The sequence below is a fragment of the Heterodontus francisci genome, chromosome 32, assembly GCF_036365525.1.
Source record: "Heterodontus francisci isolate sHetFra1 chromosome 32, sHetFra1.hap1, whole genome shotgun sequence".
Taxonomy (NCBI): Eukaryota; Metazoa; Chordata; class Chondrichthyes; order Heterodontiformes; family Heterodontidae; genus Heterodontus; species Heterodontus francisci.
Genome location: NC_090402.1, coordinates 49083466 through 49207563, shown reverse-complemented (window position 1 = coordinate 49207563; position 124098 = coordinate 49083466). Strand labels below are relative to the sequence as shown.

Here is a 124098-nt window from a genome sequence, read left to right as displayed (position 1 = left end):
CGACTAGGCTAATTGGGCCCTACATTTCTATTTGAAATAGGACACCATCACATCATTTGCTTTTCAAAGAGGAAAAACATATAAACCCTTTGATCTGTTAATGTTTAACTGCTAAATGAAATCTGTTTATGCTGTATGTTGGTCCTGGTCTTGCAGGCATTTTTTCAGTCTCTAGTCTTTCTGGTTCTTCGGCATTCTTCCTCATTTCTAGTTAACAAATTACACACAAATATATACTTGTGCTTTTCCCAATTTGCAGTTAACTATTGAATTGCACTGTTCCATATTCTATAAGCTGTAGCAAGCATTATGGGCTACTCTCTGAGGACAACAGTGTTTTAAATATTTATTTCTATTTAGAGGTTTTTTCCTCTAAACCTGTAAAATTTAAGGAAAATACTTCTCTGTTTATCAAGATTAAAACATTATTTCAAGCAATCAAACCCACAAATCACTCCAGACAGAGGCCAGTTTTGAGTACTTTACATACATGCCCAAACAACTTCTGCATTAATGCAAAAACTAACACTTAATATATGCATAGAGCAAGTAGTCCCTCATACTTTAGTTCTTTTTTTTTCTTTTGGGCCTCCTTATCTCGAGAGACAATGGATACGCGCCTGGAGGTGGTCAGTGGTTTGTGAAGCAGCGCCTGGAGTGGCTATAAAGGCCAATTCTGGACGTACTTTAGTACTCCTGCTGTTAATAGCCAGCAGAGTGTGTAAACAAGGGATCTTTATCTGTCTGAAGCCTTTGCTTATTACCTTTTCAGGGCCAACGATTTAATTGTCAGGCAGACTATTTTCTATTAAAATACCCGACTATAAGTTACCCTTGAGTGTCTGAGTTCTAAGAGCTTTCCCCACATCTTAATGTTTCTGGGTATAAACAGGTAGGTGTGACAATAATGGAGCGTCAGCTACAAATTCAGAGTTAATTACACAAAATATGTGATTCTACTGAAATAAATATCAGCAGTTATAATTGAGTTCTGGCATTCAGGAAAACATATCCATATATTTTATATATGTTAAACCACATGTTACTTATTTCTGGTTGCCACAATATAGTATTGATTTTCTGATATTGGTAATGCCTAAAATGTAACAGTAAGTCTCCTGCTGTTGCCTTGAATAGGGAACACATGTGCCTGCTTTTCAACCTCCCTATCAGTCCTCTAGTTCCTCTTGTGTTTTGACCTATGAAAACAAACAACTGAAAGACATTTAGGTCCGGATTTTGCAATCAACAGTGATCTCTGTGGTGTGGTTTTCCTCTCTCTCGCTGGCAGTTTAAATCTGGCGCCAAGTCAAGGGGATGTTTTGGCGTGCAGCAGCAGTGATGTCAGCAAGCAGGGAAACAACCAATCACATTGAAATATTCACACACAGCAAACCAGGAAGTTAAAAGCACTTAATACCCTTCAGTGTTAATTTAAATTTTAAGATAGTGAAATAAATGATTAAGATTGGATTAACATTGAAGCTAAAATAAAGATAAACTTTTCAAAAAAGTTTTTTTACATATAAAGAAATTTGATATTCTACAAATATAAAATTAACTTCTCAGGACCAGTAAGGGTATTTAGCAGTAATTATTAAGTTAGTACATTGTTAAAAACTCAGTTACACCTCATTCAATAAGATGTAACTTTGTCAAGGGCTTTTACAGCAAGACCATCAGCATAAGTGGAGAAGTTTGTGTTAATTCATTTGATTTTTACGATGGCAGTCTGGGGGGGGTTGCCTCAAAAGTACCCACTGGAGAGGGACAGAATTACTGACAACAACTTCTGGATCTCCATGTTATACTGCGCACATGCAGACTCCAGAAGGGCTGTCAGTTCAGTGGAGTGATGACAATGAACGCTGACAGTTTTGCAGTCATTACCACAACAAAATTCAGGCCTTTATTTTTTTCTGACTTTACTTTGGCAAGGTGATAGGGCATTCACTCGTAATGCATTAAAAACCTGTAAATTGTCACGCCCATTTCACGTTGTTGGGATTTAATATAACCTCTGTCAATTGGGAACCTGGATTTAATGTTATCTATAACACACAACTCCAGCACAGTTCCTGCACAGCGGTATTGTTCCAGTCCTGTCTTCACTGCAATGCTCAGCCTGTTTACTCTCAAGAATTTCAACTTTAGAAAGATATTATTGATTCTCCTGCTGCTATATAATTTATTCAGTATTATTTTTGGCTTAAAACCAGTGTGTTGATGGTGAAAATGAACTCTAGTCATATGGCCACCATCCCACAAAATGTGTGTTTGCTGTGCTGTTAAATATTAAACGAGTCATCCTAAACCACAGGGCACTTGCTGGTGGTTTCCTTTGACTCTGCAATGTTGAAATAAATAAAATGCTACAGTGATGCCTACTCTATCCCAATGTTTGCATTTAAAAAATGACATTTTCACTCTGCCCGGGGACCCTGCTCTGCTAAAATAACTAGCTGCCTGCCCCAATTTTGAATAAATAAATCTACGTCTGCTCCAGTTTATAAATTAATAAAATAATGGCAGCTCCAATGTTTAAATGAATAAATTAATGACTCATGTTAAATCTTGGCCCTCCAAACTAAAACTACATTGATTAGTGTTGGGTGATAGCCTACTAATTAAAGTGAAACTGTTATAAATAGAATTATTGAGGTTTCACAGATAAACTTTTAAGAAGGTTTTGGTGCTGAGTATAAGGACCTAATGCACCAATATAACAACATGTGAATTGTACAATGTACTTATTAAACAATTTCATACCCTTGGTTGAGTGACAGCAAAGTGCTTCAGGTGCTGGAAATCTGAAACAAAATCAGCAAATGTTGATAACACATAAGGTCTGTCAGCATCTGTAAAGAGAACCCACAAAATAACATTTTGGGTGCGGATCCTTCTTCGGAGCAAGATTCTGAAGGAGGGTCTGCACCCAAGATGTAAATATATGTTTCCTCCACAGATGATGACTGATCTGCCGCTCGTTTCCAGCATTTTCTGTCTTTATTCCGTAGTGTTATGTTTCATTTGAAAAAGTCATTTGCAATAAAACATTTTGTTACCTCATATACTATTTGTAAACCCGTTATTTTACTTATAAAATATCCAGTGATCCTCATTTGCTGTCAATGTCAATGTATTTTTCTGTTGAAAATTAAAGTTTTAAATTACAGTATGGAACATAGGAACAGGAATAGGTCATTCAGCTCCTCAAGCCTGCTCTGCCATTCAGCTAGATCATGGCTGATCTGTATCTTAACTCAATTTACCTGCCTTAGCTCCATATCCCTTGATACTCTTACCTAACAAAAATCTATAGATCTCAGTCTTGAAAGCTCCAATTGACATCCATCATTCACAGCCTTTTGGGGGAGATTTCTGCTAACCTTGATGCTTCTGAATGTCGCTTCTGAATGAGCTCGCTCTAATTTTAAGGTTATGTTTCCTCATTCTTGATTCCCCCACCAGAGGAAATAGTTTTTCTGTAACCTACTCTATCAAACTGTCATAACATTTTAAGAATCATGACCAGATCACACAATGTTCTATGCTCAAGAAAATACAAACCAACATAATGCAACCTCTACTCATAATATAACCCTCTAAACTCGGGTAACAGATTTAAGGTGACTGTCAACAGACAACATGAGGAAAAACTATTTTACACAATGAGTGGTTAGGATTTGGAATGGACTGCCTGATTGGCTGGCAGAAACAGAATTAATAGTAGATCTCTAAAGGGGATTGGAAAAATATCTGAAAGAAAGAAATTGCAAGGAGATGGGGAAAGAGCAGGGAAGTGTGACTAACTAGGTTGCTCTTCAGAAGAGCCATGCAGAACTAATGGGTCAAATGGCCTCCTTCTTTGCTGTATGATTCTATTATTCTGGTAAATTTGTGCTGCACCCTCTCCAAGGCCAATATATCCTTCCTGATGTTGGTGCCCAAAACTGAAAGCAGTACTCCAGATGGGGTCTGAACAAGGTTCGATACTGGCTAGCAGCATGAAAGCATCTCTATAGTGTGTTGCTGCAGCATGCTTACTGATGTCAGTGAGGGTGATTGATGGTGCTGTCTGCTGTGCACATTGCTTGCTGCAATCTTTGTGATTAAATTTCTGCTGTGGTGGTAGGTTTGACAGGTTTTGCTTTTGAGTTCAATTTTGCCACGGTAGTTGTATAGTGTGAAACAAGAAAAAGAGACAAATTTCATGATATTAACGTTTTGGTATTCAGTTCCTTTAACATCAGCATCTCTAATCAGTAGGGAGTTCTTCCATTTACTGCCTTAAGGAACAATGCCACAGATCTATTAGTAACATGTTAAAAGTCTTCTTGTAAGTATTCCTATCTCTGTAACCTCCTAGAGCCCTACAGCCCTCCTCAGCACTCCTCGAATAATGGTCTCTTATACATCCCTGATTTTCATCGCCCACCATTGGCGGCCATGCCTCAGCTATCTAGACCCTAAGCTCTTGACTTGTCTCCCTAAATCTCTTCACAATCTCTACATCACTATCCTCCTTTAAATTGCTTCTTAAAACCTAACTCTTTGATCAAGCTTTTGCCCACCTGTCCTAATATCTCTTTATGTGGCTTGATGTCAAGTTTTATTTGATAACCCTCCTGTATATGATGCAATATAAATGCAAGTTGTTGTTGTGTCACAATCACTTCCTGTAATACAAGAGCAATGCCATAAGTGACCCGCTAGTATCCCTATAATATGGCTCACATGCACAGATTCTAATATCTAATTCAATCCATCAGTCAGTTTCCGTTGTTAGTTCATTTCAATGCCAGATATTAATGTGTGATAAAAATGTGAGTAGCTTAATGAGTGCTTCCAGGAAAATAGTACTGAGAGAAATTTCAGATGAAGTGCTGTGTTCATATATATTATTGCACAGCAGAATTTCCAAGGGCTTAGGTCATTGTCACCGTCACCATCTGGGCGCTAATCTTATGGAACCATGTTCACCTATTGCTGTGAAAAGAAGTTGCAAGTGCTCAGCCATAGCCTGAACTTTAACAATAAGTAAGCTTGGTTCAGGTATTGGTCTGGCATGCCACAAACTACTTTCCATAGTTCTTTCCACCATGAAGAAGTGAGCATCCATTGTATAGCCGATGAGGGAACTCAATACTTTACTTACACTTGGTTGTTGAAAAGCCTTACCTGGATGTAGGTATGAGCACACCCACTCGTGCATCCAGGATTTGGGGCTTAAGGTGATTGGATTGCAGAGAGGTGAGAATTTATATAGCATTACATAGTACTAACAGCACAGAGACAGGCCAGTCGGTCTATGCTGGTGTTTAAGCTACACATGAGCCTCCGCCCACTCTACTTTATCTAACCCCATCAGCATGTCCTTCTATTCCTTTATCCCTCATGTACTTATCTAGCTTCCCCTTAATGCATCGATGCTAATTGCCTCAACTATTCTATGTGGTAGTGAGTTCCAAATTCTTACCACTCAGGGTAAAGAAGTTTCTCCTGAATTCCCTATTGGATTCATTAGTGACTACCTTATGTTTATGGCTTCTAGTTTTGGTTTTGAGTTCCCCACAAGTGGAAACATCTCTATGTCTATTCTGTCCAACATATTCATAATGTTAAAGACCTCTATGACGTCAGCCCTCAGTCTTCTCTTTTCTAGAGAAAAGAGTCCCATCATGTTCAGCCTTTCCTGATAAGTAAAATTGTACATATGACTACTGACTCCAACTAGTTGGGAAGAAAAGGCTGATTGATTGGTTGAGATGGAAGGTGAAATCATGAAATCTCCCGGAATACATTCAGCCAGAGTTGGCAATCCTACTTTCACCCTTGATACACATGTACCTACAAGTCACCCCAATTGTCTGTATCCGCCACATCTCCAACTGATGAAACCACCATTTGAAGGGATCGGTGTCATGGGAAACTTCTGGTGCCTACTGTCTACCCAGCAAGAGTTTAAGCCTGCACTAGTCAGTTGTCTTGATAACAAATGGTGACCATTTTCCTTGGTGAAAAGGTAAGTGGAGTCTATTTGGGATTTGAGGTAACTCTAAGGTGATTCAACAACAACTTCAACACATTTATATAGCACCTTTAATGTAGAAAAAAGCCCCAAGGTGTTTCACAGGAGCCTTATCAGTCAAAATATGACACTAGCACATACGGAGACTGAAAACTTGGTCAAAGAAGTAGCTTTTAATGTGTGTCTTAAAGAAGGAAACAGGGAGGAGGAAAGGTTTAGGGAGGGCCTGGTAAACTGATAGCATGGCCGCCAATGATGGTGCAAAGGAAGTTGGGGATACTCTAGAGAGCAGAGTTGGAGTTCTCAGAGGATTGTAGGTCTGCAGGATGTTACAGAGATAGGGAGGGGTGAGGCCACAGACAGATTTGAATACAAGGCGTTGCTGCACTGGGAGCCAATGTAGAATGGCCTGGCCTATCACAATACTCTGTGGCACTGTCGATGTTTGACCAGTTAATTTGCTTCGTGGGATATGGAGCAGCAGACCTGTCACTAAGTGCTATGATTCTTATGTGCATAAAATTAAATAGAACTTACTGTTCAGAAACTGGTCATTCTGCCCAGCAGGTCTGTGCTGGTGTTTCTGTTCCATACGACCCTCCACCCCTTACTTCATCTCACCCTATTAACATGTCCTTCTATTCCTTTCTACCTCGTGTGCTTAGCTAGCTTCCCCTTAAATCATTTGTCTTCAGTTAACTCTGCAATCCAATGCCTCGATAGACAGAGTGGTACTGGCTGAACAAACAACAGACAGTATGCCTGTGCTCTGTGCTGGTATGCTGTGCAGTTTCCACTTGTTACACTTTAGCAGTACCTTTGTGCAGACACTTGGCTCTTGCAGGGCATATGAGAGAGAAGTGTGCCCCTATGGGAAGAAACTGATAATTCCATGCTGGCAAACTCAACCCCAAAAAAAGTGGGCAGTCAGAGAATATTCTGTTCTGAACCTGAAAGGCATTGCCCAACATGACTTAATTCTTATGTGACTTCTAGGGTATGTTCAGCCTAAGTGCCTGGCTGTAAAATGTACTCTGCTACTTTCCTCAGGCGATTCCTCCATGTATATCAGCATCTACCGTTTAAGTGACTTTATCTCAAAGTCTTCAACTTCAAGGGTGTTATCTCCTTTTCCAGCTAACTGGTCTGAGACAAATCCTGGCCATATTTTCAGCATGTGTAAAATGCAATCTAATGTACATAAAATTCAGACAAGTGACCTGGTGAAATATATATAAACTATGTAGTTCAAACAAAGTTGTCTCGTCTATTTAAATACCCAGGTTCTTTGCCACATGCGCACCTCAACACACTGGCCAACATTGTTACAGGAGCCCAGTAGCAAGTGATAAAAGACTATGGATATTTCAATACCAGTTTAAGTTTTAAAAAAGAAACTCTGGATTGCTCAAAAAGCAGAATTTGGTTAAAAGTATTAACGACAAAGGATAGAACATAGAATTTTTAACCGAACTGCTTAGAAGGCTGAGACGATGTACTTTGGTGAAGATAAGGGACAAGGTTGAATAAGACAACTGCCCAGACAGACCTTGAGAGACTGTGGGAACATTAGAAAACTGCTTTTGCATCAGAGGGAGAGGGAGGATATAAAGTTATTGAGAAGTCTGTTATTTGCTAGGGCATAAAGAAGGACTGTTTAACCCTCTAAAAGTAGAGAAAAGGCTGCAGTTAGCAAGGACAGAGTCTACCATCCCAAAACAAGAGCATGATCAACCCTTCGTTTTTGGGCATGATACAGACCCTCTTTGAAGGTTGTTTCATTGGGACACAAGACCAATCACATGTTGCTTTTTGTCTTATTCATTCTTGGAATGTGAGCATCGCCGGCAAGACCAGAATACTGACTGAATTAGCATTCCTTAGATGTAAACTCATAAACTTATTTAAATCTTTTATACTGGTAAAATACTTTGCACTTTGATCACAATTAATACTGAGGTACTAATTTCAGCCATGCCCTCATACAGCAGGTCGTCAAGAAAACATAAAGCATTCCCCTGGTGGAGTGGGCAGTTCGAGGTCAAAGTGCCCTGAGCTGCTCTTTTGCACCACCCAGTGGCTGATGATGAGTGGTACCAATAAAAACTTGGGATGAGGTTATATCTACAATTAGAAATTTCACCTCCTAGAGGGTGACCCAAAGAGAGGAAGGAAATAATAATAATGCATAAAATACACTTGACAGAAGATATTAACAATAGTAATGAAACCTTCCCTACAGAGTGTTCAATTTAAGCCAGAAATAATTAATTGCCTCTGTTTTATTCTCAGGATTTAGAGGGATTTGGAACAATTAGACTCAAAGGAGTCCTCTGTTCAGTGCTAAGACTGTAAGATTCAACAAGCACTGATATGGTTTATGCAATACACCTGTCATTTGTCTGCATGGTGGAGTTAATGGCTCACACAGATGAATGAACCTCAAATTACCTGTGTGCCTATAACATTCATTTAACTGAAACCTGACATCTTTATACCTATCACACATTAAAATGATTACATTGCCTGGTCTGATTATAAAATAACATGGGAAACTGGAAGTTCTGAATTTGGGAAAAAAAGTTTGCCTACTTCATATTCAGTGTGCACCCCTCCTCACAAAGTGTGGTCAGCTCTCTGGTAATTCCACCTACTGGCCTTTCTTCTTCTGTGATCCTGGACAGTGAGTGCCAGTGGACTATTCAATTGTGGGAATTTCACTATCGAGCCCTAACCTGTTCCCACCCAACATTCACAAACCCCCACTTTCCAGTTAGGATGATTGGACAGTGATCAGGAATGGGTTCACATCCTTTCCCTTTCCTCAAACTCTGAGACCAATGGTACGATCCCTGTTCATGCCCTCCTTTAGATCACCTAGCTCAGCAGACTGGTAGTCAAAGCCTGGAAACCTGAAAGTCTGTACCACTTCAGGCTACAACATGTGATGACTTTAACCACCAATTAGTTCTGGTGGTAAGTCCTTTTCCTTTTAAATGTACAAATATTAGGCATGGGCTTTTGGACAGTATAGTATGAGGCAATGGATTATGCGAAAAAGATGTCCCTTATGAATTGAAAATCAACACTTGTCTGTTATGGTTTTTTAAAAAATATGTTCATTCTTGGCATGTGGGTATCACTGGCAAGGCCAGCATTTATTGCCCATCCCTAGTTGCCCTGGAGTTGTCAGTGGTGGACCTTCTTGAACCACTGCCGTCCACATGATGAAGCTACTCCCACAGTGCTGTTAGGTAGGGAGTTCCAGGATTCTGACCCAGCAACATCCTTCCTAAATTGTGGTGCTCTACAAATGATGTCATGGACAGATGCATCTATGACAGGTAGATTGGCGAGGGCGAGGTTAAGTGAGTTATTCCCTCGTGTAGGATCTCTCACCACCTGCCGTAAGCCCAGTCTGGCTGCTATGTCCTTCAGGACTTGACCAGTGGTAGTAATGCATGAAGTCTCCACCCAAAGTATATTCTGTGTTCTTGCTACCCTCAGAGCTTCCACCCAAGTGATGTTCAACATACTGATTAATCAGCATGAGATTTCCTTGTCCATATGTGACCTGAAGCAATGAGACTTCATGGGGTTCAGAACCAATGTTGAGGATTCCCAGGGCCACTCCCTGACTGTATACCACTATGCTGCCACCTGTGGTGGGGCAGGCCATATCCAGGGATGATGATGGAGGTTCATTTCATCTTAGTTTGTTCAGTTTGCTTACCCACTATTTTTTTTCAGGTTTGCATTTGCTGCTGTTCAATATTCAGTGTATTAACACCTAATCTGTACTAATGCTTTGTCTTTCAACACACCATTAACATATTGTTTGCCTTTGCTCCGTAACCTTTTGGTCAGCTATGTGGCCTGGTCCAATCTAGACCCCCTTTGTTATCTCTTGCCCCACCCCCACCTCACTTGCTTATAACCTGTGACTTTTCTAATATTTGTCAGTTCCGAAGAAGGGTCACTGACCCGAAACGTTAACTCTGCTTCTCTTTTCACAGATGCTGCCAGACCTGCTGAGTGGTTCCAGCATTTCTTGTTTTTATTTCAGATTTCCAGCATCCGCAGTATTTTGCTTTTATTATTATGATGATGGAGGTGTCTGGGATTTTGGCTGATAGGTATGATTCTGTGAGTATGACCGTGTCAGGCTCCTTGACTAGTCTGTGCGATAGCTCTCCCAATTTTGGCACCAATCCCCAGAAGTTAGTGGGGAGAACATTGACAGGTCAACTATGCCATCGTCGTGTCCTGACTCGATACCTAGATGGCAGCCAAGTGGTCCATCTGGTTTTTTTTTTTTCCCCCTTTCTATCAGTTTGACACAATTTATTTGGCTTACTGGGTCACTTTAAAATGTAGTAAGAGTCAGCCCAGGTTCGAGTGATGAAATATGCAGTGTGCAGAATTCAAATTCTAGCCATATATCTTCCAAAGTTGGTTGCCGATCAGGTTGTAGCTTTTCCTTGGATGGACAAAATGCAGGAACTCCAGTACTTGGCACTTTCCCAGTCACAGTTCTATTTCTGGGTAGCACAAATCCAGGACATACCTACTTGGTAAAGCCAACTGAGTAACTGCCTGAGATTAGGAATGTCAGTGCTGGATTTCCAAACTCCCCACTTTCTGGCAGACTTTCAACATATGATTTGCTATTCAGCAATTTATGACTACTATACCAACAACATTTCAGAAGACATAATGCAATAGCTAAGAGATGTTTAGAACTCACACAGTTGCAGTTCTCCATGGGACTCATGTGTCTGTAATACGCATAGAGACTTGGAACATCCCAAGTTTGATCCATGGCCTCTGTGGAGTTAACTGGTCACACTGGGTAGGCGGTGGCGTAGTGGTATTGTCACTGGACTAGTAACCCAGAGATTCAGGGTATTCTCTGGGGACATGGGTTCGAATCCCACCACAGCAGAAGGCGGAATTTGAATTCAATTAATAAATCTAGAATTAAAAGCTAGTCTAATGATGGCCATGAAACCATTGTCGATTGTTGTAAAAACCCATCTGGTTCACTAATGTCCTTTAGGGAAGGAAATCTGCTGTCTTTACCTGGTCTGGCCTACATGTGACTCCAGACCCACAGCAATGTGGTTAACTCTTACATGCCCTCTGAAATGGCCTAGCAAGCCACTCAGTTGTACCTAACCGTGAGGAAGTCAATAAAAAGGAATGAAACCGGACGGACCACCCGGCGTTGACCTAGGCACCGGAAACAACAACGGCAAACCCAGCCCTGTCGACCCTGCAAAGTCCTGCTTACTAACATCTAGGGGCTTGTGCCAAAGTTGGGAGAGCTGTCCCACAGACTAGTCAAGCAACAGCCTGACATAGTCATACTCACAGAATCATACCTTACAGACAATGTCCCAGACACTGCCATCACCATCCCCGGGTATGTCCTGTCCCACCGGCAGGACAGACCCACCAGAGGTGGTGGCACAGTGGTATACAGTAGGGAAGGAGTTGCCCTGGGATTCCTGAACATCGACTCTGGACCCCATGAAGTCTCATGGCATCAGGTCAAACATGGGCAAGGTAACCTCCTACTGATTACCGCCTACCACTCTCCCTCAGCTGATGACTCAGTACTCCTCCATGTTGAACACCTCTTGGTGGAAGCACTGAGAGTGCCAAGGGCACAAAATGTACTCTGGGTGGGGGACTTCAATGTCCATCACCAAGAGTGGCTCAGTAGCACTACTACTGACCAAGCTGGCCGAATCCTAAAGTACATAGCTGCTAGACTGAGTCTGCAGCAGGTGGTGAGGGAACCAACAAGAGGGAAAAATGTACTTGACCTCGCCCTCACCAATCTGCCTGCCGCAGATGCATATGTCCATGACAATATTGGTAGGAGTGCCCATCGCACTGTCCTTGTGGAGACGAAGTCCCGCCTTCACATTGAGGATACCGTCCATCATGTTGTGTGGCACTATCACCATGCTAAATGGCATAGATTTTGAACAGATCTAGCAATGCAAAACTGGGCATCCATGAGGCACTGTGGGCCATCAGCAGCAGCAGAATTGTACTCAACTACAATCTGTAACCTCATGGCCCGGCATATCCCCCACTCTCCCATTACCATCAAGGCAGGAGACCAACCCTGGTTCAATGAAGAGTGCAAAAGGGCATGACAGGAGCAGCACCAGGCATACCTCAAAATGAGGTGTCAACCTGGTGAAGCTACAACACAGGACTATCTGCGTGCCAAACTGCGTAAGCAGCATGCAATAGACAGAGCTAAGCGATCCCATAACCAATGGATCAGATCTAAGCTCTGCAGTACTGCCACATCCAGTCATGAATGGTGGTGGACAATTAAACAACCAACTGGAGGAGGTGGCTCCACAAATATCCCCATCCTCAATGTTGGGGGAGCCCAGCACATTAGTGCGAAAGATAAGGCTGAAGCATTTGCAACAATCTTCAGCCAGAATTGCCAAGTTGATGATCCATCTCAGCCCCCTCCTGAAGTCCCCAGCCACCTATCAGCCCAAGCCTGGATATTGTCCAGGTCTTGCTGCATTTCTACACAGACTGCTTCAGTATTAAGGAGTCATGAATGGTGCTGAACATTGTACAATCATCAGCGAACATCTCTACTTCTGACCTTATGATTGAAGGAAGGTAATTGATGAAGCAGCTGAAGATGGTTGGGCCTAGGACACTACCCTGAGGAACTCCTGCAGTGATGTCCTGGAGCTCAGATGATTGACCTCCAACAACCACAGCCATCTTCCTTTGCGCTAGGTATGACTCCAACCAGCAGAAAGTTTTCCCCCTGATTCCCATTGACTCGAGTTTTGCTAGGGCTCCTTGATGCCATACTCGGTCAAATGCTGCCTTGTTGTCAAGGGCAGTCACTCTCACCTCACCTCACCTCTTGAGTTCAGCTCTTTTGTCCATGTTTGAACCAAGGTTGTAATGAGGTTAGGAGCTGAGTGGCCTTGGCGGAACCCAAACTGAGCATCACTGAGCAGGTTATTGCTAAGCAAGTGCTGCTTGATAGCACAGTTGATGACACCTTCCATCACTTTACTGATGATTGAGAATAGACTGATGGGGCGGTAATTGGCTGGGTTGGACTTGTCCTGCTTTTTGTGTACAGGACATACCTGGGCAATTTTCCACATTACCGGGTAGATGCCAGTGTTGTAGCTATACTGGAACAGCTTGGCTAGGGGTGCGGCAAGTTCTGGAGCACAGGTCTTCATTACTATTGCTGGAATATTGTCAAGACCCATAGCCTTTGCAGTATCCAGTGCCTTCAGTCGTTTCTTGATATCACGCGGAGTGAATCGAATTGGCTGAAGTCTGGCACCAGAAACTGAACTGGACGAGCCACATAAATACCATGGCTGCAAGAGCAGGTCAGAGGCTGGGAGTTCTATGGCGAGTAACTCACCTCCTAACTCCCCAAAGCCTGTCCACCATCTACAAGGCACAAGTCAGGAGTGTGACGGAATACTCTCCACTTGCCTGGATGGGTGCAGCTCCAACAACACTCAAGAAGCTCGACACCATCCAGGACAAAGCAGCCTGCTTGATTGGCACTCCATCCATCACCTCAAAACATTCATTCCCTCCACTACTGGTGCACAGTCGCAACTATGTGTACCATCAACAAGATGCACTGCAGCAACTAGGCAAGGCTCCTTCAACAGCACCTTCCAAACCTGTGACCTCTACTACCTAGAAGAACAAGGCCAGCAGTTGCATGTGAACACCACCACCTGCAAGTTCCTCTCCACGTCACACAGCATCCTGACTCGGAAATATATCGCTGTTCCTTCTCCATCACTGGGTCAAACTCCATCCCTAACAGAACTGTAGATGTATCTACACAAGGACTGTAGTAGTTCAAGAAAGCGGCTCACCACCACCTTCTCAAGGGCAACTGGGGATGGACATAAAATCCTGGCCTTGCCAGCAATGCTCACATTCCATGAATGAATAATAAAAGGGAATATCATAGCTGAGCTTGGTCCCGCCCTAACCCACTGTCCATGAGCACATATGTTCAGAGCAGGTGTCACTTGAAGTCAACTGGGAGCAGAAATCATGGCTGATTATGAAGGATCTTGGCCCAATACATAAACTTCTTTTTTTCTCTTTACGTTGCAAATACATTTCCAGCATTTCCTGCTTTTATTGAAGGAACCTGGCCAGATTTCTCCTCCCCTTTCTAACCGAGGAGCATTGAGGCCAATTGCAGTACCTCAACTAATGCCCTGAGTGGTTTTTTAAAAATTCATTCATGGGATGTGGGCACCAGTGGCTATGCCAGCATTTATTGCCCATCCCTAATTGCCCTTGAGAAGGTGGTGGTGAGCTGCCTTCTTGAACCGCTGCAGTCCATGTGAGGTAGGTACACCCACAGTGCTGTAAGGAAGGGAGTTCCAGGATTTTGACCCAGCGACAGTGAAGGAACGGCGATATAGTTCCAAGTCAGGATGGTGTGTGACTTGGATGGGAACTTGCAGGTGGTGATGTTCCCATGCATCTGCTGCTCTTGTCCTTCGAGGTGGTAGAGGTCGCAGGTTTGGAAGGTGCCGTTTAAGGCGCCTTGGTGCGTTGCTGCAGTACATCTTGTATATGGTACACACTGCTGCCACTGTGTGTCAGTGGTGGAGGGATTGAATGTTTGTAGATGGGGTGCCAATCAAGCAGGTTGCTTTGTTCTGGATGGTGTCGAGCTTCTTGAGTGTTGTTGGAGCTGCATCCATCCAGGCAAGTGGAGAGGATTCCATCACACTCCTGACTTGTGCCTTGTAGATGGTGGACAGGCTTTGGGGAGTCAGGAGGTGAGTTACTCGCCGCAGAATTCCTAGCCTCTGACCTGCTCTTGTAGCCACAGTATTTATATGGCTACTCCAGTTCAGTTTCTGGTCAATGGTAGCCCCCCGGATGTTGATAGTGGGGGATTCAGCGATGGTAATGCCATTGAATGTCATGGAGATGGTTCGATTCTCTCGTTGGAGATGGTCATTATCTGGCATTGTGTGTCGCGAATGTTACTTGCCACTTATCAGCCCGAATGTTGTCCAGGTCTTGTTGCATGTGGGCACATACTGTTTCATTATCTGAGGAGTTACAGATGGGACTGAACACTTCACAATCATCAGTGAACATACCCACTTCTAACCTTATGATGAAGAGAAGGTCATTGATGAAGCAGCTGAAGATGGTTGGGCTGAGGACACTACCCTGAAGAACTCCTGCAGCAATGTCCTGAGGCTGAGATGATTGGCCTCCAATAACTACAACCATCTTCCTTTGTATTGAGTATGTTTCCAGCCAGTGAAGAGTTTCCCCCGATTCCCACTGACTTCAATTTTAGTTTGCCACACTTGGTCAAATACTGCCTTGATGTCAAGGGCAGTCACTCTCACCTCACCTTCCATGCTCAAATATATCACTGAACCCACTACGGAGGTTCACACAAGAGGAACGGCCATTTGGGCATGGTAGCTGAGGGCTACAATGCCTTATCACAACCAAAGTCAATGCCCTTCAGCACAGCAGGAAATAGCCCATAATAAAATAATGAATAGCAGTTAGTCTCAGATGTCATTAATCTGTTTCCCCAGCTTTCATCTGTAAACTAATTACACGGTGTGCTGAGAGATAATTACAGTTTCAGAACTGCAAATACAGTATTAAGTTTCATGTCAGTGCAACAATTAATAGTTTACGTATCTAAAGTACTGGTGGATACAGGGTCAGGTTCCATATTACCTAACACCCACTTCTGACCATTAAACTAAGCAGCACTGACTAGCCTGTAACTAACCTTCAGGCTCATTAGACTTTATTCTTCCATGGATTATTTTTAGTCCAGAAAATGAGAGGCTACTTGCCATAAGTAGAATCTTCCTCACTTATCTGCGATAATTTCAAAGTCACCAAGGATCTGAGGCACGGCTTGCTTTTTCTGATGAAGGCGAGGGTGAGACCGCCAAAACCAGTAAGATGCATTGCAATATCTGAATAACAGTAAAAAAGAAACATGTACAAACTCGATAGTACAAAACGGTAAAACACTGCTCCAAGCCACACCAAATCCGAAAAAAGTACGAGGTAAACTGGAAGGTAGCTTTCTACGTAGAGGTTGGATTTTGTTCAAAGAGTGATTAAGACTTTAGCCGTGATGAGCTATTTCTTAACCTTCTTCATTTATTTAACCAAGTTGAATAAAAAAAAAGAAAAACAAAGGGTGGGGCTCTGAAGACTTAAATCTTTGGAAGACAGCAGTGCTAACGTTTGTTTTTCCTAAGCTGCAGGTAAAGGCCTATGCAGTTGGCCATGAGAAGAATTCTTTGCATGTTAGTCCAAGAAGAGATCTTGTCACAAGTTGAGCCCTAATTTTCTGCTGATGAATCCAATTCTGCAATTTGCATAGAATTTACAGCACAGAAATAGACCATTTAGCCCAACTGTTCTATGTCAGTGTTTGTGCATACACAGTTAGTTATATGGGATTACACTGCACTAACCAACCTCCTAAGTGCCGTTTCGCTTTGGCAGCAAAGAAGATAAGCAATCATCTGAATTAACAAAGCTCCTTTGTCTGATCTGCACAGAAACCAGTAAGCTAATGCTGTATGAACATGGGCCGAACAACACTTTCTTTCAAAGGATTTTATGAAACTTAAAATAATCCAAGAAAAAAAAGAATGGTCTTAGAATTGGTGCATAAAGGTAATCAAACAAGGCAGGCTGATCACTGTTCTAAATAATTCACCAAACTTTCATGCAGATTGGGACTAGTAAAGTGATTGTCATTAGAAAGAAACAGAAACTCACAGGATTTTCTCAGAACTAAGGTCATGTCCATCCTGAGGAACAAATGGTGGCATCTTCCCAGCACCAGTCAAAAACTAGGAGACTATTAGGTGCTGCCATGCTGCTTATCCATTTGTGGTAGACCATAAGCAAAAATGGCAGTATTATCAAACCTTAGCAAACTGTGAATGGGTCTGTTATCCCGCATGTGCAGATAATAAAATATTGTTGGCATATCTCACCCTGTAGGATTGAAATAATGGTCCTGAGATGGGGTACAGTGCACTTCGACTTAATACTGTAATCAGTCAAGGTGCCAACCTTCCTGGAAGATAGCACTGCTGTCACTACTCACTCCTGGACCCAATTTTCTAGCCAGCACTGAAGAAGGATTTTCTTAAAAATTGTTCCATAAATTGAGAAGGGAATTTGGACTGGCAATATGGCACTGCCGGTCCATCCTCATCGACAACAAAGGAATACCAATGAGAATATGTCCTTCGTATGGTTTGTTTGCTGTCAGAAACAGTCAGCAACACTGAGTTCTGGGTCTTACACAGTTGCGCTCCACCACTGTCAACCTGAGATATCAGGCGAAGGGGGCATGGGGTCAGCTGTCATAGGATCAGCCGGAGCGGCAACATAGCCTTTTTTTGACACACACCAGGATCATTCTTTAAATATCTGCTGCAGGCATCGCAAGCAGTCATATCAGTGAACCTCAGGCAAATTTTGCAACAGCCATGTGATGTTTGCTAAAGAGGAAGTAAGTACAAATTAACCACAATTGTACACTTTTAACTTTGATGCTATCTGAAGGCTGGAGGAGCTGCAAAGAATCATAGAATTGTGCTGGTTGAGGCTCCTTATAAGAGTTTTCCAATTAATCCCATCCCCTGCTCTTTCCACATAGCCTTGCTTTTCTTTTTATTTTTCAACTGTTTATTCAATTCCGTCTTGAAAGTTATTATTGAATGGGCTTCCACCACCCTTTCAGGTAGTGCATTCCAGATCATAACAAGTAGCTGTGTAAAAACGTTTCCCCTCATCTCCCGCTCTGGTTCTATGCCAATTACTTCTGGTTACTCACCTTCCCGCCAGTGAAAAGAGTTTATTTTCATTTTTAAAAATTCTTTCATGGGATGTAAGCATGGCTGGCAAGGTCAGCATTTATTGCCCATCCCTAATTGCCCTTGAGAAGGTGAACCACCTTCTTGAACCGCTGCAGTCCATCTGGTGTAGGTACACCCACAGTGCTGCTAGGGAGAGAATTCCATGTTTTTGACCCAGCAACAGTGAAGGAACAGCAATATATTTCCAAGTCAGGATGGTGTGTGGCTTGGAGGGAAACTTCAGGTGGTGGTGTTCCCATGCATCTGCTGCCCTTGTCCTTCTAGGTGGTAGAGATTGTGGGTTTGGATGGTGTATGAAGAAACCTTGGCGAGTTGTTGCAGTGTATCTTGTATATGGTACACACTGCTGCCACTGTACAGCGATGGTGGAGGGAGTGAATGCTTAAGGTTGTGGATGGGGTGCCGATCAAGCAGGCTGCTTTGTCTTGCATGATGTTGAGCTTCTTGAATGTTGGTGGAGCTGCACTCATCCAGGCAAGTGGAGAGTATTCCATCACATTCCTGACTTGTGCCTTGCAGATGGTAGACAGGCTTTGGGTAGTCAGGAGGTGAGTTACTTGCTGCAGAAATCCCAGACTCTGACCTGCTCTTGTAGCCACAGTATTTATATAGCTGGTCCAGTTAGGTTTCTGGTCAATGGTGACCCCCAGGATGTTGATGGTGGGAGATTCAGTGATGGTAATGCTGTTGAAAGTCAAAGGCAGATGGTTAGATTCTGTCTTGTTGGAGATGGTCATTGCCTGGCACTTGTGTGGTGCAACTGTTACATCCCAGTTATCAGCCCAAAATTCGAATGTTGTCCAAGTCTTGCTGCATGTGAACTGCTTTATTATCTGAGGAGTCGTGAATGGTTCTGAACACTGTGCAATCATCAGCCAACATCCCCACTTCTGACCTTATGATGTAGGGAAGATCATTGATGAAGCAGCTGAAGATGGTTGGGCCTTGGACACTAACCTGAAGAACTTCTGCAGGGATGTCCTGGGCACGAAAGGATTGGCCTCCAATAACCATAACCATCTTTCTTTGCGCTAGGTATGACTCCAACCAGTTTTCTTCCTGATTCCCAGTGATTTCAATTTTAGTAGGGTTCCTTGATGCCACACTCGGGCAAATGCTGTTTTGATGTCAAGGGCAGTCACTCTTACCTCACCTCTTGAATTCAGGTCTTTTTTCCATGTTTGGACCATGTCTGGAGCTGAATGGCCCTGGCAGAACCCAACCTGAGCACAGGTAAGGAGGTTCTTGCTGTGTAAGTACCACCTGATGGCACTGTTGACGACACCTTCCATCTCTCTGCTAATGATCGAGAGTAGACTGATGGGGCAGTAATTAGCCAGATTGGATTCGTCCTGTTTTTTGTGAAAAGGACATATTTGGGCAATTTTCCACATTGTCCGGTAGATGACAGTGTTTTAGTTGTACTGGAACAGCTTGGCTAGGGGCGCAGCTAGTTCTGGAGCTCAAGTCTTCAGTACTACTGCTAGGATGTTGTCAGGGCCCAAAGCCTTTGCTGTATCCAGTGCCTTCAGCTGTTTCTTGTTATCACGTGGAGTGAATCAAATTGGCTTTAGATTGGCATCTATGATGCTAGGAAGAGGCCGCGATGGATCATCAACTTGACACTTCTGGCTGAAGATGGTTGCAAATGCATCAGCCTTGTTTTTTGTACTAACATGCTGGGCTCCCCCATCATTGAGGATGGGGATATTTGTGGAGCCTGCTCCTCCTCCAGTTAGTTGCTTAATTGCCCACCACTATTCATGGCTGGATATGGCAGGACTGCAGAGCTTTGATCTGATCCATTGGTTGTGGGATTGCTCAGCTCTGACTATCACATCTTGCTTCTGCTGGTTGACATGCCTGTTGTAGCTTCTGCAGATTGGCACCTATTTTTTAGATTTGCCTGGTATGCTCTCCTGCACTCCTTATTGAACCAGGGTTGATCCCCTGTCTTCATGGTAATTGTACAGTGAGGGATATGCCGGGTCATGAGGTTACAGATTGTGGTTGAATACAATTCTGCTGCTGCTAAGGGCCCACAGTGCCTCATAGATGCCCACTTTTGAGTTGCTAGATCTGCTCTGAATCTATCCCATTTAGCACAGTGGTAGCGCCACACATGATGGATGGTACCCTCAGTGTGAAGACGAGACAAGGACTGTGTGATGGTCACTCCTACCAACACTGTCATGGATAGATGCATCTGTGACAGGTAGATTGGTAAGGGTGAGGTCAAGCAGGTTTTCCCCTCTTGTTGGTTTCCTCATCACCTGCTGCATGCCCAGCCTGGCAGATATATCTTTCAGGACTCGGCCAGCTCAGTCAGTAGTGGTGCTACCAAGCCACTTTTGGTGATGGGCATTGAAATCCCCCCAGAGTACATTCTGTGCCCTTGCTATCCTCAGTGCTTCTTCCAAGTGGTGTTCAACATGGCGGAGTACTGATTCATCAGCTGAGGGAAGGCGGTAATCAGCAGGAAGTTTCCTTGCCCATGTTTGATCTGATGCCATTAGACTTCATGGTGTCCAGAGTCAATGCTGAGGACTCCAAGGGCAACTCCCTCAGACTATATACCACTGTACTGCCACCTCTGGTAGGGAGGTGAGACATAACCAGGGATGGTGATGGAGGAGTCTGGCATATTGTTTGAAAAGTATGATTCCGTGAGTATGACTATGTCAGTCCTGTTTTATTCTTTTTTCAACTTTTCTGGTTTGGTACAACAGAGTGGCTATTTCAGAGGGCAGCTAAGAGTCAACCACATTGCTGTGGTCTTGAGCCACATGTAGACCAGACCAGGTAAGGATAGCAGATTTCCTCCCCTAAAGGACATTTGTGAACCAGATGAGTTTTTACGACAATCCAGTAGTTTCATGGTCACCATTACTGAGACTAGTTTTTAATTCTAGATTTATTAATTAATTGAATTTAAATTCCACCAGCTGCCGTGGTAGAATTTGAACTCATCTCCCCAGAAAGTTAGTCAGGGCCTCTGGATTACTTGTCCAGGAACATTACCACAACACCACTGTCCCCAGGTACAGATATCAAAAATCCTCAATTTTGAACAACTCTATTAAATCTCCCCTTAACCTCTGCTGTTATAAGGAGAACAACCCCAGCTTCTCTAGTCTACATCCCTGGTGCCATACTCATAAATTTCCACAGGCAAGACCGAGACAACATTCAGATATGGGCCAATAGTGGGGTAAGTAACATTCACACCACACAAGTGCCAGGCAATGACCATCTCCAATAAGAGAGAATCTAACTACCTCCCCTTGACATTGAACAGCCATACCATCTCTGAATTTTCCATCATCAACATCATGGAGATCACCATTGAGCCGAAAATTAACTGGACTAACCACATAAATTCTGTGGGATTGGCAAAGTACTTGAAAATGCACTTGAAATGTTATAACACAACTTCGGATCAAGAGTTGGAAGGTGGGATTAGGCTGGATAGCTCTTTTTACAGACACGAAGGGCTGAATAGCCTCCTTCTGTGCTGTCAATTTCTTTGAATCAATGAGGAACAGGCTAGGAATTCTGTGGTGAGCAACTAACCTCCTGACTCCACAAAATATTTCCACCATCTATAAGGCACAACTCAGGAGTGTAATGAAATACACCCCACTTGCCTGGATGAGTACAGCACCAATAACACTCAAGAACCTTGACACCATCCAGGACAAAGCAAGCCGATCAGCACCCCATCCACCACCTTAAACATTCATTCCCTCCTCCACCGGTGCAATGAGGTTGCAGTGTCATCTACAAGATACACTGCAGCAACTCACCAAGGCTTCTTCGACAGCACCCCAAACCCGTGACCTCTACTGTCTAGAAGGACAAGAGCAGCAGGCTCATGGGAACACGATCACCTGCAAGTTCCCCTTCAAGTTACACAGGATCCCAACTGATGTTTTGATAAGGTTTAGTATAACTTCCTTGCTTTTTGTACTCTATGTCTCTATTAATAAAGCCTGGGATCCTGCATGTTTTTTTAACAACCTTATCAACTCAGAGTGAAAAGGTTTAAAAATTAGGAAAAGGACTTTACATCTAATATATGAAAGTGAAAATGGCGCAAATACTCAACGGGTCTGTTCATCTCTACACAGATGCTGCCTGACCGGCTGAGCATTTCACACATTTTCCTCTTTTTTAGAATTCCAGGTACCTGCGGTATTTTGCTTTCATAAAACAGTACAGCACAGAAGGAGGCCATTCAGCTCATTGAGTCTGCATTGGTCCTTTTCAAAGAGCGATTCACTTTTTTGCCCTGGTCCTTGCAATTTTTTTCTCCTTCAAATACTTATCCTTACTTATTGAAGCTACTATTGAATCTGTACCCATCATCCTAAAGCAGTACATTCCCAATCCTAACCACTCGTTCTGTGAAGTTTTTCCACATGTCGCCTCTTTTGCTTATCACCTTAAATCTGTGCCCTCTGGTTATCAACATATCAGTCGCTGGAAGCAGTTCCTTATTATTTACTTTATCTAAACCCTTCATGATTTGAAAAACCTCTATCAAATCTCCTCTCTGCTCTAAAGAGACCAAAGCCAGCTTCTACAATCTATCCAGTAACTGAAATGCTTCATCCCTGAAACCATTCCAGTAAATCTCTTCCATCCCATCTCCAAAGCCTTCACATCCTTCCTAAATGGTGTCTAGAAGTGGGCACAATATTCCAGTCAGGCCCAAACTAGTACTTTATAAAGGTTTGGCATGGCCTCCTGGTTTTTATACTCCATGCATTTATTTATATAGGTTTAAATCTGACATGTTGCAAAGCACATGTGAGGCGTTGTATAATAACATTAGTCAACAATACGTTATCATTGCCCCAGAATATTGTGACCAGCGGCCACCAAGTAAAAGGGGGTGGGAGGTAAAGTTGTTGCCAGGCAACATCAACTCACAGCCAGTCACAAACCAGAAGGACCACTGAATTAGACCAATAGGAGAAGGAGCTCTCTGCGGTGGGCGGGTGCCCGCATTGATTGACAGCGAGACAACCAATGGAAAGACGGGAAATCTGACCAATAGCAGAGGCCCAGCGGCAATGATCGAGCCTAATTTCTTGCTGGGGGAGGGGAAAAGGTCAGTTTAAATTTATCTGTCAATATGCGGGAGATCGTGCACCTCCAGGCCGGCCAGTGCGGGAACCAAATTGGGGCTAAGGTTTGTAGTACAACCGCACAAAGTATGGCAGTGGGCGATAGCCCTTACCGTCACCAAAGCCTGGAGTCATGGCCTGAAACCGAAGCCTAATTTATATTGTAGCCTGGGTCGAGAACTCCTATGCTCCCTGGCTGTGGGTTTTGCTCTTGGAATTTGCGCGGGCTTCCGTGACCCGCATGCGCAGAGCCTGGAGGGGGCGGAGTCTTGTGGTGTGGGAGCCAGTTTGTCTTGTTCAGTCTGTGCTCCTCCTCTTCCCATCTCCTCTAGTCTCCCCTCCCCCCTCCATGCTCTTCTCCCTCCCACCTCGCCTCTCCCATCCCCCTTTCCACCCTCACCCGTCCCCCGCTCTCTTTTCCCACCCAATTAGAGAATAATGGCATCACCCCTTTGTTCACACCCATTGAATGTGGACGTTTAGGTCTCCATTCTCATGAGTCCATGACGTTGTTACTGTAATAGCGCAAGCAGTCTTTACTTAATATTCTATGGGCAGCTAAATGCATTTTTAGGAAGATGGAATCTTGACAGGTAGCTGCTGGTTACTAGGGAGGTAAAACACCGGCATGCTACAACTAGTGGTGTTGTACACATTTTACTAGATGTGGTGTCATTACCCGCATAGATATTATCCTGTTCCGAAGAAGGGTCACAGGCCCGAAACGTTAACTCTGCTTCTCTTTCCACAGATGCTGCCAGACCTGCTGACTGGTTCCAGCATTTCTTGTTTTTATTTCAGATTTCCAGCATCTGCAGTATTTTGCTTTTATTACAGATATTATCCTGAATAATTTGGACCCTTGTCTGTTCCCACTGCTAAGATGAGTCATCAGGGAAGTGTCTGAAATCTTCAGGTGGGAAATGGATGAGGCTCAGGAATGAGCGTCAAATGAAACCTTGTAAATTAGACAAAAATTTAGTGCATAAGTAAGTTTTTGTATTTTCACCCATTCTGTCCTGTTTAGTACCATGCACTTAAGAAACCCAGATACAGGTCAAAAGCCCCTTAAGTTTTAAAATATGCATAAGTGTATAATCAGTTTGACAGTACAATGGAATAAACTCTATTCTGATGATGGAATAACATTTCAACTTAATTCGGTGCTTGCTTTAGGGAGGTACCCTTTGTAGTTTACGTACAATATTAATGACAATATGAAGACATAAGCTGATGACAGATTCATTGTTGTGTAGATTAATTTCTAGCATGGATAGTAAACCTGGCGTCTGACTTGATGCACTGATTCAAGCATCTGAATTGACGGAACTCTGCAAAAGTTCTGTAGTTTTCTTTTTCCCCCATTTTATTTTTCAGCAATGTAAGACTTTACTTGAACTGATCACAAATCAAGGTCATGATTAAACTGTACAGTACTCTAGTCAGATCCTATGCTCAGGACTGCTTACGGTTCTGGTTGATTAAAAAACAAAAGAAAATATTCAGATGCTGAAGGGCAGTGCTGAGAAGATCTGTGAGGTTTATACCTGCCATAAAGGACTGAGTTATGAGGAGTAACTGGAGACATTTGAATTGTTTATCCTGGAAAAGAGGCATCTCAGGTGATTGAGAGAGTTGGGTAAAGGTAGTAAGTAGTTAAATATAAACTTAGGACTGATCAGGGAAAGTTTGCCTCAGTGAATGAACCCCAGATGGAGCAATGATGACTAATCATGGAATCATTTAAAAAGGGTCATTAATCTTAGACATTCTGTTCCCCCAGAGAGCAGTGGAAGCTGTGTCATTGAATATATTCAAGGCTGAGTGAGACAGATTTTTGATCTACAAGGGAATTGAGGGTTATGGAAGGCCAGCAGGAAAGTGGAGCTAAGGCCACAATTGAATCAACCATGATCTTGAGTGGCAGAGCAGGCTCGAGGGGCTGAGTAACCTACTCCTGCTCCTATTTCTTAGGATTTTTACGAGAAACAACTGGATGCTGCCTCCAGGGGGGAGAGCATAGGGTCCTTTTGAACGGACATATTAAGATGGGGAAAATGTCTATCCGCATGTCCAATTGCCTTGATTTTGTGTAAAGAGATGCCATCTTTCAGCTGAGGTGTTCTAACTGAGGCTCCATCAGTCACTCAAGTAGTTGTCAATGATTGATTAGAAGAGCAGAGAGTGCTCCTCATGTTCCGGGCAACTTCAGCTCAACCAGTGACATTTCTTTTATTCATTCACGGGATGTGGACATTGCTGACAAGGCCAGCATTTGTTGTCCATCCCTAATTGCACTGAGAAGGTGGTGGTGAGCCTCTGCCTTGAAATGCTGCAGTCCATCTGGTGTAGGTACATCCAAGGTACTGCTAGGGAGGGAATTCCAGGATTTTGGCCCAGTGACAGTGAAGGAACGGCGATATAGTTCCAAGTTGGGATGTTGTGTAACTTGGAGGTTGCAGATAGTGGTGTTCACACCAGTTCCCAGTTTTTTGCTGTTTGTTGGACAGGGATTTAGATTATGTTGAATTAAATTAATTACTTTTGAATTTTTTCTCATTGTTGAAGACTGAACTTTATGTCTATGCTTATGGTGATTAAATCTGACTATTATAGAAGTAATTAAATATAATAGTTCACAGTATGTCTTCCAAGTGAATTACTAGAACTTTGAAATGTTGCATTGTACTGTAGTTAATTGCTAGCTGTACCAACTTTTGAGCTGTCATTATGGATGTCTGTTTCCATGAACTTTTTGTCCATCATAATACAAATCCTAAGACATCAACCTCTTCTTTATGGGCCTTGTTTTGCAATGGTTGTCTTATAGTTTTCCTTGTACTGCTCGAATGGAACAGGCTGCTAATGAAGCAGAATAGGAGATGAACCGATGAGGCAAACTACTATTTAATTCAGGAGTAATTGTTGGTAAAGAAATCGGCCATCTCCTTGGAATGAAGGCAACACCAAGAGGAGCTGAACTAATATAGGAGCTAAATGGAAGTTCAGAAGGCAAACAAAGAAAGGAATTGAAGTCTTTGGACTTCTGTTTGTCAAGTGGTGAACTCCGAGCAATGGATATTTCTCCTAGCATTGACTGTGAAACATTTAATGAAGTAATGAGCCTATGGCATGACTTTTCTGGACAAAAAGTAATGATTGAAAGGAAAATGTATAATGTGGTAATACAACTGACCCAAATATTTTTGAAATCACGGTTACCTGTAATTTGACTTTAGAGATGAATCGTTAATTTCAGGTTCCATCCAATGTGGCTGGAGCCAGTGACACTCATTGTAAGTGTGTGTTTTGTTACGACCGAGGTGGGAGGAGTGCATTGTTTATTCTAGTTCCACTTCTCCACGGGTCACAACATCTATTTAAATTTTTTCCCACTTACCGATACAGTCAATCATAGACTCTATTTTTATCCCAGAATAAAATAGACCAACCAGGTTTCTTTAATAAACAACAAAATTATCAGTTTATTATAAAAGAAATCTTAACCGGTAATGAAGTAAAGCATAAACACACAGACTGAAATATTACAGTTCCCTTTTTACCTTAGCCCCTCACACTCACGCACATATACACCGGTTAACTGGAAAAATGAAGGGATTTTTATTTTTAGAACTCTATTACAGACAAAACAAAACACTTACGCTGAATATTTGCTCTTTCTTGAAGAAACAGCAGATGAGATCTGTTGTGTTCCAAAACTGGCATACAGTCTGGGCTCCAAGTACAGGGAGATGGGTCACTGGGATCTTTTAGAAAAGTTCTTTCCACGCGGCATTGAGAATTAATTTAGCAGGCTTTTCTTCAAAGACAGGAGATGAGATGACTTGACACAGTGGACTTCTCAGAGTCTTTTAGAGAGGTACTGGACAGCTGAGCTGGGTTGTGGTTTTCTATCCTTCCTTGGGAATTCTCTCTGGAAGTTCTCACCCATTTTATACAGTTCAACCCCAACTCAAAACGAAACTGACAACAGGAGGTTAACCTTTTGACCTCCATCAATCTTGACCTGTCACTTCTTTGTAAACAACTTCTCCAGGTGTCCAAAGTTCTCTATTGTTTATTGAGCTGTAATGCAGGTGGTTTCCCAGAAAGGCTTGTTTTCCGCACGAACCCTCTCAATACCCTTTTAAAAAACATTTCTAAGGACTGTTTTTCAAAGTCAAGTGGCCTTTACACGCCCCCGCCTTTGAAAACCCCAAAGTTTAACATTTCTTCTATCTTTCAAAAACGAATCCTCAAAAAATATATTTAACAAAACACAGAGGCACTTTCGTAACAGTTTACAGGAGACAAACTTAAGTTCATGTCATCAGCTTCTTATTCCCAGTCAGAATACTACTTGAAATTTTTATCACCTATGGGGTTTTTCAGCAGGAGAAAAGATATTAATTCTCAAAAGTGGAAAGACTTCTAATGTTTTCGGTTCCCGCTGAGCACATGTTCACTCCTTGTGGCAGATACATCTCTCTTGATGAATGCAGACAGGGCATGAGCTTGCCATAAGACCGCTTAAATTTGACCTGGATTTGTCTGCCATATGTTCAATGACCAGTGCAGGAGAACATGCCAGGAGCAGCACCAGGCATCCCTAAAAATGAGGTGCCGACATGAGGTGCTGATGAAGATACACAGGACTACATGCATACTAAACAGCAGAAGCAGCATGTGATAGACAGGGCTAAGTGATTCCACAACCAATGGATCAGATCAAAGCTTTGCAGTCCTGCCACATTCAATTGTGAATGTTAGTGGACAATTAAACAACAGACCTGAGGAGGAGGAGGTGGCTCCACAAACATCCCCATCCTCAAAGATGGCAGGGTCCAGCACATCAGTGCAAAAGACAGGCTGAGGCATTTGCAAACATCTTCAGCCAGAAGTGCTGAATGGATGATCCATCTTGGCCACCTGAGGTCCCTAGCCTCAACAGAGGTCAGTCTACAGCCAATTCGATTCACTCCATGAGATATCAATGTCATGCTAGGCCCCCACCTGCCAAGAATGAGGCACATTAATTTTGTCATAACATTGATTTTAAACTGTTATTGGAGTGAAGAAAGGACTTGTTAAACAGATCAGCCGTGGCTGGAAAAGACATTTGCATATTAACAGACAGTGTTTGGAAGGACAAAGCAGCCATTCCATGACACATTCAACCCACAATGGACTTTTGATCACCAGACGTTGAAGGTGGGGGAGCTCGCATTCCAGGTTGACTACTAAGATGGCCGAATACACAAATGGCCATGGTCAAACCAGCTAGTCACATGACTAACCTGCTGGGCAACCTGAATTTTTTGAATTTGTACAAACAGTTTGGGTATGGACTGAGAAGATCTCTCCTGGCTGGCTTGCCACAGCCTCTCCTGTCTGCCTGCTCCCATCTCTTTCTCACGGAACTCCAAATCCACTGAAGACACGTGGACCCCAAGAGAGAAAAGTCTTCTACAGAGAACAAGGTTTAAGAACAATACTGGGCCCCAACAAAAAGCAAGATCTACCTACAATAAAGGACACTGCAGTGAGATCGAAGAACTGTAACACACAAAACCTCCTCTGATATTGCCTCAAACTTTTCCACTTTATTTATTCTGTTTTCTTTCTGTCCCTATCTGCATGTTTGTATCGCGTATTCATGCTATACGTGGGCGCGTTGTGTATCCAAAGGTGTTAACAGACTTAGAGTTTAAGTTTAAATAAATTTCAACTTTTCTTCTTTAAACCTAAGAAAGCCTGTTTGTGCTGGTTTCTTTGCCTTATAATTGGAAAGCGGTGAACAAGGATTCACCAAGGGGGAGTTAAAAACACGGTGTGTTTAAAATTAATCCCTGTTACCATAAGATCAGATGAAGGCTGAAAGGGAACCTAGACCTCTTTCTCACCTGCTCGTAACATCAAGAAACGGCTGAAGGCATTGATGCAGCAAAGGCTGTGGGCCTGACAGCATCCCAGGAGTAGTAGTGAAGACCTGTGCTCCAGAATTACCCAGGCCCCTAGCCAAGCTGTTCCATTACAGCAGGTTGGCATCCTTCCATCTACGGAAGATGATGGACATGCAGCAAACAATCCATTTAGGTGGGGTGTCTTCTCTTGATGCACCTTTACTGATTGGTTGTGAAGGCCAATCCTTGAGAGGCAGTTTCTGCCACAAGTGCTGCACGTGAAGCTGCCAAGTGATGTTGAGAGTTGTTTTTGACGTTGGCACCTGTTGCTAAGCTGCTGTAGCAACTGCTCATCGCAGTAGTGCAAGCCAGTCCACAGGATGTGGTGCCATTTCCCTCTTGCCAGCTAGTGATTCCCAAGTGTGATAGTCGACATTTAGGGCCTTCATGTCACGCTTGCAAGCATCCTTGAAGCAGAGCTTTGGACGCCCCACTGGTCATCTGGCCCCGGCTACCTCACCATACAGAGGGTCCTTGGGTGTACGACCGTCTTCCTTCTGCAGATGTGGCTGATCCACCGAAGCTGCTTCTGTTTGATTAGTGCCAACACACTTGGGAGCTCTGCCTTTGAGAGGACTACAACATTTGTGATTTTGTCTTGCCAGGATACACCCATAATGCGCCAGACAGTGAAGATGGAAATTATTGAGTTTCTTTTCCTGGAAGCTGTAAGAAACCCATGTTTCACAGCCATACAGCAAGGTGCAGAGAACACAGGCATTATAGGCCGTGAGCTTGATCCTAAGGGTCAGCTTGGTGTTATTGCATGTGCGTTTTGTAAGTCGACCAAAGCTGGTAGCTGTTTTTTCTACGTGTATATTGAGCTCTGCATCAAGGGACAGATTGTCTGTCGCCATGGACCCAAGGTAATGGAATTTGCTAACCACTTCTAGTGGGATGTTATTTAGTGTGATCAGGGGCAGAGATACAACACCTTGACCCATGACCCCAGTTTTCTTGACGTTTATAGTCAAGGAGAACAAGTTACAAGCATGGGAGAGATAGTCCATGAGTCTTTGTAGCTGAGTTTCCGTGTGAGTGACTACAGCATCATCAGTGTAGAGGAGATCTCTGATCAGGGCATGATGTGTTTTTGTCTTCGCTTTCAGCCTTAATAGATTGTACAGCTTCCCGTCTGACCTAGTGTGCAAGTAGACTCCTTCCTTATCTGTAGGGAAAGCGAAGGTCAGGAGCCATGGAGAAGAAGATGCTAAATAGAGTGGGGGCTAGGACATAACCCTGTTTCAGTCCATTCTTCACTCCACAACTGTTGGATCTGGATCCATCAAACTGTGCAGTGCATGTTGTCATGGAAGGAGCGGATGAGACTGAGGAGCTTCGGTGGACAGCCAATTTTTCCTAACATCTTGTAGAGCCCCATTCTGCTGACAGTGTAGAATGCCTTAGTGAGATCTACAAATGCAAGTGTTCCCTACACTTCTCTTGTAGCTGACTTGTGGAGAAGATCATATCCACAGTAGATCTACCGACACAGAAATTGCACTGCACTCCTGGGTACACTCGGTCTGCAAGTAAATGGAGTCTTTTAGGTATGACCCTAGCAAAGTCCTTCCCTGTGACGCTAAGGAGTGAGATGCCCCTGTAGTCATTGCAGTCTCTATGTTACCTTTGTTTTTGTATAGTGTGATGATTTTGGCATTGCGCATCTGTGGATCAGAGCCTACTTTCCAGCAGAGAAGGAGAAGGTAATAAAGGTGTGCTTGAACAGTTCAGCTGGCATTTCATCCTTGCCAGTGCACTTCGGTTCTCTAGGTGGTCTGTGGTCTTCTCGAGCTCTCAGTTATGAGGGTTCTTCATCGAACTCATCCATGACAGGAAATTGCAGGAGAGCATCAGGCGCAGACTGAAACATAGAAAATAAGAGCAGGAGTAGGCCATTCGGCCCTTCGAGCCTGTTCCACCATTCATTATGTTTTGCCCTCAACTGCTTTCTGTGGTAGCGAATTCCACAGGCTCACCACTCTCTGGGTGAAGAAATCTCTCCTCATCTCAGTCCTGAAAGGTTTATCCCATATCCTTAGATTATGACCCCTGGTTCTGGACTCCCCCACCATCGGGAACATCCTTCCTGCATCTACCCTGTCAAGTCATGTTACAATTTTATAGGTTTCTATGAGATCCCCCCTCACTCTTCTGAACTCCAGCGAGTATAATCCTACCCGACCCAATCTCTCCTCATACGTCAGTCCCGCCATCCCAGGAATCAGTCTGGTAAACCTTCGCTGCGCTCCCTCTATAGCAAGAACATCCTTTCTCAGATAAGGAGACCAAAGCTGCACACAATATTCCAGGTGTGGCCTCACCGAGGCCATGTATAATTGCAGCAAGACATCCCTGCTACTGTACTTGAATCCTCCCACTATGATGGCTAACGTATCATTTGCCTTTTTTACCGCCTGTTGCACCTGCATGCTTATCTTTAGCGACTGGTGTACGAGAACACCCAGGTCTCATTGCATATTCACCTCTCTCAGTTTATAGCCGTTCAGATAATAATCTGCCTTCCTGTTTTTGCTACCAAAGTGAATAACCTCACATTTATCCACATTATACTGCATCTGTCATGCATTTGCCCACTCACTCAACTTGTCCAAATCACCCTGAAACCTCTCTGCATCCTCCTCAAAACTCATCCTCCCACCTAGTTTTGTGTCATCTGCAAATATGGAGATATTACATATAGTTCCCTCATCTAAATCATTAATATATATTGTGAATAGCTGGGGTCCTAGCACCGATCCCTGCGGTACCTCACTAGTCACTGCCTGCCATTCGGAAAAAGACCCGTTTATTCCTACTCTTTGTTTCCTGTCCACCAACCAATTTTCTATCCATCGCAATACACTACCCCCAATCCCATGCACTTTAATTTTACACGCTAATCTCTTATGTGGGACTTTGTCGAAAGCCTTCTGAAAGTCCAAATAAACCACACCCACCAGCTCCCCCTCATCAACTCTACTAGTTACATCCTCAAAGAATTCTAGTAGATTTGTCAAGCATGATTTCCCTTTCGTAAATCCATGCTGACTCTGTCCGATTCTACCACTATTCATCAAGTGCTCTGCTATAAAATATTTGATAATGGACTCTAGAATTTACCCCACAACCGACGTCAGGCTGACTGGTCTATAATTTCCTGTTTTCTCTGTACCTCCCTTTTTAAATAGTGGGGTTACATTAGCTACCCTTCAATCTGTAGGAGATAACCACCAATGCATCCACTATTTCTAGGACCACTTCGTTAAGTAGGGATGTAGATGATCAGGCCCTGGGATTTATCGGCCTTCAATCCCATCAATTTCCCCAACACCATTTCTCTACTAATACTGATTTCCTTCAGTTCCTGCCTCACTAAACACTGTGTTCCCCAACATTTCTGGTATGTTATTTGTGTCCTCCTTTGTGAAGACAGAACCAAAGTATGCATTTAGTTGGTCAGCCATTTCTTTGTTCCCCAAAATAAATTCCCCTGTTTCTCACTGTAAGGGACTTACATTTGTCTTCACCAATCTTTTTCTCTTCACATACCTATAGAAACTTTTACAGTCAGTTTTTACGTTCCCTGCAAGCTTACTCTCGTACTCTATTTTCCCCTTCTTAATCAATCCCTTGGTCCTCCTTTGCTCCCAATTCTCAGGTCTGTTTTTTTTGGAGAATTTGTATGCCTCTTCCTTGGATCTAATGCGATCTCTAATTTCCCTTGTAAGCCATGGTTTGGCTACCTTTCCTGTTTTACTTTTGTGCCAGACAGTAATAAACAATTGTTGCAGTTCATCCATGTGCTCTTTGAATGTTTGCCATTGCCTATCCACCGTCATCCCTTTAAGTAACGTTTCCCAATCCATCATAGCCAACTCATGCTTCATACCTTCGTAGTTTCCTTTATTAAGATTCAGGACCCTAGTCTCAGAATCAACTACATCATTCTCCACCTTAATGAAGAATTCTATCATATTATGGTCACTCATCCCCAAGGGGTCTCTCACAACTTTATTCCTCTCTAATTACACAATACCCTGTCTAGGATGGCCTGTTCTCTAGTTGGTTCCTCAACGTATTGGTCCAGAAAACCATTCCGTATACAGTCGAAGAATTCCTCCTCTATGGTATTGTGACTAATTTGATTTGCCCAATCTATATGCAGATTAAATTCACCCATAATTACAGATGTTCCTTTATCGCATGCGTCTCTAATTTCCTGTTTAATGCCATTCCCAACATCACCACTACAGTTTGGGGGTCTATATACAACCCCCACTAACGTTTTTTGCCCATTTGTGTTTCTCAGCTCTACCCATACAGATTCCACATCGTCAGAGCTGATATCCTTCCTCACTATTGCGTTAATTTCCTCTTTAACCAGCAATGCAACTCCACCGCCTTTTACTTTTTGTCTGTCCTTCCTAAATACTGAATACCCCTGGATGTTCATTTCCCATCCCTAGTCACCCTGCAGCCATGTCTCCGTAATCCCGACTATTGTCATACCCATATACCTATTTGCACGATTAATTCAACCACTTTATTGCGAATGCTCTGCGCATTAAGGCACAAAGTCTTCAGGCTTGGCTTTTTAACATTACTTGTTCCCTTCCCACTATTTTTCACTGTGGCTCTGTTTGATTCTAGCCCTTGATTTCTCTGCCCATCACTTTTCTTATTCCCTTTATTGTCTTTTGTTCTTGTCTTTGATTGCCCCTCCTCTCTCCTTCCAAAGGTTCCATCCCCCTGCCATTTTAGTTTAAACCCTCCCCAACCACTCTAGCAAATATTCCCCCTAGGGCATCAGTCCTGGTCCTGCCCAGGTGTAACCCGTCTTGTTTGTACTGGTCCCAATGTCCCAGGAAGCTAAAACCCTCCCCCTCACACCATCTCTTCAGCCACATATTCATCCGATATATCCTGGTATTTCTGCTCTGACTAGCACATGGCACTGGTAGTAATCCTGAGATTTGACCTTTGAGGTCCTACTTTTCAACTTACTTCCTAACTCCCTATATTCTGCTTTTAGGACCTCATCCATTTTTTTTACCTATGTCATTTGTACCAATGTGTACCATGACCACTGTTCACCCTCCCCCTTCAGAATGTCCTGTAACCGTTCTGAGACATCCTTGACCCTAGCATCAGGGAGGCAACATACCATCCTAGAGTCTCGTTTGCGGCCACAGAAACGCCTATCTATTCCCCTCACAATTGAATCCCCTATAACTATTGCATTCCCAAACTTTTTACTCCTCCCCTGTGCACCTGTGCAGCAGAGCCAACCGTGGTGCAATGAATTGGGCTGTTGCTACTTTCCCCGAGAGACCATTCCCCCCAACAGTATCCAAAGCAATATATCTGTTTTGCAGGGGAATAGCCACAGGAGATTCCTGCACTGCCTGCCTAGTCCTCTTGCTCTGCCTGGTGGTCACCCATTCCCTTCCTGCCTGTGGAGTCTGAGCCTGCAGTGTGACCACCTCTCTGCTGTCCTCACTGGGAAATGTCTGACTCACAGGAGTACAGCTCACAGTAGTGTTGAGCCGAGTGGGACATCTGTTTACTTCTGTCGGTGAGTACTTCACTGTTACGACCAGGTGGGGAAGGGGTCTCAAGTTCCCCTTTCGCCCCTTCTCTGGTTTGACCACAACAGGGTTTATCCTTTTGTAACAGTTATTGAACTTACCACCTCAGTGAGCGCTTGCTCCTGTTCCTCTAATTAATTTGCAAATGAACCAATCAGACAGGTTTTCTTGAGTTTAAAACAAGAAAGTTGTAAATTTATTATCTTTGTCACTCTAAACCAGTTAAAATTACTAAAATACGCCCAAATCCACACAAGAGCCCCACACACATACAAATAGATTACAGAGGGGAAAGCCAAGTTGTGAGGTTGGAGTAGAGTCTGTAATAAATGGAATTGAAATCAGTTCAATAATCTCAGAGTCTTTAGTTGAAATTGTAGTCCTGAAGTCCTCGCTGGGCCACGTCATGGTTGCAAACTTGCTTGTATCCTAGTTATTGGCTGTGCTAGGCTGTAGGTTTGAGGTTTTAGCAGCTGCAGCTTGAGGCTTCTTTGGATCTCTGCTGGAGAGAGGGAGAGCTGCCTGCGGAATATTTCACAGTTACTGTCTGCCTTCTGAGTCACAACTCACAAACTCTCAGAGTTGCAAAAGCAGTCACAAAATATGACCACCTGTTTGTGTTTTAATGGGAATCTTCTGGAATTTTCTCTGAAATTCAAGGCTCTTCCCTCAGGCTGTGCAGACATATTTGGTGGGGTGGGGGGGGGTTGGCTATTTCAAAGTCAATGGGTGTCGATGGCTTTTGATGACCAGATTGACGAGGCTATTTCAGATAATTGAATCAGAGAGCACCCTACTGTTCTGGCTAGGCTGACTCAATCATGTTTGTCTCCAGCCTAATCCTTTAGTTTTTTCGCATGCAAATGTTCGTGGCCATCTTGACTGTTAGCTGTTCTGTTTTAAAAGTTATTTGTAACTATTTCCAATAAAAGTCTCAGGCAAAGTTCCACACAATTAAATTAATATTTTCCATTTGGCATGTGGGGTTTTCATCACATTCACCATCTGCAGACTTCAGCGAAACAACTTTGGTGATGGCAGGACCAAGCGCCTTCTTGATCCCTTCGCACGTAGCTTGTAGATTTCCTTTGTCACATGCAGTTTGGATTTCTTGACATAAGCTGATCCAGTGTTTGTTTGCGCAGTATCTCCCTCTCCTTTGCACGGCTATCTTGGCTACCTCCAGGTCATGGAGTGTCTTAGCTGTTGGGTTGCATTGTGCATTATGTAGGCTTTGTTTTTGCATAAATGACATATCATCTCAGCTGAGTAGGTCTCAAACCAGCCCTTGTTATGGGTTCCATCTTTACCAAATGATGCTTCTACTGCATCATAGATGATTCAGCCTTAGTGACTTTCAAGCTTCATCAATGCCAGCATCGGTGCTTCCCCTTGAGGCTTTGGTGGGTAGCAAGCATTCCAGCAACAGTGCGAACATAAGAACATTAGCAATAGGAACAGGAGAAGGCCATTCAGCCCTTCAAGCCTGCTCCGCCATTCAATGAGATCATGACTGATCTTCTACTTCAACACCATTTTCCTGCACTAACCCCTATCCCTTGATGTTTTTAATATGTAGAAATCTATCCATCTCAGTCTTTGAACATACTCAATGACTGAGCCCCCACAGCCCTCTGGGCAGAGAATTCCAAAGATTCACCATCCGCTGAGTGAAGAAATTCCTCCTCATCTCAGGCCTGCCCTTATTCTGAGACTATGTCCCCTGGTTCTAGACTCCCCAGCCAGGGGAAACATCTTTCCTGCATCTACCCTATCGAGCCCTGTAAGAATTTTGTATGTTTGAATGAGATCACCTCTCATTCTTCTAAACTTCAGAGAATAAAGGCCCAGTCTATTTAATCTTTCCTCATAGGACAATCTCTCCATACCGGGAATTAGTTTGGTGAACCTTCATTGTACGCCCTCTATGACAAGTATATCTTTCCTTAGGTAAGGAGACCAAAATTGCATCAATACTCCAGGTGCAGTCTCGCCTATGTAATTGCAGTAAGACATCTTTACTCCTATACTCAAACCCTCTCGTAATAAAGGCGGACATACCATTGCCTTCTTAATTGCTTGTTGTACCTGCATGTTAGTTTTCAGTGACTCATGAACAAGGACACCCAAGTCTTTGAGTTTCAGCACTTCCCAGCCTCTTACCATTTAAGAAATGCTCTGTATTTCTGTTTATCCACCTCACATTTCTCCACATTGTATTCTATCTGCCAAATTTTTGACCATTCGCATAGCCTTTCCAAATCCCTTGAAGCCTCTTTGCATCCTCCTCACAACTCCTACTTTCACCTAGTTTTGTATCATCTGCAAACTTGGAAATATTACATTTAATCCCCACATCCAAGTCATTGAGATAGATTATGAATAGCTGGGGCCCAAGCACTGATCCTTGTAGTACTCCACTAGTCACAGCCTGCCAACCTGAAAATGACCCATTTATTCCTACTCTCTGTTTTCTGTCTATTAACCAGTTCTCAATCCATGCCAGTATATTCCCCCTCATCCCAATCGCAAGCACACCAATTTTGTTTATTAGCCTGTTGTGTGGGAACGTATCAAAAGCTTTCTGAAAATCTAAATATACCACATCCACCGGTTCCCCTTTATCTATGCTGCTAATTATATCCTTAAAAAATTCCAACAGTTTTGTTCAACATAATTTCCCTTTCATAAATCCATGTTGACTTTGCCCAATCCTATCATCATTTTCTAAGTGTCCTGTTATCGCATCCTTTACCATAGATTCTAGCATTTTCCCTACGGCTGATGTTCGGCTTACAGGTCTGGGTTCCTCGTTTTCTCTCTCCCTGCTTTCTTGAATAGTGGGTTTACAATTGCCACCTTCCAATCTGCAGGAACCATTCCACAGTCTATAGAATTTTGAAAGATGACCTACTATCTCTAAAGCCACCTCTTTCAACACTCTGGGATGTAGATCATCAGGTCCAGGGGATTTACCAACTTTAAGTCCATTAATTTCTCTAGTACTTTTTAAACTAATATTAATATCTTGCAGTTCCTCATTTACACTAGTCCCTTGATTCTCCATTATTTCTGGGAGGTTTTTAGTGTTTTCCTCTGTGAAGACAGACACGAAGTATTTGTTTAGTTTCTCTACCATTTCCTTATTCCCCATTATAAGCTCTCCTGACTCCGCTTGTAATGGACCCACATTTGTTTTTTCTAATCTTTCCCTTTTTACATACCTATAGAAGCTTGTACAGTCTGTTTTTATGTTTCTTGCTAGTTTACTCTCATATTCTATTTTCCATTTCTTAGTCTTTTTTTTGGTCTTCCTTTGCAGAATTCTAAAATGCTCCAAATCCTCAGGCTTATCCTTTCTTTTGGCAACTTTATACACTTCTTCCTTTATTCTAATACAATCCTTGATTTCTTTCATTAGCCATGGTTGGAACACTTTCCTTGCTGAGTTTTTGTGCATTAAAGGAATGTATTTTTGTTGTAAATTATGTATTAGGTCTTTAAATGCTAGCCATCATATCTTTTAACATGATTTCCTAACCCACCATAGCCAATTTGCCCTTTATACGTTCATAGTTCCTTTGCTTAGATTTAAGGCCCCAGTTTCTGATTGAACTACATCACTTTCAAACTTAATGTAAAATTCTATCATATTATGGTCACTCTTTCCTATGGGTTCCTTTGCAACAGATTATGAATTAGACTTTTTTCATTGCACAGTACTAGATCTAAAGTGCTGGTATTTGGCATCATTGCTTATGCAAGGGATGTTAGTACATGGCAGGCCATCCTTTTTGGAGCTGTGGAACTTTCAGGGGTGCACCTTTACTCTGGTGCTGATAAGCGAGTTGGTTGGTGTCGCAATCTATGCTGTGGTAGGTGTGGGTGTGAAGAGCACTGGGCAGATTGGCCCTCCTCGTGATGACAAGGTCTAGTTGGTGCTAATGACCAAACCTTTGGTGACGCCATAATACTTTGTGGCAATGTCTGCCCGGGAAGAAGACATGTTCGTGATGCAGAGTTCATTCAGGGCACAAAGCTCAAGAAGGCATTGTCCGTTATCGTTGATCTTGTCCACCCCATGACAACTGAGGCACATTGGCCATGAATCACTATCTGTCCAGCACTTGCGTTGAAGTTACCTAGGATGAATAACCTCTCGTAAGTTCTATTATAGCTACAACACTGGCATCTACCCAACAATGTGGAAAATTATCCAGATATGTTCAGTTGTCAAAAAGCAGGACAAATCCAATCCGACCAATTATTTCCCCATTGGTCTACTGTCAATCATCAGCAAAGTGATGGACGCTATCGGTGACAGTGCTATCCAGCAGCACTTACACAGCAATAACCTGCTCACCGATGCTCAATTTGGGTTCCACCAGGGCCACTTGGTTCCAGACCTCATTACAGCCTTGCTCCAAACATGGAAAAAAGCGATAAATTCCAGAGGTGAGGTGAGAGTAACTGCCCTTGACATCAAGGCAGCATTTGACTGAGTGTGGATCAAGGAACCCTAGCAAAACTGAAGTCAATGGGAATAAGGGAGAAAACTGTCCACTGGTTGCAATCATACCTAGCACAAAGGAAGATGATTATGTCTGTTGCAGGCCATTCATCTGAGCCCCAGGATATCTCTGCAGGAGTTCCTCAGGATGGTGTCCTTGGCCCAACCATCTTCAGCTGTTTCACCAATGATATTCTGTCCATCATAAGGTCGGAAGTGGAGATGTTTGCTGTTGATTGCACAGTGTTCACCATTTGAGACTCCTCAGATACTGAAACAGTCCGTGCCCTCAAGTAGCAAGACCTGGTCAACACTCAGGCTTGGGCTGATGTGTGGTGCAAATGTTACTTGCCATTTAAGTGCCAGGCAGCGACTACCTCCAATAAGAGTGAATCTAATCATCTCCCCTTGACATTCAACAGCATTAACATTGCTGAATCCCCCACCATCAACATCCTGGGGGTTATCATTGACCAGAAGTTTAACTGGATCAGCCATACAGATGCTGTGGCGACAAGAAAAGGTCAGAGGCTGGGAATCCTGCAGCAAGTAACTAACCTCCTGACTCCTGTCCACCATCTATAAGGTACTAGTCAGGAGTGTGATGGAATGCTCTCCACTTGCCTGGATGAGTGCAGCTACAACAGCACTCAAGAAGGTTGACATCATCCAGGACAAAGCCACTTGATCGGCACCCCATCCACCCACTTAAACATTCATTCCCTCCACCACTGACGCATCTACAAGATGCACCAGAGCAGCTCGGAAATCCTCCTTCGACAGCATCTTCCAAATGATCTCTACCACGTAAAAGGACAAGAGTAGCAGACACATGGGAACACCACCATGTGCAAGTTCTCCTTCAAGCCACACACCATCCTGATTTAGAACTATATCGCCGTTCCTTCAATGCTGGGTGAAAAACCTGGCACTCCCTTCCTAGCAGCACTGTGGATGTACCTACACCAGAGGGACTGCAGCTGTTCAAGAAGGGTAATTAGGGATGGCAACAAATGCTGGCCTTGCCAGCGACGCGCATATCCCATGAAAGAAAAAGAAATCTGCCTGAATACTTTTGGTCTACACTTGGCAGGACCCATGTGAGACAGAAAGGTGTTGGAGAAGGTACAGAAAAGATTTAAATGGAAAAGGCCGGGAAGTGAGAAATTGTAATTATCACGAATGACTGAACAGGCAGGGGTATTTTTCTTTAGAAAAGAGACTGATCTAAATGAGGTCTTTAAAGTTAAGAAACGTGTTTGAGAGAATAGATATATAAGGCTGGCATGCACACCATGAGTCCCATTGGCGGGATCAAATGGGGGCTCAGAGTTTGCATGGGTGAACAACCGGACCGCAGCGGCCAATTAAGAGGCTGCCGTCAGGAGCGCCATCCCTTTTAAGGATGACAGCCTGCCTCTCAGCTGCCAGCCCAATCAGAGGATTGGCAGTACCACGGATATAGGTGGTCTCTGACGAGGCTGAAAGGGGAAAGTGAGGGCACCTCCATGTTGAGGCACCTTCGAAGGGCCAGCAGGAAAAGAATTTATGTGCTGGGGCCAAGCAGGTAAGTCCTGGCGATCAAAGGGGTGAACCCTCCAATGTCTGGGCTGCGGGAGCAGCCATTGCTCCTGTGGGCCCCTCCTTAGGAAGCCCACCCCACCCCATCCCCGGGAAGCTGCTGGGAGGCTACTTTGATGCAGCTGACAGGCTCCTCATGTGCAGGGTGCCCTTTTGATGCCAGTAAAATGCCAGCAAGGTGGTAAAATGGCCGTCAATAGGCCAATTAGTTGCCCGCTTCCAATCGGTGGGCAGCCAAGCAGTTCCTGTTCCCCTGGTGGCGGGAACGCAGCGGGCTTCCATGCCAATACCTTTTGCTGCCATTTTACTACCCTTACCACCTCCCAACCCTAGGGCCATAAATAGAAATAAATTTAATGAAGGATTCACGAGAAACATCTTCACCCAGAGAATGGATAGAATGTGGAACTTACTCCACATGTAGTTGAGGTGACTAGCATAAATGTCTTTAATATGAAGCTGGATAAGTACATTAGGGAGAAGGGCATGCTGATAGGGTGAGATGAAATAAGATGGGAGGAGGCTTGTGTGGAGCATAAACATAAAGACCAGTTGGGCTTAATGGCCTGTTTCGGCAGGGTAAAGCCTAAGCAAGATACAGTGATATCCTTGGTCTGGTTTTTTAGTTCAAGTGCCCTCAACTTCATTCTCAATTACTCTCAGTTTTTATCAGCTGATCTGTACCTCAAAGGAACCACCATAGGAGCAGCATAATAAAATCTCTGACGTACTGCTGCTTGTTGCCATCAATGACTCTGAAGACTGCCTCTGACCTAAGGTGGACCTGAAGAACATAGGAACAGAAGTAGGCCATTCAACCCCTTGAATCTGTTCTGTCATTCAATTAGTACATAACTAATCTGTATCTTAACTCCATTTAACCATATTTGCTGTGCGTGCCTTAATATCCTTGCTTAACAAAAATCTATCAATCTCCGTTTTGAATTTTACAATTGACCACCCCTTCCCCCACTTCAACAGCTTTTTAAAGGTGGGGGAGCTGCAGATATCCACTGTTCTTTGTTTGAAAAATTGCTTCCTGACATCACCTCTGAAGGCTGTAGCTCTGATTTTAAGCTTGTACTACCTTGTTCTGCACTCACCCACCAGAGGAAATAATTTCTCTCTACCCTATAACATCCTTTACTCATCTTAAACACCTCAATCAGATCACCTCTTAATCTTCTATACTTGAGGGAATACAAACCCAGTCTACACAATCTGTCCTCTGGCTGCAGCCATGCCATCTAACATATTTCCTGGTTGATAATGATAAATTTTAATGTCCTCCCTAAGTTCATCAGTATATGATGTTTTCTATAATGCAATTATGTACTTGGATATGCTTCTTGAATTGGACATTTCTTCTGAAAATCAGATGGTGTAGTCAGCAATTCAGTTGTAGAATAAAACCAAATTATTGGGTTCTGTGAGCAGTACCATGCCATGGTGGTGGTCTGCTCTTTTTCTCCACCTAGCAGGGATGAGCGTGTCTAGGGAAGCAGGTATATGAGGTGGTTTCCCATTGCCTTACTCAGACCAGGATGGGAATTGAGCCCACACTGTTGACATTATTCTGAACCACACGCTAGTCATCTAGTCAACTGATCCTGTACGTGGCGCGGGTCTGGCCCATACCCCACTCCTGCACCGTGGCGGTCACCCGAGCCATTTTCCGCTTCATCTGGGGATTCAAAATAAACCGGGTCCGAAGGGACACGATGTTCAAACCTCTGGATAAGGGCGGGAAAAATGCACCCAACGTCGCCCTCGTCCTGATGACCACCTTCGTGTGCGGTTGCATCAAGCTGTGCATAGAGCCCCAGTACGCAAACACCAAGTGTCACTACATGCTGAGGTTCTACCTGTCCCCAGTGTTGCGAAGGATGGGCCTGGTTAAATTGCCGCGGAACGCTCCATCCTGTTGGACCGTGCCCTTCCACCTATCCTTCGTGGAAAAGTTTCTGCGGAAAAACACCTTTGACCACCAATCCATCAGTGGTCTGCACGGAATGTCCTCAAGGCCCTACGGAAAAGGAGATGGTGGATCCTGTCGGATGGTTCCCCGAGCAGACTGCCAAAGTCATTTGGCAGAATGCCTCATCACCAGAACTTTCAAACAAGCACCAAGATGTAGTTTGGCTGGTGGTGAGAAGAGCCCTTCCCATCAGATCCTTCCTGCACTCCGGAGTCTCACCCCTTCCACACAATGCCCTTGAGGTGGCTGTGGTGGGGAAGATGCGGTTGCCCAACTCCTTCTGGAATGTGTCTTTGCAAAGCAGGTGTGGAAAGAGATGCAGTGGTTTTTGTCAAGGTTCATCCCAAGCAGCTCTGTAACACAGGACTGTGCTCTACGGGCTGTTCCCAGGGACGCACACCGAGATTAACGCCAACTGCTGCTGGAGGACCGTCAATTCAGTGTAAGACGCCCTTTGGTCTGCCCGAAACTTGCTGGCACTAAAGCTGGGGACAGCCGCGGCAAAGGCTCAATGGGGAAAGACCACAGTGTAAGGTTCCCCCCACCAAGGTGAACTAAGGGGCTGGATCCATGGAAAACCCCTCGGGCTGTATCCAGCAAATATGCTGCAAAATGTACATGGCATGTAAAATGAAATGGAAGGGTTGTGAGGCAACTCACTCCTGCATTGAAGGAAACTGATCTCCTTTGCACTTTTTTAATTGTTGACTGGGTATTGTTTTGAACTGTTTTGTAATGCAATTTTTTACAGATTTTTATGGATAATGTATATTTTGGAAATAAAAAGAAAATATGGCCAACTGAGCTACCTAGTCCCATGAGCAGTATGGATGAAATATTGAGCATACTGCAAATTATCTGCTTCCTACTCCTGCCGTCATCCCAGGCTTGAATCCCTCTTGGATACCTTGTGTGTTTCTCTCTGCATTCTCCAAAGGGGCTACAGAGCCACCCATTGCTGCCTACTTACAAGCAGAAACCCGACTGCCCAATCTGCGCTCACTGACCTTACTGTTCAGTGCACCTTCTGGGGGCTAATCTCACCAATGTGTCTCACCCTCATGAGACCCACATCTTGCTCCAAGACCCCGTTTTCAGCTTCAGTGGTTAATGGCAGATTGTTGATATGCACAAGAAATATGCACAAATGGAAATCCCTCACACTATCCAACATGTTCTGAAAATTTATTGGCAGGCAGTCCAGTGCATTAGCAATCATCTTTCCTTTGAAGACAGGGCCCCTAAAGTTTCTAATGGGTGCAACATGAGCTGTCTGTCCAAATAGCTCTTTTGATTAGGCAGTTCTACAGTCTTCTGGACTCAACATTGAGTTCAATAACTTTTGATCATAATCTCTGTTCCATTTTGTTTTGTGTTTTTAGGTTTTATTTTGGACGGTAGCTATTGGTAATGATTTTGCTTTCCCTTTTACACCTCCTCTATAGACTCTTCATTACTTGTCCCAATTTCACCCCCTTTTGCCTTGCATTATCATCATCCCTTATTTAATCTCTCCTGCCTATCACAGAATTTCCCTTTTGTTCTGTCCTCCCTCTCCTCTTTCCCTGCCTCTATACCTGCTTTAAACCTGTCACATCTCTAACCTTTTCCAGTTCTGTTGAAAAGTCATCGATCTGAAATGTTAACTCTGTTTCTCTCTCCACAGAGGCTGTCAAACCTGCTGAGTATTTCCAGCATTTCTATTATTTTTTTTTTGTTCTTTCCTAGGCTTTTCTTAGTGCCTCCACTTGTTCCTGCTTTCTTATGAGTCCCTCAATGCAGTCCTCTGGAAGTTGCTATATAAATTGTGTAATGGCAATTTTTATGCTGGATGGGAAAAAGCCCACAAGCCCTGCTGATGCCAGGCCATCTACCTCACCATCTGCAATGCTGACAGCTCTTTTCCAATGCTATTAATGGCATCTCTTCTCCTAGTGTTTGCAAAGTGATTGAAATTCCTTTTTTACTGGTTCTCTCCCTCCGGTTGTGTGCTAGCTTCTCCTGCAAGAAGAGCGGAAGTGGGTTAATATGCACTTTTGGTAAGATCTTTCAACGCGTGTAAGACGGCAAACCATAATGATGGGAACAACAACAACTTGCATTTATATAGCACCTTTTACGGTAGTAAAATGTCCCAAGGTGCTTCACAGGACTGTTGTCAGACAAAATTTGCACTGCACCACATAAAGGCATGTTAAGACAGGTGACTAAAAGCTTGGTCAAAGAGATAGGTTTTAAGCAGCACCTTCAAGGAGAGAGGTGGAAATTCCAGAAGTGAGGGAATTCCAGAAGATTAGCAAGTGAGGCCAAGGTGCAGAAGTAGTTGCCAGTACAAGAGCGGCTATTAAGGTTGAGTGTAAACAAACAGGAGAAGATCCCTGTTGACAAGGAGGTCCACAGCAAGCAGAGAAGGAAAGGATTTATGATGCTGTGGCAAAGGTAGGGTCCTTGAAGGGCTGGCCAAAAAAAAACAGCAAATGTGTTATCTTCATTTTATGACCACCCCACCCTGGGTTTCGAGCCATAGTTTGTAATCCAACAGCAAATGGAGCAACTAATTGAGTGAAGCTATTAAGGGGGACGGCAGGAGACGTCAACAATCTTCTCCCTTTTATCAGTTGATACTTGGGATTTCCATATCAGACAATGGGTGTCACCAAAAGAAGGAAGGTATTTTTATTGTCCTTCAGCCCTGATTCAAAGGATTCATTTTGCCGCAAACTATCTGTTAGTTAATGGATATCTCTAAGTTCTGTTTTTTCTGCTTCAGCCTATTCCTGCCAGCTCCATGAGGGGTCCCGGGGAGCCCTTGTCACAGGAGCCCTTCGTGTAGGCTTTCAGCATCCCCTTCAAGAACACCCTGACGCTGATCCACACGGCCTGCATTGGGCATGCCAGCTGGACATGCTGGTCATGTGTACATATTAGTCCCCATATGTGTAGCCAAGCCTGGTCTCCAAGCGTCTCAGCCATCCCTGCCATTGGACATGGACGTTGCTTCACTCGGACTGTGAGGTAGTCAGTGTGTAATGGCCACCCCACAGTAAAAGAACCCACACACAGGCATCTTCCACCCCCTCAAAATGAACTTTGGGACCTGGAATATCGGGGTACTCATGGACAACCCAGCAGCCACAGACCTGAACGTCACCACTATCATAGCCTGAGAACTCCACTGCTGAAACATTGATATCACTGTGCTGAGTGAGACACAGCAGGCAGGAAAAGGCCAGCTCAAGGAACAAGATGGTGGCTACACCTTCTTCTGAAAAGTTAAACCAGAAGAAGAGCGCTGACTCCACGGGTTGGCTTCTCATAAAAAATGAACTAACCAACCGCCTCAGCGAGCTCCCTTGTGGATTAAATGATCATCTCATGACCCTCCAGCTCACCCTAACCCAGAAACAGCATGCCACAGTCATCAGCGTATATGCCCCAACCCTGGAAGCAACAGATGAGACCAAAGACGAATTCTACTCCAGCCTTGATCACTTGCTGTCCCAAGGAAGACAAGCTGATCCTCCTTGGAGACTTCAATGCCAGAGTTGGAAGGGACACAAACCTTTGGAAAGGTGTGATTGACAAGGAAGGTATTGGAATGCCAACGGAGTCCTTCTTCTGACAAAATGCCTTGAACATGGCCTGATCATAACGAACACCCTATTTCGTCAGAGAGACAAATACAATACCTCATGGCAGCACCCTCACTCCAGGCATTGGCATTTGCTTGACTATATCATCGTCTGAGCGAAGGACCGCAAGGATGTTCACATCACCTGTGGCATGAGAGGATCTGATGACCGCTGGACCAACCATCGCCTATTCCAAGCTATCATCTCCATAAACCCAGTCCAAAAACAGCAGCGGCAGCAGAAACACTGCTACAGGAAAATCAATGTCGACGGTATCAAGGACTCTGCGAAGAAAGACCTACTCAGGCAGCGTCTTACAAGCAACTTGGCGACGCTCAGTGAACAGAAACCACAGAATGGTTTTCCCTCGAAGCTATCATAATCAGCACTTGCGAGGATACTCTTGGTTTCTCGACCAGGAAACTTCAAGACTGGTTTGACAAGAACAACCAGGAGATCCAGGAGCTAATAAATTGCAAGTGCAAGGTATTCCAGAACTGGAAGTATCACCGAAATTCCAGGGGGAAAAAGCAGGTATACAGACAATTGAAGGCCGAGGTTCAACAAAAATCTTGTGACCTAAAGAACAGCTGGTGGGCTGAAAGAGTGCAGGAATTACAGCAATTCGCTGACAGCCACGACAGGCATGGATTCTTCAGTGCAGTCAAGACCATTTACGGCCCAAGTACCCATGGACTTACCCCCCTGAAAGCAAAGAATGGAGTGGCGCTGATCAAGGACAGACAGGCAGTCAGCACTCGTTGGAAGGAGCACTTCGAAGATCTTCTCAATCGCGACTCAGTCCTTGATATGAGTGCCCTCGACCACATTCCACAGCCTGCTACCCGCCACAACCCCAGCCTGACATAAGATCAAAAAGGCCATCCGACAGCTAAAAAAAAATAAGGCCGTCGACACAGACGGTATTTCCGCCAGCATTCTAAAATACAGTTGAGAGGCATTCTTGAAACACATACATGGTCTCAACTCCCTCATCTGGAAGGAGGAGAGCGTGCGGGATCTCCGAGACGCCGTAACTGTGACCATCTTCAAAAAAGGCAACAAGACTGACTGTGGTAATTAAAGAGGGGTATCCCTGCTGTCTGCCACAGGGAAGGTCATCGCAAGAGTCCTTCTCAACCGCCTCCTCCCCGTGGCTGAAGAGCTCCTACCGGAATCACACTGTGGATTCCATCCATCAAAAGGCACAGTGGACATGATCTTCACAGCAAGACAACTCCAAGAAAAATGTAGGGAGCAGCAGCAACCTTTATACATGGCCTATTTGACCTCACTAAGGCCTTCGATTCTATCAATTGGGAGGGATTATAGAACATCTTCCTCAAATTTGGCTGCCTGGAAGAATTCGTCACGATCCTCCACCTGCTGTATGATATGCAAGCTTGCAGTCCTTGCCAACGGATCTGTCACTGACCCAATCCAAGTGCAAACGGGTCAAGCAAGGCTGTGTCTTCGCACCAAGGCTGTGTCTTCGCACCAACGCTCTTTTCCATCTTCCTCACCGCAACACTCCATCTCCTCCCCTTGAAGCTCCTTGCCGGAGTAGATCTACTCTACAGGACAAGTGGCAAACTATTTAACCTAAGTCACCTCCAGTCCAGAACCAAGGCCACTCCTTTTTGCAATATGAGGAAGATCTTTAATTAAGACTGCATGTCAGTTTTGGATCGGTTCGTGGTACCTTTTCCTAACTTGTGGGTTCAAGACCCATGCCAGAGACTTAAGCACAAAATTACAGTTGACACTACAAAAGTGCTGTACTGTCAGAGGTGCTGGCTTTTGGATGAGACGTTAAACCAAGAGGTCTTCACTGGGAGAATTCTCCTCGATGTCCCGGGCAATACTTATCCCTCAACTAACATCACCAAAACAAATTATCTGGTCATTATCACATTGGTATTTGTGGGACCTTGTTCTGCAGATTTTTGCTGCAAGGTTCCATACATTCCAACAGTAACTGCACCTCATTGACTGTCAAACACTTTGGGACGCCCTAAAGTCATGCTATGTATTCCATTGAGAAAGAAAGACTCTACCAGAAGTGTGCATCATCTGAGTTAACTAAGGAAGTTAAGGGTGGTATCAAAAATTGAAAGAAAAGGCATACAATGCTGCAAACATTAGTCGTATGCCAGAAGATTGGGAAAATTTTGGAAACCAGGATGACTTTATAAAGAAAAGGGAAAAGTTGGAGTATGAGAGAAAACTAGCAAGAAATATAACAGGCAGTAAAAGCTTCTACAAATATATAAGAAGGAAAAGAGTAGCTAAAGTGAGCATTGGTCCTTTAGAGCGTGAGACTGGGGAATTAATAATGGGAAATGATGAAATGACAGAGGCTTTGAACAAGTATTTTGTATCTGTCTTCACAGTAGAAAACACAAAAGCATCCCAAGAAGAGTAGAAATCAGGAGGAACGTCAAACAATCACTATCATTGGAGAAAAAGTAATGGGAAAACTGATGAGACTAAAGGCTGACAAGTCCCCAAGAATTGATGGCTTGTATCCAAGGGTCTTAAAGGAAATGACTGCAGAGATAGTGGATGTGTTGGCTATAATCTTCCAAAATTCCCTAGATTCTGAAAAGCTCCCAGCAGATTGGAAAACCGCAAATGTAACACCTCTGTTCAAGAAAGGAGGGAGACAGAAAGCAGGAAACTATAAGCCAGTTAGCCTAACATCGGTCATTGAGAAAATGCTAGAGTCCGTTATTAAAGAGGTAGTGGCAGGACATCTAGAAAATCACAATCCAATCAGGCAGTGTCAACATGGTTTTGTGAAAGGTAAATCATGTTTGACAAATTTATTAGAGTTCTTTGAGGGTGTAACAAGCAGAGTGGATAAAGGGGAACCAGTTAGATGTAGTGTATTTGGATTTCCAAACAGCATTGGATAAGGTGTGACATAAAAGGTTACTACACAAGATAAGAGCTCATGGTGTTGGGGTAATATATTAGCATGAATAGGGGACTGGCTAAACAACAGGAAACAGAGAGTCGGGATAAATGGGTCATTTTCAAGATGGCAAACAGTAACTAGTAGAGTGCCACAGGGAACAGTGCTGGGGCCTCAACGTTTATGATCTATATTAATGACTTGGATGAAGGGACTGACTGTATTGTAGCCAAATTTGCTGACGATACGAAAATAGTTAGGAAAGCAAGTTGTGAGGAGGATACAAGGAGTCTGCAAAGGGATATAGATAGGTTAAATGAGTGGAAAAAAATTGGCAGATGGAGTATTGTGGGAAAATGTGAGGTTGTCCACTTTGACAGAAAGAAAGAAAAGCGGAATATTATTTAAATGGAAAGAGACTGCAGAATGCTGCAGTACAGAGGGACCTGGGTGTCCTTGTACATGAATCTCAAAATGTCAGCATGCAGGTACAGCAAGTAATTAGGAAGGCAAATGGAATGTTGGCCTTTATTGCAAGGTGGAAAGAGTATAAAAGTAGGGAAGTCTTGCTACAGCTGTACAAGGCATTGGTGAGAGTGCACCTAGAGTTCTGGGTACAGCCTTGGTCACCTTATTTAAGGAGGGACATACTTGCATTGGAAGCAGTTCAGAGAAGGTTCACTCAGCTGATTCCTGGGATGATTCCAGTCTCTTCCCACCTACATCCGTGACTCTTCTGACGCCCTACGTCATTTTGACAATTTCCAGTTTCCTGGTCCCAACCGCCTCCTCTTCACTATGGACGTCCAATCGCTCTACACCTCCATCCCCCACCAGGATGGTTTGAGGGCTCTCCGCTTCTTCCTGGAACAGAGGCCCAACCAGTCCCCATCCACCAACACCCTCCTCCGCCTGGCTGAACTTGTTCTCACATTGAACAACTTCTCCTTCAACTCCACTCACTTCCTTCAAGTAAAAGGTGTCGCTATGGGTACCCGCATGGGTCCTAGTTATGCCTGTCTTTTTGTGGGATATGTCGAGCATTCTTTGTTCCAGTCCTACTCAGGCCCCCTCCCCCAACTCTTTTTCCGGTACATTGATGACTGTATCGGTGCCGTTTCCTGCTCCCGCCCCGAACTAGAAAACTTTATCAACTTTGCTTCCAATTTCCACCCTTCTCTCACCTTTACATGGTCCATCTCTGACACTTCCCTTCCCTTCCTCGACTTCTCTGTCTCCATCTCTGGGGATAGGTTGTCTACCAATATCCATTATAAGCCAACTGACTCCCACAGCTACCTCGACTACACTTCTTCACACCCTACCTCCTGTAAGGACTCCATTCCATTCTCCCAGTTTCTCCGTCTCCGACGCATCTGCTCTGATGATGCTACCTTCCATGACGGTGCTTCTGATATGACCTCCTTTTTCCTCAACCGAGGATTTCCCCCCACTGTGGTTGACAGCGCCCTCAACCGTGTCCGACCCATTCCCCGCACCTCTACCCTCACCCCTTCCCCTCCCTCCCAGAACCATGATAGGGTTCCCCTTGTCCTCACTTTTCATCCCACCAGCCTCCATATCCAAAGGATCATCCTCCGCCATTTTCGCCACCTCCAGCGTGATGCCACTACCAGTCGCATCTTCCCCTCCCTTCCCCTGTCAGCATTCCGAAGGGATCGTTCCCTCCGCGACACCCTGGTCCACTCCTCCATTACCCCCACCACCTCGTCCCCGTCCCAGGGCACCTTCCCTTGCAATCGCAGGAGGTGTAATACCTGCCCATTTACCTCCTCTCTCCTCACTATCCCAGGCCCCAAACACTCCTTTCAGGTGAAGCAGCGATTTACTTGTACTTCTTTCAATGTAGTATACTGTATTCGCTGCTCACAGTGTGGTCTCCTCTACATTGGGGAGACCAAGCGCAGACTGGGTGACCGCTTTGCGGAACATCTCCGCTCAGTCCGCAAGCAGGACCCTGAGCTTCCGGTTGCTTGCCATTTCAACACTCCCCCCTGCTCTCATGCTCACATTTCTGTCCTGGGATTGCTGCAGTGTTCCAGTGAACATCAACGCAAGCTCGAGGAACAGCATCTCATCTATCGATTAGGCACACTACAGCCTGCCGGACTGAACATTGAGTTCAATAATTTCAGAGCATGACAGCCCCCCACTTTACTTTCATTTTTAGTTATTTTTTCTTCCTTTTTTTTTTACATTCCTTTTTACATTTTTTACAATCTTTTTTTGCATTTATTTCATTTCATCTTAGTTTGTTCAGTTTGCTTACCCACTGTTTTTTTCAGGTTGTTTTTCTTCAGGTTTGCACTTGCTGCTGTTCAATATTCAGTATATTCACACCTAATCTGTACTAATGCTTTGTCTTTCAACACACCATTAACATATTGTTTGCCTTTTCTCCGTGACCTTTTGGTCAGCTATGTGGCCTGGTCCAATCTGCACCTTCTCCTTTGTTATCTCTTGCCCAACCCCCACCTCACTTGTTTATAATCTGTGACTTTTCTAATATTTGTCAGTTCCGAAGAAGGGTCACTGACCCGAAACGTTAACTCTGCTTCTCTTTCCACAGATGCTGCCAGACCTGCTGAGTGAATCCAGCATTTCTTGTTTTTGTTCCTGGGATGAGGGGTTTGTCTAATGAGGAAAGGTTAAGCAGGTTGGGCCTATGCTCATTGGAGATTGGAAGATTGAAAGCTGATCTTATTGAAAGGTTATAAGATTCTGAGGAAGCTTGACGAGGTAGATGCTGAAAGGATGTTTCCCTTCGTGGGGGAATCTATAACTAGGGGGCATAGTTTCAAATTGAGGCGTCTCCCATTTAAGATGGAGATGAGGAATTTCTTCTCTGAGGGTCATTAGTGTTTGGAATACTCTTCCCCAGTGAGCAGTGGAGGCTGAGTCATTGAAGATATTCAAGGCTGCATTAGACAGATTTTTGATTGACAAGGTAGTCAAGGATTATGGGGGCAGGCAGGAAAGTGGAGTTAATGCCACAATCAGATCAGCCATTATTGAATGGCAGAGCAGGCTCGAGGGGTTGAATGGCCTACTCCTGCTCCTATTGCTTATGTGCATGTGTTCTTACTCCAATCTCTCATCGAGCTACAGTACAATGATGATGCTTGCGTATGCGCACATTCAGGCTGAGTTTCAAATCCTCGTTCATGCATTCACGGAAGTGTATGAAAGAATGGGCCTTAAGCTAAACATCTGGAAGACAAATGTTCTCCAACAGCCTGCTCCCACCGCGCAAAACTCCCCCGTGACTATCAAGATCCACAGCGAACCATTGGATAATATTGATCACTTCCCATACCTCAGGAGCCTTCTCTCAGCAAGGGCACACACCGATGATGAAACTCAGCATTGCCTTCAGTGTGCCAACGCAGCCTTTGGTCGTCTGAGGAAAAGAGTGTTTGATGACAAAGACCTCAAACCTGGCACCAAGCTCATGGCCTACAGGGCTGCAGTGTTACCTGCCCTCCTGTATGTATTGGAAACGTGGACACAGTACAGCAGACATCTCAAAGCCCTGGAGAGATATCACCAGTGGTGCCTGCACAAGATCCTGCAAATTCAGTGGCAGGACAGGCGCTCCAATGTCAGTGTCCTCTCTCAGGCCAACATCCTCAGTATCGAGACATTGGTCATAGTCAGTTACGCTGGGCAGGCCACATCGTCCGCATGCCTGACACAAGACTCCGAAAACAAGCTTTCTACTCTAAGCTCCGTCATTGCAAGAGGCTACCAGGAGGGCAGAGGAAACACTACAAGAATGTCCTTAAAGCCTCCCTGAAAAAATGTGACATCTCCACCGATTTGTGGGAATGTCATGCCCGAGACTGCCCAAAGTGGAGAAGAAGCATCCGCGACGGTGCCAGTCAGTTCAAACAACGTCAACATGCCCAGGTAGCGACCAAGTGCAAACAGCAGAAGGAGCGTTCAGAATTCCGAGCATCCCATCCACTCGCCTCACCAAACACCACCTGTGGCAGAGTGTGTGGATCCAGAATTGGACTATTCAGTCACCTAAGGATCTGCAACCCTGGAGTGGAAGAAAGTCTTTCTCGTTCCCTAAGAAGATCTCTAAAGTCTCCTTGGAGTTAGAATAAGGAGTGTCATGCTTGGCCCTCATCTGCCAAGAATGAGGGCACATCAATTTTGTCATGAACATTGATTCTTAACTACTGTTGGAGTGAGGAAATGACTTGTTAAACAGATCAGCCATTGCTGGGGAAAAACATTTACATACTTACCAACAGACATCGAAGGTGAGGAAGCGCCTGCCAAGGAAGATACAATCCACAGGAGCCAGGACTGGTTAGACCAGCTGGTCACATGACTGCCTGGCTATTCCAGGGTTTTCTTTTGAACTGGCCACAGTGAGTTTGAACTCAGAGTCTCTGTTTGCTCCTGGATTGAGAAGATCTCCTGTCTGCTCCCATCTCATTCTCACAAACCTCTGAATTCACTGAAGGCACTGAATTCACTGAACCCCATGAGAGAAAAGTCTCCTACAGTGAACAAGGTTTAAGAAGAATACCGGGCCCCAACGAAAAGCAAGATCTACCTACAATCAAGGACTCTACAGTGAGCTCAAAGAACTGTAACACAAAAAGCCTCTTTCGATATTGCCTCAAACTTTCCCACTTTATTTCTCCTGTTTTCTTTCTGTCGCTATCTGCATGGGCGTATTGTGTGTAAGCTAGTGTGGGCGTGTCATGTATCTGTAGCCGTTAACTGAATTAGAGTTTAAGTTTAATAAAATTTCACTTTTCTTCTTTAATCCTGAGAAAACCTGTTGTGCTGGTTTCTTTGCCTTATAATTGGAAAGCAGTGAAAAAGGATTCACCAAGAGGGAACTGAAAACACTGTGTTTAAAATTAAACCCTGTTACGGTAAGACCAGGTAAAGGCTAAAAGGGAACCCTAGACTTCTTTCTCACCTGGACGTAACAGGAGCATATGCTCTGTTACTCCTGCATGTCACATGCAGACTCTCAAGGTATTACCACTTTAGTTTCTTCCAGTATCTGGAGAATTCCCGAATGTAGGCAAGGGCTTGCCTTGTTGGACACTCTTCATTCTTTGTATATATGTATCTGCATACCAATATCTAATTCCATTAGTACCTCAGTTACCTTTTGAGAATGTATACTGTATAGGCCTTTTAATTGTTAGTACTACTTCTGTATTGTCTATCCTCTTTGTGACATAAGTGGTCAACCCACAAGGACCTCAAGGCTCGAAGAAAATGTGTTGGTTGTTTCTCTCGTCATCACTCATTGTCAAGCTGGGCCTCTACTTGTAGTATATGCAGAATACTCGCATTAAATGAATGAATGAGGACAATACAAAGTAGATAATCTGACTAGCCCAAATGTGCCATTGTCGATATTACAAAATTTTAGGGAAAGATTTTCTATCGTCATCAGCCACTCCGAGAAGAGAACTTTGTGTCCCCTATGATGCAGAATCCAACTTTATGTTCAAAGTCCACTTAAACAGTAGCATGATATAGGGATTTTAACATACTACCTTAGTTGGATGTATTACATACTTCTTATCCAAAAATATGCTTTTCATAAAAATCTGCTTTAAAAAAAAAACGTTACAAAACAGTTCCAATTTGACATTCCAGAAAGTGCAAAAAAAATCAGTTCCCTCCGATACAGAAAGTGAGTTGCCTCACAATTCTTTCCATTCCACTTTACATGCAATTGTACATTTGCATTACACAGCAAAACCATATTCTGGTGCATACAGCCTGAGGGGTTTTACACTGTTTCCAGCCCATCGGTATACTTGGAATTTTTTTTTTATTCATTCCTGGGATGTGGGCGTCGCTGGCTAGGCCAGCATTTATTGCCCATCCATAATTGCCCTTGAGAAGGTCGTGGTGAGCTGCCTTCTTGAACCGCTGCAGTCCATGTGAGGTAGGTACACCCACAGAATTGTGAGGAAGGGAGTTCCAGGATTTTGACCCAATGACAGTGAAGGAACGGCAATATAGTTCCAAGTCAAGATGGTGTGTAACTTGGAGGGGAACTTGCAGGTGGTGGTGTTCCCATGCATTTGCTGCCCTTGTCCTTTTAGTTGGTAGAGGTCGCGGGTTTGGAAGGTGCCGTCTAAGGAGCCTTGGTGCGTTGCTGCAGTGCATCTTGTAGATGGTACACACTGCTGCCAATGTGCGTCGGTGGTGGTGGAGGGAGTGAATGTTTGTGGATGGTGTGCCAATCAAGCGGGCTGCTTTGTCCTGGACGGTGTCGAGCTTCTTAAGTGTTGTTGGAGCTGCACCCATCCAGGCAAGTGGAGAATATTCCATCACACTCCTGACTTGTGCCTTGTAGATGGTGGACAAGCTTTGGGGAGTCAGGAGGTGAGTTACTCGCCACAGAATTCCTAGCCTCTGACCTGCTCTTGTAGCCATGGTATTTATATGGCTATTCCAGTTCAGTTTCTGGTCAATGCTAGCCCCTAGGATGTTGATAGCTGGGGGATTCAGCGATGGTAATGCCATTGAATGTCAAGGGGAGATGATTAGATTCTCTCTTATTGGAGATGGTCATTGTCTGGCACTTGTGTGGCGCGAATGTTACTGCCACTTATCAGCTCAAGCCTGGATATTGTCCACATCTTGCTGCATTTCTATATGGACTGCTTCAGTATTTGAGGAGTCGCGAATGGTGCTGAAAATTGTGCAATCATCAGAGAACATCCCCACTTCTGACCTTATGATTGAAGGAAGGTCATTGATGAAGCAGCTGGCCTAGGACACTACCCTGAGGAACTCCTGCAGTGATGTCCTGGAGATGAGATGACTGACCTCCAACAACCACAACCATCTTCCTTTGCGCTAGGTATGACTCCAACCCGCGGAGAGTTTTCCCCCGATTCCCATTGACTTCAGCTTTGCTAGGGCTCCTTGAAGCCATACTTGGTCAAAAGCTACCTTGATGTCGAGGGCAGTCACTCTCACCTTACCTCTTTAGTTCAGCTGTTTTGTCTGTGTTTGAACCAAGGTTGTAATAAGATCAGCAGCTGAATGGCCCTGGCGGAACCCAAACTGAGTGTCACTGAGCAGGTTATTGCTCAGCAAGTGGTGCTTGATGGCACTGTTGATGAGACCTTCCATCACTTTACTGATGATTGAAAGTAGATTGATGGGGCAGTAATTGGCCGGGTTGGACTTGTCCTGCTTTTTGTGTACAGGACATACCTGGGCAATTTTCCATATTACCGTGTAGGTGCCAGTGTTGTAGCTATACTGGAACAGCTTGGCTAGGGGCACGGCAAATTCTGCAGCACAGGTCTTCAGTACTATAGCTGGAATGTTGTCAGGGCCCATAGCCTTTGCAGTATCCTGTGCCTTCAGTCATTTTTTGATATCACGTGGAGTGAATCAAATCGGCTGAAGTCTGGCATCTGTAATGCTGGGGACTTCAGGAGCAGGCCAAGATGGATCATCAACTCGGCACTTCTGGCTGAAGATTGTTGCAAATGCTTCAGCCTTATCTTTCACACTAATGTGCTGGGCTCCACCATCGTTGAGGATGAGGATATTTGTAGAGCCACCTCCTCCAGATAGTTGTTTAATTGTCAGCCACCATTCATGGCTGGATGTGGCAGGACTGCAGAGCTTAGCTCTGATCCATTGGTTATGGGATCGCTTAGCTCTGCCTGTCGCATGCTGCTTAAATCGTACAGCACGCAAGTAGTCCTGTGTTGTAGCTTCACTAAGTTGACACCTCATTTTAATGTATGCCTGGTGCTGCTCCTGGCATGCCCTCCTGCATTCTTCATTAAATCAGGGTTGGTCTCCTGGCTTGATGATAATGGTAGAGTGGAGGATATGCCGGGCCATGAGATTACAGATTGTGATTGAGTACAATTCTCCTGCTGCTGATGGCCCACAGCTCCTCATGGATGCCCAGTTTTGCATTGCTAGATCTGTTTGAAATCTATCCTATTTAGCACGGTGGTAGTGCCACACAACACGATGGAGGGTGTCCTCAATGTGAAGGCGGGACTTTGTCTCCACAAGGACTGTGTGGTGGTCACTCCTACCAATACTATCATGGACAGATGCCTCTGTGGCAGGCAGATTGGTGAGGTCGGGGTCAAGTATGTTTTTCCCTCTTGTTGATTCCGTCACTATCTGCTACAGACCCAGTCTAGCACTTTTAGAACTCGGGCAGTAGTGGTGCTACCCAGCCACTCTTGGTGATGGATATTGAAGTCCCCCACCCAGAGTATATTCTGCGCCCTTGCCACCCTCAGTGCCTCCTCCAAGTGGTGTTCCATGGAGGAGTACTGACTCATCAGCTGAGGGGGAGGGAGGTAGGTGGTAATCAGCAGGAGGTTACCTTTCTCATATTTGACCTGATGGGGTCCGGACTCGATGTTGAGGACTCCCAGGGCGACTCCCTCCCGACTGTGCCGCCACCTCTGCTGGGTCTGTCCTGCCGGTGGAACAGGACATACCCGGGGATGGTGATGGCAGTGTCCGGGATATTGTTTGTAAGGTATGATTCTGTGAGTATGACTATGTCAGGCTGTTGCTTGAGTCGTCTGTGGGACAGCTCTCCCAACTTTGGCACAAGCCCCCAAATGTTAGTAAGGAGGACTTTGCAGGGTCGACAGGCTGGGGCTGCCATTGTCATTTCCAGTGCCAAGGTCGATGCCGGGTGGTCTGTCCGGTTTCATTCTTTTTTTATTGACTTCGTAGTGGTTAGATACAACTGAGTGGCTTGCTAGGCCATTTCAGAGGGCATGTAAGAGTCAACCACATTGTTGTGGGTCTGGAGTCACATGTAGGCCAGACCAGGTAAGGACAGCAGCTTTCCTTCCCTAAAGGACATTAGTGAACCAGATGGGTTTTTACAACAATCGACAATGGTTTCATGGCCATCATTTGACTAGCTTTTATTTTTATTTACAGATACAGCACTGAAACAGGCCCTTCGGCCCACCGAGTCTGTCGACCGTCAACCACCCATTTATACTAATCCTACACTAATTCCATATTCCTACCACATCCCCACCTGTCCCCTATATTTCCCTACCACCTACCTATACTAGGGGCAATTTATAATGGCCAATTTACCTATCAACCTGCAAGTCTTTGGCATGTGGGAGGAAACCGGAGCACCCGGAGGAAACCCACGCAGACACAGGGAGAACTTGCAAACTCCACACAGGCAGTACCCAGAATTGAACCTGGGTCGCTGGAGCTGTGAGGCTGCGGTGCTACCCACTGCGCCACTGTGCTGCCTTTTAATTCCAGATTTATTAATTGAATTCTAATTCTACCTTCTGCTGTGGTGGGATTTGAACCCATGTCCCCAGAGAAATACCCTGGGTATCTGGGTTACTAGTCCAGTGACAATACCACTACACAACCTCTCCCGTTTTATTTGGGGTAACAGAGGCAATTAACCCTTTAACCCCTTCACTCAAGTTCTGCAATGATTCGAAGTGATACCCTTATTGGTGACAGTGACTATATTTTCTTCAGTAAAAGGGAAGCTTAATACATACCAAAGTTTGAGCAGGAATATCAAAGTGCATCAGCATTACCGTTACGCTCTGGATAGATCTCCATGTAACTACTCCCTGGTCGTGCCCCAGGTACCGTCGCGTCAGTCAATGCAACCTTTAATACCTCTACAGTCTCTGCTTGGGGAATCCCTCCTTTATACTTTCTTTACAACACTGTAAACCCAATCATTACCTCACTATTATTTGAACAGCCCAATTTCAAAAAATATCATGTGCCCATCTGCCCAACCAGGCCAGGTAAAAGTCTCAGGATTTCTGACTTCCCAAGCTCGATTCTTGTCAGCTCATAAACATTTCAGTGCCAGTGCCTGGCCAAAGCAAAGGAAGCATAGTGGCCTTGGTACTGAGTTGTTTTGACTCCGTTCTAACTACATCTGGGCCTCAGATTCTGCAAAGCTCTTTATCTTTTAGTTCTCGTGCAGCGGGCAGCCTCTTTTCACACTCTGCTAGATTTCTGCTGAGGTTTTGAAACCTTCCAGGCTACTGAAAACCAAAATCACAGTTTCCCATCAAGTCAACTCTGGGCCGCTTTTACCCAGGGCATATTTACAAGCAGGATTTTTTTTTTTAATTTGGTATAACAATGAAATTAAAGAAGTGTACAGTCAGTCGTAGCATTTAAGGTAGTTTTTTATTATTTAGCAGGACAGCCCAATGTAGGGATTTCCCAGGATTCTTACAATACTGTGACCTTGCAAGTGCTATCACGTGTTCTCTTTGTAGAAAATGGGATAAGTGGAGAGCAGTGTGAACAGAGCTGGGAGTATCTGGTAAGTGGAGTGCCTTTCTAAATAACAATGGGAATTTGATGAGAGTGGGAGTTCAGTAGCGAGAAGGGCGGAGGTGCCAAGTGCTTTAAAACAGGGACAACTGTAAATAAGTAGATAGTCGCACTGGAGGAAAGAGAAAAACTGATGTCACAATTCATACGCAGAAAGGAGCGGTAGACCTTGAGAAAATTAGGATAAATATCTAGATTTCTCTTTCTGCGTTTAGTATCTTTAGTGATTAGTTTTAACCTTGCATTAGTAAGAATTTAATATTAGTACAATTAAGTGTAAGTCAAAGGAAACTAGCTGTGTGATTAAATTCCAACTGCATTTGAAGACACAAATAACCAACGGTCCCTCTGTAAATAAGACTTTAAACTAATAAAATAAAGTAAAAACATAATCATGTTATGTAATTATGGATTATGCAATTTCTAGAAACTACAGAAAGGCCAAACCATAGAAAGGAATAAGGATAACACGAATAACCAGAGATTGGATAAAGTCAGAGAGAAAAAGGTAAAATACCTACTAAAAACAAAGAGATAAATAATAAAAATAATTGGACCTGTTGGCATAGCAGTGTATGTAGTATTCAAAACAAAATGAATAAACTGGAGGCAACTTATGGAGAGGATCCTGAAAGAGCAGGGATGGCTGAAACATGACTATATAGAGAACAGGATTGGCAACTAAATATTGCCACATAAAACACATTTAGGAAGGAAGGAGGGGAGGTGGAGTAGCTGTATTAGATAAAGATAACAATGGTCGTAAATAAAAAGGATGTAACCAGCAGTAAGATAAATATAGGATCCATACAGATTGAATTAAAAGATCAGGGATCCGAATAGGGGTATACTGTAGACCACCAAATAGTGGAAGGGAATTGGAGAAAGAAATATGTAGGCAAATCTACGAGGTGAGTAGCAGACCTAGAACAATAATCGTGAGAGATTTCAATGAGCCTATTATGAACATGATTATGTTTTTAAAAATTCTGCTTTTTAAAAGTTTAAGATGGAGTCTTGAAGGTCAGGTGACTTCGCATCCACTCTGCGAAAGGATAAGGCAGAAGTCCAGGGAACACAGGTCAAAGACTTTTTTTGAAAAAACAGAAACTGCAGAGGTGACACCTGATGAACGATGGGTCTGGCCCTCCCAGACTTTTAGGTCGTAAAACTAGGGGTCAGTGATTTTGAAGATGCAAACGTACCAAACAGCTGTCAATGGGAGGCCTAGGTGGCTTTGTGAAATCAGACTTCTGGACTCTGCATATTGGAACAAGTCAATAACTATTGACTTTGAGTCCAGATAAATTTAATAGATTTTCTGAAGGCAGACAGGTTGTAAGAGAAGAAACCAGCAGTTGTGGCCTAGAGAGAGAGAGAGAGGGGGGGGGAACGCCTGCTTTTGGAAGCCTGAGACAGCGAAAGATTGAAAGACTTGAACCTGTTTTGAAAGTTGAAGTTTGCGAAGAAGTAGAAGATCAACAGGTTCACCAGGAAACACTTTACTCACGGACATTAGATAAGAAGTGCTCGGAGAAGTGAGCAAAGAGGACATTGATTCTTGAAAAGGTCTGGGAGATCCAAAGCATTACAACTGGAGGGAGTTTGGGACTTTTAACGGCAAAGGATTTTACCATCAAAACGCACTGTGTACTATATAAGTGTGGTGTGAGGTTTTCAAGTGTTTTAATAAGTAAATACCTTTTTTTGTAATCTGAGGTATCAGCTACTTATAAATTACTATTTAGTTAATGGGGATTTCTTTTAGTTTAGTTGTTATAATAAAAGTCTTAAAAGGTGAAATCTTGTCATGTAATTCTTTAAATTTATCTGGTGGAAGAATGTGCAGGGTTACGGGGAGAAGACGGGGGAATGGAACTGAAAGAATTGCTCTTTCAGCGAGCTAGTGCAGACACGATGGGCTGGATGGCCTCCTGCAGTGTAACGATTCTGTGATTCTATTTCATATTTTTTATTTTAACAATCTCACTGAGATCGTGACAGAACCCCAGATAAACTAATAGGAACAAAGAGCGAAAGAAGAAAATGGAAATGAGTTTTCACACAGTACACAGGACTTCTTTCTCATTCAGTTCTTAAAGAGGCCCAAAAAGAAAAGAATCACTGCAGGATCTTGTAAAGCGTAATGAACCAGAACAGGTAGGAGATGTAAGAGTAGCAATCACAACATAGTATGGTTCAAGACTAGGATCGAGAGTGACATTAGTTGGACAAAGAATAAGGCACTAGATTGGACAAGAGACGATTATGAGGAAATAAGGACAAAACTAAAGGCAAATGGAGAAAATCTTGAAAAAGAGCCAAAGCACAGTGGGAAATTTTTAAAAGCATAATTAGTAGAGTTCAAGAGAAATACATTTCACCAAAAGGCAAAAACAAGCAAGCTAATATGGGCACCATGGATGAATTAAAAAAACTAGAGGGAAAAATTGAAACTGAAGAAAAAGACATATAAGTACTTGGATTCTGAAGGCAAGGAGAGCAAAAGGAAACTTAGGAGAGAAGTTAAAAAAAATCAAGAAGGAAACAAATTGCAAAATCAAGTTATCAAGAAATAATAAATTATTCTATAGGCACACAAATATTAAAAGGAAAATTAAAGTAAGGATAGGGCCACTCAAGGATGACCAAGCCAAACTTGCAGGTAATGACAGAGGACTGGCAGAATTACTGAGTAATTACTTTGTCTTAGTTTTTACTAAAGAAGATAACAAAATAGACACACTACAGGATGAACTAAAAAGAATATTAATACAATTGGGGTAGAAATGGAAAAATAATTGTCAAAGTAGCAGAACTGAAAGAGAATAAAACTCCAGGTCTAGAGGCACTAGTTTTTATATATATTCTCCATAGAAGAGTGGATATTGTCTGAGGACTGGGGGACAGCAAATGTTCCTACATGCAAAAAGGGAGATAAAACAAAGCCTGTGTACTATAGTTCAGTCAGCTTAACATCAGTGATAGGAAAGATACTGAATCTATTGTAAAAGGAGTGATAAAAGAACAGTTGGAAACATAAAATACAATAAATAGCATGGATTCTGAAAGGCTAAGTCATGCTTAATTAACCTGATAGAATTCTTTGAAAAGTTAACAGATGTCATATACTTGAGCTTTCATTAGGGCTTTGATAAAGTACACATAGTAGGCTCATGACAAAGGTTAGCTCATGTGGATATGAATAGAAAATTGCCTAAAAGAGAAAAGACAGCAGTTATTCAGATGGAGGAAAGTAGAACATGGTGTTCCACAAGGGTCAGTGCTGGGACCAATGCTATTCATAATTTACAATAATAATTTGGACCTAGGGATAAGTAACTCAACATCAAACTTTTACATTTGATACCAGACTGGGGATAACACTGAGAAAGAATGCAACATAATACAAGGTGTTAGAACATTTGCAGACTGGGCAGTTAAGTGGGAAACAAAATTTAACATGGATAACACGAGGTGATGCAATTAGGGAGGAAAAAATAGAAACATCACCAATGCCTTAGAAAATAAACTGAAGAGCAAAGGATCTAGAGATGCAGGTGTCCGAATCATTTAAAAGCAGCATCGCAGGTCAGAAAAGCAATTAAAAATGTGAACAAAGCACTCGGATATATTTCAAGAGGTAGAGAATTCAAAAGTGATGAAGCTTTGTTAAACTTGCATAGGACCCAGGTCAGGCCGCACTTAAGAATACTGTGCACAATTCTGTTCTCCATATCATCAAAAGGACATAGAAGCACTGGAAAAAGTAATTTGAGGATTCCAAAACTGAGACATGAGAAAGATTAGACTTGGAGGTCACCTCAAACATCTGTAAAATTATGAATATATTGGACAAGGTAGATGTGGAGAGAATGTTTCCACTTATGGGAGAATGCAAAACTAGGGGTCATGAATACAAGATAGTTGCTAATAAGTCTATTTACGAAATGAGAAATTTATTTTTCCAGAGTATAGTTAGAAAATGGAACTTGCTACCATAGGAAGTGGTTGAGGCAAATATGCTTTCAAAAGGAAACTATTTGAGTACACGAGAGAAAAGGGAATAGAAAAATATGTTGTGACAAAAATCTCACATGCCAAATGGAAAATATTTATTTTGTCGGATGAAACCTTGAGAACTTTTTACTGGACTTTACAAATAACTTTTAAAAAAGCAGAACAGAACAGCTAAAGATGGCCACGCATAATTGCATATGAGAAGCAAGTACAATAGGGGTGCACTCTGATTCAATGACCTAGACTGGATTTTGTCAATAGCGGTGATCAAAAGCCAGCAACGCCCTTTGACTTTGAAAGAGTGCAACCCCCCACCAAGTAGGTCTGAAGAACTTTGAATTTCAAAAATACCTTCCAGAAACATCTGCTTTCAAACAGAGGTGATTACATGATGTACCTGCTGATGTAACACTGAGTTTTTAAATTGTGCCTCAGAAAGGAAAGGGACAGTAACTGAACTCCAAGAAGAAAGCACCTCTCTTTGTGTCTCCCTCTCCAGCAAAGTCCCACGGGAGTCTCAGCTGCAGCTAAACCTCAAAGCTACAGACCCTCACAGGCAACAACCCAGAGGATGGATAAAGCCTCTCTTCTGCCTTCCGAAACCAGAGAAGCAAGCCTGAATTGTGCATGACCCAGCGAGGACTTCAAGACTTTAACTTCAACTAAGGACACTGAAACTCAGTATTTGAATACCATTTATTACAGACTTTACTTCAACCTTCCAACTCTTTCTTCCCCTCTGTATCTATTTGTGTGTGTGTGTGCCTCCCGTATGAATGTGAGTGTGGATGCGTTGCGTATTTTAGTAATTTTAACCGGTTTAGAGTGATGAGATTAATAAACTTACATCCTCCTTGTTTAAACTCAAGAAAACCCATCTGGTTCATTTGCAAGTACGTATTAGAGTACAGGAGCAAGTGGTCACTGAGTTGGTAAGTTAAATCACTGTGTTAAAAGAATAAGCCCTGTTGCAGTCAAACCAGAGAAGGGGCGAGACGGGAGCCTGAGACCCCTTCCTCACCTGGTCATAACAATGCTGAAAGGATGGGTGAGGTACATGGAATGGGAGGAGTCTCATGTAGAGTATAAACACCAGCACAGACTAATTGGGCCAAATGACCTGTTCCTATGCTGTATATTCTGTGTAATTATACTTAAAGAGCACTCTGATGAAATAGCTATTTTACATAAAATATATGAATGCATGTGAAAAGATTTCACACTGAAATTCATAAATTTCCTACACCTGCTTGTTTCACGAGCAAAATTATATCTTTTTAGCTAAGCCGCCTTCGAGGACAATTGAATGAACACCATCCTTGGTCACGCAAATGTTATAAAGAAACCATTTCCTAAAAATAATGTGAAATATAAAAGTCTATCCAAAATAATCTCCATTGTTTACTAATTAACTCTAATTTACTACAGTAACAGATTCAATTCCAAGACAGGTGAATTTCATTCACATTTGGCCAAATTTCTAGACGGCTCTGGAGGATGGTGGGCCCACAATTTCCCGCCACCAGCCAGTGTGCAGGTTTGTTGTCATGTTCTCGCCTCTGGTCCATTTTTAAACATGTCGGTTCGGGGCGATGGGCATGACAGCTACCTGCCCGCAAGTAGTGAATTAAACCCCTGAGTTTGCCTATTAAGGCCACTGTTCAGACACTGACTGGAGTAGTTATTAGAGAGAGAGATACAGCACTGAAACAGGCCCTTCGGCCCGCCGACCAACAACCACCCATTTATACCAATCCCACATTAATTCCATATTCCTTACCACATCCCCACCAACCTGTTACCACCTACCTACACTAGGGGCAATTTACAATGGCCAATTTACCTATCAACCTGCAAGTCTTTGGCTGTGGGAGGAAACCGGAGCACCCAGCGGAAACCCACACGGTCACAGGGAGTACCCAGAACTGAACCCGGGTAGCTGGAGCTGTGAGGCTGCGGTGCTAACCACTGCACCACTGTTCCGCCCCTTTTCCAGTTGACTGTCAGGCCCCCCACCCTGTGTTGAGGCCAAATCCCAGCTGATGAATGGAGGCAGCCTTCTGGCAGCAGAACAGGGGGCCAACGCTCCATCTAGCATTTTTAACACCCTCCCCCCACCGCCCCACGTGGAAACGAGTGCAGGACGGCCACAACTGTGGTCACAGGCCCCCAGTGGAGGAGGTCCCGTTCCATGATGATGGTGTGGCAGCTGTGGCCTCTATTTTTAATTTGTTAAAAAGTCTTCATCGGGCTTCTTCATCTTGAAGCACCCTCTCTCTCTCTGTCTCTTACCTACATCGCAGCTCCTACCTCTGACAATGTGGCTGCCTATGTGTCATTGCCGGACCCTCCGATTAGTGCACCCTGGCCAAAAATCACATTAGGCACTGACAGGGGTTGGGACCCAGGAATGCGCCCAACGTTGGCGTGCCAACCCAAAACAAAAATTCAATGCATTATGTTCACCTAGCAATTGTTACCTTTTGTTTATTTTTTTTATTAATGCTAGTATGAAGGTAACAATTATAGAGAATGGTTACTCACTTTTCTATAAAATTATAAATAGTTAATCTGAACAAAGACAGAATACAAGGATGGACATTATCATTTACGGTGTGAGTGAACAGGCCATGAATGCAATATCTCAACACAAAGGTTCCATTGAGAGGTTCCATTGCATGCTGCGAACACCACCACCTGCAAGTTCCCCTCCAAGTCATACACCAACCTCACTTGGAAATATATCGCTGTTCCTTCATCATTGCTGGGTCAAAATCTTGGGACTCCCTCCCTAACGGCACTGTGGGTGTACTTACATCACATGGACTGCATTGGTTCAAGAAGGCAGCTCACCACCCCCTTCTCAAGGTCAGCTAGGGATGGGCAATAAATGCTGTCCTTGCCAGTGACATACAAATTCCATGAACGCATGAAAATAAAAATCAACGATGCTGAACTAATTCTATTGTGTAGCAGATACTTCCATTTGAAGGACAATCATTACATCACCTTTTCAAAATGGTGCTCTTTAATGACTTACCCTGCTATTTTCTTCGCTGTATTAATTTTAACAAATTTATAAATGTTTTACAAAGAACATGTTCACAAATGTGTTAAACCAAGGCAAGAAAGTATCAGGATAAGTGGTCTGTCCACCAAAGGGTAACTTTAATTTTATAAATATCCTTGGCCTTATCAGCAAAACTTTGGTGGTGTAATAGAGTTGAGCATTTATGAGTGGTATAATCCTGGACTTTTGGGCTCAGTGTGGAATTTGAGCTGTGCTTTATTGGAAAGGTGCCCAAGCACAGACTTGGGCTTCTAATTAACAGGGAGCATGTTTAGCGAGGCTACAGTCAGCGATGGTTGAGAAAATACTTTCATGAGTCCTTGGATGAGATCAGGATCTGGTACAAAGCAAAGTTCTCAAGAATGATGCCTGTTTTGTAGTATGTAATGCTCATTAAATTGCTTCTTTTACTCTCTCAGAACTGAAGGATTGAGCCCTGACTATATCGGTTGAATGGTACCATCTGGGCAATGAATGGCCACACTGATTTTCTGTCACTTACACAGTTCACTGCATTGAGGACCATTTCTAATACTGAAAACCCAAATAGGAAGCAATTAAGGGCAAGGCAACCTTTTAAAATAGGCACTGTAAGTTGGCATAGAGTTCTTTAATTTCTTGACATGATGGTACTGCAGATGTTTTCTTCAGGTTCAGCTGAGTTTTACTAAAAATAAATGACTTCAGCCCAGATTTCCTCCAAGAATCTTTGTGTAAGCTAAAAAAGAAAGTTGCATTTATATAGTACCTTTCACCACCTCAAGATACCCCACAGTGCTTTACAACCGATTAAGTACTTTCTTGAAGAGTAGTCATTGTTGTAATGTAGACAGCCAATTTGCACACAGTAAGGACCCAGCAACATTAATGGGAAACTGACCAGATCATCTGTTTTTAGTTGTTGGTTGAGGGATAAATATTGGCCAAGACACCAGGGAGAATTCTCCTTCTCTCCTTCAAATAATACCACCTTTGTTTGGTTTAATGTCTCCTCTAAAAGACCGCACCCCCTCATAACTGCACTGGAGTGTCAACTGAGATCATGTGCTCAAGTCTCAGGAGTGCGACTTGAGCCTTCTGACTCAGAAGAAAGAATGCTGCCACTGATCCAAAGTTGACTTCAGCTCAAATTTCCTCCAATAACATTCGAGCAAGGACATTTTGCTGACCTATGTCCGACATGTGCATTGATGTGATCTTATTTTTTATTTAGTTCTGGGAAGTCATCAGTGATGAGCATGGTGTTGACCCTGTGGGAACCTACCGTGGAGAGAGTGATCTGCAGCTGGAGAGGATTAATGTCTATTACAATGAGGCCACAGGTACCAATTTGCATCCTAACATATTTCATGTGCTTTCTACTGTTTGTTTTTTATCTATCTTTTTTTAAACTACTTCTGAACAGGTGGTAAGTTTGTGCCTCGTGCTATCCTTGTCGATCTGGAACCTAGTACTATGGACTCTGTTCGTTCTGGACCCTATGGGCACCTCTTCAGACCAGATAACTTTGTGTTTGGTAAGTGAAGTTTTATGTAAATACTGGGACTACTTTGTAGCTCTTGTGTAGTGGAACCATGGGCTTCAACCTAGATGTATTAAAAGTTCTTCACAAGTTGAATTCACATACTTTTTCTCTGTGGTTGGTTGTCGATCAGTTGAAGAATTGGTAAGTTGCTTCTACTTTTTGGAGCTTTAAATGTGCTTTTCCAGCTGTGGGGTTTGGCAAAAGAGGCCTAAATCAGTGAAACACAATAATCTAGTGTCATTGTTACACTTGTGCAAAATAGTGGATAACAAGATTCTGGAGTTTAAGGATGATCTTGCACACTCAGCAAAGAAGCACAGGTCAGAGAGTTGGGCCTACAACATGGTAATAGTATCTCTGGCCAGTGTTCTCAGTGAGCGTGGCTTCTTGCTGGGAGCGCAAAATAGCCGAAACACCCTGTGTAGCCAACTTTAGCATCCATCCAACTAGTGAAACAAGTCGAATCTAACAGTGAAGTGAATGTTGTTTTTTAACAAAATGTAATTTTTTTAAACAAAATGTAATTGTTCCTCAAGTGTTACATTTAATTCCGAGAATATTGCCTTTATCCCATGGTTGGGGGTGGTGTGGCGGGGGGGCGGTGGTGGGGGTGGTGCTGCGGAGGGGACAGAAAGAGTCTCCATTGAGCTTTTAAAAAAAAATCATTCTCAGGATATGGACTGCTCTGGAAAGGCCTGTATTTATTGCCCATGCCTTGTCATAGAATCTTACAGCACAAAAGGAGGCCATTTGATCTATCATGCTTGTACCAACTCTTTGAAAAAATTATCCAATTAGTCCCACTCCTCTGCTCTATCTCCATAGCCCTGGAAATTTTTCCTTTGGAAGTTCCTATTGTATTTGCTTCCACTGCGCTTTCAGGCAGTGAATTCCCGATCATAAAGCTTGCTGTAGTTTTATTCAAGAAAAACTTCTCTGATTCTTTTGCCAATTATCTTAAATCTGTGTTCTCTGGTTACTGACCCTCCAACAGTGGGCACAGTTTCTTGTTATTTTATTGTATCAAAACCCCTCATATCTAACTACCTCTATTAAATCTCCCCTTAACCTTCTCTGTACTAAGGAAAATAATCCCACTTTTTGGGAAATTTCAGGGGGGCAAATGAGGAGAAGTATTTTTGCACAGCAGGTTGTGATCTGGAATGCACTGCCAGAAAGGTTGGAAATAGCAGATTCAATTGTAGCTTTCAAAAGGTTATTGGATAAGTCATTGAAAATGAAACATTTACAGGGTTATGAGGAAAGAGCGGGGAGTAGGACTAATCAAATAGCTCTTTCAAAGAGCCTGCACAGATGTGATAGGCTGAATTGCTGCCTTCTGTGCTCTATGATTCTATGATTCTTTATTCTCTGCAAATAACTGAAGTCCCTCATCCCAGGTATTGTTATAGTAAATCTCCTTTGTACCATCTCTAAGCCCTTGACATCTTTCCGAATGTGTGATGTTCAGAATTGGACACAATAATCTAGCTGAGGCCCAACCAATGATTTATAAATGTTTAGCATAACTTCCTTGTTTTTGTTCTCTATGCTTCTATCTATAAAGCCAAGGATTCCATATACTTTAACAGCTTTATCAACTTGTCCTGCATTCTTCAAAGATTGTGTGTGAACCCCCAGTTCTCTCTGTTCCTGCACCTGCTTTAAGCGTATCCTTTATTTTATACTGTCTCTCCTTGTTCATCTTCCCAAAATGCACCCTTTCATCCTTCACTGCATTAAATTTCACTAGCCATGTTCCTGCCCATTTCACCAATATTTCTATGCACTCTGAAGTCTGCTACTATCCTTCTCACAGTTTGCTGCATTTCTACTTGTCCTTGAGAAGGTGGGGGTGGGTGGGCTACTTTCTTGAACTGCTGCAGTCTGTGGGGTGAAGGCAGACCCACAGTGCAGTTAAATAGGGAGTTCAAGGATTATGACCCAGCAACGATGAAGAAACGGTGATCCATGACCAAGTCAGGATGCTGTGCGACTTGGAGGGAAATTGATGGTGTTCCAAACACCTGCTGCCCTTATCCTTCTAGTTGATAGAGGTCGCAGGTTTAAGAGGTGCTGGCGAAGAAACCCTGCTGACTTGTATTAGTGCATCATGTAGTGCATGTTACAGTCACACTGTATTGGTGGTGGATGGGGTGCAAATTAAGAAGGTTGCTTTGTCCTGGATGGTTTTGAGCTGCTTCAGTGTTGTTCCAGCTCTACTCAGCCAGGCAAGTGGAGAGTATTTCAGCACACTCCTGACTTGTGCCTTGCAGGCAGTGGAGAGGCTTTGCAGAATCAAAAGGTGAGCCACTCCCCACAGAATATCCAGCCTCCGACCTGCTTTAGTAGTCACAGTATTTATGCACCTGGTTCAGTTGAATTTCTGGTCAATGGTAACCACCGGGATGTTGATGGTGGGGAATTTGGTGATGGTAATGCCATTGAATGTCAAGAGGAGGTGGTTCAGCTCTCACTTATTGGGGATGGTTATTGCCTGGCCACTTGTGTGGCACAAATTTTAGTTGCTATTTATCTGACCAAGCCTGGATGTTAACCAGGTATTGCTGTATGTGGGCCTGGATTACTTCATTATCTGAAGAATTGTGAATGGGACTGAACACTGCAATCATCATCGAACAGCCCACTTTTGGCCTTTTAATGGAGGAAAGGTCATTGATGATGCGGCTGAAGATAGGGCCTAGGATGTTGTCCTGAGGAACTCCAGTGATGGGGCTGAAAAGATTGGCCTCCAATAACCGCAACCATCTTCCTTTGCACCAGGTATGCTCCAGTCACTGGAGAGCTATCCTTGTTGTTTATGCCCTGTAAGTTCCTAATTCTGCTGTATATGAGGGCCCATTCTGGAATGCTTCCTGTCTACACACTGGATAAAGATTGTAAGTCTCCATTTTTTTAAAGTTTTAGTGGAGTTTCTTCATTTAGCTTGTATCAGATGGAGAGGCATAACCAAAGTCTGTCGTTCATTTGCTGTTTGTGGAACCTTACAGTACACAAATTGTATGCTGCATTTATCCACATAATAATAGTAATCACACTTCAAAAGTAATCCATTGTTTGTAAAACACCCTGAGACATTCTGAGGGCCTGTTTGCTATATAAATTGTTTTTGCCCTTAGCTTTTCTTCCTTTAGTGATATATAGGATATGATGTTTGGTTCAAACTAACAATGTTTTCTTTCAATCACTGAGTTTGTGTGTAGCCTGGTTTAACTTGAGAGAGCAGTCAGGAAAAGAGGACAGTGTCGATGGGAAGAGTGTGCCGATTTGTTGGTGCCAAAAATGATGGCTTTTGATCCTTCTGATGTTCATTTGAAGAAAATAAAATACTGGCTCATCAACTTAAAACATCAGCCAGCCAGTAGGGTAATTGGAGTTTATATTGGAGATGAGAGAAGTGATGGAGAGTTCGAGATGGATGTCATCAGCATTCAGGTGAGCATGTGCATACCTATGATATCATCAAGAAGCAGACTGTAGATGAGGAAGAGGAATGGATGGATCCTTGGAGAACTGGGGAGGCAGTGGAGTAGGAGCTGAAGAAGATGCTACTGCTTTGGATATGTTGGTTATTTTAGGGCAGGTAGTGGTGAAATCAAGCAAGGGTGATCTCTTCAATGTTGAAGTGAATAACCATGCTTCACTGGAGGGTGATATGTCATCTTGTAGCTAGTGTGCTCACTTTGGGATTGGGGGTGGTGCTTACTCTCTCCAGTGGACAGGCTCAGCAAGTACTGACCAGGATCCTCTGGGTCTGAAAGTGGTCTTCTGGACTAGTAACCAGAATGGATGGATATTTTAGCCTGGCGATAGGAAGGTGCTCTGCTGACCATGGCCATCTGGAGGAATGAAAATTATGACGTTTGTGTGTGGTGTAGGATCTTCCGCTGGCTTTCATCCAGTTTGCTGCAGGTGGAGGTGTTTAGGATCTTACTCCATAATTCTTGTCATTTCTCCTCAAGTCAACCTGCACCTCATTACAAGGCTGCCCTCAAGCTTTCTGTCCTGTCATTGGAGGTGATTATAGTGCATGTGATTGAGATTACTCCACAAGAGGCTATTGTGTATTGGAGGAAAGGTTCCAAGATGATGGGCTCACTGATATGTAAACTGGAGGTAAAGCTACATCTGGAAGTGGCATCCTAGCTCTCCTAAACAGAGATGCAGAACTTAGGGGGCCCAGCCATTAGAGACAGATGCTATTTGAATGCGTTGGACTGATTGCCAGGGAGCTTCCGCTGCAAGTCTGTGTGTAGGAGAACACTACCAACTTGTGTAGGGTTCTGGCGCATGGTATTGACACTTTGCTGTCAATCATGGAACATGTGGTCACCTCAATGGACACTGCAGCTGGGCCCTCCCTGCAGGAATCTGTGGTGACAATAATGGCTACTCTCTGGGATCTTTATTCTGGGACCATGCAGGCTTTGGGTCAACTGTCTATTGTGCCTTGGACAGACCAAGAGAGCAAATCGATAAAGACTTAAGTCAGATCCCAGGCTTCCTGCCGATTAGTAGGAGTGCTGAGCCAAAGCCTGAGAGCAGGGAACAGTAGTGCAAAGGCTATGAAACATGTTGTCAACCCTCAAGATATACACTCATCTGGACGCTTGCAGCTCCCTCAACCAATGCCCAAGCTAGTTCCAGAAAGCCAGCTGGGCTGGGCTAGACTGCCCTGACAGATGTGCAAATTGCTGCAGCCTGCAGCTGGGTTCTCTCACACCAGAAATTACCAACCATAAGCCCCACAAGAACACTTTACTGAGCCACAGTAATTCCCCCTGCAATGCTGAAAGCACTGGGGGAACACCTCAGTGAGCTTCTAGCACTTCACAATATCTAGAAATTCAGCAGCTCAGAGAAATGGATAACTAGGGATGGGCAACAAATTCTGGCCGTGCCAGTGACGCTCACATCCCATGAACAAATAAAAAAAAAAGAGGCTATAGAAATGTTTCTACTACAAGTGACTCACAGGAACAGGTTTTCTGAGTCCGAGAGCACTGAAAGACCCCATCTGACAATGAGAATGGAAGGAAATAGCTACCAGCCCTGAGAACCTTAATCGTGAATCTGGAGGCAATGCAGGAAAACTTTATATTACATCATCAAGTCAGGCAAGGTAGAAGAACCCACTGTTACCTTCCATTAATGCAGTGTACTAAGCATGTTATGGCACTGACTATCGTTCCCCAATGCTGCCTTAAAATGCTGTTTTACGATAAATTTAGTGAGCCTTAGGCTCAGTGGTAGAATTGTTGCCTTTGAGTCAGAAGGTGAAGGGTTTGAGCAGGCAGACCCTCTTGAGTGGAGACTAAATATGGTCTTTAAATACTGTTTTGACATCCAGTTGGGGTACTTGTCCAGCCTCTGAGTCAGACTGGAGCACCAGCTCTGAAGACTGGGTTGGCATGCAGCAGGCGTACTTGCATCAGATGGGTGCAGGCCCCCTCTCCCACTCCTATCATAAGGGTATGTGGAGCTATTTGGTGTTAGTTGCGCCCCATCCAGGAGAAGGTAAAAACTGTGAGAAAGGCAGTGGGAAGCCGCCACAGCTACTCGTTCCTAGTCAGTGGCTCAGGAGTGTCATATTGTAAAATTTGAGTTAGAACTTGCTGCAGGACAGAACTTAACAGACAAAAGCAGGATACACTTTGCACCTCTGGCATTCATTTGGAAGCATTTCTTCACATACATCCTACATGTGTTCTGCCCAAAATAACCTACCTACCTCGTAGCTGTCTGACATGGGTACTTGTCATCGTAGCTACTGCAGGTTGTCCAGCAGGTTGCTGTAAATCATCATGGAAATTGTAATCTCTCACTGTATGCTGGTTACAGTAACAATGGCCCACAGCAAAAGGGAAGACATGCACAGGAGCAATGATCTCGATGAAGTGGAAGCCTTGCAAGTTCTGAAGAGGGAGACCATTCTAGAGGTGGCAAAGTAGGAGAATCTAGATCTGTGGGTACAGTTTCAGAATAAGGGATTGTCCATTCAAGACAGAGATGAGGAGGAATTTCTTCTCTCTCAGGGTTGTGAATCTTTGGAATTCTCTTCCCCAGAGAACTGTGGAGGCTGGGTCATTGAATATATTCAAGGCTGAGTGTCATGCTAGGCCCCCAAGAATGAGGCACATTAATTTTGTCATGAACATTGATTTTAAACTGTTATTGGAGTGAAGAAAGGACTTGTTAAACATATCAGCCATGGCTGGAAAAGACACTTGCATATTAATGTACAGTGTTTGGAAGAACAAAGCAACCATTCCCTGACACATTCAACCCACAATGGACTTTTGATCACCAGATGTTGAAGGTGGGGGAGCTCACATTCCAGGTTGACTGCTAAGATGGCTGAATAGACAAACCGACATGGTCACACCAGCTAGTCACATGACTAACCTGCTGGACAACCAGAGTTTTTTGAATTTGTGCAAACAGTTTGGGCAGAAAGCTGTTTGCTCCTGGACTAAGAAGATCTCTCCTGGCTGGCTCACCACAGCCTCTCCTGTCTGTCTACTCCCATCTCTTTCTCACAAGCCTCTGAATCCACAAAAGATACATGAAGCCCAAGAGAGAAAAGTCTCCTACAACGTACAAGGTTTAAGAAGAATACTGGGCCCCAATGAAAAGCAAGATCTACCTACAATCAGGGACTCTACAGTGAGCTTGAAGACCTGTAACAAGAACTCTTCAGATATTGCCTCAAACCGTTCCACTTTATTTCTTCTGCTCTTTTCTGTCTCTGTTTGCATGTGTGTGTCGCGTGTGCATGCTAACATGGGCGTGTCGTGTATCCGTAGGCATCAACCGAATTAGAGTTTAAGTTTGAGTTTAATAAATTTCAACATTACTTCTTTAAAACCTAAGAAAGCCTGTTTGTGCTGGTTTCTTTGCCTTATAATTGGAAAGCGGTGAACAAGGATTCACCAAGGGGGAGCTAAAAACACGATGTGTTAAAAATTAAACCCTGTTACAGTAAGACCAGGTGAAGGCTGAAAGGGGCCCATAGACACCTTTCTCACCTGGTCGTAACACTGAGTTAGACAGATTCTTTAACTATAGGAGAGTCAAGGGTTATGGTGGAGTTGAGGCCAAGATCAGATCAGTCACGATCCTTTTGAATGACAGAGCAGGCTCAAACGGCCGTATGGCCTACTCCAGCTCCTATTACTTATGTTCTTATGTTTATGCACTGGCGATATGGGTCTATAAGTCAATTTAAAATTGTTAATCAAGTTTGTCGTATAGTTACATTCCACCTTTTTGCCCTTTGTGCAATATTTGTGTTGAATTTCATTTCTTTACGCAGCTGTGTAACTAATCTAAATTCTTCTCCATGTAGTTAATGAGTGGGATAGAATTGGCACAGGGAGACTTGGAGAGGGACCTTGGGGTAAAAAGTAGATTTGTCACTTTCATTGTCTCAGTTATGTGGCAAAACAGTTTTAAAAAGGTAATAGAATGCTGGAGTGTGCTGCCAGAACAAAGGTTATATAATAAGTTCCTGCTGCACTGTTCAGACCACACTTAAGTAACGTATTTGATATTAGTCAAATGGTTCAAAAAAGATATGTGTATATTGGATGGGGAAATGCAGAAAAGAGCAGAAGAATCATTCCAAATGTAAAAGGGATGAATTGAGAAAGTTTACAGGAGCTAAGCTGTAGTGTCTTGAGAGAGAAGGCTAAGGGCAACCTTGTCAAGGGATATAAAATATTAATTTGTTAAAACGTCAGCAATGTTACTTCACGGTAAGGAGAATCAGAGAATATTAATTAGTGAAAAGTTGGTTCAAGCAGGTATTGGAGCGTTAGTTCCTGAAAGGGTGATGAATATTTGGAACATTCTGCTACGTCATGTATGAGAGACAATGGCTTAAGGGGTTTTCAGAATGCTAGATGCAGGACTTAGAGAACAGGAAGAATGTGAGCTTGTTGGGCCAAATGGCCTTTCATTGACCCTGACTGTTTGTGACTTCCAGTAAAACATTTTATTTGGCATCCTTTGTTCTAGGGCGTAGTGGTGCCTCTAACAACTGGGCCAAAGGTCACTACACAGAAGGAGCTGAATTGGCCGACTCTGTCATGGATGTGGTGCGGAAGGAGGCTGAGGGGTGTGATTGTCTCCAGGGATTCCAGATCACCCATTCACTGGGTGGTGGTACTGGCGCTGGCATGGGCACACTCTTGCTTAACAAGATCCGTGAAGAATACCCCGACAGAATGATGCTCTCTTTCAGTATTATTCCTTCACCCAAAGTATCGGACACTGTGGTAGAGCCTTATAATGCCACCCTGTCTATTCACCAGCTCATAGAGGACACAGACGAGACGTTCTGTATTGATAATGAAGCTCTGCACGACATCTGTTTCCGAACTTTGAAACTGACATCTCCTAGTTATGGTGACCTGAACCATTTGATATCAGCCACCATGAGTGGTGTAACAACCTGTCTGCGTTTCCCTGGTCAGCTCAATGCTGACCTGCGTAAACTAGCAGTGAACATGGTTCCATTCCCCCGCCTACATTTCTTTGTTCCTGGATTTGTTCCTCTGACCAGCCGTGGTAGCCAGCCATACCGTGCCCTCACCGTACCTGAGCTCACCAAGCAGATGTTTGATGCCAAGAACATGATGGCCGCCTGTGACCCTCGGCACGGCCGCTACCTGACTGTTGCTGCCATTTTCCGGGGCCGTATGTCCATGAAAGAGGTGGATGAGCAGATGTTGAATGTACAGAACAAAAACAGTACCTATTTTGTGGAGTGGATCCCCAACAACGTCAAGACTGCTGTCTGTGACATCCCACCGCGAGGCCTCAGAATGGCATCCACCTTCATTGGCAACACGACGGCTATCCAGGAGCTGTTCAAGCGCATTGGTGAGCAGTTTTCTGCCATGTTCCGCAGGAAAGCCTTCTTGCACTGGTACACCGGTGAGGGTATGGATGAGGTAGAGTTCACCGATGCTGAGGCTGACATGCTTGACCTGATAGCTGAGTACCAGTATTACCAGGACGTTAAAGTTAACGAGGGGGCTCAGTATTATGTCGATGAAGCTGAAGATGATGAGTCCTGAGCACCATTGCTTTGAACTCCTGATTCTTTACAGAGACTCGTCTCTCTAATCAGGTCCTCTGCGTCCTGCACTGTTCACCTGATCTCATCTTGATAGTGAATGGACTTCAATTAAAATCACCTGACTGTACTTGGGGTATTGACTTGTTACGATGTGAAACAATGTGTGTAGTTGTAACATAATAACTGTACAGCCTGGAGAAGTCCTGTGATCCATGTTGGCCACCTATCCCGCAGCATTCCCTTGCTGCACTTCTAATTTCCCTGAAACCCAGGTAATGCTCTGACAAAGGATACTTCACATCATGTTAAGAGATTCTGCTCCTAGAGGATAAGTTTTATATTGTCCGCGACAATATGCACCTGTGCTAAGAAAGCAAGAACTTCCATTTATATAGCGCCTTTCACGACCTCAGGATGTCCCAAAGTGCTTATAGCCAATGAGGTATTTTTTTGAAGTGCAGTGCCTGTTGTAGGAAGTGCAGTAGCTAATATGCGCATAGCAAGATCCAACAAACAATAATACGATAATTAACAGATAATCTGCTTTTAGATATTAGTTGAGAGATAAATATTGGCCACTAGTGAGAACTCCCCTGGTCTTCAAGTAGTGCCATGGAACCTTTTACTTCCATCTGAGGGCAGACAGCATCTCGGTTTAATGTCTCAGCCGAAAGAAGCACTTCCAACTGTGCAGCACTGCCTCAATAATGTGCTGTAGTGTCAGCCTAATCTTTTGTGAAAGTGGCCTTGAATCCACGACCTTTCGAGTCTCAGCTGAGATTACTACCAATTGAGCCATGGCTAACTCAGTAGAAAAGTTACAGATTTACTGGTCACGGTTTCCACTGTTGGTGGGTTAGAGGTCGGCTGACTGTGTGCTTCGCAAGAGGTTCCCTGTGTGCTAAATTTGGGACCCTGCACCCCCTCCCCACCCACTGCAAACAGTGTCAGCAGGACAGCAGAAAAGTGCAAAAGCAAAATACTGCAGATGCTGGAAATCTGAAATAAAAATTTAAAATGCTGGAAATACTCAGCAGATTTAGCAGCTTCTGTGGAGAGAGAAACGGAGTTAATGTTTTAGGTTGATGTTCACATGTTCAGGACTGATGTAAGGTCATCAACCAGAGCAGCAGAAAAGTAGGTTGAAGAAAAATCTGATGAGGACCAGTCACCCAATGTCAGTGGTTCCAATGCAAACAGTATGGTGCACTTTACAACATAACGGTCAGCCAGTAGGATTGAAGCTGTTTCTATTGTGACAGCTGAGAAATATGGTATGTCTCAAAGGAGGAAAAAAACAGATGAGTGAAGCTGCCATTTCAGAAACATGCATTTAAGAGGAAGCTAGATTCTGTCAAGTCTTGATCTAACAGTGACCTTTTGAGGGGTTCTCGGTGGAATCCTTGAGTATTTTGAGTAGCTGCCTCTGGAATCCCCCACTCCAGCCTTGTGCCCCTCTGCCTCTGGAATCTGGTCCTTTTGAGCGACTACCCCAGGTTCTGCTACCTGAGCTGGACCGCCATTTAAATAACTGCAACTGGAGTCCCTGACCATAACATTTTGATGGCTGCCTAGTAACTTAATGTGTGAGAATGCACAATCCTGGAATATCTCCGCTTTACAGCCAATTAAATACTTTTGAAATATCCTGCTCTGCACCGTTCCCTTTGGTGTTCGCCAAGGATCTACCCTTGGCCCCCTCCTACTTCTCATCTACATGCTGCCCCTTGGCAACATCATCCGAAAGCACAGTGTAGTGCAACATCTACACTGACAACATCCAGCTTTACCTCATCACCACATCTCTCAACCTCTCTGCTGTGTCTAAATTGTCGTACTGCTTGTCCAACATCCAGTACTGGATGAGCAGAAATTTCCTCCAGTTAAATATTGGGAAGACCAAAGGCATTGCCTTCAGTCCCCATGACAACCTCTGATCCCCAAACACTGACTCTAACCATCTTCCTGGGAGCTGTGTGAGGCTGAAACACACCATACACAACCTTGGTGTCATATTTAACCCTGAAATGAGCTTCTGACTACATTCATGGCATCACTAAGACTGCCTATTTTCACCTCAGTCAGTGCAGCACCCCCTCAGTTGTGCACTGGAGTGTGAGATTATGGTTTGGATTCTATAGGCCCGCTGCCGAAATAGGCAACAGGTGACAAAAATGGCAGCCCACACACACAGGATGCACATTGTGGAACCACCGCAGTTTCAAACGTGGCAGCTCATTAGCATGGCCGGGGTAGCTGCCCCCTGCTGACATGGAGGGGGCGAACAAGCCGTTCCCGGCAATGGCATCCAGTGCCAATACACAAGCGCTGGTGCCATTTTTAAAGGGCTTACAGCCCTAAATGAGAAGTGAAATTTTTAAAGAGCCAGTTATTTTACAGTTAATAAAAATGAATTAAAAACATCTTTCCATGCCCTTCCCCCACCGGAATACCTACCGTTAATATATGACCTTCCCCCCAGCCCCTCCAAAGTTCAGAGCCTTTGGCCATTACCCCGTTTCCATCACCCTCTTGACCAATCAGGTAAGTTTGACCCTGCTCCACCCCTCCCGCACTTAGAAAATGATCTCCTCCCTCCCCACCCCACAGGTGTCGCGCCTCGTTTCCTCGGATTCGAAGGCATAGCAGTGCCGGCCACCAGAATGAAGATCAGTGCGGCAAATCAGGAGGGGACAGGACCTTCATTAATTCAGGTAGGTTAATTTATTTACATATCGAAATTGTGGTCCCGTCGCCGGTGGTTGGCCTCATCCGTAGCGATCTTCATGCACCCCCCCTCCCCCCCCCCCCGCAACAATTCCCAATGTTGAGAGCTCTATAAAATTCAACCCTATGTGTTTAAGTCTCTGGAGTAGGCCTTGAACCCAAAACCGTCTGACACAGAGGCAAGAGTTCTACCACTGAGTCACAGCAGACACTTTTTAACCTCTTCACAATCTCCCTCTCGCCTCTTTCTGGTCATGGGTAAATTTAAACATAGCTGCACCTATTGCTACGTTGGTTCCCTGTTTTAGTGACATTGGCTGAGGAATAAATATTGGTGAGAATACTGGGGAGAACACCTCTTCAAATATTGCCATGCAATCTTTCACACCCATGTGAGAGGACAGATGGGGCCTCAGTTTAACAGTTCACCTGAAAGACAGGTGAAGCATTCAGTTTCCTGTGAGCCCTATCCTTTGTAATGATGCTCAATGAATTTCCAGGACATTCAATGCAGTACATTGGACCGTACCTGCTGACTCCTTTATGCTGCAGGGCACTGTATTAATTGACGTGAATGTCTGTCTGTCATGGCGTTGGATGAAGAGGATGGAATTCATTCCATGAAGTAATTTTTCATGTTTTGAATCGTCCCTTTTTTTGTGCCATCATGAAATGTGTTCTCAACATTTTGCTGTTGGTTCTTGACTGTGTACATTACAGTGTGCTGTGGAAATGGTTGAGGCTAGAAAATTTCACCTGGTTATTTTAGAAACAGATTTGGGTTCTGTTTCTATTTTATTCTATTCTATTTTTCCATTGCGTTGTTGAAGAATTAATTCTGTAATTATATTGAGTTGCGTATAGACACAATTTTGTATTTAAAATAGGGCTGTTTTACATTATTTAGTAACTTATCCCTGTAATCCGTGCTGGAATCCTAGAAACTCAATTGCTCCGAAGAACAGGTATTCAGTGGACACAGTTGGGGGGAAGGTGGGGTGATGCAGGGAGGCGCATAGTGTGCATGAGGCAGGTCAGGGAATGGAGTAGTGTCTGTAGAGGTAAAGCGGAGTGGGTAGGGTGGGCAGAGTTTGTAGCAGTGGGAAGCATGCAGACTGTAGGGCATGGCGCAGTGGGTGTGGCAAGGCACCCGCTCATGTGGTCTCAGTGACCACAGGAAAGTTCTACTTATTGGCTGCACACCTGTTTAAGCGATAGATAAAAATCGGACATTATAGAAGCTTCTTCAAAGGGAGGTGCACTTTGGCTGCAGGTAGCGTGAAAGACTTTAAGTTGGTAGTCATGGCTATAGGAGCTGCAGTTCGGGCACCCAGGTTCTCTGACACCATGTTGGTCCAGGTGGTCAGCAGGAGCTGGGAAATCCAGACAACAGCTCCCCCGCCAGTGGAAAGAGGTCGCTGAGAAGGTCTATGCCAGGAGCTGAGCTGCCACGGCAACGCAATATAATGAACAATGATCACACCAGAGTTGTCAAGGTATGAATCTTTGCCCCATATAGAATCATAGAATCTACATCACAGAAGGCCATTCAGCTTGTCTTGGCCGTGCTGCCTCTCTGCAAGGGCAACTCACCTAGTCCTACGCCCCTGCCTTTTCCCATAACCCTGCAAATTTTTTCTCTTCAAATAATTGTCTTATTCTCTTTTGAATGCCTCGATTACCTCCTCCACACAGTGCATTCCAGATCCCAACCACTTGCTGCATAAAAATTTTTCCCTTGTCTCTGGTTCTTTTGCCTATCATCTTTAATCGGTGTCCTCTGGCTCAGGATCCTTCTGCCAGTTTCTCCCTATCCAGACCCCTCATGATTTTGAACACCTCTATCAAATGTCCTCTTAATTTTCTCTTCTCCAGGCAGAACAGGTCCAGCTTCTCCAACCTATTTACGAAACTGAAGATCTTCATCCCTGGATCATTCTCGCAAATCTTTTCTGCACCTTCTCTAATGCCTTCACATTCTTCCAAAAGTGTGGTGCCCAGAATGGGACGCAATCCTCCAGTTGTGGCCAAACCAGTGTTTTATACAGATTTATCATAACTTCCTTGTTTTTGTACTCTATGCCCCTATGTTTAAATTCCAAGATCCCGTATGCTCTATTAACTGCTTTTTCAACCTGCCCTGCAACCTTCAATGATCTGTGCACATATACCCCTCGGTCCCTCTGCTCCTGCGCCACCTTTAGAATTGTACCCTTTAATTTATATTGCCTCTCCTAATTCTTTCTACCTGTTACAACCCCCGAGAGATCTTGTCATTACACAATCTGGGAATACTGCAGGAAAATTCCTCCTGCAAAACTTCAGTTTCAGCAACCTCAAATGGTTTTTTCAAAACTACTGGAGACGCCAATAATTTATCCCCAACTAAATCATTCCCTAACAACAAATATCCCTTAATACCTTTGCATAACAGAAATATATCAGTCTCAGCTTTAAAAATAACATTGATCTAGCATTAATTGCCATTTGCAGAAGGGAGTTCCAAACCTCTACTTCCTGAAATGTCTGGCTCTAATTTTTAGACAATGCCCCCTAGTCCTAGACTCCCCAACCAGCAGAAATAGAATTTGTCTATCCATCCTATCTGTTCCCCTTAATAATATTTTGAAAGTTGATCAAATCACTCCTTAACCTTCGAAACTCCAAGGAATACAAACCCTAGTTTTTCTCCTCATAATTTATAACCCTTGGAGTCCAGGTATCATTCTGGTAAACCCATGCTACACTCCCTTCAAGGCCAATATATCCTTCCTACAGCGCGATGCCCAGAACTGGTCACAGTACACCAGGTGTGGTTTAAGCACTCCTTTCTTGCAGGACAAGGTGGCACACAACATGACGGAACAGGCAGTGAACAAAGGAGGCTGATCACACTGATGTATCCTTTCCTCACTTGAGCATCTCCTCGATATGACTGGGTGGGGGGTGGGGGTGGTCACAGCTGCAGCAAGTGACAATGGTAGAGAAGATATTGCACAGGGTTATTTCACACCTTACCCTCTTGTTTCCTCAATTCTATCTCACCTTGCACACACTGCAGTTGTATTCAGAAGCCAGTCATCTCCCTCTCTTCTTCCTTCACTAAAAATCCTGGTCCCTCTCTTTACTTTCAGGTGCCAGAACTGTGGACGCCCTTGTGGCAATGGAGGAAGAAGAGGGCAGCTTTTGTGAAGACATAACGTCCTTTGATTTCAACCTCATAAGCACAAGCTCAGAGACTATTGCTGTGTGTGTTCTAGAGGGTAGACTGGAGGAGTGGTCTCCACGTGGTGAAGCAAAGGGGCAGGGGCATAGGACGGCATAGATGCTTGCTTGCCAGAGGGTGAGAGCAGATAATAGGTCTGCTGTAAATGTCTTGTGGACCCAGACTACAATAGAAAGCTGATGGGTGTCCACCAGGAAATGTTAGGTGCACTGGGCAGCCTGATGTGGAGTGATTCAGAGCTTGGAGGAGTCCTGCTCCAATTTTGTGTTGGGGCTTCACACAGAGCATGGAGACCATTCTGTCCAACATGGGCCAAGTGGTCAGCTCCATCAATACAGCAGTGGGTGCACCACGATGGAACCTCTGCTGATTGCTTACATTGCTGCCATGGAATCTCAGATGGCTGTGATCCTACCTCTGGAGGTCAGGGTTGACACACGTTTCCAGAGTATCACTCCTACACTTTGTTTTCACACAGAGCACTGTGAGTGCTGAGGCACGGTCCTGGGAGAGTGCCCTTGGCTCCACGGGAGAAGCACCTACTGTCTTCTCAGGATGAAAGCATGCTTGTTTCCACGTCTTCCTACTCCACCAGTGCCCTTGTCAGTGTCACCCAGCTAGATGGGCCAGACTACTCTAGGCCACACTGAGATGCTGCAGTTTGCAAATGGGCCCTGAAGGTGCAGAGCTGCTGAAGGTTGCCTATCGCAGCCATCTGAAGTGTCCTTAATGGAAGCTCAGCCACCTTCCATTGCCCAAACTATAGACACTAGGAAAACACTTCATAGGAGCACTAGAATAGAAAAATAAGTACACAAGACGTACTGTGGGAGTTTGCACAGTTATTAATTTTACTGTTATTCTATGATCATGTGAGTTCTTGTACTAACTGTATCGCACTGTAGCAACTCGCCAAGGCTTCTTCAACAGCACATTCCAAATCTGTGACCTCTGACATCTAGAAGAACAAGGGCAGCAGACCTATGGGAACACCACCACCTGCAAGTTAGTCTCCAAGTCGCACGTCATCCTGACTTGGAAATATATCGCCATTCTTTCATTGTCACTGGGTCAAAATCCTGGAGCTCCTAACTTGACAGCACTCTGCGTGTACCTGCACAACATAGACTGCAGCAGTTTAAGAAGGCTACATTCTCAAGAGCAATTAGGGATGGGCAACAAATGCTCCTGTTGCCAGCGACACCACCTCCCATGAATCAATAAAAATACTTTTCTGAATTTGCTATTGGTATTAACATTTGTAGTCAAGTGAGGGCATCACTCATGAGCCTGGACTGCAGGACAACAGCCATGGTGGTTGTAAGGATGATGGGACTTTTTGTGTACCGGGGAGGGAAGAGGTGGTTAAGGTGAAGCACTCTTGCATCAGTTCCCTGGGAGCAGATGGTCTGCTCAGTAAGATTTCTGGTGCTGACGTGGCTCTCACTGTAGGCCTGCTCTGCATCTGCGCCCGGGTACTTGACAGGAGTAATGAGCCTTGTCTGGAAGCCAGATAGTCAGCCTCTGACCTGATGTTTCAGTTAGAATAGAGTTGGGACAGGACTGGTGCATGATGCACTGCCAGTGGTTGCAAACAAGCTGGATATTGAGGGAGTGGAATCCATTCCTTTTCAGGAAGGTGCCGAGCTAGTTATAGGGAGCACACAAATACAATGGGCCTAATTTAGTGCAGCTGTTTGGGAATGGAGGTGTGGGAGGGTAGTGGAGAATAGCGTCAGATGAGTCCACCCAGAAATTCGATGTCATGACGTTGGTTCTAGGTTTAGTCAGTGGCAGGAAAGCACCAAGGTGCCCTCACCACACTGCTCCAGGAGTGTAATTTAAATTGTAGAACAGTTAGGTTTAATGTATTTGCATGTAATTGTAAGCAATTCAAATGGGGCTTGAAATTAAATGGATGATGGGCAGCCCTCTCATGCCTTCGGAACCCTCGACCATAGAAAGCTGGTGGCACCGAGATGAGACCTGAGTGCCACGTAGAGTAGGCAGCCATGACCAGCACTGCATAGGGGAAAAGGGGGAGCGGAGGCTATCGTCAGCCTGCAGTGGCACTAGCGGGTGAGCAGCGTCCTGGGTGTTGTGCAAGGGGATGCTGGGTGTCGGGTGGTTTGCAGGGCGGGATCCATTCATGCAGGTCAGATCTCTCCAGAGACATCTTACTCCCTGCAGGCTCATTGAAACATTGTCATTTAGGTGGAGGTCCTCTGCAATGATTGGTTTCAGGTGGCAGTATCGGGTGTCCAAACCGTTGGGTGAGAGATTTGGATGCCCATACTCGGATGAGAGGGTCATCTATCAGAAAAGGTGGACATTAGGGAGTCTGCTAGGAGAAGTAGCAAAGGGAAAGCTGCCTAGACAGGTTCATATCTGCTCCGTCTGCGTTCTGGAGGCCTAGTGATCACCTGGCATGTGTCCCATACACCCTGTCTTTTTGGACCCCCATGGTGTGATGCAGCGCCTCTGACGGAGAGAGGGCAGGAGGCAGCTGTGCCTCCCCGTGAAGCTCCACAATGACAGCAGCAGCAGGCCAGCCATGGCAAAAAGGGCCCCCCTGCACCACAGTGTGTACCGGACTCAGGTCAGCTACCTCCAAATGTCTCAGCAGCATTATCAGCGAACACTTGGACTTTCCAGGGAGGCTGTCACCAACTTATACACCATGAGGCAAGACAATTTACAACCTATGGGATTGACAATCACCGTGGCACTTAACTTTTACATTTCTGGATCATTCCAGCAATCCACTGAGGACATGTATGGGGTCTCCCAGGCGGCAGCCCACGCTGCAACAAGATGACCAATGCCCTATTCAAGAGGGCCAGCGACTATGTACACTACTGGACTGACCCTGGCTGAACGGGCCATCAGATCCGGAGCCAATTTGGATTTCTCTAGGTGCAAGATGTGATAGATTGCGCACATGTGGCCATCAAGGCTCCCATGGAGCAGCCAGCTGCCTTCATTAGCAGGAAGGGCTTTCATTCAATCAATGTTGAACTGGTCTGCGACCACCAAAAGCATTTCTTGCAGGTGTGTGCCCGCTTGCTGAAAAGCAGCCACGATGCCTACATACTTTGACAGTCCCAGATACCACAGCTTTTCAGGCCCCCCATTCACCTTCAGGGATGGTCAGGGAAAAAGGCTCAACCATTGAAGACATGGCTACTGATGCCTGAGAGGAACCCTGGCACTGCAGCGGAGGAGAGGTACACCACCTTCCATGGCTCCACCCAAGCGACCATCAAGCAGGCCATTGGGCTGCTGAAGATGGAATTTTGGTGTCTGGATAGATCTTGGAGCACTGCAGTATACCCCAGCGAGGGTCTCATGTATCGTGGTGGTTTGCTGTGCTCTGCATAGTCTAGCACTGCAGAGGGGGGAGGCCTTGCATGACAAGAACATGATTGATCGCCAGTCCTCATCTCATGAGGAAAACATGGAGGAGGATGCTGAGCAAGCAACACTGGATATTGATACCCTTATACCGGAGGCCAGACACTTTGAACGACAGGCCAAGAAGGCAATACACAATCTCATACTTACCCACTTCCAGCCACCATGATGGCCTCTCATAGTGAAGTCAATAAAGATTCACCTCAATGCATGCAGTCCGTTGCCTCCTTTCTATTTGTCTTCCGTGCCTAACGCCCAGCTAGAGCTGTGTCTAGATTGGCATCCATTAAGGGGGAAAGGGAAAGTCAGCAGCTCACAATTAAGGCATGATAGAATAATAATTTTTCCACAATGAAAGTTAATTTCAAAAACAAAAGAACTTTGTTAGAAAACAAATGTCAAATGCCAAACACCTGTGAAACCCCAGGTGTCTCTAGGTATTTTTTCTTTATAGGTTTATGAGTGCTTCTATGAGGTGTAACCCCTGCACTAGCAGCTGGCTGGAGACAGGCTGCTGATAGAAACATAGAAAATAGGAGCAGGAGTAGGCCATTTGGCCCTTCGAGCCTGCTCCGCCATTCATTATGATCATGGCTGATCATCCAATTCAGTAACCTGTTCCCGCTTTCGTCCCATATCCTGTGATGATTTCAGTGGTCGTTCTCTGGATAGCTGAGGGCTGGAAGGCCTGGGCTGCCTAAGGGTTTCTGCACGGGTGCAGGACTGTCCTCAGATGTCATAGCTACTGTAGCTGGGCTCAATGGTGGAGGAATGAGGAGCCGCCATCCACACTTGGAGCCCCCAACTGTGAAGGTCAGCCTCTCCTCCTCCCTTTCAAGGCTTACTTGAGCATCCTTGCTTACCAGAGGAGCTGGAGAAGACTCCAGGGGCCTTGTCCTTCTCTTGCCTTGCCACTTCTGCATAGAGCTCATAGCCAAGGCGATGGTATGCATGTCTGTGTGTATTTGTGGGATCTGGCTCTCCATGAGGGTCGCCAACCTCTCAATGGAGGAAGCCATGCACTCACATGCCTGAGACGTGCAGTACTCATGGCATGCATAGACTGCTGCATCATTCGCTCAAGCTGCACATTGCCTCTGGCATCTCTGCCAAATGTTGCCTTTCCCCTTTCTGCAACTCCAGCGTGCCCTGAGCTGTCGACACCAGAGGCTCATCATGAGCCTCGGGCTCAGAATTGGGCCTGGCCGTCCACAGTCCTCCAATTGTCAGAGGCCTCGGCTGTCTCGGCCTCAGCCAGCTGCTCAGGCATGTGTTTCGTGCTTTCGTCAGCTTATGACCCCGATTCTGCAACTGAGCGGAAAGCCACCAAAGTGCAAGTATCTGCGCTGGTGGAAGGTGCAGGAGAGTCATGTGACTGTGCATCCTCTGATTCTAGATGCTCCTCAGAGGTGGCATTACATCCCCCTTCTGGAGTCCCCTGCAGATGCCGACCTTCATGAAAGAATGCAAACATATGTGGTTTAAGCATTGGAGATCTCATCATGCCAGCCATGCGTGATGTGCATCTACAGAAATGTGTCGGATATTGATTGAACACAAACCTCACTCTCTTGCGCCAAGACTCCAGTCTCTTCATCCACTATTGAGCGGCCATCCTTGGTTCCCGCTAACTTGAGTGCCTCCTCCTCAGCCATTGAGAGAGGTCATATGTCGGCAGTTCCTCTGCAGTCTGCAAAGTTTCCCTCCTGTTATGGGCCCGCTTGTCCTGCAAGTGGAAAGGGAGAGATAGACTTCGCAGGAGGAGCGAGAGAACAGTTCTGCTAGTGGCAGCCCCTCGTCCCCCGCTGGCTCCTTCCAACATGTGTTCTTAGGTGAGGTAATGGGGGTGAGGTTTGAAAGAAGTTGGCCTATGGCTGAAATGCAACAATGCATCTGCCAGGATGTGGTGATGCCTAACCTCCTTTGCCAATGCTTTTGTGGTGCCACTCTCCCCATGTCACACTGCCTGCTGTGTACCCACATGCCCCAAAAGGAGAGAGGTATGAAGCACTCATCTTGGCAGACTGAAGGTGGTTATTAAGTCCGTGTGGTGATCCCACAGTTGCTTACCCTCTCTGCGATCTCCGTCCAGGATTTTTGGCCAGGCAGGATGGTCTCTACTTGCCATCTTTGGGGAAGAGGACCTCCTGCCTTTCTCTCGCAGCCTGGAGGAGAATCATCAGGGAGGCATCACTAAATCGTGGGGCCACCTGGTGTCTTGCCTTGGACATGGTCCCAGTTCTATCAGGTTCTGTTCCAACAGTCGGAGGTCCTGGTACAGCGGGGTCCAGGAGTTGTAGTCACAGGAACCAGCAACTATAGTAGTGTTGCAGGAGGGTCCAGCAGTTCAAAGTGCCATCAAAGGGCTCCAGCAGCACTTCACGTTCACTGCCTCACTGCAAGGCAGCAATACATGCAGAGCTGGCAGCGCTTTAAAGATGGCACCAGCTACTGCTGAGAAGTCAGCTGACATCGTAATCTGCGCCTCGGAGCCTGTCCCCATCACATAATTGGATGGGCCCTGCACCTCCATTATTGCAACTGGCCACCCACTGCATGATTGCGGTGGGCCTGCCGAACACAAGATGAGTGTAGACAGTGCCCACTTCTGGGTCCGCCACTGGGACCCACAACGGGGTCACTAAATTCAGCCCGGGTGTGCATTCAATGACCCCTTGAGCCCTCAGGCGGCCTGCAATGCGAGCAGAGTCTGGTGCTGTTTCTTATCCTGCTTTGCTTGATCCATGAGGACGGAGATGTAGGTGGTCCTCCCGGTGTCGAGAGCCTCAGTCACCTGCCTGATGCAACAGTGAACTGCTGATGTCATTTGCTGCAGCCTGGAATGACCCTGTGGGCAATGATAACCTTAACAGCCACAGAAAAAGGCCCGGTTTGAGGGTCCAGCAGCTGACAGAGCTTTGCGACAGCCTTCTTGGTGAAGTGAAGCTGCCCTACATTGCTCCTTGGTCAATTTGAGGTATGAGAAGTGTTCCATGAAGATCTGCTGTGGGTATGACCTCCTGCATAGCACGCTCCTCCTCCCTCTTCTCCCATTGCTTTTCCTTCCTCTTTGAGGCCCAAAAGCTGACTCAACAGACCGCCCAGGAGCTGCTGCAGACTCCTTGTTGATTGTTGCCACCGTGATTTGCTGAGCAAGTTTATGACTTGGTGACTCAGGCACAAGACAGACCAATTTCAGCAAAAGGTCAGTGTGGGACCCTTATTTGAATATTATGATGAGCTTTCTGAATACACCCAGCGTGCACCTATGGGGATGCCTTGTCCAATATGCTGGGCAGTGTGAGGCACCTGTGTGTGTAGGGTCCACCATATTGGACTGTTAGGTTCCTGTTTCACACCTATAAAGCAGGCATGTACAAATCCAATTTCTAGATTTGGGTGTCTTATTGTAGAATGTTTGAGTTGGCTACAAATCAATGGCGAACAGCACCTCTGCTAGAAACCAATGCAAAGTGTGTACAATTGTTTGAGTGGCATGGGGTTGCTAATGGTACTGTTCACTACTGACAGTATTGCTCAATGCTGATGGTTCTTTTTATGGTGTTGTAGACAACTGTAGTCTGACATTGAGTATTTTCTGGCCAAACCTGTCTGATTGTCATTGGTTGTCAGCGCTGTGGTTGCACATTGCTGTGTCCATACCGTCTACTGGCTCCCCAGTGGTAATGGTTGGACAATCTGCGATCAGCTTTTGATCATCCTCTTGACTACGGAATTAAAATTAATTTAGGCCCCATTTTCGGGCACAGAATGATTGAGGAATAGGATCTGGTTTCAGTGTTGCTGGGGAGCTGCAGGTACCTGCCACACCTTGAAGTGTAACTCACTGGTTTGGGGGATCTCCAATTTGGATCAGCGGCAACGTTCCATCTAATTTCCCTTCGCTGTGCGCAGCCTGTTTCTTGCACTGTGCTGTGCCTTTAAGACTGCCATGTGGCTCTGCATGTGCATATCATAAAGGGACCATTGCAAAAGGGGCTACCAGTATCTCACCATTATAGATGTGGCTACCCGATTTCCAGTGGCCATTCCCCTAAGAACTATCTCTGAAAAGGTAGTGGTGGAAGGGCTAACCCAATTCTTTACCCGATATGAGCTGCCTGAAAACATCTAGATGGATCAGGGCACGAATTTCATGTCTGGAGGGGTCTTTCAAAAGGTCATGGGTAACCTGGGCATAACGCAGCTAAAGTCCTCAGCCTTAGACCCACAGTCACAAGGGGCTTTAGAACAGTACCACCAGACCCTAAAGACAATGATCAGGGCATACTGGGGACAAAGGGCTGGAATTTCTCCTGGTTGCCACTAGGGACTCACCCATTGAGTCCACTGGCTTTAATCCCTTTGAATTAGTTTATGGATATGAGGTGAGAAGTCCTTTTAAGCTAATCAAGGAGAAGGTTTTGGGAGACAGGAATGAGTCTACCATGTTAGATTACATTTCCATGTTCCGGGAGCACCTCACAAGAACCTGTGCAACTGGTGAGTTTGATTAGCTTTGGGTTTGGGACTTGATCATTGGGTGCTTCAATGGGTAGATCCACACTAACGTCACTTTTAGTTTTCTGGTGAGACACACAAGTGCTGTTTACTTTATTTTTCCTTCTCTTTTCCCTTTTCTTTGCTAATCTGCCCCATGTCCTCTGGGACATTACCACTTGCAGGTGTCTGTCCAGCTTTCACTGCATGCCCGGTGGCACTTCAATTAGATGATGCATCTCCCTCACTGTTGGTTTGCCTTTTTGGGAACTTTCCTTGTCCCTGCAGGTTTCTGTAAATGCTGTTAGCAACCTTGGTAAGGTGCCCACTCAGGAGCACCTAAAGACCTCCCAGGCAGCTATGAAAAGGCAAGTAGACAAACATGCCAAGGCCGGAACATTTCAGCCTGGAGAACACGTATTAGTACTACTCCCAATTCAGGGCGAACCTCTGAAAGCCCGGTTCAGTAGCCCATACCGATGGCAAAAAGGATTAGCTAGGTAAATTTTTTGATTGACACCCCAGACCAAATGAAAAAACAAAGACTGTGCCACATTAACATGCTAAAACAATATCACAGCCGGGAAGGGGACAGACCAGCGCAAGTCTGTCAGACAGTCAGGCAGGATGGGGAGGAAAAGAACAGTGAAGACAGGTTAGAGGAGGGCCAGGAGGATTCCCAACTGGAACCCCCTACTGTCCGCTTAGTCAACACTGAAATATTGGAAAAATTAGACCCCACATTCTCCTACTTAAATGTAGGCCAAAGAGGCACCCTACCAATGGTGAGGTAAACTAAAATTTAACTAACCAAATCTGCCTACACTGTTGCTTTTCAGAATAGGAAAATAAATTTCTGTAAGGTAATAATTTGACACTGTGCTTAAACTCTGCCGCCTGCTTCTCAGCAGCTCGCAGAACAGATTAGTTCAGAGACGACAGGAGCTGGAAAGGACTTCTACTTTATTATGGATAGGTGGGAAATGGCATGGCTAATTTCCACTGGTCATCTCCCAACTGACCACAGATAGTGGGCTGAATTTTCTTCTGCCACTGCGAGCAGCAGCGGACAAAAAAAATGGCAACACGCATGTGCGGGCCATGTGCCGCCATGAAGCCTTGATCTGCTGCGCGGTGGCCCAACATAATACGCTGATCGGGCCTCCCCCTCCCCCCCCCAATCATGTGGATTTGGCAGGTTCTTCGACGCCTGCCTGTGCGTAGGCACTGGCACCGTTTTTAATGGGCAGCCATCCCTGCTGCTACATTTAAATTTTGAAAGCCCTACCACTCAATGCACCGCACCCCCCACCCCCCCAATAACAATTCCATTTAATAGTTGCCCTCTGCCCCCCGCCCCCCCCACCTCTGCCAAAACACTTACCTGGAAAAATTGACCTTTCCCCCACCCCCACCCATACTGATCAAAGTGCAGAGGTAACCTATTCCCCTCTCTCCTATACTAGTAATGCACATTTGACACCCTCCACTACACTGAAAATCATAAGTACCCCCCTTCCCCACCTAGGTGGTGCCAGCTTTCCCTGGATGGAAAAGTGAAGGTGCATGAGTGCCAGCTGCCGCTTGGCAGCAGATAAGATCATTGCGAGTTTTATTTAAATTTGTTCAGGGACTTCATTTACATATTGTTACGACCAAGGAGGAGTGCACTGTTAATTTAGTCTCACTTCTCCACAGGTCACAGCATATCAATAAATTTTCCCATTTACCGAAACTGCCAATTAGATACTCTATTTGTCCCCAGAATGAAGCACACTAACCAGCTTTTTTAAACAAAACAGAATTATCCGTTTATTATAAAACTAAGTCCTAACCATATATACGCGAATTGAAATATTAAAGCCCCGTATTATTATCCTAGTCCTCATACACACGCACATACATCCAAAAACCGATTAACCAGGAAAAAAGGGATTTTTGTTTACAGCTGTTTCAAAGGAATAAAAGGAATTAAAAAAAGACTGAGACTGCAATGATCTGGGAGGAAGTTCTTTGGTTTGGTGAGGTGTCCCAAAGACGAACAGTTGGATGCCATTCGACGGCTTTCCAAGCAAGATTGATGAACAGTCTGTTGGGTAGGCGTTCAAAGAAATTCAACTCTGGAAGGCTCCACATAAGTCTTCCATCAGGAGTGTAGCAACAGGTGTCAGTTCTCGCATTTGATGCAAATGCCCTTTTAAAGATGCAAGATTTCTGCAAATATTCAGGGTTTCTTCAGAAATGCAGGAGGCAACAGTACCACTTCATTCAAGCTTTCGCTTTTCAGGAACAAAGATTCTTTACAGAGAGCTAATACTTGTCTGGTTCTTTTTCTGATCTCCTGGCAGGTCCATCTCAAATTGCAATTGCTTGCTTTTGTCCAAACCCACTGGCTTTTTAAGTTCAAAATGAAACTAAAATTTTCCAGAAACAAGTCAGATGGCCACCATAAATCACTCCTTTGTCACTTGCTTATAAACATCTGTTCCTTTAGATCAGAACACCCCCCACCCCCAGTTTGAGTAACTGTTTGTGTCCCATCCAAACTCAGTCCCAAACCCTTTTTTCTTATTAAAAAAACCACAAAGTTCAACCAACTCCAGATGATTCAATGGAACCGAATTCCTTTTCAGTTTTTAAAAATATAGAATCCCAAGTTTTAATACAAAAAAGGAAATCCTCATAACAATATGTAAAGCCGATCCTGTTGCCCAGCGGCAGGGGTGGTCCGCCAAAGAGCTCTGCTGCCGCCAGGGAGATCGGTCCCAGCACTCCCGGCATTGGACTCCATGGCAAGCCACTGCCAGTACAATTTTGTGGTCTCCCCCGCCACGGATTCCGATATCGGCACTTCAACAAAATCCAGCCCTGTGTTTTTATTTTGGCCAAAAAACATACACTGACATGTTTTCTCCTGAGTTTAAAACAGAAGATTAAATATTTATTGAACAATAATCACCCAAAATGTTTGCAACACCACCCACGCACGCATTCATACTCAAGAAAAGATAGATAGAAGGTAAAGGGCAAGAGGGATTAAGAGTTCCGGGTGTAAAAGTCTGCTGTTTTCAAGAAAAACGTGTGGGATCTGCTTGGAAGCTAAGTTTTTAAATTTGCAGCCTTGTTTTCTGGCTGCCTTTCCCTTGCTGGGTTGCTGAAGTCTTCTGGCGGTCAGTTCATAGACTGTGCTGGTATTTCTTAGTTGTTTCTTAGGAGGAGTTGTTTAAAAGGCACTTTCTCATATCTCTGCTGCGGTTGGTTGCTAACTCATCTCAGCAGTATTCAACTGTCAATAGTTGGAATTGATCTCTCTCTCACAGCCTTGTGCTGAAATTTAAAATGGTTTTCAATGTTCTGTCTGTGGCTGGAGATCTCAGGCTGATGTTCCGATATTCTGATGACTTGATGATTGAAGACCCCCTTTGTTCTCCAAAAGGGTTACCTTTAAAGATCAATTCAAAAAGTGTTAGTTTCACCCATGTGACTTTATCATTTCACTTCCTGAGGGGCGATACAATAGCTTCTGATTTCAGCCCATTTTGATAAGATGAGGGTTGTTCACACTTGAGGGATGTTCATGTTTTATTGTAGGGATTGTATCTTGAGACGGAGCGTCTGTGAGTGCTTCTGTTTTAGCTCATTTTATGGATAGCTTACATCCATGTGTGTTGAGCTGCTAATTTCAATGCAGATGGGGTTAATGAGTTTCAGTTCTAGCAGACATGAATGTGTATATCAGAGCAGGAGAAGGTATGTATCATCTTGTTGAAGGCAAGTGTACCAGTCTTTTAACTTATTCTTTTTTTATAACTCCAGTTTATTTTTGTATTTCCATCGCTGCATTTCTGTGAGCGTGACACCTCTCCCAAAAAGGGAAACAAATGGAATGAATGCCTTGAATTTCATTTTTTGTTGTTTGTTTCTTGTGGTTTAGAAAGAAAGGAAGAAATAGATATAGGTCACACCAATACACACATTCATTTCATACATTCCTCAGGCTTTCAGCCCTGATTCTGGTACAAGCTTTTGTTGATGCAGTGTTTTTCACATTCTGGACAGTGCATTGGCTAGGATATTGTTTCTTCCCACTATGTGTATAATTTTCAGGTTAAATGGTGAGAGAAGTAAACTCGATCGAAAAAGCATGGCATTTTTAACTTCAAAATTTTCCAGGAATGTGAGCGGGTTGTGGTCTGTGTAAATTTGAATCTCTTTGTGTCATAGACTTCGAAATGTTGAACAGCTAGGAGGAGCCCTAATGCTTCTTTTTCTGTGGTGAAATATTTCTTTTGATGTCTGTTTAGTTTTTTTGAAAAATAGCCAATTGGTTTCTCAAAGCCTAAATTATCATCTTAGAGTAAAACTGCGCCCACTCCAACATCACTGGCGCCAATAGCCATCTTAAAAGGTTTATTAACATTTGGGAATGCCAATACTAGGTGGGAAGATTGCCTACAAGGTAAGATTGCCTTCAACTTTTCTAAACTAAACTAAACAAGGGGACTGAGGGATCAAGCCTGGGTAGATGTAACAAACCAAGGGGTAGAGTCAAGGCAAGGGAGCAAAATAGTAATATGGGAAATGAAGGTTAGAGCATAGCAGGATGGGACAGAGAATAATAACACACCAGCAGTAGATGTTGCAAAGATAACAAAAAGACAAAACTAAGGGCTCTGTATCTGAATGCACGTAGCATTCATAACAAAGTAGACAAACCGATAGCGCACATTGAAGTAAATAAATATGATCTGATAGCCATTATGGATGGCATTGGTGCAATAGTTAGAGATGACCTTGGTTCAGGAGATCAGGATGTAGAATCAGTTTGGGTGGAGATGAGGAATAGTAGGGGAAAGAAGTCACTAGAGGCAGTAGTCTACAGGCCCCTGAACAGTAACCATAATGTAGGACGAAGTATACAAGAAGAAATATTGGATGCTTGTGATAAAGGGACGGCAGTAATCATGGGTGATTTTAATCTACATATAAACTGGAAAATTCAGGTTGGCAATAGTAGCCTGGATGAGGAGCTCATAGAATGCTTCTGAGATAGCTTCTTAGAGCAGCACGTCCTGGAACCAACCAGAGAGTAGGTTACATTAGATTTGATATTGTGTAATGTGACAGGATTAATTAATGACCTCAGAGTAAAGGCACCTCTAGGTGGCAGCGACCACAATCTGACTGAATTTTACATTCAGTTTGAAAGAGAGAAGTGAGTCTTAGACGAGTATTTTAAACTTAAATAAGGGCAGCTATGTGGGCATGAAAGCTGAGCTAGCTGAAGTGAACTGGGTTACTAGGCTAGGAGATAGATCAATAAAGAAGCAGTGGCAGCCATTCAAGGGGATATTTCAGAATACTCAAGATAAGTATATTACAACTATAAAGAAAAATTCTAAGGGAAAGACCCACCATCCGTGGTTAACTAAAGAAGTTAAGGAAAGCATCACACTTAAGGAAAAGGCATATAATTGTGCTAAGATGAGTGGCAGGTCAGATGATTGGTCAGAATATAAAGAACAGCAGAGAATGACTAAAAGGTTAATCAGGAGAAAGAAATTAGAGTATGAGAGGAAGTTTGCTAGAAATGTAAAAGCAGATAGCAAGAGCTTCTACAGGTATTTAAAAAGGAAAAAATTGAAGTGAGTGTTGGTCCTCTCGAGAGTGAGAATGGGGAGTTAAGAGTAGATGATAAGGAAATAGCAGATGAAATGAACAAATATTTGCTTCTGTCTTCACTATAGAGGATATAAAAAACATTCCAGTAATAGCCGTAAATCAGGAGATGGAAGAAAGAGAGGAACTTGCTGAAATTACAATCACCAGGGAAGTGGTACTGACCAAACTGTTGGAGCTGTGGGCTAACAAGTCCCCGGGTCCTAATGGGCTTCATCTTAAAAGGGTCATAAAAGAGGTCGCTAATGAGGTAGTAGATGCATTGGTGTTAATTTTTCAAAATTCGCTAGATTCTGGAAAGTTCCAGCAGACTGGAAACTAGCAAATATAACCCCTCTATTCAAGAAGGGGGGAGGCAGAAAACAGCTAACTGTAGGCCAGTTGGCTTGACGTCAGTTGTGGAGAAGGTGTTAGCATCGATCATTAAGGAGGCTATAGCTGAGCACTTAAAAACTCTGGATAATCGGGAATAGTCAGCATGGCTCTGTGAAAGGGAGATCATGTTTAACCAATTTATTGGAGTTCTTTGAACATGTGCTGTGGATAAAGGGGAGCCCGTTGATGTACTGTACTTGGATCTCCAGAAGGCATTTGACAAGGTGCCACATAAAAGGTTATTGTGCAAAGTAGGAGCTCATGGTGTAGTTGGTAACATATTAGTGTGGATAGAAGATTGGCTGGCTGGCAGAAAACAGAGAGTATGCATAAATGAATCCTTTTCTGATTGGCAGGATGTGACAAGTGGAGTCCTGCAGGGGTCTGTGCTGGGGCCTCAACTTTTTGCAATTTATATCAATGACTTAGATAACGGGAACGATGGCATGGTAGCTAAATTTGCAGATGACACAAAGATAGGTAGGAAAGTATGTTGTGAAGAGGACATAAGGAGGTTGCAGACCGATAGAGATAGGTTGAGTGAGTGAGCAAAAATCTGGCCGATGGAGTATAATGTGGGAAAATGTGAAGCTGTTCACTTTGGCAGGAAGAATAAAAAAGCAGAGTATTACTTAAACGGAGACCGACTGCAAAACTCTGAGGTGCAGAGGGATTTAGGTGTTCTAGTGTAAAAGTCACAAAAAGTTAGTATACAGGTACAGCAAGTAATAAAGAGGGCTAATGGAATGCTATCCTTTATTATGAAAGGAATTGAAAATAAAAGTAAGGATGTTATGCTTCATTTATACAGGGCATTGGGTGAGACCACATCTCGAATACTGTGTGCAGTTTTGTTCTCCTTATTTAAGAAAGGTTGTGAATGCGTTGGAGGTGGTTCAGTGGAGGTATACTAGATTGATACCTGGAATGAGCAAGTTGTCTTAAGAAAAAACAGACTGGGCTTGTTTTCACTGGAGTTTTGAAGAGTGAGGGGAGACTTGATTGAAGTATATAAAATCCTGAATGGTCTTGACAAGGTGGATGTGGAAAGGATGTTTCCTTATGTGGGTAAGTCCAGAATTAGAGGACACTATTTTAAAATTAGGGGTCGCCCATTTAGGACAGAGATGAGGAGAAATTTTTTCTCTGAGGGTTGTGCGACTTTGGAACTCTGCCTCAGAAGGTGGTGGAGGCGGGGTCATTGAATAATTTTAAGGCGGGGGTAGATAAATTCTTGTTAGGCAACGAAATCAAAGGTTATCAGGGGTAGATGAGAGTTTGGAATTCAAGACACGAACAGATCAGCCATGATCTTATTGAATGGCAGAGCAGGCTAGAGGGGCCAAATGGCCTACCTCTGCTCTTAATTCGTGTGTTCGTATGTTTTCAAATGCTAGCTGGCACAGCTCTGACCACAGCACTTCTGCACTTTTCTTTAGCAGGTCTGTTAAGGGAGCAGCTAAGGTGCTGAAGTTGGGAACAGGTTTACAGTAAAACAAACACATTCCCAGGAAATGCATGATTTCCCTCTTGGTTGTTGGAATATGGAAATCTACCAGGGCCTGCACTTTTTTAGTTTTAATTTAGTTTTAGTTTAGTTTAGAGATACAGCACTGAAACAGGCCCTTCGGCCCACCGAGTCTGTGCCGACCATCAACCACCCATTTATACTAATCCTACACTAATTCCATATTCCTACCACATCCCCACCTGTCCCTATATTTCCCTACCACCTACCTATACTAGGGGCAATTTATATAATGGCCAATTTACCTATCAACCTGCAAGTCTTTTGGCTTGTGGGAGGAAACCGGAGCACCCGGAGGAAACCCACACAGACACAGGGAGAACTTGCAAATTCCCCTTGGCAACACTCGACCCTTGCCTACAATGTGGCCAAAAAAAGTTATTTGGCTTTGGCGAATTCGCTTTTTGCCGAGTCAGCCAATAGGTGTGCCTTTTGTAGACCCTTAAAGAGATCCCTTAAATGTACAAAATGTACTCTGGGTGGGGGACTTCAATGTCCATCACCAAGTGCGGCTCGGTACCACTACTGACCGAGCTGGCCGAGTCCTAAAGGAAATAGCTGTTGGACTGGGTCTGCAGCAGGTGGTGAGGAAACCAACAAGAGGAAAAAACCTACTTGACCACGTCCTCATCAATCTACCTGCCACAGATGCATCTGTCCATGACATTATTGGTAGGAGTGACCACCGCACACCTTGTGGAGATGAAGTCCTGTCTTCACACTGAGGATGCCCATCATTGTGTTGTGTGCACTACCACTGTGCTAAGTGGGATAGATTTCGAACAGATCTAATGCAAAACTGGGCATCCATGAAGCGCTGTGGACCATCAGCAGCGGCAGAATTGTTATTCAACCACAATCTGTAACCTCATGGCCCAGCATATCCCCCACTCTACCATTAAAATCAAGCGAGGGGACCAACCCTGATTCAAAGAGGAGGGCATGCCAGGAACAGGACCAAGTATACCTTAAAATGAGGTGTCAGCGTGGTAAAGCTACAACACAAGACTACTTGCATGCCAAACAGCGGAAGCAGCATGCAATAGACAGGGCTAAGCGATCCCACAACCAACGGATCAGATATAAGCTCTGCAGTCCTGCCACATCCAGTTATAAATGGTGGTGGACAATTAAATAACTGATAGGAGGAGGAGGCTCTACAAATATCCCCATCCTCAATGACGGGGAGCCCAGCACATCAGTGTAAAGGACAAGGCTAAAGCATTTGCATCCATCTTCAGCCAGAAGTGCCAAGTGAATTGGCCTCCTCCTGAGGGCCCCAGCATCACAGATGTCAGTCTTCAGCCAGTCCGATTCACTCCACGTGATATCAAGAAGCAGAAGAAGGCACTGCATACTGCAAAGGCTATGGGCCCTGACAACAATCCAGCAATAGTACTGAAAACTTGTGCAGAACTAGCCATGCCCCTAGTACAGCTACAACACTGGCATCTACCCAACAATGTGGAAAATGACCCAGGTATGTCTTGTGCACAAAAAGCAGGACAAATTCAAACCGACCAATTACCAACCTATCAGTCTACTGCCGATCATCAGGAAAGTGATGGAAGGGGGTTGTCGACAATGCTATCAAGTGGCATTTGCTCAGCAATAACCTGCTCACTGATGCTCAGTTTGGATTCCACCAGAGCCACTCAGCTCCTGACCTCAATATAGCCTTGGTCCAAACATGGACAAAAGAGTTGAACTCAAGAGGTGAGGTGAGAGTGACTGCCCCTGATATCAAGGCAGCATTTGACCAAGTATGGCATCAAGGAGCCTTAGAAAAACTGGAGTCAATGGAAATCAGGGGGAAAATTCTCTGCTGGTTGGACTTAAAGAACAAAGAACAGTACAGCACAAGAACAGGCCATTCGGCCCTCCAAGCCTGCGCCGATCTTGATGCCTACCTAAACTAACACCTTCTGCACTTCCGGGGCCCATATCCCTCTATTCCCTTCCTATTCATGTATTTGTCAAGATGTCTCTTAAACGTTGCTATCGTATCTGCTTCCACCACCTCCCCTGGCAGCAAGTTCCAGGCACTCACCACCCTCTGTGTAAAAAACTTGCCTCGCACATCCCCTCTAAACTTTGCCCCTCGCACCTTAAACCTATGTCCCCTAGTAACTGACTCTTCCACCCTGGGAAAAAGCTTCTGACTATCCACTCTGTCCATGCCGCTCATAGCTTTGTAAACCTCTATCATGTCGCCCCTTCACCTCCGTCGTTGCAGTGAAACAATCCGAGTTTATCCAACCTCTCCTCATAGCTAATGCCCTCCAGACCAGGCAACATCCTGGTAAACCTCCTCTGTACCCTCTCCAAAGCCTCCACGTCCTTCTGGTAGTGTGGCGACCAGAATTGCACGCAATATTCTAAGTGTGGCCTAACTAAGGTTCTGTACAGCTGCAACATGACTTGCCAATTTTTATACTGTATGTTCCGATCGATGAAGGCAAGCATGCCGTATGCCTTCTTGACTACCTTATCCACCTGCGTTGCCACTTTCAGTGACATGTGGACCTGTACGCCCAAATCTCTGTGCCTGTCAATACTCCTAAGGGTTCTGCCATTTACTGTATACCTCCCACCTGCATTAGACCTTCCAAAATGCATTACCTCACATTTGTCCGGATTAAACTGCATCTGCCATTTCTCCGCCCAAGTCTCCAACCGATCTATATCCTGCTGTTTCCTCTGACAATCCTCATCATTATCCGCAACTCCACCAACCTTTGTGTCGTCCGCAAACTTACAAATCAGACCAGCTACATTTTCCTCCAAATCATTTATATATACTACAAACAGCAAAGGTCCCAGCACTGATCCCTGCGGAACACCACTAGTCACATCCCTCCATTCAGAAAAACACCCATCCACTGTTACCCTCTGTCTTCTGTGACTGAGCCAGTTCTGTATCCATCTTGCCAGCTCACCTCTGATCCCGTGTGACTTCACCAGTCTGCCATGCGGGACCTTGTCAAAGGCTATAGACAACATCCACCGCCCTTCCCTCATCAATCATCTTCGTCACTTCCTCAAAAAACTCAATCAAATTAGTAAGACACGACCTCCCCTTCACAAAACTAGCACAAAGGAAGATGATTATGGTTGTTGGAGGTCAATCATCGCAGCTCCAGAACATCATTTCAGGAGTTTCTCAGGGTAGTGTCCCAGGGTCAACCATCTTCAGCTGCTTCATCAATGACCTTCCATCCATCATAAGGTCAGAAGTGCGGATGTTCGCTGTTGATTGCACAATGTTCACCATTCACAACACCTCAGATACTGAAGCAGCCCATGTCCATATGCAGCAAGACCTGGACAACATCCAGGCTTGAGCTGATAAGTGGCAAGTAACATTTAGGCCACAGATGTGCCAGGCAATGATCATTTCAAACAAGAGAGAATCTAACCATCTCCCCTTGACATTCAATGGCATTACTATCGCTGAATCCTCCACTATCAACATCCTGGTGTTCACCATTGACCAGAAACTCTACTGGACTAGCCATATAAATGCTGTGGCTACTCAAGCAGGTCAGAGGCTGGGAATTCTGTGGCGAGTAACTCACCTCCTGTCTCCCCAATGCCTGTCCACCATCTACAAGGCACAAGTTAGGAGTGTGATGGAATACTCTCCACTAGCTTGGATAAATGCAGCTCCAACAACACTCAAGAAGCTCGACACCATCCAGGACAAAGCAGCCCACTTGATTAACATCCCATCCACTACCTTCAACATTCACTCCCTCCATTCACAGACGCACATTGGCAGCAATGCGTACCATCTACAAGATGCACTGCAGGAATTCACCAAGGCTCCTTCAACAGCACCTTCCAAACCTGCGACCTTTACCAACTAGAAAGACAAGGGCAACAGATGCATGGGACACCTGCAAGTTCCCCTTCAAGCCAAACACCATCCTGACTTGGAACTATATCGCCATTCCTTCACTGGTGCTGGATTAAAATCCTGGAACTCCCTCCCTAACAGCACTGTGGGTGTACCTACACCCCAAGGACTGCAGCAGTTGAAGAAAGCAGCTCACCACCACCTTCTCAAGGGCAATTAGGGATGGGCAATAAATGCTGGCTGACCCAGCAACGCCCACATCCCCTGAACAAATGAAAAAAACAGTTAAATGGTCTTCCCAGGTGTTATTGAAAACTAGCAAGTATTGAGGTAAACAACAGTTGTTCAGATCAGCTACCACTTGATTCATTCATCTTTGGAATGTAGCTGGGGCATTTTTCAGACTGAAGGACTTTATTTTGAACTGAAATAAGCCATCGGGGGTGACAAAGGCTGAGATTTCCTTTGCCTGTTGGGTCATTGGAACTTATCAGTATATTTTTAATAAATCTATTTTACTGATGTAGGTGGAATTTCCTACCTGGTCTGTGCAGTCTTTGATAAGGGGAATTGGATATGAGTCAGTTCTTGTAACTGCATTGACACTGCGGTAATCAATGCACAGTCTGCTGAACCATCAGGTTTGGGAGATAGTACTATCGGAGAGCTCCAGCTGCTTTGGCTTGGTTCAATTAAATCATTCTCCAGCATTTACTGGACTCCTTGCGCACCTGAGCTACCTTATCGGGGTTCAATCTATAAGGGTTCTGTTTTATTAGTGGGGTCTCTCCTACGTCTACATCGTGTATTGTTAAGGGTATGCAACCCGGTTTGTCTCTACAGACTTCCTTGAACTCCTTTAATAATATGGTTAGGTTCTGTCTTTGCTGTTCAGAAAGATAGTCAAGCGCTGTGTCTAATCTCCTTAGGTGATTTCCAATCTGGCAGTATAGGGTTCAATTTTAGAAATTTTGGAATTCTCTTCCTCGTCCAATTCGTCCTCACTACTGCTCTGCTCCTCTACTGCTTTTACTGCCTGGCACACACTTACTGGTCTGTCCAGTTTCCAACTGTGGTATCTTTTAACATGTTAACATAGCACAGTCTTTGATTTTTCCTTCTAACCAGGGGTACTAATTAAGTTGTTCCTCCCCTAAATTTCCAAAAAATATCTCAGCCAACCAGACCTCTGGGTCACCTGATTGATTTACTCTCTCTCTAGGGGAGCTTGCTTGGCCATGGCCCTGGTTACTACACAGGCAGGAAAGACTCCAGGGACTTCATCCTATATTTATTCTGTCTCTCTGGCCTCATTTGGCTCCTCTAAGACCACTGGGGCTGCTACCACCTTACTCCCAGCCAAATCATTGCCGACTAACAAGTCTATTCCGGCCATAGGTAGACTAGGGACAATCCCTTTTGTAACCAGTCCACTCTGCAAGTGGACCCGATACAGGGTACAGACAGTTATCCTCCCTCAATCCCTTTTACCATAACCTTCGCTTTTAGCAAGCTGTCTGGTAGGTAGGTCATTCTTTTACCCAGCATGAGGGACTGATTGGCCTCTGTTTCTGAAAGTAGGTGGGTTTGCCTGTCTCTCTAGAGGGGTATGGAGACGCCTTTCCCTTTAAAATGAAATCCTGATAGCCTACAGGAATTCTCTCTCTTCTGCTACACCTACGGCGGTATTCTTTGTGGGGTTCCTTGCCATGGTTAGGGTCACAGGCGGCCTGCCTTGCTACCTGTTTAGGCACCCTTTTCTTGGCTAACCTTGTGCACTTCTGCAAAATTAACTGGCCTTCCCTTTAACGTCCAGCCGTCAGCTTTCACATGCCCTGCTTTACTGCAATGGGAACACACAGGTCTGTGGAAAACATTCCTGCCCTCTGCATTTTCCTTCCTTACTTAGAATTATAGAACCATAGAAAGATTACGGCACAGAAGGAGGCCATTCAGCCCGTCGTGTCCGTGCCAGCTGAAAAAACTAGCCGCCCAATCTAATCCCACTTTCCAGCACCTGGTCCATAGCCTTGCTGGTTACAGCACTTCAGGTGCATGTCCAGGTACCTTTTAAAAGAATTGAGGGTTTCTGCCTCCACCACCATTCCTGGCAGTGAATTCCAGACACCCACCACCCTCTTGGTGAAAAGTTTTTCCTCATGTCCCCTATAAGCCTTCTATCAATCACCTTAAATCTGTGCCCCTTTGGTAATTGATCTCCGGTAGGGGAAACAGGTCCTTCCTGTCTACTCTATCTAGGCCCCTCATAATTTTGTACACCTCAATTAAGTCACCCCTCGGCCTCTTCTGTTCTAACGATAACAACCCTAGGCTATCCAAACTTTTCTCATAGCTGCAATTTTCAAGCCCTGGCAACATTCTTGTAAATCTCCTCTGTACCCTCTCCAGTGCAATTACATCCTTTCTGTAATGAGGTGACCAGAACTGCACACAGTACTCAAGTTGTGGCCTAACCAATGATTTATACAGTTCCAGCATAAACTCCCTGCTCTTAAATTCGATACTTCAGCTAATTAAGGAAAGGATTCCATATGCCTTCTCAACCACCTTATCGACCTGTGCTGCTACCTTCAGGGATCTGTGGACATTCACTCCAAGGTTCCTCACTTCCTCTACACTGCTCAGCATTTTCCCATTAATCTTGTATTCTTTTGCCTTGTTTGCCCTCTCCAAATGCATCACCTCACACTTCTCGGGTTGAATTGCACTTTTCTGCCCATCTGACCAGACCATCAATATCTTCCTGCAGCCTACCGCTATCTACCACACCGCCAATCTTTGTGTCATCCTCTTGAGCGTGCCTCCTACGTTTACATCCAAATCATTAATATATACCACAAAAAGCAGGAGACCCAGTACTGAGCCCAGCGGAACTCGAGTGGAAACAGCCCTCCAGTCGCCAAAACACCCATCAACAATTATCCTTTGTTTCCTGCCACTGAGCCAATTTTGTATCCACCTTGCTATATTTCCCTGGATCCCATGGGATTTAATTTATTAACCAGTCTGCCATGTGGGACCTTGTCAAAAGCCTTGTTAAAATCCATGTAGACCACATCAAATACACTACCCTCATCTATCTTCCTTGTTACTTCTTCAAAGAATTCGGTCAAGTTGGTCAGACAAGATCTTCTCTTAATAAATCCATGCTGACTGTCCTTGATTAATCCATGCCTGTGTGACAGTTTATCCTGTCTCTCAGAATTGATTCCAATAATTTGCCCATTACTGAGGTTAGACTGACTGACCTATGATTATTTGGTCTACACTCGCTCCCTTTTCAAACAGAGGTACAACATTAGCAGTCCTCCAAACCTCTGGTACCACACCTGTATCCAGTGAGGACTGGAAAATGATGGTCAGACCTTCCGCTATTTCCTCTCTTGCTTCTTTTAACAGTCTGGGGTACATTTCATCTCACCCTGTTTTATCAACTTTCAAGGATGCTAATCCCATTAATACTTCCTCTCTCCCTATGTTTATCATATCCAATACTTCACACCCCACTTTCTGAATGACAAAATCTGCATCGTCCCCCTTTTTTGTAAAGACAGATGCAAAGTATTCATGAAGAACAATACCAACTTCCGCCCCTATACATAGGTTACCTTTTTGGTCTTTTATGGGACCTACTCTTTCCTTAGTTATCCTCTTACTCTTAATGTATTGATAAAACATCTTTGGGTTCACCTTGATATTGCTTGCCAATATTCTTTCATGCTCTCTCTCTTAGCTTTCCTAATTTCCTTTTTGATTTTGTCCCTCCACTTTCTATACTCCTCTCAGCTTTCTGTAGTATATCTTCAGGTGTCTCCTCCGAATCTTCCTCCCAAATTCTTGGCATCCAATTCTGGTTTGTAAAGTGCCTTGAGACCGTTAAAGGTAAGTGTAAGAGAGAGGCAAGCTTGTAAACTAACCTATTCAATGCCTTCATCAAACAAGAAAACTTGCATTTATATAGCACTTTTCATAACCTCAGGGCACCCCAAAGACCTTTACAGCCAATTAAGTGCTTTTTGAAAGTGTAGTTCTTGTTGTAACAGAGGAAATATGGCAGCAATTTTGTGCACAGCAAACTCCAACAAACAGCAGTGTAATGACCAGATAAGCTGATTTAGTGTTGTTGATTGAGAGATAAATATTGGCCATGATACCGGGGATAACTCCCTTGTTCTTCAAAATAGTTCCATATGGGATCTTTTACGTCCACCTGAGCAGGCAGATGGGACCTCGGTTTAAAGTCTCATCTGAAACATGGCACCTCCAACAGTACAGTACTCCCTTGGTACTGCATTGTTGTGTTGGCTTAATTTTTTGTGCTCACGCCTCTGGAGTGGGACTTGTACCCACAACCTTCTGACTCGGAGGCAAGAGTGAACATACGAATTAGGAGCAAGAGTAGGCCACTCAGCCCCTCAAGCCAGCTCCGCCATTCAATAAGATCATGGCTGATTGTAACCTCAACTCCACATTCCCGCCTATCCCCAATAACCTTTCACCCCCTTGCTTATATAGAATCTATCTACCTCTGCCTTAAAAATATTCAAAGACTGCTTCCCCTGCCTTTTGAGGAAGAGCGTTCCAAAGACTTACGATCCTCAGAGAAAAAAATTCTCATCTGTCTTAAAATGGGTGACCCAACAGTGACCCCTAGTCCTAGATTCTCCCACAAGAGAAAGCATCCTTTCCACATCCGCTCTGTCACGACCCCTCAGGATCTTGTAGACTTCAATCAAGTCGCCTTTACTTTTCTAAACTGCAGCGGATACAAGCCTAGCCTGTTGAACCTTTCCTCATGAGACAACCTGCCCATTTCAGGTATTAGTCTAGTAAACCTTCTCGGAACTGCTTCCAGTGCATTTACATCCTTCCTTAAATAAGGAACCCGATACTGTACTTAGTACTCCAGATGTGGTCTCACGAATGCCCTGTATCGCTGAAGCATAACCTCCCTATTTTTGTATTCAGTTCCCCTCGCAATTAATGATAACATTCTATTAGCTTTCCTAATTACTTGCTATACCTGTATACGGACCTCTTGCGATTCATGCAGTAGGACACCCAGATCCCTCTGCATCTCAGAGCTCTGCAATCTCTCACCATTTAGATAATATGCTTCTTTTTTATTCTTCCTGCCAAAATGGACAATTTAAATTTTCCCCACATTATACTCCATTTGCCAGAACTTTGCCCACTCACTTAACCTGTCCATATGCCTTTGTAGCCTCCTTATGTCCTCTTCACAACTTACTTTCCTACCTATCTTTGTGTCATCAGCAAATTTAGCAGTGTGAGCCACAGCTGACACAGCTGTGATGTGTTGGTTATTAGGGCTGGTCACAGAATATGTGCGCTGAACAGCTGAACATTTCCAAAAGTTGTGGCAGTCTTTAATGCAGTTGATGTTGGACTGTTGACAGACTCAACTAGGGATTGCCTGCATCTTGAACAGAATAATTATTAAGATGTGGTGTTGGTGCATCCAAGTGTACTATTGTGGCATTCCACAGTTCAAGAGACAGTCTCGAAAGTATTGATTGAATTGCCAATTTCATATCAATATCTTTGCATACTGTTAGATACAAATTTCAGCCCTTTGAGTCCATACCGAGAAGGGGCTACAGGTGCTTTAATTTTTCTCGTCATTTTTCAATCACAACAAAGTCCCAATGTAGGTTAAACTTGTAGCACATGAGACTTGTGCTAATGGTTTTCCTTCATTGCTTATGACTCCTAGGCATGTGAATGCAGGGCTTCCTTCAACCTATATGCAAGTTTGAAGATGAAACTAAGGAGGATTTGTAGAAATAAGGAAAAGTAGTTCTAGAGACGTTACTGCTCTGCCACCCTGTGGAGGAGTGGGGTTTTCCTTAAAGTGATCACATGTTTCTGCTAAAGCCCCTCATAAGAAAACCTGGATTAGGCAATACTGGGTAGACTTCAGGCATACTGAAGGTGGATGTCTGTCTGTCTTTGGGCAACAGCTGCTAGAAGATCTTGCTGGAGGCTAGGTATGTGAACACACACTCATTTGTCCAGGGTTTGCTGCCTGCAATGACTGGGTTATACGGAAGCAAGCAGCTGTTGCTGAAGCTCTGCGCTTCCATCTAACTGTTAAATTCTGTGCCAGTGCTGTGTTGTCGTTTTATTTCTCTTCTCCAGCAAGCAGTGGAGGCTGAATAATTGAATATATTCAAGGCTGAGTTAGACAGATCTTCTTGACAAGGAAGTCAAGAATTATGGGGAGCAGGCAGGAAGGTGGAGTTAAGGCCACAGTTAGATCACCCATGATCTTGTTGAATAGCAGAGGGGCTGAATGGCCTACTCCTTCTACTACTTAACTTCTTGTGTTCTAGAATGTTGTGGAATTGCATTCATCTATTTTACATTGAGTTGTGTTCACTGTGCTACTTGTGATTCATGCTTCTTGTTTACAGTTCCCCTGTACCAAGGACTCAAACCCATGTTTAAGAACATAAGAAATGGAGCAGGAGTAGACTATAAGGCCCCTCAAGCCTGCTCCATCATTCAGTACGATCATGGCTGATCTTCTGCCTCAACTCCATTTTTTTCCACCCAATCCCTATATCCCATGATTTCCCAAGAGACCAAAAATCTGTCTTTATCTCTGTATTGAATACACTCAACGATGGAGCATTCACAACCCTCAGGGTAGAGAATTTCAAGGATTCACAAACGTCTGAGTGAAGAAATTTCTCCTCATCTCAATCTGAAGTGATCAACCTCTTATCCTGAGAATGTGCTCTATATTCTCCAGCCAGGGAAACAACAAAGAACAGTACAGTCGGCCCTCCAAGCCTGCGCCGATCTTGATGCCTACCTAAACTAAAACCTTCTGCACTTTCGGGGACCGTATCCCTCTATTCCCATCCCATTCATGGATTTGTCAAGATGCCTCTTAAACGTCATTATCGTACCTGCTTCCACCACCTCCCCCGGCAGCAGGTTCCAGGCACTCACCACCCTCTGTGTAAAGAACTTGCCTCGCACATCCCCTCTAAACTTTGCCCCTCTCACCTTAAACCTATGTCCCCTAGTAACTGACTCTTCCACCCTGGGAAAAAGCTTCTGACTATCCACTCTGTCCATGCCGCTTATAACTTTGTAAACCTCTATCATGTCGCCCCTCCACCTCCGTCGTTCCAGTGAAAACAATCCGAGTTTATCCAACCTCTCCTCATAGCTAATGCCCTCCAGCCCAGGCAACATCCTGGTAAACCTCTTCTGTACCCTCTCCAAAGCCTCCACATCCTTCTGGTAGTGTGGCCACCAGAGGTTAATTGGATACGAGAATGACTCCCACCTTAAAGAATCTAAGCTACTCAGCTAGGCTCAAGGGCCTGGGACTGTTCACTTTAGAGCAATGTAGACTTAGAGGTGACCCAGTAGAGATCTAGAAATGAATTAGAAGGTTGGATAGTGTCCCTATTGAGAGATCAGTCCAGTTTGACAGATTGGAGAGGACCAGGGGACCTCAGTTTAAAGTAAGAGTTGGAATCGACTGAGCATTCGGTGGTTCCTCTGTTCCCAGAGAGTTTGTGCCTCGGGAGTGTTTTGCTGACTGTGTGCAGGGTGCTGACTCCCTGTATCCCTTCAAGGAGGATCTGGACTGGATCCTGACTGGGGAAGAGATTGTATCATGTAAAAGGTAAGTGTCTTTTCAGACAACACTGGTCCAAATGATCTCCAGGACTGGGTTTTGATCGTCTGAGGGGCCTGGGGAGCAATTTCCCAGAGTATTTTCTCCTTATTGGCCTTGGGTTTTTCCTCTGCTTTTCTGCCTCTCCCAGGGAGATCACATGCCTATGGAGAAGATCTAATGGAGCAGTGGGGATTAGTCACTGCAGAGTAATCCCGGTTTCCTCCAACTCCCCCCCCCCCCTCCCCCCCCCCCCCACCCAACCACTTCTGCCCCCCCCCCACTCCCACCTCTGTTCCTCTCTTTCCCCCCCACCACCCCAGCTCTCCACTCCCATCTCCGTTTACCCCCCCCCCGCCCCCAATCCCCACTGCCACATCCCACCCCAGGTCTGAATTCAGCCATATCTAACCCCACTCCAAGCCTGTACAGTAGATCAGGCAACCCACCCTCCCCAGGGGTCCATCATGCCTCCGACCTGGATGATGCTTCTCTTGCCATCGACCAGCAGCGAAGTGTTATTGTTGCTGCCCGAGATATGGTCGGCATCGTCATTGTTCCGGGATAGGCAGCAGAAGATAGTGCGGAAGATGCTCCTTCACCGTGGCTTCTTGCTGGAGACGGGCAGGTGGCCTTTCTTTCTTTTCCTGTCAAGCTCTTCAGAATCTTGTGCGTTTCAATGAGATTACTTCTCATTCTTCTAAACTCCAGAGAGTATAGGCCCAGTTTACTCATCCTCTTATCAGAAGACAACTCTCTCATCCCAGGAACCAATCCACTGGACCTTCGCTATATTGCCTTCAAGGCAAGAATATCCTTAATTGGCTATGGAGACCAAACTGCACACAGTACTCCAGCTGTGGTCTCACCAAAGCCCTATATAATTATGGTACGACTTCCTTATACCATTTGCCTTCCTAATTGCTTGTTGTAACGATATGCTAACTTCCTGTGTTCCTTGTACGAGTACACTCGAGTCTCTCTGAACATTAATATTTAAAAGTTCCATGCCTTTAAAATATATTGTGCTTTTATATTCTTAATATTTTGTCAGTTATCTCGTGATCAATTAGGGACTGCACTCCTAGGGTAAACAGAATTCCAGAGTTCAAGTTGGTTTCAAGATGACACAGCTTCTGATAGAACTGAATCAACCTTGTGTGACAGACTCGTCCTAGATTTCGCAATATCTCTCTTTCTATGCTTTCAGTTCCCCTTAATACTTGTTTACATGCAACTTCTGCACTGAGTACTTGGCAATATGGGCCAGGCGGGGCTTTACTTCAGCAGATGGGAAGCCATTGACAGTCATATTAGAGGTCACTGACAGCACTGACTATTAGATCCACAAGGTCAAGGCGCATTCGAAGACAGAACCCCAGTGGGAAGGAAATAGGAGGGAAGACTAGCTGGCCAAAAGAGGGGCAGTGGACAGGATCCCATCGGATCCCTGTGATTTGGGAGTAGTGATGGTACATAAGAGACAGGGCCCACAGAATCAGAACCAGAACCCCTCAACTTAAAGAAAGCACAGATGAGTGATGTTAGTCTAAGGGCAGTGATAAAGGCGAAAGAGCAAGGAGAGAAGGTGGAAAACCTTTCAGAGCCTCAGACAGCTACGTAAGGGATGGGATGTTGTTTAAGGAGGATAAGTGAGTAGTGGCATTAGGTAGCAGGGAAGAATTCGTACAGTTAGTGCATGGGGGACAGGGGTAGACAAGTAAATAAGGTTGTAGCTGTGGCTTGGTGGCACGATATGAGAAGTTACGATAGTGCTTCCATTTTTTAATATTTTATTTTTTTGAGGACTTGTGTTAAAAATGAAAACATTCTATAGAGTCATAGAGTTATACAGCACAGAAAAAGGCCCTTCGGCCCATCGTGTCCGTGCCAGCCATCAAGCACCTATCTATTCTAATCCCATTTTCCAGCACTTGGCCCGTAGCCTTGTACGCTATGGCGTTTCTAAATACTTCTTAAATGTTGTGAGGGTTCCTGCCTCTACCATTCTTTCAGGCAGTGTGTTCCAGATTCCAACCACCTTCTGGGTGAAACATTTTTTCCTCAAATCCCCTCTAAACCTCCTGCCCCTTCCCTTAAATCTATGCCCCCTGGTTATAGACACCTCCGCTAAGGGAAAACACTTCTTCCTATCTATCCTATCAATGCCCCTCATAATTTTGTATACCTCAATCATGTCCCCCCTCAGCCTTCTCTGCTCTAAGGAAAACAACCCTAGCCTATCCAGTCTCTCTTCATAGCTGAAATTCTCCAGCGCAGGCAATATCCTGGTGAATCTCCTCTGCATCCTCTCCAGTGCAATCACATCCTTCCTATATATGGCGACCAGAACTGTACACAGTACTCCAACTGTGGCCTAACTAGCGCTTTATAATCTCCCTGCTCTTATATTATATGCCTCAGCTAATAAAGGTAAGTATCCCATATGCCTTCCTAACCACCTTATCTACTGGTGCTGCTGCCTTCAGTGATCTATGGACAAGTACACCAAGATCCCTCTGACCTTCTGTACTTCCTTAGGGTCCTAACATCCACTGTATATTCCCTTGCCTTAAATTGCTCTTCCCATTTTACCAGCCCATCTATATCATCCTGTAATCTAAGGCTTTCCTCCTCACTATTTACGACACCACCAATGTTCGTGTCATCTGCGAACTTACTGATCATACCTCCTATATTCACATCTAAATCATTAATGTACACTACAATCAGCAAAGGTCCCAGCACCGATCCCTGCGGTACACCACTGGTCACAGGCTTCCAATCGCAAAAACAACCCTCAACCATCACCCTCTGCCTCCTGCCAAATAAGCCAATTTTGGATCCAATTTGCCCTGGATCCCATGGGTTCCTACCTTCTTGACCAATCTCCCATGTGGGAAAAGACATTTGAGATGTTGTTTGAAAACAACCTGTGCTGGAAATCCTGTGCTTTAAGCTCAATAAACAAAGAAACCTTGCTGACCTGGGGAAGATGTTTACAGAGAAGCCACATGTCAAAGTTTATGGAGGTTAGGTGGTTGACTTTCTGCTTGGAATTTGAACTGTTTTGAAGGCCGTTGGTGCTTTGCTTGCCAAGGAAAAAAGCCACCAAGCTCATCTCTTTTTCTACCTTTTTGTAGAAACTCTGCAAAAATCCAGTGTGGGAGAGCTAAAATCCCCAGTGCTACATCTCTCCCGAGAAGCTGGAAAAACCTGCCAGATTAATCCTCAACGCGGCCTGAAAAGAACAGCTTTAGAAAAGATCCCAGTGACCCATCTCCGTACACCCAGACACCAGACCAAAAGGGACAACTGACTTCCTTCCATATCTTCTCTTTTTTCTTCAAGAATTAGCAAGCATTTGGCCAAAGTTTTTTTTTTTGTCTTCTTTTTAAACAGATCTCTGCAAGTGTGTATCTGGGGAATTTAAAAAGGGAACTTTCATATTTCAATCTGTGTGTTAATGCTGTGCTTCATTACTGGATAAGTCTTGTTTGATAATAAATTGATAATTTTGTTGTTTATTAAAGAAAGTTGGTTGGTGTATTTTATTCTGGGATAAAGAGTACAGTATATGATTGACCGAAACGGTAACTGCGTAAACATTTTAAAAATATATGTTGTGATCGGCGGAGAAGTGGGATTAGAAAAGACAGTACACTCCTCCCACCTCATTCGCAACGACATGGAGTACATATGAACATACGAATTAGGAGCAGGAGTAGGCACATTCCCGCCTAACCTTTCAACCCCTTGCTTATCAAGAATCTATCTACCTCTGCCTTAAAAATATTCAAAGATTTGATTTCCATCGCCTCTTGAGGAAGAGAGTTCCAAAGACTCATGACCCTCTGAGAGAAAAAAATTCTCCTCATCTCTGTGTTAAATGGGTGATCCCTTATTTTTAAACAGTGACACCTAATTTTAGATTCTTCCACAAGAGGAAACATCCTTTCCACATCCACTCTCAAGACCCCTCAGAATCTTATATGTTTCAATCAAGTCATCTCTTACTCTTCTAAACTCCAGGTTCTAAACTCCTCATAACACAACCCACCATTCCAGGTATTAGATTAGTAACATAAACAAAAAGTGCTGGAAATAGCAGGTCTGGTAGCATCTGTGGAGAGAGAAGCAAAGTTAACATTTCAGGTCTGTGACCTTTCATCAGAACAGGCAAAGGTTAGAAAAGAATTAGGTTTTAAGCAAGTGAAGGGGAGGGTTGTGGGGAGAGAGAACAAAGGGAAGGTGTTTGATAGGGCAGAGGGTGTTTAAATAACAAAGCTGTCCTGGGACAAAGGCAAAGCGTGTGTTAATGCGTGTGGTGAAAGACAAATCATTAGTCCAGAGAGACTGTTAATAGCAGAATAATGAGCAGCTCTGACTACATGAAAAGCAGGTACATGGTTAAAAAATAAAATATTAAAAAAGGCCTGTCATGCTCTGAAGTTATTGAACTCAATGTTCAGTCCGCAAGGCTGTAGCGTGCCGAATCGAAAGATCAGGTGCTGCTCTTCGAGCTTGCATTGATGTTCACTGGAACGGCCAAAGACAGAAATGTTAACATGAGAGCAGGGGGGAATGTTGAAATGGCAAGCGACCGGAAGCTCGGGGTCATGCTTTTGGACTGAGCGGAGGTGTAGAGGAGACCGCATTGTGAGCAGTGAATTCAATATACTAAATTGAAAGTAGTACCAGTAAATTGCTGCTTCACCTGAAAGGAGTGTTTGGGGCCTTGGATTGTGAGGAGAGAGGAGGTAAAAGGGCAGGTATTACACCTCCTGTGATTGCATGGGAAGGTACAGTGGGAAGGGGACACAGTGACGGGGGTAATGGAGGAGTGGACCAGGGTGTCGTGGAGGGAACGATCCATTTGGAATGCTGAAGGGAAGGGGAGGGGAAGATGCGTTTGGTGGTGGCATCACGCTGGGTGGTAGAAATGGTGGAGGATGATCCTCTGGATGTGGAGGCTGGGGGAGTGGAAAGTGAGGACAAGGGGAACCCTGTCAAGATTCTGGGAGGGAGGAGAAGGTGTGAGGGCAGAAGTGCGGGAAATGGGCTGGACACAGTTGAAGGTCGTCGTCAACCTCAGTGAGGGGAAATCCTTGGTTGAGGAAAAAGTAAACCTTCTCTGAACTGCTTCCAATGCATTTACATCCTTCCTTAAATACAGAGACCAATACTCTACACAGTACTCCAGATGTGGTCTCACCAATGCCCTGTATAGCTGAAGCATAACCTCCCTACTTTTGTATTCAATTCTGCTCGCAATAAACAATAACATTCTATTGGCTTTCCTAATTACTTGCTGTACCTGCATACTAATCTTTTGTGATTCATGCACTGACACCCAGATCCCTCTGCATCTCAGAGCTCTGCAATCTCTCACCATTTAGATAATATGCTTCTTTTTTATTCTTCATGCCAAAGTGGACAATTTCAAACTTTCCCACATTATACTCCATTTGCCAGATCATTGCCCACTCACTTAACCTATCTATATCCCTTTGTAACCTGCTTATGTCCTCTTCACAACTTACTTCCTACCTATCTTTGTGTCATTAGCAAATTTAGCAACCATATCATCCAAGCCTTCATCCAAGTCATTTATATAAATTGTAAAAAGTTGAGGTCCCTGCACTGGTCCCTATGGCACACCACTTGTTACATCTTGCCAACCAGAAAATAACCTATATATGCCCTGTTTCCTGTTAGCTAGCCAATCCTTCTATCCATGCCAATATGTTACCCCCTACTCCATGAGCTTTATTTTCCGCAACAACCTTTGAAATGCCACCTTATCAAATGCCTTCTGGCAATCTAAGTACAGTACATCCACCGGTTCACCTTTATCCACAGCACGTTACTTCTTCAAAGAACTCCAATAAATTGGTTAAATACGATATCCCTTTCACAAAACCATGCTGATGCTGCCTGATTACCTTGAATTTTTCTAAATGCTGTGCTATAGCATCTTTAATAATAGCTTCTAACATTTTTCCTATGACAGATGTTAAGCTAACTGGCCTGTAGTTCTGTCTCCTCAGATGTTAAGCTAACTGGCCTGCTTTCTGTCTCCTCCCGTTTTGAATAAAAGAGTTACATTGGCTATTTTCCAATCTAATGCTTGGTTCTGTACTTCCCTGTCTTTTCCCCTGATGCAACACCTTATTGAATAGAGAATATAGGTGCGATCGGAGAGGGTATGCTGGTAAAACATCAAGATGTTACCACCTAAGCAGTTAATCTGGGAAATTATATGATGTAAGGAACGAGGCGGACGGATGGTATGCCCGTACCAAATATGACAGCATGGGTAAGCAATCTGTGGGTTAATGTACCTAATGTGAACTGTACCATGGAAGCTTTGGGAGTATGGTTGGCAAGTACCCAAGTTAACTATGTTGGGAAGGGGAGTATTGTGTTACTACACGAGAAAAGGAGTTTGTTTCCAGCCACAACCTCTCATGCCCTAGCAATCAAACAGTGTTCTATGCGCAAGGAAACAGACCATTCCAAATAAGCATATTATAAATTGGAACAGCAAAATAATTAATTCTAAGAAAGGTGGAGGAGATCCCAGACCAGAGTAGGTGGGAAGCCTTTCGGAACTTCAGCACCGATATTCAGATCTATCCATGGAGCCTTATTGCTTCACATGTTTTGGTTGTTGTGCAATCAATTCTTGTATTTACTGTATGATTTGAGCAGAAGACGTAGATGTAAGAAAGCCAGACATTTGTACAATTATATGCAATCACAAAAGGAAAAAGAAAGAATGTTACAAAATGGGGCAACTGCTTAGATCGATATGCATGTAACTTAGTTAAGGGGGAGGAAATACTTACAGTCACCCATAGTTGGCAGAAGATACATGACCGAGCGGTAATAGCTCATTTAAAGATTAAAGGAGATATTAAAGGGAGGACTGAAGGACAACATGGGTTAACTCCTTGGTTGAGATTCTGCTGAAGTTACAAAGTTTCAGTGGAAACAGGGGTCAGATAGCCCAGTCAAGAATCAAGGGCACAATAAGCATATATGTCTTGCAACCACAATAGAGGGGATTAGCGCCTGATGACCTTTAGAACCAGACAGTGAAAGGAGATGGGCTCAAGTACTGGATTGAAGAGGTTTGAAAGACTGGCCTTCCTGAAATCGATTATCAGCCAGAATTAGCTGATTGTGTCTTTCATAGAAGTCCTTTTTTTTTAAAAAAAAGGAATATCAAGAATGAGAACATAATTTGCCAATCAGAATTAAAGGTTTGGAGCATTGCCAAATTTGAAGACGAGATGGCCCAGTCAGCAGCAAGAAATGCATAAATGTACATGGAGATCGGGGCTTGTTACTGATCCTGCAGGAAGTCAAGGAAGACAGTAAAGCTTGGTCAACTCCACCAAGGGACCTACAAACACCATCAGCAGACCAACTGATGGGTGATTGTAAGTATTAAGTTAGGAATACGCAGTTTAACTTACGTTTAGCCTCTAGCAGGACAGGACCCTGGGTCACGTAATTGCAGTTGCAACTGTAATTCGTGATTGCTGAGTGTAACCCTTCTCTAAAGATTGTGGATAATTCTATAAAGCGATTGTGAGTTATCAGAAGAAACTTGTCTCGCTGGTTATTCTGTTCAAGTCATACATTTGTAATTCTGGTGTCATGAACTCAAGTGTGTTGGAGGGGGCTCTTTGAATGAGGAAGAGAATTCCCTACAAGAGGGAGAAAGTAGAGTATGAAAGAAAACTAGCCCGGAACATAAACACAGTAAGAGTTTCTACAAGTATTTAAGTAGGAAAAAGTGTAACTAAAGCTAGTGTTGGTCCTCTAGAGAGTGAGTCTGGGGCAATAAAAGCAAAATACTGCAGATGTTGGAAATCTGAAATAAAAACAGCAAATGCTGGAAATACTCAGTGGGTCTGGCAGCATCTGTGGAGAAAGAAACAGAGTTAACCTTTCAGGTTTGTGACCTTTCATCAGAACTGAGCCTGGGAGAATTGATAATGAAAAACAAGGAAATGGCAGAGGCGTTGAACAGATACTTTGTGTCTGTTTTCACTGTAGAAGACTTAGAAAACTTCCCAAAGATACTTGAAAATCAAGAATTGAAAGAGAGGGAGGAACTTAAAACAATCACCATCACCAGGGAAAAGGTGCTGGGAATACTATTAGAACTAAAGGCTGACAAGTCCCCAGGACCCGATGGCCTGCATCCTAGCATCTTAAAAGAAGTGCCTACAGAGATATTAGAGGCTTTGGTTATAATCTTCCAAAATTCCTTAGATTCTGGAAGAGTGCCAGTGGATTGGAAAATAGCAAGAGAGGGAGACAAAAAGCAGGAAACAGTAGACAGTTAGCCTAATGTCTGCCATAGGAAAATTGCTAGAATCTATTATTAAGGAGGTTATAGCAGGATACTTAGAATATCATAATGGGATCAGACAGAGTCAGCATGGTTTTGTGAAAGGGAAATTGTGTTTAACTAATTTATTAGAGGTCTTCGAGGAAGTAACAAGCAACGTGGATAAAGGGGAACCTGTAGATGTGGTGTACTTAGATTTCCAAAAGGCATTTGATAAGGTGCCACATAAAAGGTTACTACACAAGATAAGAGCACATGGTATAGGGGGTAACAGCAGCATGGATAAAGGACTGGTTAGCTAACAGAAAGCAGAGAGTAATGATAAATGGGTCTTTTTGGTAACTAGTGGAGTGCCACAGGGATCAGTGCTGGGGCCTCAACCATTTACAATCTATATCAATGACTTGAATGAAAGGACCGAATATATTTAGTTTTTTTTGGTTTTTTAGTGATACAGCACTGAAACAGGCCCTTCGGCCCACCAAGTCTGTGCCGACCATCAACCACCCATTTATACTAATCCTACACTAATTCTATATTCCTACCACATCCCCACCTGTCCCTATATAGGGGCAATTTATAATGGCCAATTTACCTATCAACCTGCAAGTCTTTGGCATGTGGGAGGAAACAGGAGCACCCGGAGGAAACCCACGCAGACACAGGGAGAACTTGCAAACTCCACACAGGCAGTACCCAGAATTGTACCCGGGTCGCTGGAGCTGTGAGGCTGCGGTGCTAACCACTGCGCCACTGTGCCGCCCATATATGGTAGCTAAATTTGCAGATGACACAAAGACAGGTAGGAAGGCAAGTTGTCAAGAGGAGGTATAGTCTACAAAAGGATATAGATAGGTTAAGTGAGAGAGCAAAAATTTGGCAGATGGAGTATAATGTGGGAAAACTTGAACTGGTCCACTTTGGCAGGAAGAATAGAAAAGTTGTATATTATTTAAATGGAGAGAGATTGCAGAAATCGGTGGTACAGAGGGATCCGGGTGTCCTGGTACATGAATCTCAAAAAGTTAGTATGCAGATACAGCAAGTGATTGGGAAGGCAAATGGAATATTGGCGTCTATTGCAAGGGGAATCGAGTATAAAAGTCGGGAAGTTTTACAGCAGCTGTACAGGACCTTGGTGAGACCACGTCTGGAGTACTGTGTACAATTTAGGCCTCCTTATTTGAAAAAGGATTTAATGCGTTAGAAGCAGTTTAGAGAAGGTTCCCTCGACTAATTCCAGGGATGAAGGGTTTGCCTTACAAAGAAAGGTTGAACAGGTTGGGCCTATACCCATTGGAGTTTAGAAGAAAGAGAAATGATCTTAATGAAACATATAAAATCGTGAGGGGACTTGATAGAGTGGATACCAGGAGGCTGTTTCCTCTTGTAGGGGGAGACTAGAACTAGGGCACACGGTTTAAGAATAAGGTGGAGATGAGGAGAAATGTTTTCTTTTTTCCACCCATGTGGAATTCACTTCCTCAGAGAGCAGTAGAGGCTTGGTCATTCAAGGCTGAGTTAGATAGATTCTTGATAGTCAAGTGTTATGGGGGGAAGACAGGAAAGTGGAGTTGTGGCCACATTCAGATCAGCCATGATCTTATCAAATTGTGGAGCAGGCCTGAGGGGCCGAATGGCCTACTCCTGCTCCTAATTCATATGTTTGTATTGCCTACTTTCCAAACCTCAGGCTGTACTTTCATTTCTAATGATTCCCTATGATATGGGCATGGACAAGACCAAACATACTAGCCATTTCTTTAAATATCATTGTATGACATCCACTCGGGCCCAGTACATTGTCTTCATTAACCTCCCTCAGTTTATCAGTGAAATTTAAATTCCCTTCAGCACTTCTCCCAGATAGGTAAATTCAAAGTTGGGGAGCCTGTCACTGAACACAGAAAACAATAATTAATTTAGTACAATTACTAACCCTTGCTCACTTGTTAGTATGGGACCTTTGGGATCTTTCAATGCTTCCACCCTTTCCAATATTTCATTACCTTGCTGTTGGTTAGAAGGAGGTGTCCAGCAAGTGCTGAGCTGCTGTTTCAGCCTCAACACGTTCAGTCACTCCTGAATCTTCTGACACTGTTGCAGAGATGCTACATCTTTTCCTTCTCTCAGACTAAGGACCGCTCAGACCCACAATCTAATTCAAATACATTCAGATATCTCTTTTGGAGCTATTGTGGGTCTCCACAAGAGTTTGTATTTCTCTTGGACTTAATAGAGATCAGATCCCAATTGAACAGGTAGTTAGTATTAACTCAGCTGCACCAGCAGAATGGAGGATGATGATACACAAAGTGGCCAACAGCACTAGAACAGAAAGTGACTTCATTTTCCTGAGCTGTGATGGTGAGTGATGATCTGCAGTCTCCTCTGGCCCTTCATATACTTCCTTATCATCGCATTTCAGAATTCATCCCAATCTCACTTTCCGAGAAAAACTTTGGCCGGAAATTTATGGCCCCCGCAATGAGCGGGCTGGTGGCGGAGGTTGCGTAAAATTGAGAGGGAGGCGGGGGAGGGGGCCGTTGCTATCTCCCTCCCGCCCCTGTTGCAATTTTATGTGGGGAGACGGCGGCAAAAAACAGCCCGCCCACTCCATTCCAATCAAGAAGTTTAAATGGTCAATTAACTGCTACTTAAGGGCCTCCCCTCACCACCGCGGGAATTTTATGCTCGGTGGCCTGACAGCACAGGCCTCAAGAACGCCGCTTGGTAAAACCAAGCGACCTTCTTGCGGGCTGTGGGGGTGGCCCTCCTAATCGGGCACCCTGTGCCCCACAGCGGCCGCCCCCGACGCCCCAACCGCCCCCAAAGCACAATACTATCCCCCCCAACTGACACCCCTTGCCTCGCCAAGGCCTGGCCAGTTGTCCTCGGCAAGGCCCTAAAAACTTACCTGAGTTCCAGGGCAGTCCTTCCTGTTGCCTCCGATGGCTGGGTGTAGTCCCAGCAGGGGCCACCACTCCCAGTGGCACTACTGAGACTAAGAGCTTCTGACTGGCTGATTGGCCAGCAGCTCCATTAGACGGGACTTCCTGCCTCAGAGAAGTGGTTGTCCCACCCTTGACCAATTAAGGGCCTGGGAAGCAAAAATCCCGGCCTGGCTCCCCAGGCCCAGCGGATGCGGGCTTGCCACCAACTTTTCGGTGCCTCCCACCCACGTAAAATTCCGGCCTGTGGTCTTTGTCAGGACAATGCTCAGCTGGTTGACAATCTGATTCCAGGTAATGGCTGTGACACATAGGAGAAGGCCATATCTCAAATGAGTCACTGCATTTCTTTAAAGCATTCATTGTTCTTTTTTTTAATCTCACTACTGTTATACAAATGAAGATTGCCCATATCTGAGGGAGTCACAATGTGAGTCAAATGATGACATTGATAGATTCTGAGATGCAGGGCTGTTGTGGACCAAAGGGGAAGTTAACGAGAAAATATTTCACGGTATATGATTATTTCAAACACCAGGTGCGTAGAGATCATGGACCTCTTTGTCTCCAACATTGAGACCATGTCCAGAGCTATCTTTGTCAATGTTTTCCTTTCTCTCCCTCTTGCTTCCCCCAACTCATCAACCCTGTCCAGCCCAGATCCCATCTCTTAGTCACGCAACCCTTGACCACTCAAAGTTTGCTCCTGGGCGCCATGCTAGTGGGCATTGTTAACAGCTCCCATCTTCTGTGGAACATTGCTTCCCTTTTTCAAATCTGCCATCATCAGCTCCTCCTCAGAACGCCCACCTTGACCACATCGGTTCTCTCCAACAAGTGCTTCATCTCAAACCTCCCAGTCCTCTCTAGATCCTCAAATACATCATCACCTCCCAACTCCATGCCCGGCTCCCTCTATACAATCTGTCTGAATCCATCCAATATGTTTTCCACCCTCCTCACAGCACTGAAACAGCTCTGGACAAATTCATAAAATGACATTTTGTGTGACTAAGATGCAGAATCCCTTCTTGTCCTCCTCTATCATTCCACAGCGTTTGATACATTCGGCTACACTATCCTTCTTCATTGCCTGTCCTTCATTGTTCATTTCTGTGGGACTATCCTAGCACAGCTAACCACTGACCTCTCCAAATGTGACCAGCACAACTCTAGCAATGGCTTCTCTTCATATCCCTACACCATTAGCAAGGATCTATCCTTGGCTTCTGTCTCTTCCTCATCTGCAAGCTGCCCCTCAATGACATCATCTGCAGGCACAGGGTCAGCCTCCACATGTATGTTGGTGACATACAGCACCATCTCCCCATCAGCTGTCTCAAACCCTCAACCTCCTCTGTGCTGTCACACAAACTCTCTGACATTGAATCATAGATCAGTCACAACTTCCTCCAACTAAGCATTGGGAAGATTGAAACTGTTAGTTTCATCCCTTGTCATCAACTCCACTTCCTTCACTCTGACTCCCTCCTCCAGTCCGGCAAGCAATTAGAAAGGCAAATGGTATGTTGGCCTTTATTGCAAGAGGATTTGAGTACAGAAGTAAAGATGTCTTTCTGCAATTGTATAGAGCCTTGGTGAGACCATACCCAATTATATCATTGCTATAACAGAAACTTGGCTTAAAGAGGGGCAAAAATGGCAGCTCAACATCCCTGGATCCAGAGTTTTCAGGCAGGATAGAGAGAGGGATAAAAAAGGAAGGGGTGTAGCATTATTGGTTAAAGGATCAATTATAGCTGTGAGGAGGGATGATATGCTAAATGAATCATCCAATGAGGCCATATGGGTTGAGTTCAGAAATAAAAAAGGGGCAGCCACACTACTAGGAGCGTACTATAGACCCAGAAATAATGAGAGGGAGATAGAAGAACAAATATGTAGGCAAATTTCTGAATGAAAAAACAAGAGGGCAATAATAATTTGGGATTTCAACTACCCTAATATTAACTGGGATACAAACAGTATGAAGGGCACAGATGGCACAAAATTCTTCAACTGCATTCAATAGAACTTTTTAGCCGCATGTAACAAGCCCAATGAGAGGGGGCGCAATTCTAGATTTAGTCTTAGGAAATGAAACTGGGCAAGTGGATGAAGTAGCAGTGGGTGACCATTTTGGAGTTAGTGACCACAATGCAGTTAGATTTAGAATTATTATGGCAAAGAACAAGGATAGAACAAGTGTTACGACTGGGCGAGGAAGGGGTCTCAGGCTCCCCTCGTGTCCCTTTCCTGGTTTGGCTGCAACAAGATTTATCTTTTAAAACACAGTGTTTTTAGCTTATCACCTCAGTGAGTCCTTGTTCACTGCTTTCTAATTGTAACTGCAAATGGACCAACCAGACAGGTTTTCTCAGGTTTAAACAAGAAAGATGTAAGTTTATTAGCCTTAAC

At 44.3% G+C, this 124098-nt stretch overlaps 1 protein-coding gene across 7 annotated transcripts; it reads left to right on the top strand.

Moving 5' to 3' along the window:
• The first annotated feature begins 23119 nt into the window (after window positions 1-23119).
• On the top strand, window positions 23120-77583 carry LOC137347796 (tubulin beta-4B chain-like). 7 transcript variants are annotated; one of them, XM_068012775.1, is made up of 5 exons: window positions 23120-23182; window positions 67955-68063; window positions 68147-68257; window positions 76307-76398; window positions 77005-77583. In XM_068012775.1, exons 1-5 carry the CDS (start codon window positions 23126-23128, stop codon window positions 77368-77370), a joined length of 735 nt encoding a protein of 244 aa, XP_067868876.1. In that variant the 5' UTR covers window positions 23120-23125; the 3' UTR covers window positions 77371-77583. The 7 variants fall into 7 exon arrangements, with proteins under 7 accessions (XP_067868876.1, XP_067868877.1, XP_067868875.1 ...); XM_068012776.1 differs by having other exon boundaries at window positions 76307-76429; window positions 77156-77583; XM_068012774.1 differs by having other exon boundaries at window positions 76307-76625; window positions 77115-77583.
• Window positions 77584-124098: the final 46515 nt, after the last annotated feature.

Excerpts from the sequence above, each read along its gene's own strand:
- LOC137347796 (XM_068012769.1), top strand. The coding sequence starts at position 23,126 with ATGCGGGAGATCGTGCACCTCCAGGCCGGCCAGTGCGGGAACCAAATT. Across the intron at positions 68,068-68,141 it reads TACAATGAGGCCACAGGTAC|AACAGGTGGTAAGTTTGTGC; the intron begins CAATTTGCATCC and ends AAACTACTTCTG. Across the intron at positions 68,258-76,306 it reads ACCAGATAACTTTGTGTTTG|GGCGTAGTGGTGCCTCTAAC; the intron begins GTAAGTGAAGTT and ends CCTTTGTTCTAG.